The 144179-nt window shown below is 41.5% G+C and overlaps 3 protein-coding genes across 5 annotated transcripts in view; 2 read left to right on the top strand and 1 right to left on the bottom strand.

Annotated features, from left to right (window-relative positions):
- The first annotated feature begins 8251 nt into the window (after positions 1–8251).
- LOC131709359 (butyrophilin subfamily 1 member A1-like) lies at positions 8252–99030 on the top strand. 3 transcript variants are annotated; one of them, XM_059011830.1, is made up of 11 exons: positions 8252–8442; positions 24855–24928; positions 25132–25479; positions 29033–29314; positions 31349–31456; positions 31560–31586; positions 33219–33245; positions 36351–36377; positions 36520–36546; positions 37355–37942; positions 97667–99030. In XM_059011830.1, exons 2-11 carry the CDS (start codon positions 24859–24861, stop codon positions 98185–98187), a joined length of 2025 nt encoding a protein of 674 aa, XP_058867813.1. In that variant the 5' UTR covers positions 8252–8442; positions 24855–24858; the 3' UTR covers positions 98188–99030. The 3 variants fall into 3 exon arrangements, with proteins under 3 accessions (XP_058867813.1, XP_058867811.1, XP_058867812.1); XM_059011828.1 differs by lacking the exon at positions 97667–99030 and adding an exon at positions 52483–54196 and having other exon boundaries at positions 8274–8442; XM_059011829.1 differs by lacking the exons at positions 36351–36377; positions 97667–99030 and adding an exon at positions 52483–54196 and having other exon boundaries at positions 8276–8442.
- Positions 99031–120824: 21794 nt separating this feature from the next.
- Positions 120825–123833, top strand: LOC117409960 (uncharacterized). Its single transcript, XM_059011939.1, has 6 exons — positions 120825–120990; positions 121136–121272; positions 121452–121545; positions 121921–122238; positions 122329–122496; positions 123023–123833. Exons 2-6 carry the CDS (start codon positions 121136–121138, stop codon positions 123182–123184), a joined length of 879 nt encoding a protein of 292 aa, XP_058867922.1. The 5' UTR covers positions 120825–120990; the 3' UTR covers positions 123185–123833.
- Positions 123834–126034: 2201 nt separating this feature from the next.
- Positions 126035–144179, bottom strand: part of LOC131709360 (butyrophilin subfamily 2 member A2-like) — a 184781-nt gene continuing 166636 nt past the window's right edge. Inside the window, exon 11 of the mRNA XM_059011836.1 lies at positions 126035–126919. Within this exon, the coding sequence (XP_058867819.1) occupies positions 126399–126919 (521 nt within the window). The 3' untranslated portion in view covers positions 126035–126398. The remainder of the gene's footprint in view (positions 126920–144179) is intronic.

The raw sequence follows: 144179 nt of genomic DNA on the forward strand, positions 1-144179 counted from the left end.
AGTGAGCAGAGCGGAAGCCAGATTGGAGAGGGTCAAGCAGAGAGTGGTTGGACAGGAAAGCAGAGAGCTGGCGGTGTACAGTCCGCTCGAGGGTTTTGGAGAGGAAGGGTAGGAGGGAGACAGGACGGTAGCTCTGGAGGGAGGTGGGGTCGAGGGTAGGTTTTTTGAGGAGGGGAGTGATAGAGGCTTTTTTGAAGGCAGAGGGGAAGATGCCAGAAAGTAGAGAGGTGTTGAGGAGGGAGGAGATGAAGGGGAGTAGAGCAGGAGCAGCAGCTTGAAAGAGGTGAGTGGGGAGGGGGTCCAAGGCACACGTGGTGGGTTTGTGACCCTGGAGCAGGGAGGAGAGGTCAGAGTCTGAGAGGGGCAAGAAGGTGGAGAGGGAGGGCGAGTTAGTAGGGGATGTAGTGGGTGTAGGGGTTGGAGCAGGAGGGGGTGCGGGGGAGGGAGAGGTGTTAAAGAGTTTGCGGATATCTGAGATTTTAGAAGAGAAGAAGGAGGCAAAGTCGTCAGGGGAGATAGAGGAGGGAGGAGGAGGGGGGGGAGGGTTTAGGAGGGAGGAGAAGGTAGAGAATAGTTTACGTGGGTTGTTAGTGGAGGCTTGGATTACAGATTGGAAATAAGCACATTTAGCAGAGGAGAGAGTAGAGGAGAAGGAGGAGAGAAGAGTGCGGTAAAGGTCTAGGGCAGCAGGGAGTTTGGTTCTCTTCCATTTCTTTTCAGCAGATCGCAGTGTGATTCTTGCCGAGCGGAGCACAGAGGAGAGCCAGGGATGGGGAGGGGAGGGGCGAGCGGGTCGGGAGGTGAGGGGACAGAGGGAGTCGAGGGAGGAGGTGAGTGAGGAGAAGAGGGTGGAGGTAGCAGAGTCTACGGAGAGTTGTGAAAAGGAGTCGATAGGAGGGAGGTGAGAGAGAGCAGTGGAGGCAAGGACAGAGGGGGAGAGAGAGCGGAGGTTACGGCGAGAGGTGACAGTGGGGGTAGGAGGAGCAGGGAGAGGGGGGAGAGACAGAGAAAAAGAGATGAAATAGTGATCAGAGAGGTCCAGGGGGGTGACAGAGAGGTTGGAGGGGCAGCAGGCCCTGGAGAAGGTTATAACACCGAGTCATTTTTTGTAATACAGTAGTAACGTTTATTTTTCACAAAATATCATAAAGAAGATTATCAGCTTAGCTGCTAGTGTAGCCCTCCTCCTCTCCACCACTCCAATATAGAGCGGACCAAACTATTCAATATGAATAGTAGTAGTTTACCATTAACTTCTAGCGCTTCAGCCAATTCACAGCGCCTCAGTATTACACTTGAAAAGTTACAATCCTTACCAAACAGTAGTTCCCCGACCCGTGCTCTCAGCTCACAAATCTCTCAAACCCAGTCGCTCCCTGGCTGATTAACCCCATCTGTTTTTATACAGCTGGCCCCATTACGAATTATCACTGCAATTACTATGGAGACCAATAGTTTCCCTGGGGTTTAAAGGGACAGTACAACAGTAAAAATGATAAAAATCACACAATAAAACTCAGTCTTATTACATTCAAAAAAATAAACACTACATCCATTACACATCCGTTACACTGAGCTGGGATTGGACTGGGAACCTCCTGGTAACAAGCCCCTTTCTCTAACCACTGGACCACCATAAAAAAAGACAAAAGATCATTTTGCCGCTGCCTCAACGCAGTTTCCTGTTGGCACCTATGAGCTGCCCCCGCAGTGACCGCACCGATACGGCTTCTCTCCTGTGTGAAGTCTGCGGTGCTTGTTCAGGGTCCCGGCTCGTTTGGAACTCTTCCCGCACTGCCTGGCCCACCGAGAGGGCGGGGAGATTTCCCTGGGGCCCAACGCCTCGAAGGGGGGCCCTGATGAAGGGGGAACTTTTTAAAAAATATATATATAAAGTATTTTAAAACAACTAGCCCTGCACAAGACCTTTTGTGTTCCCACCACCACATTAAAAAGAAAAACTCCCGTACTGCACACCGAGCCGATGTGCTTCTGTTGTGTAATGATTGTGTATCCAGGCGCTGTCAAACACTTCCTTTCACACAATGATTTGAACTTTCGCATTTCATATTTTACTACACCAAAAAGCTGAAAAAAAGGCACAGCAGTTTTATATATTTTTTCAAAGACTTTTAAAAACTTTAAAATAACCCTAAAGTTACACAATATATACCACAGTATGAATTATTCTATTATTAAGTTCTATAATTTGCTCAAAACATCGTGGTGCAGCAGTTTGTTAGAAAAATGGTATCGTGTAAAATAAATAAAGTACTTTCTTCAGCTGGTGGTAAACACAATTAGAGAATGATCGGTTATATTGCTTAAAATACAAATATATTGACCAATACTGGCTATTAGTTAAGAGCAGAGATGAGTGGTTTATTTTTGGCACGGGATAAATAAAATAGTGTATAGCAGCACCATTAAAATGTAGTTTATGCTAAAAACGTATGTTATTTGATGTTAAGGCTGTGTGGTCCAGTGGTTAAAGAAAAGGGCTTGTAACCAGGAGGTCCCTGGTTCAAATCCCACCTCAGCCACTGACTCATTGTGTGACCCCTGAGCAAGTCACTTCACCTCCTTGTGCTCCGTCTTTCGGGTGAGACGTAGTTGTAAGTGACTCTGCAGCTGATGCATAGTTCACACACCCTAGTCTCTGTAAGTCGCCTTGGATAAAGGGGTCTGCTAAATAAACACATAATAATAATAATTAAGTAAGCTTCCGATTAGTGACTATTACACGTGGAGTTTGTACAAAAAAAAATGTATTCACTTACCTAAAAAAAAGTTTGAATACTGTAAATAACTTAAACATAACTACTTTGAGAAAAAGTAAACTATCCTGCTGCAGACTTTAATTGAGATGTTGAAACTTCTACGCGTCGTTGACAGTTTCCTTCAAACCCATTATCAGAATACTGTATCGGTTGAAATGATCTTCCTTAGACACTGCTAGATCATTGCTTGGTTTAGAAGCTTGGTTTAGACTACAGTATACTACATAGTTAGATGAATATAGTACCGGGGGGGGGGGCGGGGCGGCAGCGGGACATACCAATCCTTCCCCGGGGCCCATGACGACTCTCGGCGGCCCTGTATAGTCTATGTTTTGTATATTGAAATTCCCCGTCCTCTTCTTCAGAGCGAGATGTTCAAACACTAACGCGATACCCCTGATAATGTTTTTTAGAAGTATATCAGGTTAATTCAAGTTCAGCGCCATTGTCGCAAACAGATCCACAATGGCGCAGGCATGGGCGCAGTTTCATAGCTTTCTCTTCGCTAGTCTTGGAGGTTCAGTGCGTGTGAACTTGTTTTGGGTAAATACAGCACAGGGTCGCAGAAAGGTCATTCTTTACGAGTAAACTTCCAGGCAGTAACCTCTGCTATTTCTACCCCATGCTTTTATTTAGTTTCTCTTAAACTGTATTATTGTCTCCTATTCTTTATCCAGGACAGTATTCCTCCCTGCTGTCCAGCGGCACAGATTTAGAATCTTCCTCAGACTGCGCTGCGAACTAAACCAGGCAACAGAGCCGCGTCCACAGCAGCAGAAGAGTCACCAGCAATGAGACACGCCAAGGAGTGCGCTGCTCTGTGAGGCTCGAGGGGACGCGTTATCAAAGCGCTTCCTCCAGGCTTTAATTAACTGCTATTGATTTAAAAAAGGACAAAACATCATGTTAATGTTACAACATGAAAAAATAAACACACTGAGAGTGCTGAAGAGGGCTTGAAATACAATGTATTACTCAGCTGTGTGGTTCTAGTTTTGTAAAATGAACAGGTGGTTTACCTCTTTAAAATAAATAGGAGTTAATTAAAGACTGGTGTAAAAGCTTTGAAAAGATGTCCTGAGTTGTCTTATTGTGATTAAAAAGCGTCCCATTCCACAAGAAAAACCTGAGAGGCGTTAGAAAACTAAAGCTCTTTGAATGAAATGCTTTTTATTATATGAATAACTACCCAGTGGAGTGACAGAGCAGGTTAATAAACTAAATGTATTGAATGAATAATGAAATCAGATAATATATGTCAGAGAGTGAGAGGTTTGTATTAAACAGTCCAGTTACAGTATCGTTTAACCTAAGAAATCACTTCAATTAACTGAAAAGGATGAAAGAAAGCTAAAGTAGGTCTGATTTCTAAAGTTGCATGTTTTTTTGTTGTATAAAGTCACTCTCTTTTTATTGTTTGTTCATACACACTGAATGAAAGCAGTGAAGCAGCACAGCAGATCTGCACGCTGGGTAGAAGGGCATCACTGGTATGCAGAGCAGAGAAAGACCAGCAAAAGCAACAGGACCAGCTTGCATTGTAGATATCATATCCCAGAGCAGCCATTTTAAATGCAGTTATCTGTTTAAAAGCACAGCATCAGCCTATGGTTCCAGCAGTGTGGAGTAGTGGTTAAGGCTCTGGACTTGACCAGAGGGTCGTGGGTTGAATCCCAAGTGAGGACACTGCTGCTGTACCCTTGAGCAAGGTACTTTACCTAGATTGTTCCAGTAAAAACCCAACTGTATAAATGGGTAATTGTATGTAAAAATAATGTGATATCTTGTAACATTTGTAAGTTGTCCTGGATAAGGGCGTCTGCTAAGAAATAAATAATAATAAAATAATGATTCATAATATGTTTTTTATTCTTTAACTTTGTTTATTTACAGATTACCGGATACTAAAACATTCCTACTGCAGTTACTGAACATGTTCCCAATCACAAGGACTTTGATTTCCAGTGTTGGGTCCATGTGGCCAGTCTTCAGGGAGAATGTGTCATGTGCTTAGTGATGTCATTGATGATGTCATATGTGATGTCAGGTGTGACGGGAAACACACACATAAGGGTGAAGAGTTAAGGTTGTGTGGCTTCCTGAACTTGCAATTTCCAAACCTTTGAACTTTTGCAACCAAACCTTAACATTACTTTAACAAGGTGTTTTTGCCATTGAATTTATTTATAATACAATTAGTGTTTGTCTTTTTATATTTATTTTATTCAATTGTATATGTATTAATCACTTTTTCTTTCTAATCTCATACACATGGATTGTCTTTATTCTGTATTAGATATGTACTGCCTGTTTGCTCATATTATTGTATATGTGTGTGTGGGATTTGTACTTCACATCTGATCCCTCCTCATTTCATTGTCCAGTGAATTCTCATCCTCAGCAGTTTCATTTCTATACACTTTATAAACTCATCTTCCAGATTATTTTTTCTTTCTCATCAAGCAGCTTCTTGAAGGATCCCAGGGTGTCACCTTCAACAACATTAATGGGGAGTTGGTTCCAGACCCTCACAATTCTCTGTGTAAAAAAGTGCCTCCTATTTTCTGTTCTGAATGCCCCTTTATCTAATCTCCATTTGTGACCCCTGGTCCTTGTTTCTTTTTTCAGGTCAAAAAAGTCCTGTGGGTCGACATTGTCTATACCTTTTAGGATTTTGAATGCTTGAATCAGATCGCTGCGTAGTCTTCTTCGTTCAAGACTGAATAGATTCAATTCTTTTAGACTGTCTGCATACGACATGCCTTTTAAACCCTTGATAATTCTGGTTGCTCTTCTTTGCACTCTTTCTAGAGCAGCAATATCCTTTTTGTAACTAGGTGACCAGAACTGAACACAATATTCTAGGTGAGGTCTTACTAATTCATTGTAAAGTTTTAACATTACTTCCCTTGATTTAAATTCAACACTTTTCACAATATATCCGAGCATCTTGTTGGCCTTTTTTATAGCTTCCCCACATTGTCTAGATGAAGACATTACATGAGTCAACATAAACTCCTAGGTCTTTTTCATAGTTCCCTTCTTCAATTTCACTATCTCCCATATGATATTTATAATGCACATTTTTAATGCCTGCATGCAATACTTTACACTTTTCTCTATTAAATTTCATTTGCCATGTGTCTGCCCAGTTCTGAATGCTGTCTAGATCATTTTGAATGACCTTTGCTGCTTCAACAGTGTTTGCCACTCCTCCTATTTTTGTGTGGTCTGCAAATTTAACGAGTTTGCTTACTATACCAGAATCTAATTCATTAATGTAGATTAGGAACAGCAGAGGACCTAATACTGATGCCTGTGGTACTCCACTGGTTACCTCGCTCCATTTTGAGGTTTCTCTTCTAATCAGTACTTTCTGTTTTCTACATGTTAACCACTCCCTAATCCATGTGCATGCATTTCCTTGAATCCCTACTGCGTTCAGTTTGAGAATTAAACTTTTATGCGGGACTTTGTCAAAAGCTTTCCGGAAATCTAAATAAACCATGTCGTATGCTTTGCAATTATCCACTGTCGATGTTGCATCCTCAAAAAGCTGAAGCAGGTTAGTTAGACACGATCTCCCTTTCCTAAAACCATGCTGACTGTCTCCCAGGATATTGTTACCATATAGGTAATTTTCCAATTTGGATCTTATTATAGATCCATAAGTTTACATATAATAGAAGTCAGGCTTACTGGTATGTAGTTACCTGGTTCGGTTTTGTCTCCCTTTTTGTGGATCGGTATTACGTTTGCAATTCTCCAGTCTGTCGGTACAACCCCTGTGTCAAGAGACTGTTGCATGATCTTGGTTAGTGGTTTGTAAATAACTTCTTTCATTTCTTTGAGTACTATTGGGAGGATCTCATCCGGCCCAGGGGATTTGTTTATTTTAAGAGCTTCTAGTCCCTTTAACACTTCTGCCTCTGTTATGCTAAAGTTATTTAAAACTGGATAGGAACAGGTCGACATGTGGGCATGTTGTCCGTGTCCTCCTTTGTGAAAAGTAATCATTTAATGTACTTGCTATTTTTTTCTTCGTCTTCTGCTAGAAATAAATGAATAAATAATAATAATAGCTGAATTATTAATTGTAGATAATACTTAGAATACCAGATACATATTTAGCATTAAAAAGCAATCCATGTGATTTATTTAACAGTCGTTCATTATTTTGTGTATCAGCCTCCACACAAAGCCGAGCGCAGTGCGGTATACTGTAATGATGGTGCAGTGAGTCTGCCCGGACTGCACCTGAACCATCTTAAAAACACGAAGCCTCCAATAAGCTCATTTGTAAAAGTTAGTAAAGAATGGCGCTATATAATATAAGGAAGCTGAATGTGAACTCCTAGCTGGAGCAACGAGAGAGGGAGAGAGGGGGCGGGGCAGAGAAGGAGGCGGAGACGCTGCTAGGCAACCGGCTCCTGAACATTCCACTCCGCTGAGCAGAGACCGTTAGGATTTAAAAATGCGAAAGTTCCGAGCGGCGTCAGGTGCTTCGTTTAATTAACACACCGTTACTGACATTTTAATTTTGAAGTAACCATATTTTAAATATTCAAATAGCACTGTATTAAAAAAATAAATACTTCAGTTCCAGGCCGTTTTCCAACAAATAAAATAAGGTACATGTTTATAATAAGTATATTTGTTGTGATAGTATGACTAAACGAATGTGGTACAGTTTGGTGTATAATTTATTTATGTATTGAATGTTGTAGCATTGTTTTTATATTGTATTGTTTTCACAAAATAACATCCATCCATTATCAGTTCACGTGCTGGTGTAATCAAATCATAAATATTAGTCAGTAATTCATACATAGACATGCTGTGGTAACTTCAATTAAAATGTGAGGCTGGATTACAGTTTAACCAAATAAATAAATAAATACATTAATAACGATATGAAACAAAAATCGTTTTTGGTAGCAGCAGCTGAGTTGATAATCTTATTACAAAAAAATGACTCGGAGTGTTGTAGCTTCTGCGGGTGATGTCATAGGTTGTCATGGCAGCGCCGCTCGTCGCGGGAGGGGTTATCCGGGACAAACGCTTCCTTCACTGGGTCGGAGAAACGCTGGAGTTCCGCTGGCTTCTCAATAAGGATCCCGAGGTATCCAACCTGAATATCTAAAACAATACACTGACAGCAAAGGAATGTGACATCTAACCCTAATGACTACATCTATATATATATATATATGTTTAAAATTTATAACAATGGTTGGTTTAATAGAAAATAGTCATGGTCCTGGAAGTGAAACCGAATATTAATTATTAAACACATAATCAGAATGATTAAACAAGTAATCTAGAAATGTCTCTCTCTATATTTTTTCTATAATAAATGACTGTGCTGTCACTTGCTGAGCACACCGCTACAGTTTAGTACTTATAAAAATGTGAATACAAAACAGCAAAACCGGGACGATTTTACATATTTTACTGCTCTTGACCGGAACAAAAAATAAAGTCTGAGAACAATCCCCGTTTTCCCGGGACGTGGAGCAACTAGGAAAAACACTTTCAGTTTCGATATGAATCACAAGTCGTTCAGCGAGCCAGTCATACAGGAGCACAGGAAGCGCTTTCCAAACCCGCCCGTGTTGTGTCCCGATGTGAGGAGCGCTGAGACAGGCTCGCTTTTCTAAAGGTAAGCAGGACATTAGAGCACGCTGTTGTGTTCAAGGAATGGAGTAGAAAGTGAACATGTGGTTCAGAGCAGACACGCACTCTGACAGGCTGGGTGGGGTTTAACATGGCTACTGCGACAGGATCACTGTTACTGCAGCTGCGGGCACCTACTCTGCATTTTATAATGGAGCGAAATTAACCACACACCATTTCTGAGGATCTGTACTAGCTGTGTAACAGTGGAAATGACATCGACCTGTCACACAAAACACGGTGTAATTGCACTTGAGAGAGAAAACGTTGAGAACTGAGATGTATGAATTCTGTTCATGTAACTTGTACTGTGATCGTGTCGCTTGTGAATATAGAACACAAAGCTACCTAATGATTCGCTGGCTGCAGAGTCATTTGCTGCTAGGGAAGAGTGATCTGACTCGCTTCGTGCTGGCAGGAAAGAGAAGTCAAACACAGACACACATGCTGTGTGTTCTTGAATCTTGAATAGAAAGTTCTTAGCTCTCGTATTTGAATAAACGAGATATTTAGTAAGCAAAGGTGCTGGGTGGGGTTCGGCCCTGGCAGGGTGCAAATCGTTTTGAAAACAAGTTCAATAAGCCGAGCGCTTTTGTGCGGCGCTGCGAGGCGGAAGTCTTATTGATCGGTATGTTAAAGTTGCAATGGGGTTAGTTTTGCAGGAGTTTCTGGAAGACAGACAGCATCATGCCTGCATGACAGTATACTGAGCAGCGAAATTTGCAGCGTTAGCGTCTGTGACAGCAGTGAACTCAAACAGTCCAGTGAGGGTGGAAGATGACAGTTGATAATGTTGTGATAGAGCCGGCTACACCGGTGCTGCATTTAAAACTCACTTTCGGATGGAGCGAGCAGCATTCGAGGTAGCCTATGTCATGTTTTATTTTAATAATACTAATAGTAACTGTAATATTTACAATAATAGTAAAGTTAATGTCACTTCCCTCCCCCCCTTTTGTTAAAGGAACGTTATAACTGTGCAGGGGTAGCAAAACTATGAGAATAACAGTGTTTAACATTCCTAACGTAATAAAAATACTACAGTATGTGACCATAAGTTTATTTTTATTGACAATAACATTTATAAATGTGTGCCGCCATTACAAAACATAAGACTGTTTACTTCTTGTACGTGTGGAAACGTACGAAAAACGTCGCTTTTTAAAGCAATCAAGATTTACACATTAACAATGATACAAGCCTAGACAATCATGTCCTTAACACTGATATTTTGTTCAGATGTGAGCGCGCTTTGCACCCTGCTCGTTCACCTCCGTCATTTTGACACGCCCACAGAGCCAGCGGCTGCGTGTTAGCTGACGTCACAGAGCGCTTTTTTGTAACGGGGCGTTCAATAGAAAACGTTACGGGACGTTCTGTACCGCTCTGGCTATTGAACGCATCCCTGGAGCTAAACCGAGAGGACGGGGACATTTCCACGGGGCTCAACGACTAGAGGGGGGCCCTGGATAAGGGGAAAACAAATTATATATATATATATATAGAGAGAGATAGATAGATATTAGGGGTGAGTCAAAATATTCGAATATTCTACATACAATTAACATTCGAATTCATTGATATTGGTTCGAATACTTGAAAAGATGTTTATACAATAATTGTGTTTAAATGAATACATTATTATTGTTTTAACAAATGTAAAAATGCGCCAACGACAGTCGTAAAACTCTCACCTCACTGGCCACTGCAGATACTGACAGGTAGGCGGGCGCACTTCATCATGCAGCTCTGCTATTGGCTAAGGGAGTAGAGGCCAGTGACGTATTGTTTCCTGTAGTCTTGCGTCTGCAATACTAACAACAACAGCTTCGAAAAAGAGTAACGCCTGAAACTATCTTGAGAAATTAAATGAGACCACTGAACAAGAACCTGTCTGTGCACACCGCAAGATAGTTTTTTCAACAGCGTTTTCCTCTTTCCCCGGAACATGTGTGGACGTGCGGATCTCTTTAAACAACAGCGTGGTGTACATTACAGAGACAATAACAAGTTAACTTTTAGGTTATGGTACACTTAACTCACACTTAAATAGAAAAGTCTGCCAATCTTTTTGTCGTTAAGCTTAGTATGTCATTTTAAGAAAAATGAAGTGAGAAATACAGACATTATGATTTTATTGATGAAATACACTGCATGTCAAAATATTACAGTTCATGAGGTGAACGTCGGGTGTAGGTATGAAATAACCCACGACAGGGTGTGCCTTCAACCACAAGCTGACCAATCATTTCTGAGGCTGTTTTCACACCGATGGCATCATTTCCCTCGATTGTAAACCAGCATTAGATGACATGTGGACTAATCGAGTTCCGTGTCAGTCTGCGCAGTGCCGCAGCCCTTCCCGTCCGCGGCGAGCTCAATAGAATTCAATACGGAACCCGACCGTGTTTAAAAACCCAACGGGTCTGTGTCAGCAGAGAGCAGGAGAGGTTTTAATTGTGTTTTAAATGTGTTTCTGAAATCGGAGGGTGAGATGTATCTGTTGTGTCTAATTTAAACATTGCATCCTCACTAGTCAGTTTTATAAGGTGATATTTAGTTTAATAAGTAGATGCCGCTGTTTATATTTTACATGCTGAGTGAGACTTGCGTGGTGATTTCAGATGGCTTTTGAATAAAGTGTTACTGCTTACCTCAGAGGTTTCTTTGTTCTGTTCTCTGATTAAATACCACTGTATATTAGCCATTTTTTCTGTAATTCTTAGTGACACAGATTAAAAAAACAGATTGTTAAGTGATTTAAATGCTGTTTCAGTTGTATGTTGACATTTTTACCCACAGAAACACTGTTTAGATAATTGTTACTATTAAGGTGTAGTAATATTAATAGATCAGGTAAGTAAGTTGGTCTATGATGTTATAGCCGTGCGGTAAGACAATTCTTACCGTACGGTCATGTGATCTTGTTAAGCCAATCACAGCACTTAATTTATCCAAGCCATGTTCTAATAGCCATTAGACTAGACGCTGCGAAACAAACGGTGTTGAAATAATACAGAGATGTTTCAGTTAGTCTAATGGATCTGGCATGGCAAATCAATCTGTTTCATTGTGCACTGCAGATACACAACGCTTCCTCCAAAAACAAAGCGAACGAGGCAAGGCACGGTAATGTGAAACTCAATCATTAAACAGTTTTAGACTCTGTGAAACTGTGCATTTCTTTAAATCTAGGATCTTTCGTTGCTTTTGTGCATTTTCATTTGCAAGTGAACTGTGACATTAGGGCCTTATCGAGCAATTTTGAAGACTAACTTTGGATGCTGTTATTTTTAAATATTTTTCTAAATTGCATTGCCTTTTACGTTTTAAGCAGTTCTGTGCACGGGTAGCATTTAGATTTCATTTTGCTGTTGTGTCATTAATGGGGAATTGTACATACTGCTACAGTACGTACCGGATTTAAAAGTATGTTCTTGTTACAGGCTGGCTTGAGCGGTGACGTCAGACCCGGAAGGACACACAGTACTGAGGGTGAAATGTGAATGAAATGCACTGTTTATTGTAAAACAGAAAATAAAAAGGTTGAACAAACAAAAACACTTTTACAAAAACAAAACGGCCCAGTAGCCAAACCAAATAGACAAACAAACAGTGGACAAAACAAACAAGCATCGTGCTGGTCCTCCAGCATGCCTAGCAATTGTTTATCTTATTATCTATACCTCTATCTCCACACCCGTTCTCCATTCACAAACACACATCTATATATACAGCTGTGCTGGGATTCAATTACTAATTAATCATTCACTTGAATCCCAGCACGTGAACTCATTTGTGCAATCCCTGTGCTCACATACTAATCCACATTTTATCTGCACGTCAAGTGATTGTGCAATCCCTGTGCTTAAATACATATTACAACACTCGTGCTACAAGCCCAATTTATATCCTGTGCACCAATATATATACCCCAACAATAACACACCACATACAACATATAACACAAGCTACACACAGGGGCCACACTACTGTATTACAGTTCACTTGTCCAGTCCTCTCTTTTGGCAAGTGATATTATCAGAATCATATTGTTCTGAATTAAAATACTACTTCTGTTGTTAAATATAGTACTGCACCAACAAAACCAATCGAGTACCATCTAAATGGAAGCCTACTTATTTTACAACACAGTCCTTTCAGCTATGTATTTTTGACATTGTGTCTTTTTTTGTGTTCCCTGACAAAACGGACAGGTTTTTGACTTTTACTGCTGTGTTATTCCCCCAACTCGTGCGCTAACAAATTTCAGTGAAAGAACCAACGTCTCCCTGTACAGTTCCTCAAACGCAAGTCATATTTGTGTGTGTGTTTGTGTGTGTGTATGTCTGTGCATGTGTGTGTCAGTGTGTGTGTGTCAGTGTGTGTGCATGCGTGTGTTTGTGTGTGTGTGTCAGTGTGTCAGTGTTTGCGTGTGTGTGTGTGTCAGTGTGTGTGTGTGCATGCGTGTGTTTGTGTGTGTGTGTGTGTCAGTGTGCGTGTGTCTGTGAGTGTGTCAGTGTTTGCGTGTGTGTGTGTGTGTCAGTGTGTGTGCATGCGTGTGTTATTATTATTTATTTCTTAGCAGACGCCCTTATCCAGGGCGACTTACAATCGAAAGCAAATACATTTCAAGTGTTACAATACAAGTAATAATACAATAAGAGCAAGACAAATACAATGTTTGTGCGTGTGTGCAGGGCAGGGGGTTGTTTGGGTGGGAGGGGGCAGGTTACAACGTGCTCACCTACATACACCTCAAATCAGATGAAATAATCAGATATGCATCACACGCGTTTAACCGTCACTGAAGTCAAAATTTTATAGGGTCGGATATGTGAGTGCTGACTGTAACATAGTTCCCTTCAGGTAGTTTGCCACAGTATATGGAGTTATTTCTTAGAAAAATATTAATTCATGCGGTTCATCATTTGCAAACTGTAAAATTCTCAGACAAAAAGGTATCGGATCTCTGATCCGGGTGGACAAATGAACCCCTGAAGAAAGAGAATCAAGGTGCTTACTGAGGAGGTAATAGTGCTCCCGTTACCATTAAAGATTGTACAGTATTTATCAAGATTACTCAGGACTTCAAGGGAATGTTGCGTTTTACCCCCTGAAAATACACTTTACTCTCTGTGTTAAAATTAGAGGGTAAGTTACCCCCAGACCCAAACTGATTTCACAACAGCACACAAACTGACACTTCATGAAAATGACGACTCGGTTTCAAAATGTTACGATGAAAAGAGAGACGTGTTCGTTGAAAATCAGGAAAACGCTGCCACAAGAAAAAAGACGTTGAGTGATAAACACGCACTAAACATTTTAGAAAAAGCGTAACTGGAAGAAGATGAAGAAAACAGGAGCATTAATCAAATACCAGAACAGCAACTCCACAACATTACGCTATACTGGGAAGCAAAGACGGGTATTTAACGCGACACAAATATGAACATTCAATTTACTACGGTAACCAAACGGACCAAAAGAAAGTTTAGTGGCAAAAAAAAAGCATTATAAAAAACAAGGGAAGGGAAACGGTCACATGTGCTGCTTTTTCAAGCTATTGTAAACGACTTCAACTAATCGTTTACAATAGCTTGAAAAAACTGTGATTGTATCTCGGGCTTCTGGTGACATGGATACTGCAGGTCTCGTCATTTATCATGCCACGAGAGTTTATTCCTTTTATTATTATTGATTTTTTAACTGCCTGTTTTGTCACGTGTAATGAATGTGTTATTATTATTATTTGTTTATTTAGCAGACGCCTTTATCCAAGGCGACTTACAGAGACTAGGGTGTGTGAACTATGCATCAGCTGCAGAGTCACTTACAACTACGTCTCACCCGGAGCACAAGGAGGTGAAGTGACTTGCTCAGGGTCACACAATGAGTCAGTGGCTGAGGTGGGATTTGAACCAGGGACCTCCTGGTTACAAGCCTGTTTCTTTAACCACTGGACCACACAGCCTGTGTTATCAGCTCTGCTGGGATGAGTCCTGATCAGTTGTAGTGTAGATCCAGCTAGTTTCTCCCCTACTTGAAGCCTGTATTTCAGAAAGGTTTATTTGTAGCTTGTATTGTCATTCTGGAGTATTTGGCTGTCGCTGTAGTCGCTTTTCTGTCTCGATGGCAGCGCGCTGTGTTTATTCATTTTTAGAAAGGGAAGCTCAGGAACGAACAGAAATTCAGCACTCTTGACTGAAACACTTTACAGCAGGTCGATGCAGAGTCGGTATCCGCATGGGATGGGATGTCGTGTGGTTCAGTTGTGCGGACCATGTGAAAGATTTCTGGGGGCGCGCCTGTCACAGTTCATATGTGATGATACTACAATGGAAACTGCAATCTAATTTAAAAAAACAAGCATACAGTCATAAATCCAGTTAAGTGATTGTTTTGTACTCAGACAGAGGAATTTTGAAATTCAAAAGTCGTACAGCTTTCATTTATACAGTGGCTTTCATGCTATGGGGCTAAATACATGTTGTGGAAGATATGAAATTTACACTGGCTTACCTACAGATGAATTGAAGGGTTATTATTATTATTATTATTATTATTATTATTATTATTATTATTATTATTATTATTATCGTTATTGTTTTAATAATATGCAGCAGAGAGTTTGAGTGTGGGGTACATTTTCTCTTTTAATTGTCTTGCTGTTCTTGTGGGATCCACAGCATAGTAAAGGTTAGTGAAATTCTGGTTCGGATTCGGATTATTATTCAGCAGTGGGTCGACTGGACTTGCCTCTGATTCACTTACATCCGACAGGCCTTAGGCCAGCCTCCACAGGCTCTCTGCTTAAAATTGCAATGATTCAATACTGTGTCTTGCCATTGCCCATACACTGCAACACACACTGAGAGCCATTTCAACCAGCTTCTCTCTATAACCCTAACCCTAACCCATGCACTGCAACACACACTGAGAGCCATTTCAACCAGCTTCTCTTTATAACCCTAACCCTAACCCATGCACTGCAACACACACTGAGAGCCATTTCAACCAGCTTCTCTCTATAACCCTAACCCTAACCCATGCACTGCAACACACACTGGGAGCCATTTCAACCAGCTTCTCTCTATAACCCTAACCCTAACCCATGCACTGCAACACACACTGAGAGCCATTTCAACCAGCTTCTCTCTATAACCCTAACCCTAACCCATGCACTGCTCCACACACTGAGAGCCATTTCAACAGGCAGGCTGCTGATAATCAGATCACTAGTTCTAACTGTGATACACAGGCAGGCTGCTGATAATCAGATCACTAGTTCTAACTGTGATACACAGGCAGGCTGCTGATAATCAGATCACTAGTTCTAACTGTGATACACAGACAGGCTGCTGATAATCAGATCACTAGTTCTAACTGTGATACACAGGCAGGCTGCTGATAATCAGATCACTAGTTCTAACTGTGATACACAGACAGGCTGCTGATAATCAGATCACTAGTTCTAACTGTGATACACAGAGAGGCTGCTGATAATCAGATCACTAGTTCTAACTGTGATACACAGGCAGGCTGCTGATAATCAGATCACTAGTTCTAACTGTGATACACAGGCAGGCTGCTGATAATCAGATCACTAGTTCTAACTGTGATACACAGGCAGGCTGCTGATAATCAGATCACTAGTTCTAACTGTGATACACAGGCAGGCTGCTGATAATCAGATCACTAGTTCTAACTGTGATACACAGGCAGGCTGCTGATAATCAGATCACTAGTTCTAACTGTGATACACAGACAGGCTGCTGATAATCAGATCACTAGTTCTAACTGTGATACACAGGCAGGCTGCTGATAATCAGATCACTAGTTCTAACTGTGATACACAGACAGGCTGCTGCTACACTGGTGACACTGAAGTGATTGTGATGAAATGTAAATGAGATCCTTTTTATTCTCATGATGTTTTTCACCTGCAAAGCTGCTATGATTTCTATATAAACCCATATGAGGCAGTCTGTGTTTAAGATGCAGTTCAGAAGTGTGACTTTGTGCTTGATATTGTTACAGTTTAACATGGAAAGTGACTAAGCAATCAGAGTGCATCTTTTATGACTGCCTGTATATTTGTTTCAGTCTTTATAGCTCTATTACACTATAAAGTGGGGTATGTTTAGCAGTGCTGGTTCAATGTACAGTACAAAGTGCAGCATTGCTGAAAGTGTTCAGGATTATTCCCTTCTTAGAGCAGCTCAATCGTTCAACAGACAGGTAAATATGTATTCATATTTTCTGGTATTATTTATGTTGTGTCAGTCAGTTTCATGTGTAATATTTTTCAGAAAGGAGACAGCCACCAATGGAATGAAATTAGTGATTTATTGAATTGACAGACAGACATGCCTCTAAATGATTATTATTTAGACTGATGTCTTTAATTGTAAATATCTTTATTTATTTAGTTCTACCAAAATATGAGAAATCTAATATCTATACAAGTCCTTTAGAGTTTTGCATATCTAGAGAACATCTTTCCTGTTGTGTTGAAACTCACTGAAGACCTTCTTTAGCACAGCAAGTTATTGATTGTATCATAATCTCTTGGCAGATGGAGGCTGTTTTTCTGTCTGTCTGTCTGTCACGCTGGTCCCTGAAAAGGTCCTTCTTTATCACAAATCAAGAGGATCAGAATCTGGGGCTTGTGGAGGCTCCCTGTTTATCTGTCTCCATCAAAGTGTTTGCATGCACTGTCTCTGAGGAGCACTGATTCACTGTGATGAAACTGGACATGATGGAGCACATGCTAAAGAGTATCACACTGTGTCAGTATATGAAGCCATCTGTCCCTCTGTTTGCTTGTGCACACAGTGGATAAGGGTGTGGTGATTGAAGAGTATCACACTGTGTCAGTATATATGGAGGCATCTGTCCCTCTGTTTGCTTGTGCACACAGTGGATAAGGGTGTGGTGATTGAAGAGTATCACACTGTGTCAGTATATGAAGGCATCTGTCCCTCTGTTTGCTTGTGCACACAGTGGATAAGGGTGTGGTGATTGAAGAGTATCACACTGTGTCAGTATATATGGAGGCATCTGTCCCTCTGTTTGCTTGTGCACACAGTGGATAAGGGTGTGGTGCTTCAAGAGTATCACACTGTGTCAGTATATGAAGCCATCTGTCCCTCTGTTTGCTTGTGCACACAGTGGGTAAGGGTGTGGTGATTGAAGAGTATCACACTGTGTCAGTATATATGGAGGCATCTGTCCCTCTGTTTGCTTGTGCACACAGTGGATAAGGGTGTGGTGATTCAAGAGTATCAGACTGTGTCAGTATATGAAGGTATCTGTCCCTCTGTTTGCTTGTGCACACAGTGGATAAGGGTGTGGTGATTCAAGAGTATCACACTGTGTCAGTATATGAAGGCATCTGTCCCTCTGTTTGCTTGTCCACAGAGTGGATAAGGGTGTGGTGATTCAAGAGTATCACACTGTGTCAGTATATGAAGGCATCTGTCCCTTGATTGGCTAGCAGCACATACGTGTGTAAATATTTCAGTACAAACCTACATTCTGGTCTGGTCAATGCTTGTATACAGTGTGGATGTTTTATAAGTGTAAGTGAAGTTGAGTGTTTCAAGCACCCAGGAAGGGTTTTGTGTTGAGAAATACAGTAAGGTAGTGTTGTGTGTTATTACCTTCTTATTTTCTCAACAGTATGAATCACAGTGGACCGGAATCAGCAGATATCTCAACAGTAAAAAGCCATGGCTGTTGCACACTGTGGAGGTTAACATTGAATGAAACTGTGTGAATAATACACCCAGGGCCCTATTTAGCAAATATGTGCACATCCACTATTGCTAGGACAAAAATGACAACACTAGCGAACCACCATGAAAGCACATGAAATGTGATTCAGCAGTCGGGTCTCATGCGTGGGCTAACGTACATCAGATAGCGAATCATGCGCCCAGCCAATCAAAGCACAGTGGGGGGAGTAAGGTTACAACCAATAAGGATTCAACATTCCCTTTAAGAGCATCTGTGCACCTGCGATAGCGAACGGAGGGCATTTTGAAACCAAAAAAGAGAAGGAAGAAGACAAAGGGCAAAAAAATGTAAAATGTCCAGCAGCCCAAGTGAGAAGGATGACCAAGCCCCTTAAGCAAGGCTACAGCCTGGACTGGGAGAGTGAATACTGAAGAAATAAAAAAGGAATCTATAAGCACAATTAAGTTACATAAATATTTTTCTGTTTCACTTGCTGAGCGAGCGAGTGAGCGACGGAAGGGGGGGGGTGAAGAATTTAGAAACATCCGGAGTTTTGCTTAATTTAGGCATGTATAGCTCACCTTCGAACCGTGAGCAACGTCGCTTTATTATCAATGCTTTCCTGTTAAACAATATACTGACACAACAATAACTCATTTTATTTTTTTGGTCTGCATGCGTAGTTATGTAAACCCTGTCTAAAGGCTTTGTCTGACCTGCCTGGCACTTGCAGCATCTGCAGCCTCCACCACTGGGGCTTCAAGTTCAGCATCTGCAGCCTCCATCACTGGGGCTTCAAGTTCAGCATCTGCAGCCTCCACCACTGGGGCTTCAGATTCAGCATCTGCAGCCTCCACCGCTGAGGCTTCAAGTTCAGCATCTGCAGCCTCCACCACTGAGGCTTCAAGTTCAGCATCTGCAGCCTCCACCACTGAGGCTTCAAGTTCAGCATCTGCAGCCTCCACCACTGGGGCTTCAAGTTCAGCATCTGCAGCCTCCACCACTGGGGCTTCAGATTCAGCATCTGCTGCCTCCACCACTGGGGCTTCAAGTTCAGCATCTGCAGCCTCCACCACTGGGGCTTCAAGTTCAGCATCTGCAGCCTCCACCACTGGGGCTTCAAGTTCAGCATCTGCAGCCTCCACCACTGGGGCTTCAGATTCAGCATCTGCAGCCTCCACCGCTGAGGCTTCAAGTTCAGCATCTGCAGCCTCCACCACTGGGGCTTCAAGTTCAGCATCTGCAGCCTCCACCACTGGGGCTTCAGATTCAGCATCTGCAGCCTCCACCACTGGGGCTTCAAGTTCAGCATCTGCAGCCTCCACCACTGAGGCTTCAAGTTCAGCATCTGCAGCCTCCACCACTGGGGCTTCAAGTTCAGCATCTGCAGCCTCCACCACTGGGGCTTCAAGTTCAGCATCTGCAGCCTCCACCACTGAGGCTTCAAGTTCAGCATCTGCAGCCTCCACCACTGGGGCTTCAAGTTCAGCATCTGCAGCCTCCACCGCTGAGGCTTCAAGTTCAGCATCTGCAGCCTCCACCACTGGGGCTTCAAGTTCAGCATCTGCAGCCTCCACCACTGGGGCTTCAAGTTCAGCATCTGCAGCCTCCACCACTGGAGCTTCAAGTTCAGCATCTGCAGCCTCCACCACTGGAGCTTCAAGTTCAGCATCTGCAGCCTCCACCACTGGAGCTTCAAGTTCAGCATCTGCTTCCCTCAAGTCCTTTCTGAGGAGTGTGCTGTAGTGTTCCCCCAGAGACATCCAAACATCGGAATCACATTTTGAGGATTCCGTATGTTCTGTCAATTACAATACAAGCACATTTAAAGCACGGTTATACCTCTGTTCGACAGGGGTCGTGGGATTGAGCAGCAGTGTCAGTAGCCACCGCCTCAGTGGATACCCGCAGTCCCTTATCAACCAGCCTGTCAGACTGTCATCCCGCTGAAACGCAGCTGCCACCTGTGAATTAGCGAGGATAAACGAGTCATGAGTGGAGCCAGGATGGTTTGCATACACATTTGTGTTGTAGTTGTTGGCATCACACACTACTCAGGTCAGAATAGGTCCCCTTATGATTTATGTAGATCGGGTCTATTCTGTGTTGGTGCGCGCAGCTGCACATGAGTGCAATCGATGGCTCCCAGGACACCAGGAAACCCGTACCCCCCAAGAAAACCCTGCTTTGTATTTTGATGCAGCTTGTGAGAGACAGGGAAATGGATCAATTCTCCTGCCCGCTTTACTGACACTGCAGTTACATCTATAGCCTAATATGACTTCTAAATATTTGGGGATGTCTCCTTCTCCTCCTCCTCTTCTTCTGACCACGTAGGAATCCAGTGTTTCTTTTATTCTCATTTTTCTCTCTTTTCTTTACCTGCTTCCCTGGTAGTTTCAGCTCTATTTATACTCGACCCATGTATTGTGCACACAGTTTAGACCTGGTTTTCACATGTCAATTGAGACACTCCCCTAAAGTTCAGCCCATGTCCAGCGCTAACGCTGACTTGCCGGGTGGGCACTAAATCAGGGTTGCTAAATTGCATAGGTGGGCAAAGTCTGTTGCATAGGTGCGCCTGATTCTGGTGCGTAAACTGTCCGCAAAAGTGTTTTGTGATTGCCTTAGAGGTTTGAGAACGTTGCTAAATAGGGCCCCCAATGTTTAATTTGTAAACTGTTATGTTTTTATTATATACTGTTATTTTAGTGGCTTCAGAGTCACTGCGGCGTCAGTGAACTGAAGAGAAAAGAAACTGCGAATCTGGTGACCATAAATTACATGGACAGTGCAAGAAACTAAAGCTCTGATAAACATTTGGTCAGACACCAAAATCTAAGCTGGACAAAACACAAAAATAGTAAAATATATTCAGTCTTTTCTCAAATTACTTTGTTCAGTGCCTAAAGTAGGAGAACAGAGCAGAATTATGTACCTGAATACTGCACTCTCTCCTACTGCAGACATTCAACACATGTATTCATTAAATTAGCAAAGAGCTCCCCACGTCTCCCTGCTTCCCTCCACAGCAATATGTAAGAATCTAAAACATGCTGCTAAAAACTGGAGCAATACTTCAACAGCTGCCATCTTTCAAGATACCCTGCAGGATATTGTAAACATCCGGTTCACAGACCATATAAACTAACCGAGTGCACTTGCAAACTGCATTGTGAACACTGTGTGTTCCACCCTGTACAGTTCACTGAAGATGCCTACAGTCCCTCAGGACTCTCAGTCTCTACTCAGTGAATTATGAACACCCTGTACAGTTCACAGAAGATGCCTGCAGTCCCTCAGGACTCACAGTCTCTACTCAGTGAATTATGAACACCCTGTACAGTTCACTGAAGATGCCTGCAGTCCCTCAGGACTCACAGTCTCTACTCAGTGAATTATGAACACCCTGTACAGTTCACTGAAGATGCCTACAGTCCCTCAGGACTCACAGTCTCTACTCAGTGAATTATGAACACCCTGTACAGTTCACTGAAGATGCCTACAGTCCCTCAGGACTCACAGTCTCTACTCAGTGAATTATGAACACCCTGTACAGTTCACTGAAGATGCCTACAGTCCCTCAGGACTCACAGTCTCTACTCAGTGAATTATGAACACCCTGTACAGTTCACTGAAGATGCCTACAGTCCCTCAGGACTCACAGTCTCTACTCAGTGAATTATGAACACCCTGTACAGTTCACTGAAGATGCCTACAGTCCCTCAGGACTCACAGTCTCTACTCAGTGAATTATGAACACCCTGTACAGTTCACTGAAGATGCCTATAGTCCCTCAGGACTCGCAGTCTCTACTCAGTGAATTATGAACACCCTGTACAGTTCACTGAAGATGCCTACAGTCCCTCTGGACTCACAGTCTCTACTCAGTGAATTATGAACACCCTGTACAGTTCACTGAAGATGCCTACAGTCCCTCAGGACTCACAGTCTCTACTCAGTGAATTATGAACACCCTGTACAGTTCACTGAAGATGCCTACAGTCCCTCAGGACTCACAGTCTCTACTCAGTGAATTATGAACACCCTGTACAGTTCACTGATGATGGCACTCACTGTAACTGGGATGTGAGTTGAAAAGCCTGAACTGTCCCGAATTTGTCTCAGACGTGTTTTACAGTATTTTGACATTCAAAAGCCAATGGTTTTATTTTATATAAAACATAACATATATTATTACTGTTATTGTTGTTATCAGCAGTAGTAGTCGTGTGCAGTAGCCTACAATTCACCTGTTATATAATGATTTGAATCGTGATGGATACAGCTCCTATATTTAAAATACTATCTAAGCAAACCACAATCGAAATATGAGGACGCACATTTTGATATTCAAACGTGCATGGATTTATTTTATACAAAACTAATATTTATTATTATAATTATTATTATTATTATTATTTCAGCAGTTTTGAATGATGCAGTGCAGCACAGGACAGATGCAGTTGTTGTGTCTCTTTTAATTTGCTTGCTGTCTTTGTAAAGTAAAGGTTAGTGAAATGATGATCCTGATTATTATTCATCAGTGGTCTGACCGGACTAACCTCTGATTTCACTGTAATCCCAGTTGACTTGCCTCTGATTTCACTGTAATCCCAGTTGATTTGCCTCTGATTGATTTCACTGTAATCCCAGTTGATTTATCTCTGATTTCACTGTAATCCCAGTTGATTTGCCTCTGATTGATTTCACTGTAATCCCAGTTGACTTGCCTCTGATTTCACTGTAATCCCAGTTGACTTGCCTCTGATTTCTCTGTAATCCCAGTTGACTTGCTTCTGATTTCACTGTAATCCCAGTTGACTTGCCTCTGATTTCACTTGCGTCCGACAGGACAAAGGCTGACCTCGTTTTGGGGTGAGTAGACTGTGAACCCCCTGAACCCCCCACAGGTCATTCATTATCTGTCAGTTAAGAACCTCCACCTCTGTCATTAACACTTCATTAGATGCATGGCTGTGGGGCCGGTACCACATCACACTATCAGTTCAATCAACACAGAGTGATATTCCAGCCTAATTCTCCATGCAAACAAATAAATAAGATATTTTCCCACCATTTGTTTTGTGTTGTATTCCCCAATGCAAACCCGATGTCCCAGTACTGGAGCTCAATAGCAAGACATTTTGAGACCTCCAATAGCAGCGATGTCACCAGGTTTCATAGACACATACAGCAGTGTATCCTCAGCATAACAGTGAAGATGTGAAGATTCATACTGTGTTTACCAGTGATCTCACCAGTGAAAGCATATATAAATACAATACTGGCTGGTTCAGGGTGTAAGAGAATACTGGCTGGTTCAGTGTGTAATAGAATACTGGCTGGTTCAGTGTGTAATACAATACTGGCTGGTTCAGTGTGTAATAGAATACTGGCTGGTTCAGTGTGTAATAGAATACTGGCTGGTTCAGGGTGTAATAGAATACTGGCTGGTTCAGTGTGTAATACAATACTGGCTGGTTCAGTGTATAATAGAATACTGGCTGGTTCAGGGTGTAAGAGAATACTGGCTGGTTCCGTGTGTAATAGAATACTGGCTGGTTCCGTGTGTAATAGAATACTGGCTGGTTCAGTGTGTAATAGAATACTGGCTGGTTCAGTGTGTAATACAATACTGGCTGGTTCAGTGTGTAATAGAATATTGGCTGGTTCAGTGTGTAATAGAATACTGGCTGGTCCTGTGTGTAATAGAATACTGGCTGGTTCAGTGTGTAATACAATACTGGCTGGTTCAGTGTGTATTACTAGGGAGTAATACCATCGAGAGGTTCTGGGGACAATGGAGCTTGAGATGGTATTACCTCTGCTAATACACACTGAACCAGCCAGTATTCTTTTTACTCTGGTAACACACATTGAACCAGACATTATTTTTTGTAATAAAGGGATTTGAGGCTGAAAAATATGTGTCTTATGTTTCGTGGGAGAGTTGCATTTATCGGTCAGGAGCAGGGAGATGCAGACAACAGGAGGCAGTTCTGGGAGATAATCCTGATACAGACTCCCCTAAAGAAACACAGTACTGTCTGTTAGATACGACTTAAACCAGTTTAGAACAGTTCCAGTCAGGCCAGCCCAGCTTTTAAGATGCTCAATTAAAATGTCCTGATCCACAGTATCACTGATGTGTAACAGAACCACAATGGATATAGAGTTAGAGTCTGCTCTCATCAGTAAGTCATTCACCACTCTGACAAGGGCAGCCTCTGTACTGTGAGCAGATCAAAACCCTGACTGAACTTCTCAAGAACATTGCTACAATCCAGAAATCTGTTGAGTGGATCAGCTACTACCTTCAAGAACATTGCTAAAATCCAGAAATCTGTTCAGTGGATCTACTACTACCTTCTCAAGAACATTGCTACTATCCAGAAATCGTAGTTGATTGACTACTACCTTCTCAAGAACCTTAGCTAAGAACGGCAAGTTAGAAGCTGGTCTAAAATTACAATCCAAGTTGGATTTTTTGAATAAAGGCTTAACCAAAGCAGTTTTGAAAGCAGCTGAACATTCAAATAAGAACCATCCCGATGAATGTGATTCCTGATATTAATCATCTGATTCCAGATTGTGTTTGGTTTGTTTGTGACACACAGCTTTAACTAAGAGGTCTTTATCGTTGTTTTCCAGGGAAATGAAGATGGGATTCCTGGGGAGGACCTGTCTCATTGTCTTGAGTTTGCTACCAGCTGTTTCTACACAAGGTGAGAGGGACTGTAGAAATGAAACTGATCCACTGAGATGCTCCCTCTTATTTCCAGGGTCCTGTATATAGCTGCCTGCATTAATGTATGGGCTTACAGAACAGCTAATAGCGCTCAACTATTTCTAATATTCTAATATTTCTACTGTTTTGAGAAATGGCCTATTTGTTTGCAATTGCTTTACCTCGTCTTGTCTTTCTCAGGACGATGGACTGTCGTTGGCTCTGATCAGCCTGTCATTGCTGAGCCTGGTGATGAAGTCATCCTGCCCTGTCACATTTCACCCCGACTCAGTGCTGTGGACATGGAAGTGAGGTGGTTCAGGGATGCATTTGAAAAACCAGTCCATTTATATCGTTTCCAAGAGAATCTTCTAGAAACACAGGACAGTGATTACCGGGGCCGCACTGCTCTCTCTCCCTTAGCACTACAGAGAGGTGATATCTCTCTGAAACTGAAAAACCTCCAGCCCTCTGATAGAGGCGTCTATACCTGCTATGCTGATGGTGGAAGTTGGTATGAAGAAGGACAGACTGAAGTGATAGTCGCAGGTCAGTAATGTTTGATACACAAGTTGAACCCACTACTAATGTATCACCAGCTCTTGTCTCTTCATTATAAAACTACCCACGGCTGTAAAATTAAATTATCTAGACTTGCAGTATGCAGAACAAGTTGAGGACCATGACATATACAACAGTATGTACAGAACAGTATAGAATATGAATTACCAAGTTACAAACATGTCAGTGTGACAGAAGGCTGAACAGAAACACAGACTCTCCATATACCCTCACAATCTGATATTCTCAATAACCTTCACTTAATAATGTAAATACAGTTGTCCCACGTTATACCGCCCCCCTTTATAACATCATCCTCGCATACCACCAGCTATTCTCTCTGAACAAATGTCACTAATATAAAAACAGTGCTATTTGTACCCGTTATATCACACCCCGCTGTCTGCCACCCGCCAGCTTCCCAAGCCAAGCAAACATAAATATAAGCATTGCAGTTTCCCTCATTGTAGCGCCAGCGAAATAATCATGGCCAATTAAAACAACTAAGTTATGCAGTTACCTTTGACTCACTTTCCTAATTCATTGTTAACTGAACGTTCAGTCCAACATGGCGAGTCGACCCTACATTTAACACCAGAGCAAAAGAAACAAATCTGCATGTCTGCATCTGAAAATAAGAAAGCAAGTCAGCAAGACATCGCAAATGTTTTCTCACCTAAGTGAGGCACACACTGTGAATCGAAGGACAATTAGAGACATTCTAATGGATAAAAACAAATGGCTTACCTTGATGGAACGGGTCGATTTGTTTAACCTGAAAAAGGCTTGACGCAGTCTAAAATAAGTGACTTTTATAAACCACAGTAAATATTAAAACAAAAGTCCTGGAAGGGGTTTGTTTGTTTACATGCAGGTTTTGCACAAATGAAGGCTGACTTGAACTAAAGCATCGGTTTAGGAAACAGCAGAACATATTCAACTTTTGAACATGTATATGTGGACTGGATATGTCAGCACTGACACAGTAGTTCAGTCTATAATAAAGATGTATAACTAGGGCCCTACCAAATTCACGGTACATTTTCATAAATTTTACAGTCATAACATTTTAAAGATCTTAAATTTCACGGTTTCAGCTATTTAAATCTTAAATTTCACGTTTTGTTAAAACCTGCAAAATATAAACATGTAAAGCCCTGAACAAAAGCCTGTGACTAACAAAGCAGAAACGCTAAAAGAACATGAAACTGAAATCCAGAGGATTGCTCTGTGATTGCTGCGTTTCTGTTATTGTTATGAAAAAAAACTGTTCTGTTTTTAAACATCATTGTGTGCAACACTAACTCAAAAGCTATTCTGAAACGCTGTTTCTCTTCACTCCCTGTGACCCTGAGCAAGTCACTTAATCTCCTTGTGCTCCGTCTTTCGGGTGAGACGTAGTTGTAAGTGACTCTGCAGCTGATGCATAGTTCACACACCCTAGTCTCTGTAAGTTGCCGTGGATAAAGGCGTCTGCTAAATAAACAAATAATAATAATAATAATAATAATAATAATAATAATAATAATAATAATAATAATAATTCCCTGTCTCTGTGGTGTAAACACCTGTCTGTATTTAGACACAGCTCTCTCTGCATCCACACAGTTTGTTGGAATAGACAGACAGCATCAAGCTAGGGATGGGTCTGTAGCTGGACAATATATCCAGAGGCTAAAAAATATAAACCAGACGTCTCTGAAATTACTGACATTATTTTTTTTTTGTCCTGTTGTGTTTTTTATGTATTTTCCTGCTGCTTGGTATATATTTGGCTTCCAAATGATTGTCCGTGATCCGCTGCAGTAATGACTGGAGCACTTTTTGATTTGCTTTGGACACTCATTTAAAAATGTGGGTCTAATTTGACTCTAGTGACGATAGATCCATTGAGGTCATACTAAACCCGCCCCGGATGCCCGTGTCTACCAATCAGTGAGTAGAGCCCAGTTATTGACTGTTGTCAATAAATCAATAAATCCTGTCCAGTTCATGATGAGCTTTCTTTTTTAAATTGAAAACGAGCGCATCAGGAACCTGTAACAGTACATATCACTTAATTGGATTTTAGTGCAGGGTGAAAGTTAAGGTGACCAGATTTTTAAGCCCTTAAACTGGGACAGTATGGAAACACTGTGAATAACTTCCAACCTCCAAGCTGTGGGGAAGCTCCAGGGTTTTTATTTTAACTTTGGCAATGTTTGATCTAATATCATATTGAAAGTGAATGCAGAGACTCACAGTTAATAAGATGAAATCATACTCCTTTTCTGATCAATTGAAATGTTGTCACTTCTTTTCTTATGAAACAAATACTCTTTAATCGTCCTTAATATAAGCATAAGCATTAGCCTGTGTAAAATGTGCAGGGGAGTTTTCAGATTGTCAGGAGACGCTTTCTCATTATCATTGATTGGTACTGAAAAACTGCATAGACAAGGCAGGAAATGACATCATACAATGAACATGTTTTCAGTGATACCTGTCGGCTTAAAACATGTTAAAAATAACATTTGGAAATAAAGCTACTAGCAGAACCGTAAAGGGATCGACCCCACCTCCAGCCCCCCAGTCATTCGAGCCCTGACATTTGCCGTTATTTTTTTGACTACTGTAGTGTAACCTGGTCACGCAGTGAGAGTGATGATTCAGACGAGGATAGCCACCACTTCATTTCAGCAACATGAATAAACCCGCCCGCAATTCTGTGATTGGTTGCAAATATGAACGGTGACTGTTCAGTAATTCTCCAGATTTGCACGGCGCTGTGCAGACGCTTTTTAATGCTGCTGGTCGTTCAGCCTTCCCTTTAGTCACATCAAGTGTCATTGTACTGTAATAAGTTAGATATGGTAGTAACACAGCAGCCTGCATGCAAATACAATATTCTGTTACCGGCGCGACGATGGTCTGGGAAAAAAAAAAAAAAAACGGGACGAAATGAGCGTCGCAAGAAAGGTTCTGGGGACACTGGGACCAGTGTTCCAAAAGTGGGACCTCCCGTCCAAAACGGGACGTCTGGTCACCTTCATAAAAGTCCACAAAACAGACCAGACCGGTGCAGAATGAATTTCACGGGCACTGTCACGTTTTTCACAGCTGTGAAATGGGTAGGGCCCTACATATAACACAAGGAGACCTGGCTGGTGTGTCTATCTGTGTGTGTCTCACTGTCTCTGTTCCCTGACAGTCTATCTGTGTGTGTCTCACTGTCTCTATTCCCTGACAGTCTATCTGTGTGTGTCTCACTGTCTCTATTCCCTGACAGTCTATCTGTGTGTGTCTCACTGTCTCTATTCCCTGACAGTCTATCTGTGTGTGTCTCACTGTCTCTATTCCCTGACAGTCTATCTGTGTGTGTCTCACTGTCTCTATTCCCTGACAGTCTATCTGTGTGTGTCTCACTGTCTCTATTCCCTGACAGTCTATCTGTGTGTGTCTCACTGTCTCTATTCCCTGACAGTCTATCTGTGTGTGTCTCAATGTCTCTATTCCCTGACAGTCTATCTGTGTGTGTCTCACTGTCTCTATTCCCTGACAGCTCTGGGGACCCAGCCCTCAATCTCTATAGACTCTACACAAGGAGAGCAGACCCGGCTGGTGTGCAGATCAGAGGGGTGGAGCTCTGAACCTGAAGTGATCTGGAGAGACAAGGATGGAAACAATGTGACATCACTGTCCAGCCCAACAGTGCAGAGTGACAGTCAGGGGTTCCTCAGTGTCAGCAGCTACATCAAAATCAAACAGCAGTCCAATGTGTTCTCTTGTCTGGTTAGAAGTAAAACACCCAAACCAGACTGGGAATCCAAACTCCACATATCCAGTGAGTATCACATGTTTGTGGATTGAGCCTGACTCACACTGACCATAGATTACAGTCACCATGATGGGGCATCAACATCTGAATCAAACACATGAACTAGTGGACCATTCAATATCTGAATCAAACACATGAACTAGTGGACCAGTCAATATCTGAATCAAACACATGAACTAGTGGACCAGTCAATATCTGAATCAAACACATGAACTAGTGGACCAGTCAATATCTGAATCAAACACATGAACTAGTGGACCAGTCAATATCTGAATCAAACACATGAACTAGTGGACCAGTCAATATCTGAATCAAACACATGAACTAGTGGGCCAGTCAATATCTGAATCAAACACATGAACTAGTGGACCAGTCAATATCTGAATCAAACACATGAACTAGTGGACCAGTCAATATCTGAATCAAACACATGAACTAGTGGGCCAGTCAATATCTGAATCAAACACATGAACTATTCGGCCAGTCAACATCTGAATCAAACACATGAAATAGTGGACCAGTCAATATCTGAATCAAACACATGAACTAGTGGGCCAGTCAATATCTGAATCAAACACATGAACTATTGGGCCAGTCAACATCTGAATCAAACACATGAAATAGTGGACCAGTCAATATCTGAATCAAACACATGAACTAGTGGGCCAGTCAATATCTGAATCAAACACATGAACTAGTGGACCAGTCAATATCTGAATCAAACATATGAACTATTGGACCAGTCAATATCTGAATGAATGAAGGGGTGTGTCTCAGTGTTGGGAGGGGTGTGTGGAATGCTCACTATGAGGGGGTGTGGCTCAGTGTTGGGAGGGGTGTGTGGAATGCTCACTATGAGGGGGTGTGTCTCAGTGTTGGGAGGGGTGTGTGGAATGCTCACTATGAGGGGGTGTGGCTCAGTGTTGGGAGGGGTGTGTGGAATGCTCACTATGAGGGGGTGTGGCTCAGTGTTGGGAGGGGTGTGTGGAATGCTCACTATGAGGGGTGTGGTCAGTTTTGGGAGGGGTGTGTGGAATGCTCACTATGAGGGGTGTGGTCAGTGTTGGGAGGGGTGTGTGGAATGCTCACTATGAGGGGTGTGGTCAGTGTTGGGAGGGGTGTGTGGAATGCTCACTATGAGGGGTGTGGCTCAGTTTTGGGAGGGGTGTGTGGAATGCTCACTATGAGGGGTATGGTCAGTGTTGGGAGGGGTGTGTGGAATGCCCACTATGAGGGGTGTGGTCAGTGTTGGGAGGGGTGTGTGGAATGCTCACTGAGGAGGTGTGGCTCAGTGTTCGGAGGGGTGAGTGGAATGCTCACTATGAGGGGTGTGGTCAGTGTTGGGAGGGGTGTGTGGAATGCTCACTATGAGGGGTGTGGTCAGTGTTGGGAGGGGTGTGTGGAATGCTCACTATGAGGGGTGTGGTCAGTGTTGGCAGGGGTGTGTGGAATGCTCACTATGAAGGGTGTGGCTCAGTGTTGGGAGGGGTGTGTGGAATGCTCACTATGAGGGGTGTGGTCAGTGTTGGGAGGGGTGTGTGGAATGCTCACTATGAGGGGTGTGGTCAGTGTTGGGAGGGGTGTGTGGAATGCCCACTATGAGGGGTGTGGTCAGTGTTGGGAGGGGTGTGTGGAATGCTCACTGAGGAGGTGTGGCTCAGTGTTGGGAGGGGTGAGTGGAATGCTCACTATGAGGGGTGTGGTCAGTGTTGGGAGGGGTGTGTGGAATGCTCACTATGAGGGGTGTGGTCAGTGTTGGGAGGGGTGTGTGGAATGCTCACTATGAGGGGTGTGGTCAGTGTTGGGAGGGGTGTGTGGAATGCTCACTATGAGGGGTGTGGTCAGTGTTGGCAGGGGTGTGTGGAATGCTCACTATGAGGGGTGTGGCTCAGTGTTGGGAGGGGTGTGTGGAATGCTCACTATGAGGGGTGTGGTCAGCGTTTGCAGGGGTGTGTGGAATGCTCACTATGAGGGGGTGTGGTTCAGTGTTGGGAGGGGTGTGTGTGTTCCAGTGTGTTGAGCTGCTGTGTTGTTTTCCAGGTGATTTTTTCCCAGGAGTCTGTGGATGGATGGTGGCTTTCTTCTTGACTTTAGCTCTCAGTATTGGAGCCATTCCTCTGCTGGTGATCCAATGGAGAAGAATGGATGGTATGAACTTTATCATTATCATGAGGCATTTCATACAGCTCTGTGCATTTTAAACATGTCAAACAGGTTTACAATAATATGGACTGTTCTGTTTTTCTTCTAGCCATGGAGAGAAAGCTTGAGCCTATGGGTAAGTAAAGCACTTAATGAAGCGATGCTGAAAACCCATTCCAGGTTTCTGCAGCAGTATCTTAAACTACCACACCCATAAATAAAGACATCCCTGGACCGGAAATCCAGCTCATTAGAAATGATTATAAATAATAATAAATATAATTGTTTTTATACATTGCAATTGTTATTTTATTGTTTCCAGGACCCTCTTGTAAATGAGACCTGATTAAATAAATTAATAAATTAAATCTCATGGTTAAATAAATTAATCTATTAAAATTTAAATTTAAAAAAAGTTGGGGTGGGGGTTTGCACAGAAAGGTTTAGGAATATAAATATTTCCTTTAGAGGGATGTTGAAAATTGTAACAATTTTAGTTTGTATGTTTCATATACTTCACAGATAGCAGATTCATTTTCACATGGACATCCTGTTCATTTAACTGGTTGTGTTTTTCATACTGCAATTTAATCTGTACTGGAGCTGAAATAACCACACACTGTTCTGTCTGATTCATTTTAATCTGTACTGGAGCTGAAATAACCACACACTGTTCTGTCTGATTCATTTTAATCTGTACTGGAGCTGAAATAACCACACACTGTTCTGTCTGATTCATTTTAATCTGTACTGGAGCTGAAATAACCACACACTGTTCTGTCTGATTCATTTTAATCTGTACTGGAGCTGAAATAACCACACACTGTTCTGTCTGATTCATTTTAATCTGTACTGGAGCTGAAATAACCACACACTGTTCTGTCTGATTCATTTTAATCTGTACTGGAGCTGAAATAACCACACACTGTTCTGTCTGATTCATTTTAATCTGTACTGGAGCTGAAATAACCACACACTGTTCTGTCTGATTCATTTTAATCTGTTCTGGAGCTGAAATAACCACACACTGTTCTGTCTGATTCATTTTAATCTGTACTGGAGCTGAAATAACCACACACTGTTCTGTCTGATTCATTTTAATCTGTACTGGAGCTGAAATAACCACACACTGTTCTGTCTGATTCATTTTAATCTGTACTGGAGCTGAAATAACCACACACTGTTCTGTCTGATTCATTTTAATCTGTACTGGAGCTGAAATAACCACACACTGTTCTGTCTGATTCATTTTAATCTGTACTGGAGCTGAAATAACCACACACTGTTCTGTCTGATTCATTTTAATCTGCACTGGAGCTGAAATAACCACACACTGTTCTGTCTGATTCATTTTAATCTGTACTGGAGCTGAAATAACCACACACTGTTCTGTCTGATTCATTTTAATCTGTACTGGAGCTGAAATAACCACACACTGTTCTGTCTGATTCATTTTAATCTGTACTGGAGCTGAAATAACCACACACTGTTCTGTCTGATTCATTTTAATCTGTACTGGAGCTGAAATAACCACACACTGTTCTGTCTGATTCATTTTAATCTATACTGGAGCTGAAATAACCACACACTGTTCTGTCTGATTCATTTTAATCTGCACTGGAGCTGAAATAACCACACACTGTTCTGTCTGATTCATTTGAATCTGCACTGGAGCTGAAATAACCACACACTGTTCTGTCTGATTCATTTGAATCTGTACTGGAGCTGAAATAACCACACACTGTTCTGTCTGATTCATTTCTTTTAGCTGCTCAGCGCCTTCGTGAGGAACTTGGTAAGAACTGTTTTCATAACTTTATTTGTAGAATTACTCTAAATGTTTATATCTATCTATCTATCTATCTATCTACTCATGCTGTCTGTCTGTCGCTGTGTCTGTCGGGAGTGCTTGCAGTGCGTGTGCAGAGTGCGGAGTTCAGAGTGAGTGAGGGGTTCTCCTCTGCGTGTGCAGAGTGTGGTGCTCAGAGTGAGTGAGGGGTTCTCCTCTGCGTGTGCAGAGTGCGGAGCTCAGAGTGAGTGAGGGGTTCTCCTCTTTGTGTGCAGAGTGCGGAGCTCAGTGTGAGTGAGGGATTCTCCTCTGCGTGTGCAGAGTGCGGAGCTCAGAGTAAGTGAGGGGTTCTCCTCTGCGTGTGCAGAGTGCGGAGCTCAGAGTGAGTGAGGGGTTCTCCTCTGCGTGTGCAGAGTGCGGAGCTCAGAGTGAGTGAGGGGTTCTCCTCTGCGTGTGCAGAGTGTGGAGCTCAGAGTGAGTGAGGGGTTCTCCTCTGCGTGTGCAGAGTGCGGAGCTCAGAGTGAGTGAGGGGTTCTCTGCGTGTGCAGAGTGCGGAGCTCAGAGTGAGTGAGGGGTTCTCCTCTGCGTGTGTAGAGTGCGGAGCTCAGAGTGAGTGAGGGGTTCTCCTCTGCGTGTGTAGAGTGCGGAGCTCAGAGTGAGTGAGGGGTTCTCCTCTGCAGAGTGCGGAGCTCAGAGTGAGTGAGGGGTTCTCCTCTGCGTGTGCAGAGTGCGGAGCTCAGAGTGAGTGAGGGGTTCTCCTCTGTGTGTGCAGAGTCGGAGCTCAGAGTGAGTGAGGGGTTCTCCTCTGCGTGTGCAGAGTGCGGAGCTCAGAGTGAGTGAGGGGTTCTCCTCTGCGTGTCCAGAGTGTGGAGCTCAGAGTGAGTGAGGGGTTCTCCTCTGCAGAGTGCGGAGCTCAGAGTGAGTGAGGGGTTCTCCTCTGCGTGTGCAGAGTGCGGAGCTCAGAGTGAGTGAGGGGTTCTCCTCTGTGTGTGCAGAGTCGGAGCTCAGAGTGAGTGAGGGGTTCTCCTCTGCGTGTGCAGAGTGCGGAGCTCAGAGTGAGTGAGGGGTTCTCCTCTGCGTGTCCAGAGTGTGGAGCTCAGAGTGAGTGAGGGGTTCTCCTCTGCGTGTGTAGAGTGCGGAGCTCAGAGTGAGTGAGGGGTTCTCCTCTGCGTGTGTAGAGTGCGGAGCTCAGAGTGAGTGAGGGGTTCTCCTCTGCTTTTTTTTTCTTTTTCACTTTTCATCCTTTTGTTTCTTATGTCATAGTTTTGTAAAAAGAAACACATTAATAGTTGGGTCTTTTATAAATTAACGGCCGTGATGGACAAAGTCGGGGGGGGGGGAGGGGGTCGGGGGGGGGGGGTCCCAGTCCATAGGGGATCAAGGATTTTGAAGCTCCGTTAAAGGGAAAAGAGGGATTCAAGTTTTTGAGCACTGCCCTGATTTAAAATTGTTCTTAAATTCTGCACAGCAAATTAGACGCAATGCAGCTGTATTGGGCATGGAGCAAAGAGAAAGAGATCAATTAAAACATGTAATAAGCAAAGTTCGTGCCTCTCTAAACAGGAATGATGTATAAGTCTACACAAGCATCTTTTCTTTTGTACGTTTTTACTATTGTTTGTACTTTCCAGTGCAGCTCTTTTTTCAACCCAACAATGCAGATTCTTAATATAGGAACTTTAAATATAAGTGGAGGTAGAGATTGTGCAAAGAGAGCAGCTCAGTGTGAATATATAAACCATAAGAAAGTTAATGTTGCCATGCTCCAAGAGACCCATACAGATGATAATAATAAATCTGAGAGGATTGGGAAGGGGAGGTTATCTGTAGAGGGTACAAATTTAGTATTTGTTAATATTTATGCACCAAACGATGGGAGAGAGAGGGTGCTGTTTTTTCAGACTCTCAATGGAGTTATCGCCCAGAGTCAGACTGAAGAAGTGGTTTTATTAACTGGTGATTTTAATTGTACAGTTGACGACAAGCTAGACAGAATAGCCCAGAGCCTCACCCCAGGTCAGTTAAGGAGCTGGTTAGTGTTTTAACAGCGCATGATAAGGAGGATGTGTGGAGGGTAATGAATCCTGATGTTAAGCACTGTGGAGTAGTGGTTAGGGCTCTGGACTCTTGACCAGAGGGTCATGGGTTCAATCCCCAGTGGGGGACACTGCTGTTGTACCCTTGAGCAAGGTACTTTACCTAGATTGCTCCAGTAAAAACCCAACTGTATAAATGGGTAATTGTATGTAAAAATAATGTGATATCTGTATAATGTGAAATAATGTATAACGTGATATCTTGTAACAATTGTAAGTCGCCCTGGATAAGGGCGTCTGCTAAGAAATAAATAATAATAACTATACCTGGGCTAAGGGGAACCATGGGAATATATGTTTAGCTCGACAAGATACATTTGATGTGTTTAAGCATCATTTAAATTATTTTTCTAAATGTACTATTCATCCCACAGGTCTATCTGATCATAGTTTGGTCAGTTTGAATATGATTATCCCTACTGAATGTGTTTATTCTTCCTATTGGCATGTTATACTAAACTTTTAAAAGACTTCTTTTATGAACGATGAAAGGCAGAAAGGGGCTTTTTTTATCAATAAGGCAATGGTGGGATGTGAGTAAAGTTCAGACCCGACTGTTTTGTCAACAGTACACTATGAATGCTACAAAGAGCACTAGCGAGGTGATGAGAGAGCTGGAGGAGGATATCACTGAACTCCATAGGGCTCTGACAGAGGAGTTCATTTCTCTGGAGAGATGTGTGCTGGCTATCGGGGAGGTGGGGGGCTGTCAGAACAAGCCAAGCTGACAGAGGAGTTCATTTCTCTGGAGAGATGTGTGCTGGCTATCGGGGAGGTGGGGGGCTGTCAGAACAAGCCAAGCTGACAGAGGAGTTCATTTCTCTGGAGAGATGTGTGCTGGCTATCGGGGAGGTGGGGGGCTGTCAGAACAAGCCAAGCTGACAGAGGAGTTCATTTCTGTGTTTTCTGTCACCCCTGGCAACCCTACTGTATTTACATGCAGCTCTTCACAATAGTGCGCAATAGATTTTACACCTCAGTGTGCAGAAAGTAATCCAGCTCTCTTCTTTCACAGAGTCTGTGAGCCGCACCCTTAAATCAGGTATGTAGAGTGTGTGGAAATCCACAGCCTGACTCACCCCAGCACAGCCCTGCTGGTTAGTGTGTGCTGCACATCTTCTGAACTGTAGAAAGTACAGGAGGAGTGATTGTAAAATAATGCTCTCTTTATTTCTGTGTTCTAGAATGGAAGTGGATCCTCAGCTCAGCAGGTATGTGTCTCTTCAATGGATTCCTTTCACAGTGGAGGGTAAAAGAGCAGCGAGGAGCCCCGTCTCACTCACTGTGTTTACATCTATAATAAAAAGTGACTTCATGTTAGCAGATTCATGTAAACCCTGCATGCTAAAGGTGCTGGTGACCATGGCATTGACCTCATATGAATGCCACACTGAGTCATGTGATTTCTACTGCATAGAGACCCAACACTTTGAGTAAACTGTCTTCATTTCTGGTAAACAGCTGTATTCTTTGAGTTTCTTTGCTGGAGTCCAGTAAAAATAACCCTTTCACTGCCACTTTGCTTTAACCTCTGGACATATAATTGATACAGAAAACACACTATAAATACTCAATTTATTATTATTATTATTATTTTATTATTATTATTGGCACGGTGGTTAGCGTTGCTGCCTCACAGCTCCAGGGTCCTGGGTTCGAGTCCGGCCTCAGGGGTCTGTCTGTGTAGAGTTTGCATGTTCTCCCTGTGTTTGCGTGGGTTTTCTCTGGGTACTCTAGTTTCCTCCCATAGTCCAAAGACATGCTGGCTAAGTGGATTGGCCTCTCTAAATTGCCCCTTAGTTGCTCTGCGATGGACTGGCGTCCCGTCCAGGGTGTAGAGTGTCACCTTGCGCCCCTGTGTCTGTCGGGTTAGGCTCTGGCTCACCGCAGCCCTCTATAGGATTAAGTGGTTATAGATAATGGATGGATTATTATTATTATTATTATTATTATTATTATTATTATTATTATTATTATTATTATTATTATTATTATTATTGTCTCCTCTCTTCTTCACAGTTGACAGTTTGACTCTGGACCTTGATACAGCACACCCCCGGCTCACACTGCCTGTGGATGGGAAACAAGTGAGAGGGAAAAGGCAGGATTATAACAGTTCTCAGAGATTTGATTACAGGCGCTGTGTGCTGGGCAAGGAGGGCTTCACCTCAGGGAGACACTACTGGGAGCTGGGGGTGGGAAAGAATACATTCTGGAGATTAGGAGTCAGCAGAGAGTCTCCCCCGAGGAAGGAGGAGTTCAGCATGACCCCCCAGCAGGGTTACTGGACTGTGGGGTGGGATGGAGATGAAGATAAAGATGAGTTCATTGCTCTCACTGACCCCCAGACCCCCCTCCCCCTGAGCCTGAAGCCCCAGAAGCTGGGGGTGTATCTGGATTATGAGGAAGGACGGCTCTCCTTTTACAATGTGGAGACCAGATCTCACATCTACACTTTCACTGACATGGAGTTCAATCCCAATGAGAAACTCTATCCATTCTTCTGGACTTGGGACGAGAAAACAGACCTTGCACTGGTGTCCCCGGGGAAGATGAATGACAGCTCTTTCTTTCTTCTAGTCTGGAAATGGATTCTTGCTGCATCAGGTACTGGTTCACTTTACTACTTGTTTGCTAGAGGCTGATATGCTTGTTGATTTATTATTTATTTCTATAACTCCTATCTGGTTTGAAGTGTTACAGAACACCCTTTAGTGTTTTCAACAAACACACAGCTAACCATTGCTTTTCATAATAATAACAACATGGGACATGCAGGTTTTATTATTTTATAGTATTGATAAGTTCATGTTATAATAAAAAGTCTGCAGTTGTTACAATAACAGCAGTGTATAAGTTTAAATTATTACAGAACACGCTTTAGTGTTTATAACAAACACACTCTTTCCATTGCTGTCTCCTGTGCTAAACGCATTGCTGAGATATCTTTACAACATTATATCAATTGTTTTGATATTTTTATTCACATAAATTAACTGAGAAATGAAGGCGATGTCAAAACAGTGTGAGGATTGTGTCACACCTCCATGTGTACCTGCCTGACTCTTCACACAGTGTGAGGATTGTGTCACACCTCCATGTGTACCTGCCTGACTCTTCACAGTGTGAGGATTGTGTCACACCTCCATGTGTACCTGCCTGACTCTTCACACAGTGTGTGGATTGTGTCACACCTCCAGCTGTGTACCTGCCTGACTCTTCACACAGTGTAAGGATTGTGTCACACCTCCAGCTGTGTACCTGCCTGACTCTTCACGCAGTGTGAGGATTGTGTCACACCTCCATGTGTACCTGCCTGACTCTTCACACAGTGTGAGGATTGTGTCACACCTCCATGTGTACCTGCCTGACTCTTCACACAGTGTGAGGATTGTGTCACACCTCCATGTGTACCTGCCTGACTCTTCACAGTGTGAGGATTGTGTCACACCTCCATGTGTACCTGCCTGACTCTTCACACAGTGTGAGGATTGTGTCACACCTCCATGTGTACCTGCCTGACTCTTCACACAGTGTGAGGATTGTGTCACACCTCCATGTGTACCTGCCTGACTCTTCACACAGTGTGAGGATTGTGTCACACCTCCATGTGTACCTGCCTGACTCTTCACACAGTGTGAGGATTGTGTCACACCTCCATGTGTACCTGCCTGACTCTTCACACAGTGTGAGGATTGTGTCACACCTCCATGTGTACCTGCCTGACTCTTCACACAGTGTGAGGATTGTGTGACACCTCCATGTGTACCTGCCTGACTCTTCACAGTGTGAGGATTGTGTCACACCTCCATGTGTACCTGCCTGACTCTTCACGCAGTGTGAGGATTGTGTCACACCTCCATGTGTACCTGCCTGACTCTTCACACAGTGTGAGGATTGTGTGACACCTCCATGTGTACCTGCCTGACTCTTCACACAGCGTGAGGATTGTGTCACACCTCCATGTGTACCTGCCTGACTCTTCACACAGTGTGAGGATTGTGTCACACCTCCATGTGTACCTGCCTGACTCTTCACACAGTGTGAGGATTGTGTCACACCTCCATGTGTACCTGCCTGACTCTTCACACAGCGTGAGGATTGTGTCACACCTCCATGTGTACCTGCCTGGCTCTTCACACAGCGTGAGGATTGTGTCACACCTCCATGTGTACCTGCCTGACTCTTCACACAGTGTGAGGATTGTGTCACACCTCCATGTGTACCTGCCTGACTCTTCACACATGTTCTGTTTTAAATAGGGATGTGCATGATGCTGATACAGTGTAGTGATATTCATTAGGATCGCAAATCATTCTACACACTATGAAGAGTCTCATAAATAACAACGATGAGATTTTAGTTGTGCAGCTATTTAGTTTTAAATGGAACATTCTGAAATGGTTCATAAAAATGTCATGGATGCTGATAGGCAGGGGTTCACATAACTGGAACGCAGCTACGCACACGCACCCAGAAAAACAAATACGGACTTCCATACCGTCAGTGCATTTCTAACAGGAAAGCATTTTTCATCCAGGCAGCGAGGGTGCGTATTATCTGGCTGTGACTCATACCTGCCTTTCTGTTGGTTTTCTATTGAGTCTTATGGTCTCTGAGATCTTTCAATGATCTCCGGGTAACTGAGCTTATTATCACTGATCATAACTAAATCCCAGTCCCCATATTTCACTTTAGGCTGGAGGGTTCCAATTCACTGAAAAGTCCCTCCCTGCTAGTGCTATCATTGGCTGCTTCAAGATTTAATATAACAAAATGGAGAGTGATAGGTGGAATCACTCCAGTTCATAACATCAATCGTTTCTTTAATGGACACTTGAAGCATCCAATGATAGCAGGGGTCTCGGTTTAGCTGTCCACTCAGAGAAGAGGGATGTAGTTCCGGGGAGTGGCATTGTGAAAGCTCACTGACGCTTCACTTCCCAGACTGAGCGCGGATGAGAGGAGGAGTCGATGCTTGAGAGCCGTTACATTTAAACATGAGTTTAAAAAATACATTTACTTCAGCATTTTACTTAAAATAACATTTTGTTCCCTCAGTTATATCCTTCTATAGATACTGTTGTGCTGTCAAGCTAACGTGTTTAACAGCACTAATACAGTGAAGAAGTGTTTTATTTTTTGCTTTTGAATCCCCAGGGCTGGAATGTGGTGGTAGGATATTGAAATAAACAGAGAATGTGAGAGGATTTGTTAAATTGTAATAACCAGCAATCCGGACTCCTAGTAGTTAAACATTCAGAAACTCTAGTTGTTGTCTCTGACACTGCCATTAACCCTTTAAGGACGTGATGGTGTAACACGATCATACTGAAGTGTAATTCTGGGCCCGTGAAGGGTTAACCACATTATAAATGCTTGGTCCTTAAAGGGTTAACCACATTATAAATGCTTGGTCCTTAAAGGGTTAACCACATTATAAATGCTTGGTCCTTAAAGGGTTAACCACATTATAAATGATTGGTCCTTAAAGGGTTAACCACATTATAAATGCTTGGTTCTTAAAGAGTTAAGCAGTGCTGCTTGTGAGCGTGGGCTTCCACATTTTAAAAACCAAATATCGATCCCGCCTGTCAGCCTCAGTCTGCCCTGATCCACATTCATGTGTGTAAGATGACACTGAAACCTTTGATCCTGAACCCAGCATCCTTGACAGGGGTGCAAATCACTTTGAAAATGATCAAACCCGCCCCAATCGACCCCCTCACAACTTCACACACGACACGACCCTTCTCTCCTCTGTGTGTGGAGGACTGACTAGTCCAGAGCCACCTATCATCATCTACGGTTGCTATCGAATAATAATAATAATAATAATAATAATAATGAAACATGTCTACTGGCTCCAGAATGTAATGTCGCTCTCGCTGTATGAGGTGCCCTGTGTTAGAATCAGCCCTGATCCTCGACATCCCAATTGTTTGACCTGTCGGAGGAGGAGGGGGAGCTCGACAGTGACTGTGATGAGGATCCCTAATGCTCGCGAGTACCAAACCATTCCTGCTGGTGCTGTGAGACCCTAATGATAAAAGTGATGTGAACCCTGCTTATAAACAACTCCATGATTCAGGACCCCAGTCACGTGAGTGGCTATCTGTACAGTCGCTGACCACTGAACTAAACTGATACAGACCTCATTGTATTAATTATATAGAAATATGAACTAAACTGATACAGACCTCATTGTATTAATTATATAGAAATATGAACTAAACTGATACAGACCTCATTGTATTAATTATATAGAAATATGAACTAAACTGATACAGACCTCATTGTAGTAATTATATAGAAATATGAACTAAACTGATACAGACCTCACTGTATTAATTATATAGTGTGGTAGGGTGTGGGAAGACACAAGACAGACAAAGTTCAAATATGAAAAGCCGGCACAGGTGCCCAGATTTATTAGGGTAAGCTTGGTTGGCAGGTGTTTTGTTATAGTTCGGGGCACTCTACCTACAATGGTATTGTGCCCCGTCTTCATACAACACACACAGGTGTGTAATCCAAAGGAACAATAAGTAAAAAAGGCAAAAAGAAAACAAAATACTTTAAGGAAAAAATACAAAATAAAGTGCGTGGATTTTTCCTGCGGATCATTGCTCCCTCTAGTGGTGGGAGCCCCGAGGAACAAGCACTGTTCTGTACCCTCTCATACACTGTGGGGCGGCTCAGTCCCACTAAACTCACTCACTAAAAACAGTATCTCAGTAAATAAACCTGTGTGGCTTGCTTGCACCCCGGGTCTGTAAGCCTCGCGCTGAAGTGCCACTCCGTCTCTTCGAGTCGCTGCTCCAGAGCCTCTGACTGTTCAGGATTCGGCCGTGAAGTCACGCTCCACTATGTTTCCTGTATGAGCCAGAGAGGATACAAAACAGCGCCTTTTTATTAATTCATTCACCCCGTGTAGTCCCACCCCCCAGCCAATGACAGAACGTCAGCCGATTTCCTCACAGCTGAGTCCTGTCAACAAAACATTGCCTGACAGCGTGGGAATATACGGAGAATACGAACCCCCTACAGGCTCCCGCATGCACCTGACGGCCAGTCCAAATCCCTCCCCTCTCACAGATAGAAATATGAACTAAACTGATACAGACCTCATTGTATTAATTATATAGAAATATGAACTAAACTGATACAGACCTCATTGTATTAATTATATAGAAATATGAACTAAACTGATACAGACCTCATTGTATTAATTATATAGAAATATGAACTAAACTGATACAGACCTCATTGTATTAATTATATAGAAATATGAACTAAACTGATACAGACCTCATGTATTAATTATATAGAAATATGAACTAAACTGATACAGACCTCATTGTATTAATTATATAGAAATATGAACTAAACTGATACAGACCTCATTGTATTAATTATATAGAAATATGAACTAAACTGATACAGACCTCATTGTATTAATTATATAGAAATATGAACTAAACTGATACAGACCTCATGTATTAATTATATAGAAATATGAACTAAACTGATACAGACCTCATGTATTAATTATATAGACATATGAACTAAACTGATACAGACCTCATTCTATTAATTATATAGAAATATGAACTAAACTGATACAGACCTCATTGTATTAATTATATAGAAATATGAACTAAACTGATACAGACCTCATTGTATTAATTATATAGAAATATGAACTAAACTGATACAGACCTCATTGTATTAATTATATAGAAATATGAACTAAACTGATACAGACCTCATTGTATTAATTATATAGAAATATGAACTAAACTGATACAGACCTCATTGTATTAATTATATAGAAATATGAACTAAACTGATACAGACCTCCTGTATTAATTATATAGAAATATGAACTAAACTGATACAGACCTCCTGTATTAATTATATAGAAATATGAACTAAACTGATACAGACGTCATTGTATTAATTATATAGAAATATGAACTAAACTGATACAGACCTCATTGTATTAATGATATAGAAATATGAACTAAACTGATACAGACCTCATTGTATTAATTATATAGAAATATGAACTAAACTGATACAGACCTCATTGTATTAATTATATAGAAATATGATCTAAACTGATACAGACCTCATTGTATTAATTATATAGAAATATGAACTAAACTGATACAGACCTCATGTATTAATTATATAGAAATATGAACTAAACTGATACAGACCTCATTGTATTAATTATATAGAAATATGAACTAAACTGATACAGACCTCATTGTATTAATTATATAGAAATATGAACTAAACTGATACACACCTCATTGTATTAATGATATAGAAATATGAACTAAACTGATACAGACCTCATTGTATTAATTATATAGAAATATGAACTAAACTGATACAGACCTCATTGTATTAATGATATAGAAATATGAACTAAACTGATACAGACCTCACTGTATTAATTATATAGAAATATGAACTAAACTGATACAGACCTCATTGTATTAATTATATAGAAATATGAACTAAACTGATACATACCTCATTGTATTAATTATATAGAAATATGAACTAAACTGATACAGACCTCATTGTATTAATTATATAGAAATATGAACTAAACTGATACAGACCTCATGTATTAATTATATAGAAATATGAACTAAACTGATACAGACCTCATTGTATTAATTATATAGAAATATGAACTAAACTGATACAGACCTCATTGTATTAATTATATAGAAATATGAACTAAACTGATACAGACCTCATGTATTAATTATATAGAAATATGAACTAAACTGATACAGACCTCATGTATTAATTATATAGACATATGAACTAAACTGATACAGACCTCATTGTATTAATTATATAGAAATATGAACTAAACTGATACAGACCTCATTGTATTAATTATATAGAAATATGAACTAAACTGATACAGACCTCATTGTATTAATTATATAGAAATATGAACTAAACTGATACAGACCTCATTGTATTAATTATATAGAAATATGAACTAAACTGATACAGACCTCATTGTATTAATTATATAGAAATATGAACTAAACTGATACAGACCTCATTGTATTAATTATATAGAAATATGAACTAAACTGATACAGACCTCCTGTATTAATTATATAGAAATATGAACTAAACTGATACAGACCTCCTGTATTAATTATATAGAAATATGAACTAAACTGATACAGACGTCATTGTATTAATTATATAGAAATATGAACTAAACTGATACAGACCTCATTGTATTAATGATATAGAAATATGAACTAAACTGATACAGACCTCATTGTATTAATTATATAGAAATATGAACTAAACTGATACAGACCTCATTGTATTAATTATATAGAAATATGATCTAAACTGATACAGACCTCATTGTATTAATTATATAGAAATATGAACTAAACTGATACAGACCTCATGTATTAATTATATAGAAATATGAACTAAACTGATACAGACCTCATTGTATTAATTATATAGAAATATGAACTAAACTGATACAGACCTCATTGTATTAATTATATAGAAATATGAACTAAACTGATACACACCTCATTGTATTAATGATATAGGAATATGAACTAAACTGATACAGACCTCACTGTATTAATTATATAGAAATATGAACTAAACTGATACAGACCTCATTGTATTAATTATATAGAAATATGAACTAAACTGATACAGACCTCATTGTATTAATGATATAGAAATATGAACTAAACTGATACAGACCTCACTGTATTAATTATATAGAAATATGAACTAAACTGATACAGACCTCATTGTATTAATTATATAGAAATATGAACTAAACTGATACATACCTCATTGTATTAATTATATAGAAATATGAACTAAACTGATACAGACCTCATTGTATTAATTATATAGAAATATGAACTAAACTGATACAGACCTCCTGTATTAATTATATAGAAATATGAACTAAACTGATACAGACCTCATTGTATTAATTATATAGAAATATGAACTAAACTGATACAGACCTCATTGTATTAATTATATAGAAATATGAACTAAACTGATACAGACCTCATTGTATTAATTATATAGAAATATGAACTAAACTGATACAGACCTCCTGTATTAATTATATAGAAATATGAATTAAACTGATACAGACCTCATTCTATTAATTATATAGAAATATGAACTAAACTGATACAGACCTCCTGTATTAATTATATAGAAATATGAACTAAACTGATACAGACCTCATTGTATTAATTATATAGAAATATGAACTAAACTGATACAGACCTCATTGTATTAATTATATAGAAATATGAACTAAACTGATACAGACCTCATTGTATTAATTATATAGAAATATGAACTAAACTGATACAGACCTCATTGTATTAATTATATAGAAATATGAACTAAACTGATACAGACCTCATTGTATTAATTATATAGAAATATGAACTAAACTGATACAGACCTCCTGTATTAATTATATAGAAATATGAACTAAACTGATACAGACCTCATTCTATTAATTATATAGAAATATGAACTAAACTGATACAGACCTCATTCTATTAATTATATAGAAATATGAACTAAACTGATACAGACCTCATTGTATTAAAGACCCTGTGTGGAGGCTGTGTGGTCCAGTGGTTAAAGAAAAGGGCTTGTAACCAGGAGGGCCCCGGTTCAAATCCCACCTCAGCCACTGACTCATTGTGTGACCCTGAGCAAGTCACTTAACCTCCTTGTGTCTTTTGGGTGAGACGTAATTGTAAGTGACTCTGCAGCTGATGCATAGTTCACACACCCTAGTCTCTGTAAGTCGCCTTGGATAAAGGCGTCTGCCAAATAAACAAATAATACTAGTAATTATATAGAAATATGTTTTCTTTAGTGGTCGATTGATATAGGATATGCTGATATTAACATTTAAGAACTTTAAACCAAAAGAACTCAAGTCACAAGAAACAAGGACCAGGGGTCACAAATGGAGATTAGATAAAGGGGCATTCAGAACAGAAAATAGGAGGCACTTTTTTACACAGAGAATTGTGAGAGTCTGGAACCAACTCCCCAGTAATGCTGTTGAAGCTGACACCCTGGGATCCTTCAAGAAGCTGCTTGATGAGATTCTGGGATCAATAAGCTACTAACAATCAAACGAGCAAGATGGGCTGAATGGCCTCCTCTCGTTTGTAAACTTTCTTATGTTCTTAACAGCGAGGAGCCCCGTCTCACTCACTGTGTTTACACCTATATTTACATTGTGCCCCATTTAAACCTCTGTGCACTCCCAGCTCAGCTAACGCCAGCCTTGTGTGCCTCCCAAAGGTAACACTGAAAAGGAGAGGAGAAAGTGTGTTTAGTTATAATGCCCCAGATTGTGAACTCACTGTGAAGTGAAGATCACATGTAGACACTGCAGGGCTCCATATGTTACACTTTGACATGCATCTAGAGAACTGCTGATCTGATTGTGATGAAACTTGGTACAGACATTCTTTATACACATTATTAAGAGTGTCCCAATCTGGAGCCTGTCTGCACCTCTCCTCTCATGAGTGTACCCCTCCCTCTATCCTTCTCTCCTCTCCTCTCCTCTCCTCCTCAGTGGGGATGCATATCCCAGTGTATACTCAAGGCTGGGCTTCTGATTGTCAGTGTTTTACCTGACTTTTCTACTCTGCTTTAAGAATTCATCTGATCCCTGTGAAGCAGTTTGTGTCTCTCAATCACAACTGAGAAACGTGTTCATAGTAAACTTGATTCATTCTGTGAAACAACTAAATGGGCTTTTCAATCAGCCAAGCCTTCATTTTCATTACAAGCAGGACGTGCAAACGAGATCGCGACATGTTAATAAGAGACTCCTCTTTATTAAAGCTAGAATGAACAATACAGTATTTTATGCTGGACTCACTTTATTACAATCGCTGTGCGTGACTGTATTGACATTAATAAAGATGAGTCGCTTCTGCTTTGCAATGAAAAAGTAAGACTTACGATTTAAAAGCCCATTTAGTAGCTCAGGATGAAAAAACAGAAATCCGAAGCCCTAATTATGTTTATGTGCAAATACCCCTCCCCCCTCTCCCCTCCCTTTCCTCTACCCCTCTCTCCTCTCCCTACCTCTCCCCCCTCTCTCTCCTCTCTATCCTCTCCCCCTCTCTGTCCTCTCCCTACTCTCCTCTCCCCTCTACCTCCCTCTCTCCTGTCCTCTCCCCTCTCTATCCTCTCCATCCCTCTGTCCCCTCTCTCCTCTCTAGCCTCTACCTCCCTCTTGCCTCTCTTCCACACATCTCTCCTCTCCTCCCTTCTTTCTCCTCCCTCTGCCACTGTCTCCTCTCCCTCCCTCCCTCTCCTCTCATCTCCACTCTCTCTCTGCTCCCATCTCTCTCCTCCCTCCCTCTCCACTCCCCTCTCTCTCCTCCCCCTCTCTCCTCCCCTCTCCTCTCCCCTCTCTCTCCTCTACCTCCCTCTCTTCTCTCTCTCCTCCCCCTCTCTCTCCTCTCCCCTCGCTCCCTCTCCCCTTTCTCTCCTCTCTCTCCTCCCTCTCTCTCCCCTCTTCTTCCCCTCTCTATCCTCTCCCATCCTCTCCTCTCCCTTCTCTATCCTCTACCTCCCTCTTGCCTCTCTTCCACATCTCTCTCTCCTCCCTTTTCTCTCCTCCCTCTGCCACCCTCTCCCTTCTCTCCCCCTCCCTCCCCTCTCTCCCCCTCCCTCCCCTCTCTCCTTTCTCTCTCCCCTCTCCCTCCCTCCCTCCCTCTCTTCTCAATTCAATTGAATTCAATTCAAAGGTGCTTTATTGGCATGACAGACATCAGCAGTATTGCCAAAGCAATTACATTACATATCACATGAACAATATATTTACAATAACAATAACAACACAAATAACAATGAGAATAATTATGATATTAATAATAATTCTAACAAATATAATAATAATAATAATAATAATAATAATAATAATAATAATAATAATAATAATAATAGAGACTCTTTTCTGGGCTGAGCTCTTGGGTTAGAAGGGCCTTGTACTGGAGGGAGTCTGGCTCACTTCTGTTTAGATGCATCCAGAATTGTAGTGCTCTTTTTTGCATGCTGGTGAGCAGTGGGTAGCAGCCTAATTCAGCCCTGCATGCATGGTTTGGTGTTTTCTGCTCTACCTGTAATATGCTTTTGCAGAATTCAGCATGCAGGGTTTCTACTGGATGTTTATCCCATTTTATATAATCTTGTTGACTGACTGGACTCCATACCTCACTTCCATGTAGCACAATGGGATGGATAACTCTTGCCAGATTCTGACAGGTAGATTTATTTTATAAAGCCTCCTTTTGATAGCATAAAAAGCTCTGCAGGCTTTTTCTTTTAGTGCATTCACTGCCAGGTTAAAGCTCCCTGACGCACTGATGGTCAGGCCTAGGTATGTATATTGTGTGGTGTGTTCTAGGGTGGTGTTGTGTAGAGTGAAGTGGGACCTACTTCTTTGAGATCTGCCCTTTTTAAGATAATAATTCTGGTCTTTTTCATGTTTCCTGTCAGGGCCCAGGTGTGACAGTACTGCTCTAGCAGTGACAGGCTCTGCTGTAGCCCCTGCTCTGTGGCGACAGCAGGACCAGGTCATCTGTGTAGAGCAGGAATTGAATTTGTTTGTCGTGTAGAGTGAGGCCAGGGGCTGCAGACTGATCCAACACCGCTGCTAATTCACTGATGTAAATATTGAACAGTGTTGGACTCAAACTGCAGCCCTGTCTCACTCCACGACCCTGTGTGAAGAATTCTGTTCTTTTCTTGCCAATTTTTATTCCGCACTTGTTTTCTGAGTACATTGACTTTATTCTGTCGTACATTTTACCCCCTACACCACGTTGTAGAATTTTATAATTTAAACCTTCATGCGAAATGGAATCAAATGCTTTTTTTTAAGACTATAAAACGAGAGAAAATGTTTCCTTTATTTTTTTGTTGTACATGTTTGTTGATTAGGGTGTGGAGGGTGTAAATATGGTCATTGGTAATTTGGTAGAAATCCAATCTGACTCTTACTGAGGACACTGTGTTCGGTAAGGAAGGCCAGTATTCGGGTATTGATGATACTGCAGAATACCTTCCCCAGGTTGCTGCTCACACAGATGCCTCGGTAGTTGTTGGGGTTGAATTTGTCTTCACTTTTGTAAATTGGTGATATAAGCCCTTGGTTCCAGATGTCAGGGAAGCAGCCTTCCTGTTGTACCAGGTTGAATACTTTAAGCAGGGCCTCCTGCAGCTCAGGGCTGCTGTGTTTGAGCATCTCAGTACTGATGCTGTCGGGTCACAGGCTTTCCTGGGTTTGAGTCCCTGGAGCTTCTCTGCTAGCTCCTGCGGGGAGACTGGGAAGTCCAGTGGATTTTGGTTGTCTTTAATAGATAGTTCTAATGATTTAAGTTTTTCCTGAATTAAATTTTGCTCTGTTGTAAAACCCTCTTGTAGGGTTTCTTTGTAAAGATTTTCAAAATAGTTTTTCCAAATACACACCCACTCGATATATCGCGGGTGTCGGGGTCCAATACAAATCCGCTATATATCGAGGGCTGTGATATAGCGAGAGACCCACAGAAAAACAAACAGGCTGATAACAAATACTGTACAACCATTCCCTCGTTTTATCAGGGGCTCAGTGTGGGTGGGTGTGCCAGGTGGACGCTGGGCATCAGAGCACAGCCCCGGACGATCTCAGCGTTGATATTACTGGTGATGTGTGCGGGGGTGTCTGCTCTGTGGAAATGACAACTCTGGAGTGTGAACTCCTGCGTGGCTCTCTCTGACACCTTCCTCACTGCTTTGGCCACGTCTCCGCGCTGGCCCAGGGCATTGGTGCCGGTTTGCATGGTGATGTGTCGGGGGCTCCCCAGGTTGGTTCGGTTCAGTAGCTGCAGGGCTCTCTAACAGCCTTTTCACACGAGCACACCAGAGCCGAGCCGAGCCGAGCCCTCGCGGTACGGCTAGTTCCACACGGGTCATTTTGTCGAGCCGAACCGGAACCGTGAAACTCTGGCCTCGCGAGATATCTGGTACTGGCTCTGTGCTGAGCAAGGCTGGGGCGCGGTTAACTCGTACTGCCTGAAACTATAGAGTCTAGCAAAAGATTTCACAGGAATTGAGAAATATGGGACTAAACCGCAGCGCGAAACAGTGTTGTGAAAAAATAAAAATAATAAAACAGGATTAAAAATAAATAAAAGATCATAACAATAAAAGCGTCAGACCGCAAAAAAAAGTAAATCTGATGTCTTAATGGACGCAGTTCTTCGTCACAGACCTGCAGCGACCGGCGCCGATGTGTTGAATTTGGAGACTTGTCTTCTGGAAAGTGTTTCTCCTTTAAATTGTTTAACGCTGACAGGGATCATTTCAAACAGAGACAAATCAAACCTTACAGTGTGTGAACTGCAAGGTCTGCTGCTGCTTCATTAATTGAGTTCCATGTATTTATCAGCAACGCTTTATATTGCGTGACATAAATTAATATTAAATAGATATGCAATAGATATTAAATGAATGTTAAATTAATATTTAATAAATGTGCACTAGCTGGTTTCTTGCTAAATGTTAATCAAATGTCGATTGAAAATGTAATGGCACGTCACGGCCATTTATATCACGTTTTGTTACCGTTGAAAATATGTAATAATTTCCCCTTATTGAAAATACAATTAATCTGACTGAAATGTCAATGGAAAGTAACAAGGAATAATTGAACGTAAATTCAATATGCAATTTAACATTCATTTAATATCAGTTTAATATTAATTTACGCCACGCAATATGAAGCATTATCATGTTTTCTAATGAATAAAGTGATCAGTAATCGCGCAGTTTATTTTGTGGTTACTTTATAAACCAGTCCTTAACAGAAAATAAAGAAATAAAGAAATAAGCTCTGTATATTGGAAATGTGCAAAGTATCTGAAAATCACATTCAATTCGGTCATTTTAAAAAATCCCATCTATTAACATTGCATGTATAAAAACAAGCTGTACAGAAAAATCTCTTTAATGTTTCGTTTAGATTTTGTTTTTAATAGGCCTGCTTTAAATCTATTTTTCTGACGTGTTTCCTGACATTTTTAAATACTATCTGTAACTTTTTAAAGTTATTATTAGTCGTAGTTAATCTAACTTTAATAATATGAAATGAAATTATTCGGTTTGTATTTGCAGTCAGCAGCATGTGAAACACAAACCCATATTTGTGTATTCGTGTGAAATCTTTTGGTACTTTATCGTTTGGGACAGTCCGACCTCGGGATCCATTCTCAAAACAAATCCACAGCACTCCTCTGTGCGCGCGTGTCCGTGGAATCTGACGTCACGTTCCACAGGCAGCTTCTTCTTTGAGCAGCAGTGTGAACACACCCGCGCTGGGGGGGCTCGGCTCGGCTCGGCTCGGCTCAGGTGTGCTAGTCTGAAAAGGCTAAGATGTTTGGGCTCCAGATCTTGTTCACTCGCCGGTCACGGAAGAGCCTCCGTCAGGGTTTTCTCTCACACTTTCAGTTTGTGTTGTTCTTCTCCCCTCTTCAGGATCGCGTATCTCGCGGCTCATTGCGTTCACTGCGGTTTCCATGACAACAGAACACCGCTACAGTTCGAAATTCGAAAAACTGCTACAATTCCAACTGCGATTCCAAACTGCAGCTTGAGTTCAGCCTGTCGATTTAAGAGACTTTACTGTACGAGGCGATCTCGGGGTTTAGTTAATATTTATATCTAGAAAATATTATTATTTCAAGATTCATTTTAATTGAGGTAAGAGGCTCACCTTCTGCCTTTGTCACCTTTCTTTCTTTCTTTCTTTCTTTCTTTCTTTCTTTCTTTCTTTCTTTCTTTCTTTCTTTCTTTCTCTCTTTCTTTCCTTCTTTCTTTCGTTCCTCTTTTCTCTTATATTATTTTACAATAATAATACTGCTCTAATCTAATCTGTTTGAGACGTCATTTTAAGGTTAGGCCAGTTTTTTTTTTTTTAACCCTTTTTGTGTAAATAATAATAATAATAATAATAATAATAATAATAATAATAATAATAATAATAATAATGTCTCCTCTCTGCTCCACAGTTGATGTGACTCTGGACCCTGATACAGCACAGCCCGAGCTCATCCTGTCTGCGGAGGGGAAACGAGTGAGATGGGGAGAGACACGGCAGGATCTCCCTGACAATCCAGAGAGATTTGATGACTGGCTCTGTGTGCTGGGCAGGGAGAGCTTCACCTCGGGGAGACGCTACTGGCAGGTGCAGGTGGGGGGGAATACATGGTGGAGATTAGGAGTCAGCAGAGAGTCTGCCCAGAGGAAGGGGGGGTTCAGCATGACCCCCCAGCAGGGTTACTGGACTGTGGAGTGGAGTGGAGGTGGGTTCATTGCTCTCACTGACCCCCAGACCCCCCTCCCCCGGAGCCTGAAGCCCCAGAAGCTGGGGGTGTATCTGGATTATGAGGAAGGGCAGCTCTCCTTTTACAATGTGGAGACCAGATCTCACATCTACACTTTCACTGACATGGAGTTCAATCCCAATGAGAAACTCTATCCATTCTTCTGTAATGGGGACTGGAATACAGCCCTTGTGCTGGAGTCCCCTGACCCTGACCCTGTCAGTGCTGCAGATTAAACACACATTGCTGTCTGAACCAGGAAACTATTCAAACAGCTCAGACAATCTCCTCTTCACTTTCACTGACACTCTCTCTGCACTCTTCTGGGCTGATGAGAAGAAATCCTCTCTCTTCCACCCTCTTACCCTGAGCCCCTCCTCTTTATTTCTCTACACCCCCTTTCCTACTCTCCCTTCCTGTCTCCGTCTCTCTTTCCCCTCCACCTCTCTCCATCTCCTTCTCTCTTTCTCTCCTCTCCCCTTCTCCTCTCTGCCTCCCCTATGGCTCTCCCCTCCTCTTTCTCTCTCCCTTCCCTCTGATATGCTAATCCCCTCCCTTTCCCACTCTCCCTCTCTCCTCCATCCTCTCTACTCTCCCTCTCTCCACCCTGCCTTCTCTCCTCTCCCTCTCTCCTCCATCCTCTCTACTCTCCCTCTCTCCTCCATCCTCTCTACTCTCCCTCTCTCCACCCTGCCTTCTCTACTCTCCCTCTCTCCTCCATCATTTCTACTCTCCCTCTCTCCACCCTGCCTTCTCTACTCTCCCTCTCTCCTCCCTGCCTTCTCTACTCTCCCTCTCTCCTCCATCCTCTCTCCTCTCCCTCTCTCCACCCTGCCTTCTCTACTCTCCCTCTCTCTTCCATCCTCTCCTCTCTCCCTCTCTCCTCCATCCTCTCTACTCTCCCTCTCTCCTCCATCCTCTCTACTCTCTCTCCTCCATCCTCTCTACTCTCCCTCTCCCTCTCTTCTTCCTCTCCCCTCTCTACTCTCCCTCTCTCCTCCCTCCCCCCTCTAATTTTGTTCTGTGATATTTTGTAACAGCTGTAAGTCGCCCTGGATAAGGGTTTCTGCTAAGAAATAAATAATGATAAAAGACTTTCTAGACAATAGATGAATGCATTATTTTCCATGTAATCAATATTTACACTGAAGCTGAGATGTTCCCTGAATATTATTCATTGCTAAACTTAGTGAACTGATTTCTGCTCTTTTGATATGAATCTTCTGTTCTGTTTTTGTAGCGCATCTATTTTCTATCTTTCTTGATAAAATGTATAAAAGATATAACGGTGTTGTGTGATTTACTGCTCAATTGTTTACCTCGGCAATCTTGAACTCGTAAAAAGAAAGACATTCATGACAGCAGAGTGCTGATTAAATGAGACCATTACACATATGAATGAATTGTATCCTTAAACTGGACATTTTAATTGTGATTCTTCCCACATAACTCTCAACAATAACAAGCCTGTTGGGACAATTCTTCACAGAGACAGCTGGGGCTGTACTACAGATTCACACCGCTGAGGAGAGAGGGGAGGGGGAGAGGGAGGGAGGGGGAGACAGCTGGGGCTGTACTACAGATCCACACCGCTGGGGAGAGAGGGGAGGGGGAAGGGGAGGGAGGGGGAGACAGCTGGGGCTGTACTACAGATCCACACCGCTGAGGAGAGAGGGAGGGAGGGGGAGACAGCTGGGGCTGTACTACAGATCCACACCGCTGAGGAGAGAGGGGAGGGGGAGACAGCTGGGGCTGTACTACAGATCCACACCGCTGGTGAGAGAGGGGAGGGGGAGAGGGAGGGAGTGGGAGACAGCTGGGGCTGTACTACAGATCCACACCGCTGAGGAGAGAGGGGAGGGAGAGGGGGAGGGAGGGGGAGACAGCTGGGGCTGTACTACAGATCCACACCGCTGGGGACAGAGGGGAGGGGGAGAGAGAGGGAGGGGGAGACAGCTGGGGCTGTACTACAGATCCACACCGCTGAGGAGAGAGGGGAGAGGGAGGGAGGGGGAGACAGCTGGGGCTGTACTACACATCCACACCGCTGAGGAGAGAGGGGAGGGGGAGACAGCTGGGGCTGCACTACAGATCCACACCACTGGGGAGAGAGGGGAGGGGGAGACAGCTGAGGCTGCACTACAGATCCACACCGCTGGTGAGAGAGGGGAGGGGGAGAGGGAGGGAGGGGGAGACAGCTGGAGCTGTACTACAGATCCACACAGCTGGGGAGAGAGGGGGAGACAGCTGGGGCTGTACTACAGATCCACACGGCTGGGGAGAGAGGGGAGGGGGAGACAGCTGGGGCTGTACTACAGATCCACACCGCTGGGGAGAGAGGGGGAGACAGCTGGGGCTGTACTACAGATCCACACGGCTGGGGAGAGAGGGGAGGGGGAGACAGCTGGGGCTGTACTACAGATCCACACCGCTGGGGAGAGAGGGGAGGGGGAGAGGGAGGGAGGGGGAGACAGCTGGGGCTGTACTACAGATCCACACCGCTGGGGAGAGAGGGGAGGGGAGGGGGAGGGAGGGGGAGACAGCTGGGGCTGTACTACAGATCCACACCGCTGGTGAGAGAGGGGAGGGGGAGGGGGAGGGGGAGAGGGAGGGAGGGGGAGACAGCTGGGGCTGCACTACAGATCCACACCGCTGGTGAGAGAGGGGAGGGGGAGGGGGAGACAGCTGGGGCTGTACTACAGATCCACACCGCTGGAGAGAGAGGGGAGGGGGAGAGGGAGGGAGGGGGAGACAGCTGGGGCTGTACTACAGATCCACACCGCTGGAGAGAGAGGGGAGGGGGAGAGGGAGGGAGGGGGAGACAGCTGGGGCTGTACTACAGATCCACACCGCTGGGGAGAGAGGGGAGGGGGAGAGGGAGGGAGGGGGAGACAGCTGGGGCTGTACTACAGATCCACACCGCTGGGGAGAGAGGGGAGGGGAGGGGGAGGGATGGGGAGACAGCTGGGGCTGTACTACAGATCCACACCGCTGGGGAGAGAGGGGAGGGGGAGGGGGAGGGGGAGGGAGGGGGAGACAGCTGGGGCTGTACTACAGATCCACACCGCTGGAGAGAGAGGGGAGGGGGAGAGGGAGGGAGGGGGAGACAGCTGGGGCTGTACTACAGATCCACACCGCTGAGGAGAGAGGGGAGGGGAGGGGGAGGGAGGGGGAGACAGCTGGGGCTGTACTACAGATCCACACCGCTGAGGAGAGAGGGGAGAGGGAGGGAGGGGGAGACAGCTGGGGCTGTACTACAGATCCACACCGCTGAGGAGAGAGGGGAGGGGGAGACAGCTGGGGCTGTACTACAGATCCACACTGCTGAGGAGAGAGGGGAGGGGGAGGGGGAGGGAGGGGGAGACAGCTGGGGCTGTACTACAGATCCACACGGCTGGGGAGAGAGGGGAGGGGGAGACAGCTGGGGCTGTACTACAGATCCACACCGCTGGGGAGAGAGGGGAGGGGGAGACAGCTGGGGCTGTACTACAGATCCACACCACTGGAGAGAGAGGGGAGGGGGAGAGGGAGGGAGGTGGAGACAGCTGGGGCTGTACTTCAGAGTCACACTGCTGGTGAGAGAGGGGAGGGGGAGAGGGAGGGAGGGGGAGAGAGCTGGGGCTCCACTACAGATCCACACCGCTGGGGAGAGAGGGGAGGGGGAGACAGCTGGGGCTGTACTACAGATCCACACCGCTGGGGAGAGAGGGGAGGGGGAGAGGGAGGGAGGGGGAGACAGCTGGGGCTGCACTACAGATCCACACCACTGAGGAGAGAGGATTTTTTTAGTATGTCTAAGCTTGCCTGTTTAATAGTAATGGATGATATCTCTACTTTGTTTGAAACTCAGAGTGGGGATCTGTGGAGGATTGCAGGCCCTGTACACACTCCAGTTAGTTTACATATCACCACCTCCTCCTCAAAGCACAGAGTTACTTCCAGTCTGATTTAGAAATACTGAAAGAAACAGAACAGATTCAGTTCAGATGTGTTTAAATTGTCATTTTTATTCAGCATACATGGTAAATATGTTCACCTTGTATTTAAAACATCTGGGAGATTTTACAAAAAAAAAAAAAAGTAAGATCCAGTCGACGCCAATCCGTTAATCTGAAGAAAAAAATAATAAACCAATCAGTAACACACACAGAGATACATAGAGATATTTTGCCTTTCAAATATTTGTTCCCCCCTTATGTTTTTCTAACAGCCATCCTTCTTTGCATAGAAGTCTATATCGCTGCCCTTTCAACTGAACCCTAACCCTAAACTTGTACCCCCAGTCCCCTCGGTCAGGTCCAGTCTCCCCTGCAATAATACATGAGAACAGCCTGCAAGCATTCCTCACATTCACAAGCATTATACATGCAGAATTCACAGAGAAATAGGACACACACACACACACACACACACACACACACACACGCACACACGCATGTGGGGGGGTGGGGGGGCACACACACAAATATTTCAAGGGAACCAATATTTCATTGACACCGGTACTCGTTTCCCTTCACTCACATTCTGCAGTATAAATGCGCACAATTACTGCACCAACTCCATCAACAGCAGCATTCTCTTTACTTTCCTATTTAACTGTGAGCCGTGATTGGAGCTCCACTGGATTATTCCATTTTAAATGAGGTGGGGGTGTATGCAAGGCTGTAACGAGCCTGTATCTTCAGTGGGTTAAATAAAAGTGCTTAGCAGCATCACTATTGCAACGTCTGCCTTTGCCTGATCGCTTGAGCCTCACCTTGACACAGACAGACAGACAGACAGACAGAGAGAGAGAGAGAGAGAGAGAGAGAGAGAGAGAGAGAGAGAGAGAGAGAGAGACACACACACACACACACAGGCAGAGATAGACACACACCAGTTAAATTCAACAGCAATGTACAAAACTGACTGAAGACACCTCCAGTGGCATTGCATGGACGTGGTACACGAGTTCTGCAAAGCCAATCATTCAGATGTATGTATTTAACCAGGACAGAGCCCTTGAGAGAGACATTTCATTCACAAGGGGGTCCCTGACAAGAAACAACATTATAAAACTCACCGGCCAGAGAGAGAGAGAGAGAGAGAGAGAGAGAGGAGAGAGAGAGAGAGAGAGAGAGAGAAACAGGACAAGAACACTTCAAACAAAATAACCAACAAGTCACACCGCTCCAGTGTTCACGGTGCTGGTCACAGTCGCTATTTACAGGGTCTGCAGCCCTGCTCAGATCTAGAACACATCTTTCTGAGTGATTTAACAAGGGATTGTGAAGAGGCTGTTTGTATGTTTGAAGGTGAGGAGTTCCTAGGACAGGGGTGCACAACTCTGGCCCTCGAGATCCATTTCAGTCCTGGTCTTTACTCCAGTCAGGTCCTAAATTGGTTAATTGCCTCTTAACAGCTTCAATTAACTATTTTAGAACCTGCCTGGAATGAAAACATTGACTGGAATGGATCTCGAGGGCCAGAGCTGTGCACCCCTGTCCTAGGAGGAGAAGCCCAATATACAAACAGCATCTCGGCTCATACTGGAGCTCAATTTAAGGATTTTGTCTCCTTTACAGACCGTCTCTTTTTGAACACCCCTCCGTACCCTGGCTCTTTCAGTGAAGGCTGCTTGTACAGCCTGGAGGTTTCCTGGCTTGCCTGCCCAGGCGGAGAGCGTGGAGGCCTGCAGAGCTCTCCCGTAGGAGAAGGTGAGCTGCCAGGGCTTGGGCAGGGGGCACTGGTAAATGGCGTTGGCGTTAAATGCTTTACCAGACCTCTCTGTGCTTTACAATGCTCCCCTATGCTTTACCAGACCTCTCTGTGCTTTACAATGCTCCCCTATGCTTTACCAGACCTCTCTGTGCTTTACAATGCTTCCCTATGCTTTACCAGACCTCTCTGTGCTTTACAATGCTTCCCTATGCTTTACCGGACCTCTCTGTGCTTTACAATGCTTCCCTATGCTTTACCGGACCTCTCTGTGCTTTACAATGCTTCCCTATGCTTTACCGGACCTCTCTGTGCTTTACAATGCTTCCCTATGCTTTCCCAGACCTCTCTGTGCTTTACAATTCTTCCCTATGCTTTACCAGACCTCTCTGTGCTTTACAATGCTTCCCTGTGCTTTACCAGACCTCTCTGTGCTTTACAATGCTTCCCTATGCTTTACCAGACCTCTCTGTGCTTTACAATGCTTCCCTGTGCTTTACCAGACCTCTCTGTGCTTTACAATTGTAGCAGGTAGGACTACTGCTAACTTAATTGTGTGTTAATTGTAACTCATTGACTTCCCCTTATAAAAGCTGTGTTCGTTGTTGCTCTTGACTGCAGCGCTGTTTCTGATCAGGACTGCCAGCATACGTCACGCGTGTTAATTCCTCCACAGAAGGGAAGCCCCACGTCGTTTGCATTTCTTCCCAGTGTGATCTTTATCGTTGTGTTTTTAATGTGTTGTTTTGCTGGTTGCGTGGTCAGGTTCGTTGTTTTAACCTCCTCAGGGTGACCTGGTGTAACTCCTCCTTTGAGTGACCACAGCAAGAGCTCACCAGGGTAACGCAACCGGAAGTCTTGTTTCTCACGGAATCATGTTTTCGTGGAGTGCCTGATATGATTTCTTCTGTATCTCAGGAGTGCGCACAGCCACTGTTTCTTGTATGGTTTTTTGTTCCGGTTTCTCAGACGTTTTCTTTATTTTGCTCTGTGCTGTTTTAATTCCAGTTTTCCAGCACGTTCATCATGCAGTTTGCTGTGTGTTTGTAGTGTTATCTAGCGCTTTGTTTATAGCTTCCCTTTGTGCTCATACTACTGGTGTGGTAAACTGTAGATAATGCCGTGTTGTAGTATTAATACCAACGGAGTCATGACTTGTTTTGTGTGTGTAATTTAATCAAGTCTCCCTGTGCCTCTCCCAGCGCTGTAGGATATTTCGGATGGGTGAGTTTTGTTTGGTTTCCGGTTGATAACTCCCTGCAGTGGTCAGCTATCACATGGTAGAGCCCTCATCGCCGGGCTGTATCTCTTAAATATCTTTTTATATAATATGCACATTCTTAGACAAGACGGACAATTAAACAAAATAAACACCACTGGTGTATACATACAGAAGCAGCTACGAGAAAGCAAGACATGAACGTGTTCTTTACATTCAGGTTAATTGTGGGCTCTTTTCTATTTTTTTTTAACATCACTGAGTCCCTTGTCCCTGCTGTTTCGCTTAAAGCGTGTTTATTTATTTCTAATACTGGACCCTGTCTTAATACTGAATACCATTCTGAATATGAATACAGCTGATTTATAAATTGTACATAATGTCTTAGAATACTATATACATATTTAGAATTACAAATCAATGTTATATAAAGTAATTATGTTCATTATTTTGTGTATCAGCCTCCACACAAAGCCGAGCGCAGTGCGGTATACTGTAATGATGCTGCAGTCAGTCTGCCCGGACTGCACCTGAACCATCTTAAAAACACGAAGCCTCCAATAAGCTCATTTGTAAAAGTTAGTAAAGAATGGCGCTATATAATATAAGGAAGCTGAATGTGAACTCCTAGCTGGAGCAACGAGAGAGGGAGAGAGGGGGCGGGGCAGAGAAGGAGGCGGAGACGCTGCTAGGCAACCGGCTCCTGAACATTCCACTCCGCTGAGCAGAGACCGTTAGGATTTAAAAATGCGAAAGTTCCGAGCGGCGTCAGGCGCTTCGTTTAATTAACACACCGTTGCTGATATTTTAATTTTGAAGATAACCATATTTTAAATACTCAAATAGCACTGTATTAAAAAAATACTTCAGTTCCAGACCGTTTCCAACAAATAAAACAAGGTACGTATTTCTAATAAGATTATATGTTATGATATTAAGACTAAGCCTACGAATGTAATTCAAGTTGCTGCTGCAGTTTGCTGAATACGTTTTTCTGTAGAAAATGTTGTTGTATTTCTTTTTTTTTAATATTAATATTTGATTGTTTTCACAAAATAACATCCATACATTATCAGTTCATCTGCTAGTGTAATCAAATAATAAATATTAGTCAGTAATTCATACATAATTAAAATGAAAGACTAAATGAATGTGGTACAGTTTGGTGTATAATTTATTTTAAAAATGTTGTAGTGTTTCTTGTTTTAAAATATTTAATTGTTTTCACAAAATAACAAACATACATTATCAGTTCATCTGCTAGTGTAATGAAATCTCAATATTAGTCAGTAAAGCCCCTTTCACGCTGGCATGCTCTACCCGGGTCAGGACCCGGTGCCCCGCGGGTCGGCTACGTGATTTCACACTGTGTTTGATAAAGCAGGGTTGCCCTGAGTGACAGACGCCTGTGCACAATGCGCATACCATTACGGACGCATCCATGCAAGCTTCTCTGGATTGAACCGTCAGCTCAAATGATGATTAGAGCAAATGTTTGTACATCCCTGCTGCAATCTGGCTCATGCTATGTCTCCATCAACAGGTCAAACCCAGGTCAAAGCGTGTCAACCCACATCCTGAGGTGGGTCGCTGGGACCAGGGTTAATCTGGGTATGGCCCAGGTACGTGGTTTCACACTATGCAGGATTGTGACCCGGGTAGCCAGGACCCGGGTAGGAGTGCCAGTGTGAAAGGGGCTTAATTCATACATAGACACACTGTGGTAACTTTAAGAAGTTAAAATGAAAGGCTTGATTAAAGTTTAACCAAACAAATAAATAACTACATTAATAACACTATGAAACAAAAATATGTTTTGGTAGCTCATACTTATTTAAATTACAAAATATTATGCGTTTTGTGACAGAGACAAAGTGATTCTTGGTGATACATCTCCCTCCTGGACTGGATGACCAGACAATTCATTCCCAGGGTTAGGCGGAAGTTGGTCATCTAGAAAGGGGGCGGAGCTCCTGTACACTAAATCATCGACCCGGAAGGGAAACGATGTGGCAGCCGCGGATTGGAGGAGCTGTTGCACTCGTTAACCAAGGGGTCATGATAGATGGTACAAAAGGGGATGGAGTGATGTGATCTGTTCCTTTGTAATGGTTAAAGCTAACTGGAAGGAGAGCTGTATTGTGAACCGTGAGTGTTTTGTTTGTCGTGTCTAAATTGTACTTGTTTGTTATTTAGACGGCTAACACGATCCGGAGCTGTCGCCAAAGGCCAACACTAGGAGGGTGTGGACAAGAACAGAGATTTTCTTTCAAGCAAAAAGAAGGTAAATCACATGAATACTGTATTTCTGTATCTTCTGGCGGATTGATTAGGAGCAGTGATTAAACAGTTTGAAAGATAACATCCAAAGCTCTTTTTGTATTGTTTTGTATTGTTTGTTAAAAGAAGCCGTGTTCCGATTGGAAAAGAGACATGTGGAACAAATAAACATACAGGTACCGTCCTGTTTAAACCCCTCCTTTTATCCACCAAAGATGTGTTAGGAACCCAGAACTGTGTTCAGTTGTACTTAATGCTCCACATTTTCCATTTTTATCTTAACACATTTTTCACAGGAATTTTTTGGAGTTTATTTTACATATATTAAAATAGGGATAAAATCAGTAAAGATTTGTTTTTAATTGAAACATCAGGAAAAAAATCTCAGTATACACACTGCATCAGCTGAGGATCCAGTAACGTGGTGCGTAGGTCAGACAAGTCCAGTGCATAGTAGGAGGGGATCAAGAGATCTGCAAGTGCAGTCTAAGCAGGGGGGTGTTGTCTCCCAAGCACTGAAAATCATGTGCCACAATCTTCACCTCTGTACTGTGTACCGTTTTCTCAGCTAAGACACTGCATAGTGGCACAAGCACTGACTTTTAGTGATCAAAGCCATTTGAATTACAGGCAATGTATCTGTCAGTCTATCTGTTACCTGTTTAGTGAGAGGATTGAGAGGCGTGTGACTGAGCCTGCTGTCAGTGCCACCTTGCCCCTAGCTTTGGAGTTGAAACAGAGAAAGTTAACATTCAGGTCTTTCAGGATTACTTGCCGTTAGTTCACCTGTATGGATTGTGCTTTCAGTTTCTACAGTCACAGCAGAGAGACACCCAGCATTGAAAACAAGACCCTGACACTCAGAAGCTGTGTGGGACTCACACCTTTTAAAAGGTAAGTTACAATGTTGTTTTATTAAGTAAATGTGTAGAAAGGACCTTAAAATGTAACAACTTCTTAGAGCTGATTGATTTGAAACCTGTTCCCTGTAGAGGAACAACAGGGCATATTGTGAAGCCAGAGCAAAAGCAAAGGCCCATTTTCAGATAGGATTAAAATCGTATGAACATCATAAAACTAACAGGAAACTAGATTTTGTGAATAAAAACAAAGCACAACAATGATCATGTTGAAACCACAGAATCTAAACCCTGTATCGAGAAAGGCTGCATTCTGTCATTTTAATGTTATTTTATGTTCCTGTAACATGACCCGTATGTTGATTTCTGGCACTTCTGGTGAGGAGGAGTCAGAAAACAGTGTTTGAGACGTGATGGTGATAATCGTAATGAAACAGTAGGGTTCATGTATAAGTTAATACAGTGTGTGTAGGGTGTCTCTTATTGTATAAGAGATGTCATTTCATGCAGTTAGTGAGACAGGACCACAAAGCACAGCTAAGGAAGAATCTCCACAAAAACACAATAACTAAACATACAACAAAGGTTTTATTTTGAATTGTGTGAATGTTCTGTACACAGGATGGCATCTGTATAAGGGATAGCCTGTCACAGGGATGTGTTGTATAAGGGATAGCCTGTCACAGGGATGTGTTGTACAAGAGATAGCCTGTCACAGGGATGTGTTGTATAAGGGAGAGCCTGTCACAGGGATGTGTTGTACAAGAGATAGCCTTTCACAGGGATGTGTTGTACAAGGGATAGCCTGTCACAGGGATGTGTTGTATAAGGGAGAGCCTGTCACAGTGATGTGTTGTATAAGGGATAGCCTGTCACAGGGATGTGTTGTACAATGGTAGCCTGTCACAGGGATGTGTTGATTTCGTGATTACAATTGAAGTAGAGAAACATACAATACAGTTGTATACCATATGTGTTATGCTTTCATCATCTTAAAACCAAAAAGCTGCATTCAGTCACTGGTCAAAGTGAAGGGTACTGTTAGATTTAATTACAGACCACACCCTGACCCTTGAATTACTCTAAAATAAAATACAGACAAAAAAGAATGAAAACCCTTTAGAATTAGAAGAGATGTATATTTTTTATCAGCTGAGGTTTTATTTAATAAGAATTTTACTGTCATCCCTGATTTTACTGTGATCTGTGTGTAATGGGTGTTAAAGTCAGGTCTGGGGTTATACAAATGATCCAATGAGCTTTTCCAACATTATACACATTTATTTAACTTCTTCCTTGTTGCTGCTTATATTGTTTGTTTGAGTGTAAAGAGCATGAACCGGTTTGAGCTTCATTGCTGAAGCATTCAGGCATGTCTGCCCAACCCACTGCCTGAGCTGGGCAGGACGCCAGCAACATGTTACAGCTTCATTCTGATATTACAAGAATATATAAAAAAACAACTGTACTGAGATGGTATCTCTGGGTTTATTTAGTTATTAAAAATGTTCAGTCTTAATACCTGCAGGTTCCCAACCACACTAAGTGAAAGACAGAATTAAATACCCATCAGAATATAATCCCTGCTTCCCAATCACAGAGAGACAAAGGTGTTTGAGAGGAAACAAATCAGAGTGGAAGCTGGGACTACTTCTAGTCACAAGTTCCCTGTGGGTAGAAGCCTTTATCATTTATATATATATATATATATATATATATATATATATATATATATATATATATATATATATATATATATATAGATATATCTATATATATATATATAGATATGATAATAAGTCAGTGTATGTACATATTAAATGTCACTTCTCTTTATCTTCCATGTGGTTCTATACAGCTGAGTGGACATTGTTCCTGATCTTGTTTTCTTGTTGTGTGTCTGATCAGTTGCTGGTGTGGGATGCAGTGCTTCTCAACTCCGGTCCTGGGGACACACTGTCCTGCTGATTGAACTAATAATTTGCTTAATTTTACTTTTTAAATTGATTAGTTAACAAAATGTTGGAGAATTCAAATTCCTTATAAAAATGTATATTTAACTTGAAATCTCCAACTTTTTAAATAAGTAAAAAGCTCTGATTAGTTCCATTAAGGTTTTCAATTAAGTAACTGAGAGCTCGGTTGGAACAAAAACCAGCAGGACACTGAGTCCCCAGGACCGGAGTTGAGAACCACTGATCTAGTGTAAAGATAAACATCATTGTGGATATAGAACTAGAACAGGCTCTACAAGAGAAAGACCTCAGTGTTGTAATAGACTCATCACTGTCAGCAACCACACAGTGTGGGGAAGGAATCAAAAAGACAAACACAATGCTGGGGTATTTAAAACCTCAAAAGGAGTTGACATAGTTTAGTCTAACTCAGGGGTGGGCAATTCCATTCCTGGAGGGTCGGTGTCCCTGCTGGCTTTTGTTCCAACTGTGCTCTAAATTACTTAATTAGACCAATAATTGGTAATTGGTCCAATTAAGTAATTTAGGGCAAAGTTGGAACAAAAGCCAGGAGGGACACCGGCCCTCCAGGAACGGAGTTGCCCACCCCTGGTCTAACCAATTCTTTAAGCGCAGCGCACAAACCAGGACCAGAGGACGCAAATGGAAATTAAGTGGAGGTAGACTCAGGACATTTTCTTATGTTCTTAGTGCTAATATCCTAACAAATATTTAAACAAATGTCCATACCTCTCATTGGCAAAACAACTTCCCTTTTCTTGTACGTTGTTTGGTTTGTTTTTGACTGTGATAGGAGCTCATTACTCCTGCCTCCACACTGTAGATTCACTCTCCCTGTGCAGCAGGTATCAGGACATCACCACCATATTAACCACTGGCTCTCACTTCACTACAGTAAAACCTCCACACTGTAGATTCACTCTCCCTGTGCAGCAGGTATCAGGACATCACCACCATATTAACCACTGGCTCTCACTTCACTACAGTAAAACCTCCACACTGTAGATTCACTCTCCCTGTGCAGCAGGTATCAGGACATCACCACCATATTAACCACTGGCTCTCACTTCACTACAGTAAAACCTCCACACTGTAGATTCACTCTCCCTGTGCAGCAGGTATCAGGACATCACCAGCCATCACCACCATATTAACCACTGGCTCTCACTTCACTACAGTAAAACCTCCACACTGTAGATTCACTCTCCCTGTGCAGCAGGTATCAGGACATCACCACCATATTAACCACTGGCTCTCACTTCACTACAGTAAAACCTCCACACTGTAGATTCACTCTCCCTGTGCAGCAGGTATCAGGACATCACCACCATATTAACCACTGGCTCTCACTTCACTACAGTAAAACCTCCACACTGTAGATTCACTCTCCCTGTGCAGCAGGTATCAGGACATCACCACCATATTAACCACTGGCTCTCACTTCACTACAGTAAAACCTCCACACTGTAGATTCACTCTCCCTGTGCAGCATGTATCAGGACATCACCAGCCATCACCACCATATTAACCACTGGCTCTCACTTCACTACAGTAAAACCTCCACACTGTAGATTCACTCTCCCTGTGCAGCAGGTATCAGGACATCACCACCATATTAACCACTGGCTCTCACTTCACTACAGTAAAACCTCCACACTGTAGATTCACTCTCCCTGTGCAGCAGGTATCAGGACATCACCACCATATTAACCACTGGCTCTCACTTCACTACAGTAAAACCTCCACACTGTAGATTCACTCTCCCTGTGCAGCAGGTATCAGGACATCACCACCATATTAACCACTGGCTCTCACTTCACTACAGTAAAACCTCCACACTGTAGATTCACTCTCCCTGTGCAGCAGGTATCAGGACATCACCACCATATTAACCACTGGCTCTCACTTCACTACAGTAAAACCTCCACACTGTAGATTCACTCTCCCTGTGCAGCATGTATCAGGACATCACCAGCCATCACCACCATATTAACCACTGGCTCTCACTTCACTACAGTAAAACCTCCACACTGTAGATTCACTCTCCCTGTGCAGCAGGTATCAGGACATCACCACCATATTAACCACTGGCTCTCACTTCACTACAGTAAAACCTCCACACTGTAGATTCACTCTCCCTGTGCAGCAGGTATCAGGACATCACCACCATATTAACCACTGGCTCTCACTTCACTACAGTAAAACCTTCACACTGTAGATTCACTCTCCCTGTGCAGCAGGTATCAGGACATCACCACCATATTAACCACTGGCTCTCACTTCACTACAGTAAAACCTCCACACTGTAGATTCACTCTCCCTGTGCAGCAGGTATCAGGACATCACCACCATATTAACCACTGGCTCTCACTTCACTACAGTAAAACCTCCACACTGTAGATTCACTCTCCCTGTGCAGCAGGTATCAGGACATCACCACCATATTAACCACTGGCTCTCACTTCACTACAGTAAAACCTCCACACTGTAGATTCACTCTCCCTGTGCAGCAGGTATCAGGACATCACCACCATATTAACCACTGACTCTCACTTCACTACAGTAAAACCTCCACACTGTAGATTCACTCTCCCTGTGCAGCAGGTATCAGGACATCACCACCATATTAACCACTGGCTCTCACTTCACTACAGTAAAACCTCCACACTGTAGATTCACTCTGCCTGTGCAGCAGGTATCAGGACAGCCATCACCATATTAACCAGTGGCTCATTTTCACAGTTCAGTATTCATTCACAGATACACGATGCAGTTCGGTCTCTGAGTTAAAGGTGATAGGAATGTTGATACAGTAATTCCACCCCCTAAACTATTCTGACAGGGCATGTGTGCTGAAACTAGACAGATACATCGGCTTGGAGTGATTGTTCCACAGCGACTGATCTGGGGTCAGTTTACCTGAAACGCACGACAGTAACACTGATATTTACAATTCTGAACTCCACAAACCTGCAATCTGAAACACACGACAGTAACACTGATATTTACAATTCTGAACTCCACAAACCTGCAATCTGAAAGGATTCAAATATAAATCAAATCCATTTCTATGCATTATCTATACTTGTTTCTATTGGAATGTATTACTGTGCTTGTGATGCCATGTTCTAGATAGTTAATGATGCAACACTCTACTATTCCTTTCTATTTAAACCTATATTTGAAAGCGCGTATCAGACAGGGGAGATGAACCTGCAGCTTCAGAGGAGCGGGCACACCGCTGGCTACGAACGCAGTCCTCCGTGAACAATCAACCCGAGGGACCGCTGCCCTGTCAAATAGCAACATTGAATAGCAAGATTCACTATAATCCCCACTGCGTCCCCAGCCTGTGTCATATACAATGTGTGATTGATAGAAAATCGTGCATATTAATATACTAAGTGGAATATTTAAATGTTTTGTTTGTTGTTGAATTTAAGTCATTCTTAGACTTAAGTTTATGCTATTAAGTTTTAAAAGTTATTGATATAATATTACATTTGAAGTGCTTATTTAAACTATAATAAAGTTGTCACTAAGTATTTGTTTTCACTCATAAAGAGCTGAAGATGAAGACTCAGACAAGCCCTGCCCTTGTTTAACACATTCTATCTTGGTTAGCTGCATCTAAAATGAAGAGCAGATCTGGATGCATGTAGAGATCAACATGCTTCATGAGTATGTGACGGAAAATAACCACTTGTTTTAAGCACAGCTCAATATTTTACCTGAGAGATGAACATGCCTGATGAATACAGCCCTGTTTCTAATATGAATGTTACCTCTCCTACACTGTCTCTACCTACATCACTGCCTCTGTCTCCACAGTTACTGTTTCTAATATGAATGTTACCTCTCCTACACTGTCTCTACCTACATCACTGCCTCTGTCTCCACAGTTACTGTTTCTAATATGAATGTTACCTCTCCTACACTGTCTCTACCTACATCACTGCCTCTGTCTCCACAGTTACTGTTTCTAATATGAATGTTACCTCTCCTACACTGTCTTTACCTACAATTCTGCCTCTGTCTCCACAGTTACTGTTTCTAATATGAATGTTACCTCTCCTGCACTGTCTCTACCTACATCACTGCCTCTGTCTCCACAGTTACTGTTTCTAATATGAATGTTACCTCTCCTACACTGTCTCTACCTACATCACTGCCTCTGTCTCCACAGTTACTGTTTCTAATATGAATGTTACCTCTCCTACACTGTCTTTACCTACATCACTGCCTCTGTCTCCACAGTTACTGTTTCTAATATGAATGTTACCTCTCCTGCACTGTCTCTACCTACATCACTGCCTCTGTCTCCACAGTTACTGTTTCTAATATGAATGTTACCTCTCCTACACTGTCTCTACCTACATCACTGCCTCTGTCTCCACAGTTACTGTTTCTAATATGAATGTTACCTCTCCTGCACTGTCTCTACCTACATCACTGCCTCTGTCTCCACAGTTACTGTTTCTAATATGAATGTTACCTTTCCTGAACTGTCTCTACCTACATCACTGCCTCTGTCTCCACAGTTACTGTTTCTAATATGAATGTCACTGCATCTCTCTTCTCTCTCAGACAGTCCCTCACTCCCTCTCTGTCTCCACAGTTACAGGTGCATCAAGAATCCGCAATGTTTCAAAGTCTGCCGTTTATGTCCGTGACTACAAGGGTATAACCACTGCACGTGATGCCAAGTCCAACAGTAGCATGTTCGATAGACCTAATTTCAGCAACCCTAAGGTATGGTTACAATGATCATTAGAACAGAATCTAGTTTTCCATAGTAAAAAAAACACCTCCTTCTGTAGGGTGATCAAAGGGGAAAGAAGGACTGGGAGGAGGCTTGTCCAGCTTCATCAGCCAACCAGAGCACCACAATCATACTGGAGGAGAGGCTCCTTACACAGCCCAGTGTCATTGCAATTAAAACGCAAACCCAGTGAAATCAAACAGACATGATTATACAGAAACAAGCAAATAATACAACAACAGTGAAAACATACAAACCAAATCTATATTAACTAAGTGGACCAATCAATTTCATTTTAACTCTCAAGGACACATCGGAAAACTGACTTTCCTGGTAAGTTGGGGTCCAACCGGACCCCAGCAATAAAACAACATATAACTAACAGCTGGAGTAAATTTTGCTTTTCCTTTACTTCTTTACGTTTGATATAATGTGTTTTTTATGCTATCAAAATGGATAAGACGCCCAATGGGCACAGCTGTCTCCTAACAAGTGAAGGCACCACTGTATTCTGGACGCTGTGGTTTATTCTAGGAACATGTCATCCAGGCACGTGAGATATCATTGGAAAGCCCAAAGCCTCCACTTTCATGTTGACTGTGTTCCTATCTGTTTCCGTTTCTGAGTTACAGGCACTTGAACACACCTACCGATTTGCTGCGTGTCACAGCACTGGAGCTCTGAATGAGGCATTGGTGGAGAAATAGCCAGTGCAGTTGCACAGGGACCCACACACTCAGGGGGGCCCAGCAGGCAAACTCAAATGCTGAAATCATTATATAATCAATGTATTCATTTTCAGGGCCATCCACCTGGGTGATTATTCATTTAATAATCTGTTTATTCACTCATTCATTCATTCATTCATTCTACAGAGCGGGGCGTGTTCTCCTTTCTGCAGTTCTGACAGGGTCTCAGGACTCGATGAGAAATTAAAATACAGGTGCAGCATGGTTAACTGTACACCATAGGAGAGAGTGAGTGAAGACAGCTTGAATCCCATTTGCGATTTTACACCACATACAATCTGATTTATTTTATGATTTCCAATAGTGTATTTTAAATTGTAAATATATGCCTCCAAAATACAAAGGTGGAGTACAAAAGTGTAAATTGAAGGGCCCTCAAAAAACCTGCACCTGGGCCCATCTTTCTGTTCCTCCGCCACTGGAATGAGGGGGTGGTAGAAAGTATGCATACGGGCATGCCTGACATCAATAGGAAGCGCAAAGCCTGCACTTTTAAATGACATTGAAACCGGAATGCTATCTGTTGAAGTGACCAAGTAATAGGCAACAAACAAAACATAGGAGCTGACTTATGTCACGTGACAAGCCTTAGTTTCGGTTTGCTGTAGTTTCGCTTAGGAACGTGTTCAGGTCATATGATACATCATTGGAAAGCTCTAAATATATACTTTCAAACAAGCATTGAACCAGGAAGCTATTACGGTGCCTGAGATATTCATGCGAGAAGGTCAGGCCCACCGATACACTATGCCTAAAACAATTTGGGAAATTCAACCAGGCTATCTGGACTAGAGTTATCTATTGCATAGTTTAACAGGATGGGTGTCTGACAACTACCTTAAAGGAAACAAAATCAAGTCACTAGATCCACATAATAACTGATGCAAAAGCACTGTGGGGTCCGAATGGACCCCAGGTTACCTTATGAGGGTTAAGTAAAATATGTGATTATACAGAAACAAGCCAATAATAAAGCAAAAGTGGAAACATACAAACTAAATCTATATTAACTAAGTGGGCAAATCAGTTTCATTTAAGTGGAAAGTGTACACCTCTTACACTTAAACGTGCTTCAGAGGTAAACATACTTTATGAATACGGCCCTTCATCTTTAATCAACCAGCAGTTTCTTTCACCCTCCTCTTTGCAGTGCAGTGTTTCTCTATCTTCCCCATGTTTGCTGTGTAAAGCTGACACTGCAGGCTGACTCAGGCTGTGGCAGGACACTGGCTTCAGTTCCACTGAGTGCACTCTCTATACCAGCACTTCAATGTGTGTTTGAAGACTCTGTGCAGCACACAGAATGGGAGTGAACTGTCATTTAGCTGTGTGAGGTCAGGAGCAGCTGTGTGAGGTCAGGAGCAGCTGTATGAGGTCAGGAGCAGCTGTGTGAGATGAGGAGGAGCTGTGTGAGACAAGGAGCAGCTGTGTGAGACGAGGAGCAGCTGTGTGAGACGAGGAGCAGCTGTGTGAGACGAGGAGCAGCTGTGTGAGGTGAGGAGCAGCTGTGTGAGGTGAGGGGCAGCTGTGTGATGTCAGGAGCAGCTGTGTGAGGTCAGGTGCAGCTGTGTGAGATGAGGAGCAGCTGTGTGAGGTGAGGAGCAGCTGTGTGAGATGAGGAGCAGCTGTGTGAGATGAGGAGCAGCTGTGAGAGGTGAGGAGCAGCTGTGTGAGATGAGGAGCAGCTGTGTGAGATGAGGAGCAGCTGTGTGAGATGAGGAGCAGCTGTGAGATGAGGAGCAGCTGTGTGAGATGAGGAGCAGCTGTGAGATGAGGAGCAGCTGTGTGAGATGAGGAGCAGCTTTGAGATGAGGAGGAGCTGTGTGAGATGAGGAGCAGCTGTGAGATGAGGAGGAGCTGTGTGAAGTCAGGAGCAGCTGGGGGGAGGGGGTGGGGGTATTGTTAATTGGCAGATGAATGAGACGGGGAAAGAAAAGGGGAGATTGTGAGTGAAAGAGAATTGGGAAAGAGAGATGAGAAGGGTGGGTGTAGTTAAGTGTCATGCTGTATATTATCAATTAAGAGTTTCTTCTTCAAAGGATATTAATTATTAACCCACAATAGTTTTGTAAATGAATCTATTTTAGTAATATGCATGTGACCATCTACTGTAGAATAGTGAAGATCTGAACCCATCCTGAAGGTTTGTAATTATTCACTCATTCCACAGGGGGGGTCTGATAGAAAGTCCAGACATCAAGAGGTTGGTGAATGGAGCCTGGAAGAGTGTCGACACTCCATCACGGAGCTGGCAAAGGAGCTGAACAGAGTCGTGAAGGTACAGAGAGGGAGAGGAGAGAGGGAAGGAGGGATGGGGATAGAGAGGGGAGTTGGTTCCTTGGTTATTGCAGACAGTTACACAGAGGGAAGGGACAGGTGCAGAGAAGAGGGTGAAAGCACTTGATCATGGAGCAGTGGCAAAGGAGAGTCTTCAAGGTATGGAGAGTAGAGGAGGAGGGGAGGTGCAGATGTGGGGTGTCATTGAAACAGCTGAGGAGACTGTTTCATTCCTGTTCAAATTCAACTAAATACATTGGTTTCTGCAGTGCTTGTGGTTAAATTCTCTTTTTTAATTATTTCATACTGATTGATTTCAGAACTCTGCCATAGCTACCCCTGTGTCCAGTGAGGATATGTGCAGCCTGGAAGAGTGTCGCGGCTTCATCATGAAATGGGCTGACGAGTTGGACAAGCTGGTCCAGGTAAAGAGAGACGCAGAGAATGAAGCTCGAAGTGGAGACAAGGTGCAGTGAGAGCTGAGAATCAGGTTCACTGGCAGTGAGAGCTGAGAATCAGGTTCACAGGCAGGGTGCAGTGAGACCTGAGAATCAGGTTCACAGGCAGGGTGCAGTGAGAGCTGAGAATCAGGTTCACAGGCAGTGAGAGCTGAGAATCGGGTTCACAGGCAGGGTGCAGTGAGAGCTGAGAATCAGGTTCACAGGCAGGGTGCAGTGAGACCTGTGAATCAGGTTCACAGGCAGGGTGCAGTGAGAGCTGAGAATCAGGTTCACAGGCAGGGTGCAGTGAGAGCTGAGAATCAGGTTCACAGGCAGGGTGCAGTGAGAGCTGAGAATCAGGTTCATAGGCAGGGTGCAGTGAGAGCTGAGAATCAGGTTCACAGGCAGGGTGCAGTGAGAGCTGAGAATCAGATTCACAGACAGGGTGCAGTGAGAGCTGAGAATCAGGTTCACAGGCAGGGTGCAGTGAGAGCTGAGAATCAGGTTCACAGGCAGGGTCCAGTGAGAGCTGAGAATCAGGTTCACAGGCAGGGTGCAGTGAGAGCTGAGAATCCGGTTCACAGACAGGGTGCAGTGACAGTTGGGTGTCAGGGAGCTGTCATTTTATTTTATATATTACAATATGCCCCTCATGTAAGTGTATCATAGTAAATTTGCACAGTAATATTGCAGTTTCCCATGCTAATACTACTCTTATAACATGTATAGTGTTTGCCTGGGCCTTGACCACCTCATACAACAGTAAACAACGATGCAGTTTGCAGACCAAATGAATCAGCCAGTGAGCTACATATTGCAAGTGCAGTCTATTGTTAACCTGTAACTTCACTGTGTGTTTCTGTGAGAGAATGAATTGTGATCTCTCTGGGAGTCAAAGCCAGAGAGCTGGACTGGCTGAGAGAAGGGGAGCTGCTGCCCTGAGAACATAAGAAAGTTTACAAACGAGAGAAGGCCATTCAGCCCATCTTGCTTGTTTGGTTTTTAGTAGCTTATTGATCCCAGAATCTCATCAAGCAGCTTCTTGAAGGATCCCAGGGTGTCAGCTTCAACAACATTACTGGGGAGTTGGTTCCAGACCCTCACAATTCTCTGTGTAAAAAAAGTGCCTCCTATTTACTGTAATTCAGAGTAATTCTGGTTACTCTGTTCATGGACACGAAAGCAAAGCCAGAGTGCTGGGCAGGTTGAGAGAAGAAAAGGGACAGAGCTGATAAACAAAGAGGATCTTCCAGGACCAGAGGGGGAGGAGCTGAGTGAGGGGGCGGGGCAGAACCAGGGGGAGGAGCTGGACCAAGAGGAGGAGCAAAGACTGAAGGACGGTCATGACATCATCATGGAGTGGGCAAGAGAGCTGAAGACAGTGCCAGAGGTAATATTAACACATTTCAACAGCTACAGTGGCTCTCAAAAGTATTCACCCCCCTTGGACTTTTCCACATTTTATTGTGTTACAACATGGAATCAAAATGGATTTAATTAGGAGTTTTTGCCACTGATCAACACAAAAAAAGTCCATAATGTCAAAGTGAAAAATAAAATCTACAAATTGTTCTAAATTAATTACAAATACAACACAGAAAATAATTGATTGCATAAGTAATCACACCCTTGAGTCAATATTTGGTAGAGACACCTTTGGCAGCAATTACAGCCATGAGTCTATTTGGATAAGTCTCTACCAGCTTTGCACATCTGGACAGTGCAATTTTTGCCCATTCTTCTTTGCAAAATTGCTCAATCTCCGTCAAGTTGGATGGGGACCTTTGGTGAACAGCAATTTTCAACTCTTTCCACATATTCTCAATTGGATTGAGGTCTGGGCTTTGACTGGGCCACCCAGGACATTGACCTTTTTGTTTTTAAGCCACTCCAGTGTGACTTTGGCTGTATGTTTGGGGTCATTGTCCTGCTGGAAGATGAATCTTCTCCCAAGTCCCAGGTCTCTTGCAGACTTCAGCAGGTTTTCCTCCAGGATTTCTCTGTACTTTGCTGCATCCATTTTGCCCTCTATCTTCACAAGCTTTCCAGGCCCTGATGCAGAGAAGCATCCCCATAGCATGATGCTGCCACCACCATGCTTCACGGTAGGGATGGTGTTCTCAGGATGATGTGCGGTGTTAGGCTTGCGCCAAACAGCGCTTAGCGTTGAGGCCAAAAAGCTCTATTTTGGTCTCATCAGACCATAGAATCTTCTTCCACTTGGTCTCAGAGTCTCCCACATGCCTTCTGGCAAACTCTAGCCGAGATTTGATGTGAGTTTTTTTCAACAATGGCTTTCTTTTTGCCACTCTCCCATAAAAGCTTCCCTGACTAGTGACCTTCTTGCCCGGATACTCAGTTTTTGAGGACGGCCTGTTCTAGACAGATTCACAGTTGTGCCATATTCTCTCCATTTCTTAATAATGGACTTTACTGTGCTCCGGGGGATATTAAATGCCTTGGAAATGTTCTTATATCCTACCCCTGATTGGTGCTTTTGAAGAACCTTATTCCGGATTTCCTTTGAATGTTCCTTCGTCTTCATGATGTAGTTTTTGTTAGGAAATGTACTAACCAACTGTGGGACCTCCCAGAGACAGGTATATTTACCCTGAAATCATGTGAAACACCTTAATTGCACACAGGTGGACTCCATTCAACTAATTATGTGACTTCTAAAGACAATTGGTTGCACCAGAGCTTATTTAGGTGTGTCATAGCAAAGGGGGTGAATACTTATCCAAACAATTATTTTCTGTTTTATATTTGTAATTTATTTAGAACAATTTGTAGATTTTATTTTTCACTTTGACATTGTGGACTTTTTTGTGTTGATCAGTGGAAAAACTCCTAATTAAATCCATTTTGATTTCATCTTGAAACACAATAAAATGTCCAAGCAGGGTGAATACTTTTGAGAGCCACTGCAGATCTGAACATTCCTCCATCTCCCTCATTCCTACACACCCACACTGCTAGTGATCTGTTCTGAACATACTGTCCATGAGAGCATCTCAAAAGAGGTTCCTGTATCTCATTCCTATACACCCACACTGCTAGTGATCTGTTCTGAACATACTGTAAATGAATGCATCTCAAAAGAGGTTCCTGTATCTCATTCCTACACACCCACACTGCTAGTGATCTGTTCTGAACATACTGTCCATGAGTGCATCTCAAAAGAGGTTCCTGTATCTCATTCCTCCACACCCACACTGCTAGTGATCTGTTCTGAACATACTGTCCATGAGTGCATCTCAAAAGAGGTTCCTGTATCTCATTCCTACACACCCACACTGCTAGTGATCTGTTCTGAACATACTGTCCATGAGTGCATCTCAAAAGAGGTTCCTGTATCTCATTCCTACACACCCACACTGCTAGTGATCTGTTCTGAACATACTGTCCATGAGTGCATCTCAAAAGAGGTTCCTGTATCTCATTCCTCCACACCCACACTGCTAGTGATCTGTTCTAAGTAGGATATCTTTTTATTTTTCATTCATGAGTTAATCACTGCTATAATGTAAGTACATGCAGTCATTTGCTAATACAATGTAGATAGATTAATTTAGTAAATCTCACCTCTGATATCAGGTAGTTTTTCACAGTGAGGCTCCATTTAGATTGGTATGCAATGTTGACAGATGATTTCCATTACACGAGAGTAGATGTTAAAACTTCATGCTGATTTGAACTCGGCTCTCGCCAAGATAAGCACCAACTAAGACGTAGCTTTACAGTAAACTAATGTGATCCATATGTGTCTCCATCCATTTACGTTTCCTTCCATATGATGATGTAGATATCCTTCTGTCTGGTGTTAATGGCTGAAGTGTAATGCTGGCTCCAGGGATCAGCTTATTTTGCCTCCCTGGCGCATCAGCACACACAACGGCTGCGATGCTGGCTCCGGGGATCATCCAAAGTGCGGCCTCCCCAGCGCATCAGCATGACAACCGTCTGGATTGAGCTAAGTAGGGTACATCTCTGGGGTTTTCAAGTGGGCACCTTCCATCCTCAGTGTTTCGTCGACTAGCCCACGACACCTCAAGAGGGCTCGACGGTGATTCTGGCGTCCCAGCATCACCCCCCTCCGTCCCCCACTCAACTCAGCCCAGCTTACTTACCTGTACATCAGCGTTTCTTTCTTTCTATTGTGCTTGAGATCCCCAGCCAGAATCTTTCCGTCTCAACCACAGCCAGTTGCTGCTCCTCTCTGCTGCTTCAGATAAGTTCTTCACTGTGCGACGCAACTCTTGGCCACTGAATCCGACGTCTCTGAGAAACCGGGTTGTAGAGTGTGCCACAAATCCTCGACAACCCACTTCCACTGGGTAAACCCGAACTCTCCATCCTCGCTGTTCCGCTTCAGTGGCTAGTTGAGCATACCGCAGTTTCTTCCTCTCATACACCTCATCTACAGCATCCTCCCATGTCACTGTTAACTCTACCAGGTGAACAAGGCGTGCTGATCCAGACCACAAGACAATATCTGGTCGAAGGTTAGTGGTGGCAATCTCAGGTGGAAAAATAAGCCGTTGACCAACATCTGCCAGCATTTTCCAGTCTCTAGCAGCTTCCAGTTGTCCTGGGCGAGGATTGGTTTTAACACCTTTTCTTGGTGGTTGCTCTCCTGGGCGGAGGAATGTTGTCTTTTGTGTGTAATGTTTTGATGGAACAGGTGACAACTTATTGGTCACGTTACGCTTGTCTTCCAATGCTAAGGCCAAACATCGCAGCACCTGGTCATGGCGCCAAGTAAACCGTCCTTGGCTAAGAGCCACCTTACATCCTGTCAAAATGTGCCTTAATGTTGCAGGTGATGAACACAAAGGACATGAGGGATCCTCTCCTACCCAGAGGTTTAGGTTCTGTGGTGATGGGAGAACATCATATGTTGACCTGATGAGGAAACTGATCCTGCTCTGTTCCATTGACCATAGGTCTTGCCAGCCAATCTTGCGTTGTTCCACACTCTCCCATCTCATCCATTCTCCCTGCTTGGCCTGGGAAATGGCCTTTATACACCTCATCCTCTCCTCCTGCTTTTGCACCTCGTTGACTACCAGCTTCCTCCTTTGAGCTGGGGCTGCCTTGTGCCATGTAGGAGGAGCTGAACTGAAACCAAGACCCCTTCTTCCATGCTGAACTTGCCCCATGATATCACCAATTCGAAGGGCAGCTTTTGCATCTTCCACAGCTTTCTTTGCCGCCCACTTTCTTCCAGTTTTCAACACAGGTGCTGCCTCCCTTACGCATTTATCGCGTGACTCTACTAATGTCATTTCCAGTCTGACCTTGGCACACTTAAACACCTCGGTTAGAGCAGAGACTGGTGCTGCAGTATTCCTTTACCATAAAGTCCCACTCTGCTGAGGCAGCGTGGAACTCCCAACCATTTCCTGATGTATGAACTGATTAAAGCTTCCAGCTTCTCTACTGTTGTCAAAGAAACCTCGTACACAGTCAGTGGCCACAGCAACCTCGGCAGTAGACCAAACTGAAAGCACCAGAGTTTTAGTTTACCTGGTAGAGCGCAGCTGTAGCAGAGTGCTCTACTGTTTTGAATTCACAGCCATGGCATTGATGTATGATACTGACATGCTTGTGTGATTCATTTCAAAACATTGCCCAACTGAAACCCTTCTCTAGAGTTCCTGACACACTGTGGTCTGGAGTGAACTCTCCTTATCCTCTAATCTATATTGTCTTTAACCAGAACTCTGTCTCAGCGGGGGAGGCTGTGGAACAGGGTCTTGCAGAGCTGGTGAAGGAGTGGAAACGAGGCAAGCTGAGGAACATCTTACCCATCATGGAGTTCATCATGTGGGCCCTGATCAAGGAGGAGGCAGACAAGGTGAGAGCAGCAAGATAAACCCACAGCAGAACTCGGCTATATACTTGTACATGTGCTTTGTGTCACAGTGGAGCACACAGGGATTGATGATTTGCACCTGATGTCACAAGTCACGTGCCAGCAGCTTGTCGGCCATTTTGGATGTCAAAAACCTTCAGACGGCATATTGACAATCTGTTTACCAGTGTTTTAAAAAACTAAAATAGAAAAAAGACGTTGTAGTATGTGGTACAGAGGAGAGCCCAAACAAGTTTTATAAATGTAAAACATGTGTTACAGAGATACATTAATTAAATAGTTTAATAATTTCCTCGTCGATGTGGAAAATGACCTTGTTAAAACGTGATCTGGAGGCCCTTGCGTTGTGCAGCCACATCAACAACAAAAAGGTTAATTCAAGGTAAGGAGCAAATAAATAAATACATAAATAATGAATTGCCTGAGCTAAATTACACTTATTAGCTTTCACTTGAGTCTGGTGGCCCTGAATCTTTAAGCACTTCAAGGGAAAGAGGCAGACTTGCTATCAGTAAGTAGGGTTGTCACCTGGCCCCACAATCCCAGGACACTGAGACAGAACGGGATTTTGCTGCTAAATTGAAATAAATTAACATGTTAATTAGCCCTACACCTTTGCTAAAATGAATCCTTTTGCTGAATTACTTACTGTGTGCAACAAACAAGTCATTAAAATCAGTTCAACATACTGCCTCCGAACAGCTGAGCAATGTTACTGATTGGGAGAGTAATTGTACGTTTAGCGATTTATTATTAACAAACAGAAAGTAAGCCACTTTTACATATCAGTGTCTGCAAATAAATTAAATATTATTATTATAATTAATAATAATGAAATACATGAAAAGTAATATATTGTATTAATTATTATTATAATTATACAGTTGTTTGCCATGCATGGTAATTAAGCACCATCATTAATTTGATCGAAGGTATCGGAGCTAATTAACACATTCTTTTCTCTCAGTTAAGTGGTCTTTTTAAAATCCTGTTCTGTCTCAATATGTCCCGGGATTGTGGGGCCAGGTGGCAACCCTATCAGTAAGCAATATTATTTTCATTTGTATTTTAAATAAAGCGCACACCCTCAGAAAGACAGGATTCTCACACAACGTCACCCTATAAATCATATAACTTAAAACATAACAAAACTACAACAACAAACACCTCTGAATTCTTCTTTGTAATTCTGGTCTTATATTTCCTTTGGCTATATTAGTGCTGTCACTGTCATTGCTAGTTTATCAAGTGAAATTGAGACATGATGACCTTAGTCATGATAAGATGAAGGACGCGTCCCCCTGGTATAGCCACTGATGCAAACATGTCACCCATCCTGATACGAAATACAGGGATGCATCAAGGCTTTTGTATGCCTTGAGATCTTGGACGGTGTACGGGGAGATGTTGTTTATTACACAGTGCTATATATATCGTGAGGTGTGAAGTCAGGCAGGGATTTAGTACTGTCACACTTGACAACCTCAGAGAAGAGACCAGCTGGCAGCAAATACACATCATTTTGAAGCCCGGTGAGCAGAATGTTCTCCATGTATCTATCTCGATGTTCACCTCTGAGATGACTGACTTCATCGGACAATGTCAAGTATGGTTTTTCAGACTGCATGAGTTGAAAAAAAAAGTGTTTTAAAAAAAAGTTCTACGTCTTCGCAGGTTGTCAATAGGACGTCCAAAGCTTTTCGACGTCCAAAATGGCCGACCACACTTAGGTCACATGATTTGGTGACGTATGTGCAAATCATCAATAGGGAGATGATCATTTCTATTCATTAGCAGACAAGCAATCATTTCATTAAACTGCACTTAATAATACTTTGCCCTGTGTTAATATCTGTGCCATGTGCAAATGCTAAAACATCTGTCAAAGGGCACATATATTAACACAGGGCAAAGTATAATGAATTGATAAAGATGACACTCACAGACAGTCACATATATTAACACAGAGCAAAGTATAATGAATTGATAAAGAAGACACTCACAGACAGTCACATATATTAACACAGGGCAAAGTATAATGAATTGATAAAGAAGACACTCACAGACAGTCACATACAGACGTGCTCAAATTTGTTGGTACCCCTCCGCAAAAAACGAAGAATGCACAATTTTCTCAGAAATAACTTGAAACTGACAAAAGTAATTGGCATCCACCATTGTTTATTCCATATTTAATAGAAATCAGACTTTGCTTTTGATTTTTTATTCAACATAATATTGTAAATAAGAAAACAAATGAAAATGGCATGGACAAAAATGATGGGACCGCTAACCTAATATTTTGTTGCACAACCTTTAGAGGCAATCACTGCAATCAAATGTTTTCTGTAGCTCTCAATGAGACTTCTGCACCTGTTAACAGGTAGTTTGGCCCACTCTTCCTGAGCAAACTGCTCCAGCTGTCTCAGGTTTGATGGGTGCCTTCTCCAGACTGCAAGTTTCAGCTCTTTCCATAGATGTTTGATAGGATTCAGATCAGGACTCATAGAAGGCCACTTCAGAATAGTCCAATGTTTTGTTATTATCCATTCTTGGGTGCTTTTAGCTGTGTGTTTTGGGTCATTATCCTGTTGGAGGACCCATGACCTGCGACTGAGACAGAGCTTTCTGACACTGGGCAGTACGTTTCGCTCCAGAATGCCTTGATAGTCTTGAGATTTCATTGTGCCCTGCACAGATTCAAGGCACCCTGTGCCAGGCGCAGCAAAGCAGCCCCAAAACATAACCGAGCCTCCTCCATGTTTCACTGTAGGTATGGTGTTCTTTTCTTTGAAAGCTTCATTTTTTCGTCTGTGAACACAGAGCTGATGTGACTTGCCAAAAAGCTCCATTTTTGACTCATCTGTCCAAAGGACATTCTCCCAGAAGGATTGTGGCTTGTCAATATGAATTTTAGCAAATTCCAGTCTGGCTTTTTTATGTTTTTCTTTCAAAAGTGGAGTCCTCCTGGGTCTTCTTCCATGGAGCCTACTTTCGCTCAAAAAGCGACGGATGGTGCGATCAGTAACTGACGTACCTTCACCTTGGAGTTCAGCTTGTATCTCTTTGGCAGTTATCCTTAGTTCTTTTTCTACCATTCGCACTATCCTTCTGTTCAATCTGGGGTCGATTTTCCTCTTGCGGCCGTGCCCAGGGAGGTTGGCTACAGTTCCATGGACCTTAAACTTCTTAATAATATTTGCAACTGTTGTCACAGGAACATCAAGCTGCTTGGAGATGGTCTTGTAGCCTTTACCTTTACCATGCTTGTCTATTATTTTCTTTCTGATCTCCTCAGACAACTCTCTCCTTTGCTTTCTCTGGTCCATGTTCAGTGTGGTGCACACAATGATACCAAACAGCACAGTGACTACTTTTCTCCATTTAAATAGGCTGAATGACTGATTACAAGATTGGAGACATGTGTGATACTAATTAAAGAAACTAATTAGTTTGAAATATCACTATAATCCAATTATTTATTATCTTTTCTAAGGGGTACCAACAAATGTGTCCAGGCCATTTTAGAATATCTTTGTAGAATAAGCAATAATTCATCTCTTTTCACAGCTTCTTTGCTTTATTCTATGACATACCAAAGGCATGCAAGTATACATGATAAAATAGCTTTTAATTTCATCACTTTTCAGGAGGAATGAAGCATTATTTCAATGAGCTGTAAGGGTACCAATAAATTTGAGCATGTCTGTATATTAACACAGGGCAAAGTATAATGAATTGATAAAGAAGACACTCACAGACAGTCACATATATTAACACAGGGCAAAGTATAATGAATTGATAAAGAAGACACTCACAGACAGTCACATATATTAACACAGGGCAAAGTATAATGAATTGATAAAGAAGACACTCACAGACAGCTGGAATGCATTCATTCATTCATTCATTTATTCACTCTCTTGACTATTGTTGTTGTTTTTAGGGAATTGGCACTCGGATGTGGTTCTTTAGGATGCTAAAATCTCAGAATATTGGTGAGTACGGCAAACCTGCAACATGTAAAACTTCATCCCTGACCGTCCAAACACAAGATTGTCTTGACGACAGAACTCAGAATCATCACATTCCTGTTTATAGAACAAGATAGACAATAACTGTTTAATTTGTTCATTAAAAAATAATGAAGTAAAAAGAGCCAGTATCACGTTCATAAGTTATAACAATACCTGCAAGATGTACTGGACCTGTTTCCTATCGAACCGGATCACTTGAAATAACTTTCAGTACTTTTTTGGCATTATTACTATCAGTGTATCTATCAGTATTGCTATCAGTGTATTCATCAGTATTACTATCAGTGTATCTATCAGTATTGCTATCAGTGTATCTATCAGTATTACTATCAGTGTATCTATCAGTATTGCTATCAGTGTATTCATCAGTATTACTATCAGTGTATCTATCAGTATTGCTATCAGTGTATCTATCAGTATTGCTATCAGTGTATCTATCAGTATTACTGACCTGAAGCTTGGTGTTACTGTTTCATTTTTCTGTTTTAGGCAACAGCAATTGTATACAGAAAATTAAATAAAAAAGACTTAAAAAGACACTTGAATTATTAAAATAACAACCAACTCTGAATAGCGTCCCTAAAAGAAATAAAACAGCTGCATTTCACTTTTCTTTTTAAATAAATGTGTATTATTATTATTATTATTATTATTATTATTATTATTATTATTATTATTATTATTATTGTTATTATTAGTAGTAGTAGTAGTAGTAGTAGTTGTAGTAGTACTACAACTTTTTAATAACTGTGGTTTTTGACTGTGTGTAGACTAGACATTATTTTTATATTTAATTTTGTCTGTATTTATCCTTTTATTCTAGACTGTGGTCAGGACCACGTGTCTTGAGAAGGCATCTCTTGATAAATAATTAGCAATGTTTATAATAAACATGATTCTCAGTATTGATATCTTCACTAGTCATTTTAGAACAGCGCTAGCCTGAGTGTCGTTCTCCTCCAATGACAAGGAGGTAGTATTTTATCGATGTTATTTCAAGTTGCACTTTGACGGGTGGAATTATACTTCCGGGATGGAGATTGAAAATCCATGAAGGATTCACTCAGGTAACCCAACAAGGAGGCGGGTCTCTCTGAAATGGGAAACGAGAGAATCACAAAACACAGCATGGGAACTTTCACAAGCAAAACACAGCATGGGAACTTTTACAGGGAGGCAACATTGTTAATAATTGAAAACGAATGCTTGAACAACACTATGAAGTTTAGACTGTGATACTGGATCTTTAAAGAGATTCATCTGTACTTCCAGCTGGAATATTGATTCAATTCTTTGCCGACTCTGTCTTTATCTCTTCACACAAGTGCTGGGAGATGCCTCCCTGATTCAGGTATTTCTCACTGTTGCAGTTTTGTTGATTTTCAGGTGTTGCATTCTACTGTTAAGAATATTTCATCTATTTTTCTTTCATTTTTTCTAGCCTGGCAGTGGATTCACAAGGCATCAGGTACTCTTTAAGTTTACTATGTGTTGCTGAAGTCTGATATTTCTGATTGATTTTTGGTATATCAGTTTTTCTAGTACAGAGGGACAGTCCACTGTCAACAACTGATTTAATTTGGTCGTTGCCAGTGGGCATCTCCTCTCTGCTCTACAGTTTATTTAAAGCCATGTTCTCCCCTCTCTCTTTTCTTCCCATCTTACTGTCTTCCCTCTCCCTCTCTTACACACTTCCCCTTTTCACTACCGCCTCCTCTTCCTCTTCATCTCTCCTTTTCTCCCTCATCTCTTCCCCTGTCTCTCCTCTCCCCCTTACTCTTCACCTCTCCCCTCTCTTAAAGATGCTCATGTTGTTCATTGGAAGTGGTTTGAGGTTCAAGCCCCAAGTCTTTTGTTTGTGCTCCGGCTGTTTCTCTAAACACATCAGCATTCTCATTTAAGAATAGGGGTTAGTCTGTGGCTTGGCTGAATAATGGTTCAGAATCAATTAAAATCTATTCTGGAAATCCCTCTTTCTCTCCTCCCTCTCTCTCTCTTTCCCCTCTATCCTCTCCCCTTTCCTCACATGGGTGCTTGTCCCAGGTGGCAGGTATATATTAGATATAGAACCGCTATCCAATTGTGATGAAACTTGGTACGGGCATTCTGTAGAACAAATTACTAAGAGTATCATAACCTGGAGCCTGTGTCCTCCCCTCCCTCTGTCCCCAATCTCTCCCTCATCCTAACCCCATCTCTCTTTAACCTCCCCTCTCCCAGCCCCTCCCCCTCTCTTTCTCCCTTCCCTTCCCCTACTAACCCCCTCTTCCTCTCTCCCTCTCTCCCAGGTGTCAGGTATATACTATGTGTTACACTTTTACATACATCTAGGTAACCACTTATCTGATTGGTGTTTCAGAATTTGGATCTGGTATCCCCTCTTTTTCTCCCTATCCCTTTTTGCCTAACTTTCTTACAGTATTCCCCCTTTACCTCTCCCTCTCTGCCTCCCCCTCCATTTCTCTCTCCCCTCTCTCTCTCTCTCTCTCTCTCTCTCTCTCTACACTCTGGGATCTGTCAGTGATCTCCGGGTAACTCAGATTATTATCACTCTTCATAACTAAATCCCAGTCCCCATATTTCACTTTAGGCTGGAGGGTTCCAATTCACTAAAGTCCCGTCCTGCCAGCGCTATCATTGGCTGCTTCAAGATTTTATAAAACAAAATGGAGAGTGATAGGTGGAATCACTCCAGTTCATAACATCAGTCATTTCTTTAATGGACACTTGAAGCATCCAATGATAGCAGGGGTCTCGGTTTAGCTGTCCACTCAGAGAAGAGGGATGTAGTTCCGGGGAGTGGCATTGTGAAAGCTCACTGACGCTTCACTTCCCAGACTGAGCGCGGATGAGAGGAGGAGTCGATGCTTGAGAGCCGTTACATTTAAACATGAGTTTAAAAAATACATTTACTTCAGCATTTTACTTAAAATAACATTTTGTTCCCTCAGTTATATCCTTCTATAGATACTGTTGTGCTGTCAAGCTAACGTGTTTAACAGCACTAATACAGTGAAGAAGTGTTTTGTTTCTTGCTTTTGAATCCCCAGGGCTGGAATGTGGTGGTAGGATATTGAAATAAACAGAGAATGTGAGAGGATTTGTTAAATTGTAATAACCAGCAATCCAGACTCCTAGTTAAACATTCAGAAACTCTAGTTGTTGTCTCTGACGCTGCCATTAACCCTTTAAGGACGTGATGGTGTAACACGATCATACTGAAGTGTCATTCTGGGCCCGTGATCGGGTAAACACGATGAAAACACACTTCGTTTCTTTCACTTGCTGGGACACCATACTGTGCAGTACAGCTTGTTAACGCATGTCGTTGGATAGGGGAGGGGTTGAACTTCACTGCCTGATTGGTTGTTTATTCGTGTGACGTCACTGAGACGGGCATTTAATTTTTAAAGGGCGGAGACATTTCACAGCAGCACACAGAGACGAAACATGACACAGGAACTTGTTTACAGGAAAGAAAATAAATTCTACACTATAAATTCAATATATTCAACTTATAGTTATATTAGAACATTTATTCAGTCTCGTGTTTTAATATAATGTGCCTATAGAAAGTCTACACCCCCTTGAACTTTTTTCACATTTTGTTGTGTCAGTGCCTCAGAGTTTCATGCATTTAAATGAGGATTTTTTCCCACTTATCTACACACCATACACACTGTTAAGGGGAAAAAAGTTTTTACTGAGAAAAAAATTACATTAAAAATACAAAACTGAAAGATCATAATTGGATAAGTCTCCACCCCCCTGAGTTAATACTTGGTGGAAGCACCTTTGGCAGCAATTACAGCTGTGAGTGTTGGGATAGGTCTCTACCAACTTGGCAATATTTGACCATTCTTCTTTACAAAACTGTTCAAGCTCTGTCAAGTTCCTTGGGGAGCGTTGATGGACAGCAATCTTCAAGTCATGCCACAAATTTTCGATTGGATTTAGGTTGGGGCTCTGACTGGGCCACTCAAGGACATTTACGTTTTTGTTCCTTAGCCACTCCAGTGTAGCTTTGGCTGTGTGCTTTGGGTCATTGTCATGCTGAAAGGTGAACTTCCGTCCCAGTTTCAGCTTTCTTGCAGAGAGCAGCAGGTTTTCCTCAAGGACTTCTCTGTACTTTGCTCCATTCATTTTCCCTTCTATCCTGACAAGTGCCCCAGTCCCTGCCGATGAGAAACATCCTCATAACATGATGCTGCCACCACCATGCTTCACAGTAGGGATGGTGTTCTTTGGGTGATGCGCTGTGTTGGGTTTGCGCCAAACATAACGCTTTCCATTCAGGCCAAAAGGTTCCATTTTAGTTTCGTCAGACCACAAAACTTTTTGCCACATGGCTACAGAATCTCCTGAATGTTTTTTTGCATATTTCAAACAGGATTCAAGGTGGGCTTTCTTGAGTAATGGCTTCCTTCTTGCCACTCTACCATACAGGCCAGATTTGTGGAGTGCTTGGGATATTGTTGTCACATGCACACTTTGACCAGTCTTGGCCATAAAAGGCTGTAGCTCTTGCAAAGTTGCCATTGGCCTCTTGGTAGCCTCTCTGATCAGTCTCCTTGCTCGGTCATCCAGTTTGGAGGGACGGCCTGATCTAGGCAGGGGCTTGGTGGGGCCATACACCTTCCACTTCTTAATAATCGTCTTGACCGTGCTCCAAGGGATATTCAAGGCCTTTGATATTTTTTTATACCCATCCCGTGATCTGTGCCTTTCAACAACTTTGTCCCGGAGTTCTTTTGAAAGCTCCTTGGTGCTCATGGTTGAGTCTTTGCTTTAAAATGCACTACCCAGCACAGGGAACCTACAGGAACTGCTGAATTTATCCTGAAATCATGTGAATCACTGCAATTTAACACAGGTGGAGGCCACTTAACTTGGTGTGTGATTTTGAAGGTGATTGGATACACCTGAGCTAATTTAGGATTGCTACTACTAAGGGAGTGGACACTTACCCAACGAAGCTATTTCAGTTTTTTATTTTTAATTAATTTTCTAGAAATTTCTAGAACATTTTTTTCACTTGGAAGTTGTGGGGTAGGATGTGTAGATAAATAAAAAAAAAATGTATGCATTTTAATTCCAGGCTATAAGGAAACAAAAGGTGAACATTTTGAAAGGGGATGTAGACTTTCTATAGGCACTGTATATGTTTTTACAACATTTCTAAATATCAAACGAGTGGATATAAGGATTCATGTTTCAGGAATTATATTTATTTATTATTTTTTCCTTATTGCTGATAATAATGGAGTGAAGAACTATTATTTTATTTATACATATTTATTTTGAGTAAATAATCGAGAGTAGTGTCCATTATTGCTTCTAAAGACCCTGAGGATAAACGTGTATTCTGTCATTGCAATCACTTCAGGTGAAACAATGTCTTTTGTAATTTGCCCAAAAAAACATCAATATTTTTCAACAAAACTTTCAGGAAGTATTGGAAGGTCCATCGGGTCATAGAATAAGACATTTTTATACATGTATCTCTAAGCAGAATACAAAATGATAGAAAAATACTTAACGTTAAAAAAAGAAAAGAAATGAAATATCGTTTTGAAAAAAAGTGAAAAGCTTGTCTGGTTTCTGAAGTGCTTTATAATGCTCTCCAGAGTGTTCCTTAAAGGGTTAACCACATTATAAATGCTTGGTTCTTAAAGGGTTAACCACATTATAAATGCTTGGTCCTTAAAGGGTTAACCACATTATAAATGATTGGTCCTTAAAGGGTTAACCACATTATAAATGCTTGGTCCTTAAAGAGTTAAGCAGTGCTGCTTGTGAGCGTGGGCTTCCACATTTTAAAAACCAAATATCGATCCCGCCTGTCAGCCTCAGTCTGCCCTGATCCACATTCATGTGTGTAAGATGACACTGAAACCTATGCTCCTGACCCAGAATTTAAACCTCACTGTGCACTCCCAGCTCAGCAACGCCAGCCTTGTGTGCCTCCCAAAGGAAACACTGAAAAGGAGAGGAGAAAGTTTGTTTAGTTATAATGCCCCAGATTGTGAACTCACTGTGAAGATCACATGTAGACACTACAGGGCTCCATATGTTACACTTTGACATGCATCTAGAGAACTGCTGATCTGATTGTGATGAAACTTGGTACAGACATTCTTTCTACACATTAAGAGTTTCACAATCTGGAGCCTGTCTGCACCTCTCCTCTCATGAGTGTACCCCTCCCTCTATCCTTCTCTCCTCTCCTCTTCTCCTCAGTGGGGATGCATATCCCAGTGTATACTCGAGGCTGGGCTTCTGATTGTCAGTGTTTTACCCGACTTTTCTACTCTGCTTTAAGAATTCATCTGATCCCTGTGAAGCAGTTTGTGTCTCTCAATCACAACTGAGAAACGTGTTCATAGTAAACTTGATTCATTCTGTGAAACAACTAAATGGGCTTTTCAATCAGCCAAGCCTTCATTTTCATTACAAGCAGGATGTGCAAACGAGATTGCGACATGTTAATAAGAGACTCCTCTTTATTAAAGCTAGAATGAACAATAAAGTATTTTATGCTGGACTCACTTTATTACAATCGCTATGCGTGACTGTATTGACATTAATAAAGAGGAGTCGCTTCTGCTTTGCAATGAAAAAGTAAGACTTACGATTTAAAAGCCCATTTAGTAGAAAAGAAACGTTAATTCAATCAGTTGTACAGTTGTGATTGAGAAGCACGAATTGCTTAAATTCTTAAGGAGATGAGAAAGCTCAGGATGAAAAAACAGAAATCCGAAGCCCTAATTATGTTTATGTGCAAATACCCCTCCCCCCTCTCCCCTCCCTTTCCTCTACCCCTCTCTCCTCTCCCTACCTCTCCCCCCTCTCTCTCCTCTCTATCCTCTCCCCCTCTCTGTCCTCTCCCTACTCTCCTCTCCCCTCTACCTCCCTCTCTCCTGTCCTCTCCCCTCTATCCTCTCCATCCCTCTGTCCCCTCTCTCCTCTCTAGCCTCTACCTCCCTCTTGCCTCTCTTCCACACATCTCTCCTCTCCTCCCTTCTTTCTCCTCCCTCTGCCACTGTCTCCTCTCCCTCCCTCCCTCTCCTCTCATCTCCACTCTCTCTCTCTGCTCCCATCTCTCTCCTCCCTCCCTCCCTCCCTCTCCACTCCCCTCTCTCTCCTCCCCTCTCTCCCTCCGTCTTCTCAATTGAATTCAATTCAAAGGTGCTTTATTTGAATGACAGACATCAGCAGTATTGCTAAAGCAATTACATTACATATCATATGAACAATATAATTACAATAACAAAAATAACAATGATCATAATTATTATATTAATAATAATTCTAACAAATATAATAATTTGGAAGGTGTCAGTAAGGTTAGTGATTTCAGGAGAGCCAGTTGCTTTATCGAATTCCTCTGTGCTGTTTGGAGCCCATTTATAAGTATGGTTCAGATGGTACAGCTTGCATGGCTGTATTAGTGTGTTACTGGGCTGACCTGTTCTTTGTAGAAACATAGTAATTTGACTGTGGTCTGACAGAGGTGTTTGTGGCCTGACAGTGAATACATTAATAAAGGAGGGATCCAGGTCAGTGATGGCATAATCAACTACGCTAGTCCCAAGAGCTGCTGTGAATCTACCTAAAGAGTCCCCTCTGATCCTGCCATTAATGATGTACAGACCCCAGGCTTGAAAGAGATGCACTAACTGCCTCCCATTTGTGTTCACAATACAATCAGGGTTGTTTCTGTGGATTGAGGTAGGTGTGAGGTACAGAGGGGTTTGTCCAAATACATGGCTGTTACCTTGTGTGCTTCTACAGTCAGGCTCTGTTCCTGTTCTGGTGTTGAAATCCCCACAGAGCAGCACATTTCCCTGGGTCTGGAAATGGCTGATCTCTGTGTGGAGGGTATGAAAATATTCCTCATTGTAGTTTGTAGGGCTGTAAATCTATGTTTAATTGACTACACGTTTAAACCCATTGTTAATCGTTTAACCGTTTAAACGGCCATAAATTTAATGTTTCTCTCATTTCATATTTTTATATTTTTCTTCCACTATTTTAAGTCCTATTTTAACCTCGGTTTGTTATTCAAAGTGCGTACCAATGGCAAACATAAAAGCACAAAGGAGGCCTGTACGTTAGCACTAAAATGTAATCTATTTTAATAGCATGAAATAAACATTCATAGTCGATTTTACAACGTACCATTTCTGCAGAAGCGCCATATAAAGTGTGTGTATCCAACATCGAAAAAACATTAAAAAACAACTCTATTTAAATTAAACTTAAAACACGGTGACAAGACTACATTTTTTTGTTTAATTCACTTGTATATTGTTGGCAGGAAACAAAACATGTTCAGAACCAAAAAAACATATATTTGTTTTTCATTAAAAATCGAAGCCGTTGTCTGATACAATACTCGTTCCCAGCGTCCCTCCCCTTCACAATGGCACATGAGCATTCACGTGAAAAAATAAAGACTTCATTTCCCAGCGTCCCTCCCCTTCACAACAGTGCATGAGCATGCACGTGAAAAAATAAAGACCTCATTTCCCAGCATCCCTCCCCTTCACAACGGCACATGCGCATTCACATGAAAAAATAAAGACTTCATTTCCCAGCGTCCCTCCCCTTCACAGCGGCGCATGCGCATTCACGTGAAAAAATAAAGACTTCATTTCCCAGCGTCCCTCCCCTTCACAGCGGCGCATGCGCATTCACGTGAAAAAATAAAGACTTCATTTCCCAGCGTCCCTCCCCTTCACAACGGCGCATGCGCATTCACGTGAAAAAATAGACTTCATTTCCCAGCGTCCCTCTCTTTCACAACGGCGCATGAGCATTCACATGAAAAAATAAAGACTTCATTTCCCAGCGTCCCTCCCCTTCACAACGGCGCATGAGCATTCACATGAAAAAATAAAGACTTCATTTCCCAGCGTCCCTCCCCTTCACAACGGCGCATGAGCATTCACGTGAAAAAATAGACTTCATTTCCCAGCGTCCCTCCCCTTCACAACGGCGCATGCGCATTCACGTGAAAAAATAGACTTCATTTCCCAGCGTCCCTCTCTTTCACAACGGCGCATGAGCATTCACATGAAAAAATAAAGACTTCATTTCCCAGCGTCCCTCCCCTTCACAGCGGCGCATGGGCATTCACGTGAAAAAATAAAGACTTCATTTCCCAGCGTCCCTCCCCTTCACAACGGCGCATGAGCATTCACATGAAAAAATAAAGACTTCATTTCCCAGCGTCCCTCTCTTTCACGGCTTCTCGGTTCAGCTCGCTTGAATAATTAAAAGCTGTTCTGTATCTGCAGATGTCCTGTTGAACACACAATAAAATATGGACAGATAAAAAGGTGTACGCACTTTGTAACAGACATCTTATTTGCCGTTCTTTTTATAAATAAATAAACAGTAGCTACATGTTTTTCTTTTCCAATGTGTTACAGTGTTTTACTGTGGCGTGAATGGAGCCGTGAGGTGCCTTAATCACACAGGCTATTCACTTTACTGAAATAATGTACAGTACTAACACTAGGGCCCTATGGAATCACACAGGCTATTCACTTTACTGAAATAATGTACAGTACTAACACTAGGGCCCTATGGAATCACACAGGCTATTCACTTTACTGAAATAATGTACAGTACTAACACTAGGGCCCTATGGAATCACACAGGCTATTCACTTTACTGAAATAATGTACAGTACTAACACTAGGGCCCTATGGAATCACACAGGCTATTCACTTTACTGAAATAATGCACAGCACTAACACTAGGGCCCTATGGAATCACACAGGCTATTCACTTTACTGAAATAATGTACAGTACTAACACTAGGGCCCTATGGAATCACACAGGCTATTCACTTTACTGAAATAATGTACAGCACTAACACTAGGGCCCTATGGAATCACACAGGCTATTCACTTTACTGAAATAATGTACAGAACTAAGACTAGGGCCCTATGGAATCACACAGGCTATTCACTTTACTGAAATAATGTACAGTACTAACACTAGGGCCCTATGGAATCACACAGGCTATTCACTTTACTGAAATAATGTACAGTACTAACACTAGGGCCCTATGGAATCACACAGGCTATTCACTTTACTGAAATAATGTACAGTACTAACACTAGGGCCCTATGGAATCACACAGGCTATTCACTTTACTGAAATAATGTACAGTACTAACACTAGGGCCCTATGGAATTCCTGTTATTTTTTTCTGATTCCCATTTTTACTGTTTAAAAAAAATGTAATTCAGTTAATTTAAATGAACTTATGCACACCGCGGGCAATATGAACAACACAAAACCGTAAACCTACAGGCTTCTGCTCTTTCCATTTGGTTTGCGTTTGTCTACATTGGATTAATGTCCAATGAAGTATCTAATTGTATTGAAAAATAGTTTTGTTAACTTTACGAAACGGGTTGTATTTATTTATTTTTTTTAGTGCAGTGTGGGGCGCTCCAAAGCAAACAGATGGGCGTGTTTCATAACTTTCAGTTTTGAACTTGATCAATTCTATATCACTGCTATACCCGTGGTTTCACTACCATAAATCTTCTCTGTGTGAACACTGGGATCGTATTGTTCAAAGTGACTGCTGTAATAGCAGTCTGTGTGAGGAGTGCTTTTTGTGTTGTAATACAGACGTTAAAAACAGTGTTGTCTAATTAAGTCCTTAAAAATGTTTATATTTATTTTCCATGACTGCATTTATTTAACGCACTCGAACGGTGAATTAATTATTTTCACTGACTCATCCCTTCTCGTTGTTTATCTCTTACAGAATACCCCGTCTCATTTATAACCCAGCTACAGAAACCGCCCCCTCGCCACCCATTCACCCACATTTGAAACCAAAGTTACACCACTGCCTGTACTGACCATTAGTTTCACATTTTCCCTTTAAATATGTAAATCTCAAGCTTAATGCTCTTCTGCCAAATGCATTTTTTTCGTACAGCGCTTAATTCCGCGTTAATATTCTTTTGATTCCGTCCGTGCTCCCGTTAACACGGACTCCATAGAGCCCTATAAGACCTGAAAGAAGGCAATGCGATGGAGATACACAACAACGCAGGAAGAGGGTCTGTCCTTAATTTATGCAAGACGTGTTTAGAGTGATCACGTGGAAGAACAGGTCAGGTTTCCTTAAAGGGGAAAACCAGAGAAAGGGAAACATATCTGCGGAAAATATAAAAAAATAATTTGATAATATATTTTACTGTTAAGTTGCGTTTAAACATATAATACAAATTGTAAACAAAAAAATATTTTTAATCCATGTTTACCGTTTAAACGTTTAAACCCTTACAGCCCTAGTAGTTTGGGGATTCAGAGGGAGGGGTGCAGGCTGCACACAGGGAAACATCAGTTTCACCTTGGACTGCGTTTTTGTTTATTTTGAGCCGTGTGTGTGTCTGTCCTTGTTTAATTGAGCCGATGGGTTGGGCGAGCTCCCCTCTGTGCCACACTAGTATTCCCCCAGAGTCCCTGCCGTGTGTGACTGTGCTGTGTTTCAGGGAGGGCACTATGATCTCCCTGTAGCCTGAGGGACAGTGAGTGGCACATCTGCACGGCACCACGTCTCTAATAGGATCATAATATCAATATTATTTACATTGAGAACAAACTCAGTGTTCTTCAGCCTGAAGGCCGAGGAGTACAGACCCTGGATGTTCAGCAGCTGATTGAAGGAGATATCTTTTCTCTTTTTTCTTTTAAATTTCTATTATTTATAATAAAACAAAATGCAAATTACAACATTAAGTAAATATGTAGATGTGTCTGTGCAGTGATACTGTGTCTGATACACACACACACACACACACACACACACACACACACACACACACACATTGTTTTTCTTCATATTCATATCCCATTCGTTTCTGGTATTTTCCCAGGTAAACTAGGGTTTCCTGTGTCCTACCCGAGTGCTGCGGGTCCCTCAGTCCAGCAGTCTTGAGCAGAGGGTGTTGAGGAGCTGTTTTATCTCACCCAGCTCAGTGGTGGCAGGGGGGGCTGGCTGAGCGAGGGCTCCAGCGTAGCTGAGCTGGTGCTGCGGCTGGTTGGTGCTCGGAGGGGCTCTGGGTCTGGCTGGTCCTGGTTGGGCTGTGCTGCTCCGGGTTGCAATGGCTCAGGCAGTGTTGGGCTGTGCTGTGCTGTGCGGGTGAGGGATGGGTTGGCCCCTCGCAGGTGTGTGTTCTGTGGCTCCAGGGGGTCCCCTCACAGGTGTGTGTCCTGTGGCTCCAGGGGGTCTCCTCACTGGCGTGTGTCCTGTGGCTCCAGGGGGTCTCCTCACTGGTGTGTGTCCTGTGGCTCCAGGGGGTCTCCTCACTGGTTGTATGCTGCGCTGGGGGGGGGGGCTGGCTGGGCTGCGGCCCATGGCTGTATCCTTGAGGGATTTATCAAAGACCCGGACGCCTTCCTGGTTGAGGTGCACTCTGTCGCACAGCTGACAGGGGCTCAGTGTGGGGGGGTGTGCCAGGTGGACGCTGGGCATCAGAGCACAGCCCCGGACAATCTCAACGTTGATATTACTGGTGATGTGTGTGGGGGGGGGGGGTGTCTGCTCTGTGGAAATGACAACTCTGGAGTGTGAACTCCTGCGTGGAAAAAAATAAAAATAATAAAACAGGATTAAAAATAAATATAAGATCATAACGATAAAAGCGTCAGACTGCAAAAAAAGTAAATCTGATGTCTTAATGGACGCAGTTCTTGGTCACAGACCTGCAGCGACCGGCGCCGATGTGTTGAATTCAGAGACTTGTCTTCTGGAAAGTATTTCTCCTTTAAATTGTTTAACGCTGACAGGGATCATTTCAAACAGAGACAAATCAAACCTTACAGTGTGTGAACTGCAAGGTCTGCTGCTGCTTCATGAATTGAGTTCCATGTATTTATCAGCAACGCTTTATATTGCGTGACATAAATTAATATTAAATAGATATGCAATAGATATTAAATGAATGTTAAATTAATATTTAATAAATGTGCAATAGCTGGTTTCTTGCTAAATGTTAACCAAATATCGATTGAAAATGTAATGGCACGTCACGTCCATTTATATTACGTTTTGTTACCGTTGAAAATATGTAATAATTTCCCCTTATTGAAAATACAATTAATCTGACTGAAATGTCAATGGAAAGTAACAAGGAATAATTGAATGTAAATTTAATATGCAATTTAACATTCATTTAATATCAGTTTAATATTAATTTACGCCACGCAATATGAAGCATTATCATGTTTTCTAATGAATAAAGTGATCAGTAATCGCGCAGTTTATTTTGTGGTTACTTTATAAACCAGTCCTTAACAGAAAATAAAGAAATAAAGAAATAAGCTCTGTATATTGGAAATGTGCAAAGTATCTGAAAATCACATTCAATTCGGTCATTTTAAAAAATCCCATCTATTAACATTGCATGTATAAAAACAAGCTGTACAGAAAAATCTCTTTAATGTTTCGTTTAGATTTTGTTTGTAATAGGCCTGCTTTAAATCTATTTTTCTGACGTGTTTACTGACATTTTTAAATACTATCTGTAACTTTTTAAAGTTATTATTAGTCGTAGTTAATCTAACTTTAATAATATGAAATGAAATTATTCGGTTTGTATTTGCAGTCAGCAGCATGTGAAACACAAACCCATATTTGTGTATTCGTGTGAAATCTTTTGGTACTTTATCGTTTGGGACAGTCCGACCTCGGGATCCATTCTCAAAACAAATCCACAGCACTCCTCTGTGCGCGCGTGTCCGTGGAATCTGACGTCACGTTCCACAGGCAGCTTCTTCTTTGAGCAGCAGTGTGAACACACCCGCGCTGGGGGGGGGGCTCGGCTCGGCTCGGCTCGGCTCAGGTGTGCTAGTGTGAAAAGGCTAAGATGTTTGGGCTCCAGATCTTGTTCACTCGCCAGTCACGGAAGAGCCTCCGTCAGGGTTTTCTCTCACACTTTCAGTTTGTGTTGTTCTTCTCCCCTCTTCAGGATCGCGTATCTCGCGGCTCATTGCGTTCACTGCGGTTTCCATGACAACAGAACACTGCTACAGTTCGAAATTCGAAAAACTGCTACAATTCCAACTGCGATTCCAAACTGCAGCTTGAGTTCATCCTGTCGATTTAAGAGACTTTACTGTACGAGGCGATCTCGGGGTTTAGTTAATATTTATATCTAGTAAATATTATTATTTCAAGATTCATTTTAATTGAGGTAAGAGGCTCAGCTTCTGCCTTTGTCACCTTTCTTTCTTTCTTTCTTTCTTTCTTTCTTTCTTTCTTTCTTTCATTCGTTCCTCTTTTATATTTTATAATAATAATACTGCTCATAATAATAATAATAATAATAATAATCTGTCTTAGACGTCATTTTAAGGTTATTTTAGGTTGTGGTTTGGCTGGTTAAGAAAATGTACTTTTTTTAAACCCTTTTTGTATAAATAATAATAATAATAATAATAATAATAATTATTATTATTATTATTATTATTATTATTATCTGTCTTAGACGTCATTTTAAGGTTATTTTAGGTTGTGGTTTGGCTGGTTAAGAAAATGTCCTGTTAGGCCAGTTTTTTTTTTTTTTTAAACCCTTTTTGTGTAAATAATAATAATAATAATAATAATAATAATGATAATAATAATGATGATGATGTCTCCTCTCTACTCCACAGTTGATGTGACTCTGGACCCTGATACAGCACACCCACAGCTCATCCTGTCTGCGGAGGGGAAACGAGTGAGACTGGGAGAGACACGGCAGGATCTCCCTGACAATCCAGAGAGATTTGATGACTGGTGCTGTGTGCTGAGCAGGGAGAGCTTCACCTCGGAGAGACGCTACTGGCAGGTGCAGGTGGGGGGGAATACATACTGGAGATTAGGAGTCAGCAGAGAGTCTGCCAAGAGGAAGGGGAGGTTCAGCATGACCCCCCAGCAGGGTTACTGGACTGTGTGGTGGAGTGGAGGTGTGTTCAGTGCTCTCACTGACCCCCAGACCCCCCTCCCCCTGAGCCTGAAGCCCCAGAAGCTGGGGGTGTATCTGGATTATGAGGAAGGGCAGCTCTCCTTTTACAATGTGGAGACCAGATCTCACATCTACACTTTCACTGACATGGAGTTCAATCCCAATGAGAAACTCTATCCATTCTTCTATACTTACAGTGATACAGACCTTGTGCTGGAGTCCCCCTGACCCTGACCCTGTCAGCGCTGCAGATTAAACACACATTGCTGTCTGAACCAGGAAACTATTCAAACAGCTCAGACAATCTCCTCTTCACTTTCACTGACACTCTCTCTGCACTCTTCTGGGCTGATGAGAAGAAATCCTCTCTCTTCCACCCTCTTACCCTGAGCCCCTCCTCTTTATTTCTCTACACCCCCTTTCCTACTCTCCCTTCCTGTCTCCCTCTCTCTTTCCCCTCCACCTCTCCATCTCCTTCTCTCTCTCCTCTCCCCTTCTCCTCTCTGCCTCCCCTATGGCTCTCCCCTCCTCTTTCTCTCTCAGTTCCCTCTGATATGCTAATCCCCTCCCTTTCCCACTCTCCCTCTCTCCTCCATCCTCTCTACTCTCCCTCTCTCCACCCTGCCTTCTCTACTCTCCCTCTCTCCTCCATCCTCTCTACTCTCCCTCTCTCCTCCATCCTCTCTACTCTCCCTCTCTCCACCCTGCCCTCTCTACTCTCCCTCTCTCCTCCATCCTCTCTACTCTCCTCTCCCTCCCTCTCTCCTCCCTCTCCCTCTCTCCTCCCTGCCCCCTCTAATTTTGTACTGTGATATTTTGTAACAGCTGTAAGTCTCCCTGGATAAGGGTGTCTGCTAAGAAATAAATGATGATAAAAGACTTTCTAGGCAATAGATGAATGCACTATTTTCCATGTAATCAATATTTACACTGAAGCTGAGATGCTCCATGAATATTATTCATTGCTAAACTTAGTGAACTGATTTCTGCTATTTTGATATGAATCTTCTGTTCTGTTTTTGTAGCACATCTATTTTCTCTCTTTCTTGATAAAATGTATAAAAGATATAACGGTGTTGTGTGATTTACTGCTCAATTGTTTACCTCGGCAATCTTGAACTCGTAAAAAGAAAGACATTCATGACAGCAGAGAGCTGATTAAATGAGACCATTACACATATGAATGAATTGTATCCTTAAACTGGACATTTTAATTGTGATTCTTCACACATAACTCTCAACAATAACAAGCCTGTTGGGACCATGAGCAGATTCTTCACAGAGACAGCTGGGACTGTACTACAGATCCACACCGCTGAGGAGAGAGGGGAGGGGGAGAGGGAGGGAGGGGGAGACAGCTGGGGCTGCACTACAGATCCACACCGCTGAGGAGAGAGGGGAGGGGGAGACAGCTGGGGCTGTACTACAGATCCACACCGCTGGTGCGAGAGGGGAGGGAGGGAGGGGGAGACAGCTGGGGCTGCACTACAGATCTACACCGCTGGGGAGAGAGGGGAGGGGGAGAGAGCTGGGGCTGTACTACAGATCCACAAAGCTGGTGTGAGAGGGGAGAGGGAGGGGGAGAGGGAGGGAGGAAGGGGGAGACAACTGGGACTTACCTACAGATCCATACTGCTGAGGAAAGAGGGGAGAGGGAGGGAAGGGGAGACAGCTGGGGCTGTACTACAGATCCACACCGCTGGTGAGAGAGGGGAGGGGGAAGGGGAGGGGAGGGGGAAAGGAAGGGAGGGAGGGGGAGACAACTGGGGCTGTACTACAGATCCATACTGCTGAGAAGAGAGGGGAGGGGGAGAGGGAGGGAAGGGGAGACAGCTGGGGCTGTACTACAGATCCACACCGCTGGTGAGAGAGGGGAGGGGGAGACAGCTGGGGCTGTACTACAGATCCACACCGCTGGGGAGAGAGGGGAGGGGGAGACAGCTGGGGCTGTACTACAGATCCACACCGCTGGTGAGAGGGAGGGGGAGACAGCTGGGGCTGCACTACAGATCCACACTGCTGGGGAGAGAGGGGAGGGGGAGAGAGCTGGGGCTATACTACAGATCCACACCGCTGAGGAGAGGGGAGGGGGAGGGAGGGGGAGACAGCTGGGGTTGTACTACAGATCCACACCGCTGGTGTGAGAGGGGAGGGGGAGGGGGAGAGGGAGGGAGGAAGGGGGAGACAACTGGGGCTTTACTACAGATCCATACTGCTGAGGAAAGAGGGGAGAGGGAGGGAAGGGGAGACAGCTGGGGCTGTACTACAGATCCACACCGCTGGTGAGAGAGGGGAGGGGGAAGGGGGGGGAGGGAGTGGGAAACAACTGGTTCTGTACTACAGATCCATACTGCTGAGGAGAGAGGGGAGTGGGAGAGGCAGGGAAGGGGAGACAGCTGGGGCTGTACTACAGATCCACACCGCTGATGAGAGAGGGGAGGGGGAGACAGCTGGGGCTGTACTACAGATCCACACCGCTGGGGAGAGAGGGAGGGAGGGGGAGACAGCTGGGGCTGTACTACAGATCCACACCGCTGAGGAGAGAGGGGAGGGGGAGAGGGAGGGAGGGGGAGACAGCTGGGGCTGTACTACAGATCCACACCGCTTGTAATAGGGGATTTTTTTAGTATGTCTAAGCTTTCCTGTTTAATAGTAATGGATGATATCTCTACTTTGTTTGAAACTCAGAGTGGGGATCTGCGGAGGATTGCAGGCCCTGTACACACTCCAGTTAGTTTACATATCCCCACCTCCTCCTGAAAGCACAGAGTTACTTCCAGTCTGATTTAGAAATACTGAAAGAAACAGAGCAGATTCAGTTCAGATGTGTTTAAATTGTCATTTTTATTCAGCATACATGGTAAATTTGTTCACCTTGTATTTAAAACATCTGGGAGATTTTACAAAAAAAAACTCAAAATATAATCCATTTGTGCCCGTTGTTTTTGATTTTATTTTAGTCTCTATGATGAGGGTTACACAGACCACTGAAACCAATTTCAGTTCTTATTAAAATAATTCTACTGCAGCTCATAAAAGAATTTCCTCAGTGTTACCGGTCCATCACTTGCATTCGCTCCACAGCTCTCACATGTGCAGCTTTTGAAAGATGTTGCAGCAAAACATGGATTCTCATTTGAACACCTCTGGTACTACCCTGGGGTAATCTCTGTTTGCACAGCCAGGCTTTCAAAAGCTTACTAGAACGGAAACTCTTCATTTTACAACGCGATATGTGCTACAGTGCTACACCCGGTTAAAGAAATCTCCGTTTGCAAGCCATGGTTTCAGTTAGGGTTGCACTTCCTTGTTCACCTGGAGGGTGAAATTGTCCCCGCCCCTTCGCCGGCTTCTTTCCTGTCATTAACCAATCAGCTGCTGCTCCCCCTGCTAACTGGCATGCCGTCAGCCAGTAACATGACCCAGAAGACACTGCAGAGGTGAAGTGAGGCGGGGAGTCCAGCAGCCTTCCTGAGTGCGAGGCACAGAAACAGAACTTCCTTTAATCCAGTGATCATGTCAAATCCAGGTCTGCGAGAACATCTTTCAAAAACTGGACATTATTATTATTATTATTATTAATTTCTTAGCAGACGCCCTTATCCATGGCGACTTACAGTTGTTACAAGATATCACATTACACAGATATCACATTATTTTTTACATACAATTACCCATTTATATAGTTGGGTTTTTACTGGAGCAATCTAGGTAAAGTACCTTGCTCAAGGGTACAGCAGCAGTGTCCCCCACCTGGGATTGAACCCACGACCCTCCGGTCAAGAGTCCAGAGCCCTAACCACTACTCCACACTGCTGCCATCTGAGAGCTAATGCAACTCCCAAGCAGGTCGTCTTTATGAAATTATTTCGTTAAGCTATAAATCACTTAAAGAAAAAAGAAAAATCATGAATTTCCACACACTTTAATTTTCCAACAGTGTAGATTTTTATTTAAAGCTATTTAAAGACATCTTCACATTTTTTTTTTTTTTAAATTTGTAAAAATCATCTTTTGGAATGTAAAATTCAGATTGCAAAAGCAGTGGCTCAGTGTGTGAGGTTTGCTGGTCCCAGTTTAATGAGCGCACTGGTCTAGTAGACGTAACTGGCAGTGAAGAGAGACTGGGAGGCAGCTTTGTCTTTCTGTCCGCTCTGAACGTAAGATCCAGTCGACGCCAATCCGTTAATCTGAAGAAAAAAATAATAAACCAATCAGTAACACACACAGAAAGACAGACAGACACTGACAGGGTGAAGAACCCTCCTCTGTAAAGAAGGGTTTATTTTTGTGATGGATTTTGTGTCCAGGACTTGTTTTGTACCGGTGTCACAGAATATCTGTTCCCCCAGCAAACAAATATTAACTCCCCCCCTAGGACCCAATATTTCACCTTGTGAATATTTGTTTCCCTCCTTATTTTTTTGTAACAGGTCTTTGCTAAATCTATGTTAATAATGTGATTACGCCACCTTGTGTTTATGGAGGACAAGGACGTCGAGTGGTTGGTTCCCGCGCAAACTCTTTTATCCGGGAGAAACCAAGCAATCATGCACCAAAAATAACCTTTACAAGTTTTTATTAGTAATAATTGATTTTAAAAAATCTCAAACACATTAACAATAATGTAAACCATATGACAATGCCACCTTCAGTTCACAGTCTATAACAATTGTCTAGTATATATAGGGATGATACAATAAAACAAACTCTAAATCTATCAGTTTCTTATAGTGAAGTTAATTAAACTAGTTACCACAGATTATATTATTGCAGTTTATATAAAATACTTGGATCTATCAGTTTCATAAAGTCTCTCCGCGTTCCAGCTCCAGTCTGCAGCGCGGAATCTCCTTCACAAGTCCGGCTCTCCCTCTCACAATATTCCTCCGCATTTATAAAGGCAGTAGATGATTGGCAGGGCGGGGAGATCAAGCAGCGAGCCGCTGGCAAGCAGAGCCGTGGAACGGGACACGCGGTTGCTAAGCAACGGGGGGGGGGGGGGGGGGGGCGTGCATTGGGCAGACAGTCCTTCAGCCAATCGGAGTTTCGCTCGTATAGTTCCATAGAGGAAAGAGAGAAAGTAGTTTAGGGGGGTCCAGTGAAGCAAATCCATCAAACCACACTCGAGATGAGAAATAATAATAAAGAGCTGAACAACAAAACACACATTTATATAAATAAATCAACACACACACACACACACACACACACACACACAATACACATTTATCAAATAATAATATGAGAAACACAATCCACACGTGAATAATAATAATAATAATAATAATAAGACCCTACTACAATCGCACAGTTTCGTTTTTCAAAGCTGGTAAAGGATTTACTCGTGAGTCAGAGCAGTACATGTGCTTATTAGAGTGACTGTATCAGATTGGGGAGCTCCGATTGGCTGGCCTGGTGACAAGAGGGGAGCTCCGATTGGCTGGTTTGGTGACAAGAGGGGAGCTCTGATTGGCTGGCTGGCTGGCTGGCTGGCTGACAAGAGGGGAACTCCGATTGACTGGCTGGGTGACAAGAGGGGAGCTCCGATTGGCTGGCTGGGTGACAAGAGGGGAGCTCCGATTGGCTGGCTGGGTGACAAGAGGGGAGCTCCGATTGGCTGGCTGGGTGCAGCGGGAAGGAGAGAGCTAGAGCGACAATCCTCTCGGCTAAATATTCTTTTCTCTAAGGAATGTAAAATGTTCCAAACATGCGTCTAGAGCTATCGGGAGTGCAGCCTGAACCTTATAGTAATGATCTACCGGTATACTCGGAAGAATAGATATTTGTAGATATTTCGTTCTTGTGTCTGATTCAAACGTCGATAGATCTACTCGTTATAGTTTTTATGGGTCCGGTTTCTGCACATGAGAGACGAACACAATGCTTGTGTGAACGCACATTTTAATTTAGACGCACGGATGCGACTAGAAATCCCTAAAGGTTGAATATAAACAATAAACGAGATTTATTTATAAAGCTGAAAAGTATAAAACAAAAGAGAAAAAAAAGAACCTCTCAGTCGGATCTAAACTCAAAGCTCAATCGCAATGCACTCTGGGAATGTAGTTTATTGGTGTCCACTGCCCACTGTGAATCACACATTAAAAACTACAAATCCCATACCCGCCAGTTTCACTGAATTATCAACCGACAGTTCAACCAACAGGGGATAAAAGATTTCCCCTGGCTTCAGTTTGACAGCGTTAAAAAAAAAAAAAAAAAAAAAAAAAAAAAAAAAAACCTCCATGTTGTGCCCGTTTTATCAGGATGCAGGGGAACTGATGGCAGGACAGACTGCATTTTTAACAGGGAGCCAGGAGTTCAAACATGAAAATATCTTAAACACAGCGCTTCAAAACGACACGCAGTGTGCGGAGAGGCAGCTCAGCGCGCTGCCATAAACAGCAAGCAGCGCCTTCTGAGGAACATGCGAGCAGGCAGCTAAAAACAAACAACCCTCCATTTTGTGTTGATGCAAAAGTATTGAACCGCACAAGTGTTGTGTAAGAAAGGAAGGAAACAAAGATCTGTAGATATTCAACTTTTGAAGTGCGCGTCTATCTTTTTTTTAATTAGGCGCACATGTGCCTAAAAGATACCGCGTAGAGCGTCTGTTTCGTGTTTGTTGTGGTTGTTTTGTTTCATTATTGCTGTTACGCATTGGACGCTATTATATTAAATCCCGCTAATAACACTATGTAACACAATTTTTGTTCCTGGGTAGTAAGTGTTATTTCGTAATTGCTTATGCCTCAAAAGTATAGAAAATTGCTATTATTCCCCACAAACTTTGCTTTTGTGACCAGGACAGTGATATTTTGAAATTTACCTATTTCCAATGAGAAAACGGGCGAATTTGTGTCTTTTCGTTCACATAAAGTCAGAAAAAAACAACATATGAATCCAAATTAACATGTATTTATACTAAAGTAATACAAAAATGACTACAAAAGATTTAGAATTGAGTAGTTTTTCGAGATTTACAATTATACTGTAAATCACTTTCACGAATCAGCCCCCAAATGTAGTCTCCCATCATGTTCTCGTTATACTGTCCTTGGTAGCGGCATTCAAAGTCCAGTATATCCTGGTGGAAGCGCTCGCCTTGCTCCTCCGAGTACGCTCCCATGTTCTCCTTGAATTTATCAAGATGAGCATCAAGGATATGGACTTTGAGGGACATCCTACAGCCCATTGTGCCGTAGTTCTTCACCAGAGTCTCAACCAGCTCCACATAGTTTTCGGCCTTGTGATTGCCCAGGAAGCCCCGAACCACTGCGACAAAGCTGTTCCAAGCCGCTTTCTCCTTACTAGTGAGCTTCTTGGGGAATTCATTGCATTCCAGGATCTTCTTTATCTGTGGTCCGACGAAGACACCGGCTTTGACCTTTGCCTCAGACAGCTTAGGGAAGAAGTGTTGAAGGTACTTGAAGGCTGCCGACTCCTTATCTAGAGCTCTGACAAATTGTTTCATAAGGCCCAATTTGATGTGCAGTGGTGGCATCAGCACCTTCCGGGGGTCCACCAGTGGCTCCCACTTGACGACGTTCCTCCCCACAGAGAACTCGGTCCGCTGTGACCAGTCCCGCCTGTGGTAGTGCGCCTTGGTGTCCCTGCTGTCCCAAAGGCAAAGATAGCAGGGAAACTTGGTAAAACCGCCTTGGAGACCCATCAGGAATGCCACCATTTTGAAGTCTCCTATGACCTCCTAGCCGTACTCATCATACTTCAAGGCGTCCAGCAAGGTCTTGATGCTGTTGTAATCCTCTTTGAGGTGCACTGAGTGAGCCAGGGGAAGAGACGGGTACTTGTTACCATTATGGAGCAGCACGGCTTTGAGGCTCTTGGATGAGCTGTCAATGAAGAGGCGCCACTCATTCTGGTTACAGGCGATTTCGATTGCCTCGAACAGGCTGGTCACATTGTGGCAGAAGCAGAGCCCATCTTGACGGGTGAAGAAGCTGGAAAAAGGTTGGTGACGCTTCCTCTGATCTGCGACTTGCACACTTTCATCCAACAAGTTCCACTGCTTGAGCCTAGACGTCAAAAGCTCGGCATTGGACTTGGTGAGACCAAGATCTCTAATCAAGTTGTTGAGGTCTTTTTGGTTGGGGTAGTATGGGTTTCTCTCCTCAGCTCCACCTCTGAAATTGTCATCTGGATTTACAACATCTTCCTCGCTCTCTGACTTGCTGCTCTCTTCTAAAGATGGCTGCTCTCTCTCCGGAGGGGTGGGTACGGGGAGCTCATGGCAGTGTGGCACCGGGGCGATGGATGAAGGAAGGTCTGGATATGTGATAGCAGGTGCATTCTTGCCAGTCCGACATTTGGAAGGGTCCACCATGCAGAAGTAGCAGTTGCTTGAGTGGTCAGTGGGTTCCCGCCAAATTCTTGGGATAGCAAACTTCATGGCTCTCTTTTCCCCTCTGTACCATCCTACAAAAATACATATATATATATTTTCAATAACATTGAAAATTGTAAAACATTTTAAAATTAAAAACTTTTACAATTTTAAAAATTTTAACAAATTTTATAACATAAAATTCCGAGCAACAATTGTCCATCTTACCTTCCAGAATTTTTTTGCAGTGCTCGCAGGTGAAATGAGGTGCCCAGGGTTTGTCTTGATCCCCGACAGGCATGCCGAAATATGCCTTGTAGGCCTCACACATCTTAGCAGATGCTTCCACGGAGTACTTTTTCGCTCTTGTCTTGATAAATTGGCCGCAGACATCTCAGAAAAATGTAGATATGTATCCACTTAGGCAGCTGGAACTAAACTGAACTGGTGGGCTTAAGGCCCCTGTATTTATACTACTATTTATATTACTGGAAAGTTCTAGAAAGTTCTAGAAGTTACTTCAAGTTTACTCAGCACTGAATCTATCTGGAATGTTCTGGAAAATAGGTAAATTTCAAAATATCACTGTCCTGGTCACAAAAGCAAAGTTTGTGGGGAATAATAGCCATTTTCTATGCTTTTGAGGCATAAGCAATTAGGAAATAACACTTACTACCCAGGAACCAAAAAAAAAAAAAAAAATTGTTACACAGTGTAATTGTTGCTCACAGCTGACGGGTGGATCGCGGATCACGTTGAGATCCCCCACAATGCATCGCAGTGTTTGTAAAATACACTTGAGCTTGTTCACCACACTGTAGCTAATCAAGCTCTTCTTAAAACCTGGAATGGGTGTCATTGCTGTGTAATAGGAGTCGTATCTCCATCTCTGCAGTCATGGAAATCAATTCTGGGTTTGGAAACCAAGCAGTTCACATGTGCTGGGAAGTGTTAAAAACAGTCACCTCTGATGGGAATACAAGCACGTCCAGCCTCCGCTCCAGAGCCATCATCAGGTACAGATTCACTAACTGCAGGAAGTACAATTCAATCACATCAGGGACTGCAAGAATCTTTGGTATGGATTCCACCAAATTCACTGTCTAAAACAAGTTTAATGTGAATTTCTGTAACCCCCTTTAATAAAAAGCGGTTTGTCAGGCTGAAACAACCTCAAAGTCTGAAATCAAGATTTCTGTTTGAATACTGAAGTGCCACTCTGGTTGCTGCAAGTGAGGCACCCAGATGCTTGGGTGTTGTGGTTTTGAAATGGTTCCTTCTGCCACCAGTGACTAGGTGAAAAAACACAAAAGTGATCACTGGCGGCGTTCACGCGCACAAGTCAGGGCAGTTTTCCTCGCGAGGAGTTTGCCGTATTTTTCAGGACTTGCGTTGCTATGCAGTTCTGATTTAGGGGGAAAAAAGCGTCCGTACCAATGCAGATGAGTCAATTCATAGTTATTTAGGGTACGTGTCTGCTTAATAAGTAGAAAAAGAACGACTCTGAATATCGTGAGGAGAGCTTCATGCGTTGCCATGCAGATAAAAACATTTAACAAGAGAAATGACGTGTTGTCACGTACATTCTGAATTACACCGCGCATTATTTGTATGGTTACCTTTCCAACACACGCGCACACACACAATTATATAACATATTTACTACTAAATACAAGTTTTACTACTTAGAATTTATATGTGTGTCAGTGTGTGTTTCTGTATCAGTGTGTGTGTATCAGTGGTGTGTGTGTCAGTGTGTGTGTATCAGTGAGTGTCAGTGTGTGTCTATGAGTGTGTGTGTGTGTGTGTGTGTAAGCTCTGTACTCTACAGTCAGCGCTGCCAGATTTTCTTTGCAACGCGCCGCCAAATTTAGGTGACGAGATCAAATGCGCTGATCCACGATTTTTAAAAAAACGTTTATTCAGAAGGTCGTGTAAAATTAAATTGTCCTGAACTGTCAGACAACAAATACGTCTGGAGAGCCGGCCCAGATCCGTGAACCAGATCCGGGCCGGTGTCAATTTGCACAACGGGCCAATACCGGCCCGGGTCAACTGGCCCAAATCCGGTATCCAGTGCTGGCCCAGTTCTGGCAAGCTTTTACATATTAGTACCCCAAATGTAGTCCAGGTCCATTCCAATGTTATTCCCTACACCAGGCCTCTTCAACTGGTGGCCCGCGGGCCACATCCGGCCCGCAACGACATCAAAGTGGCCGCCAACAGTCATCACTTCACACCCCGACTCCACAGACACTGCCCCGGACCTTCCCACAGGAAAAAAAAAATAGTTTGTTCGTATTTTTTTTTATTTCCGATCTCCACTCAGTCCGCACGTCTCACGCAAGACCGATGCGTTGTTCCGTTATGCGTAATGCAAGGTACTGTACTTTGTGGGGGAAAGTGATCTAAACATGTCTCTCTCTACTCTAGCTGGTAATTCACTGGGCGTGAGCTGGGGGGGGGAAGGATAAGGCAGAAGACGCAGCAAGGAGCAGTTAGTAGGACAGAATGTGGTTACTGACTGAGGCCGATGCTGTCGCACATCCCAGGGGCAGAGGACCCAGCAACCGAAACGGGATAGAAAGATGGTCACTGACTGAGGGCAGCGCTGCCAACACAACTCAGGGGCGAAGGACCCAGCGACCGAAGACAGGATAGAAAAGAGGTCACCGACTGGGGCCGACGCTGTCGACATCCCAGGGGCGGAGGACCCGGCAACCGAAAACACATATGTTATGACTTGGAAAGCCGCCCCTCGGGAGGAGATGAGAGAGGTACCCAGCATCTGAGGCTTCTGTAAGGGGCGCGCGTAAAACCCCTGATTGGCCGAGACGTCACGCTGCCTGGGACCTGAAAATAAGGACAAAGCATTGAGGTTAGTATAGGACTCGGCACGAGTGACCACTTCCTGAAGAGAGGCAGAATAGAAGAGAGCCTCGAGTGAGATGAGCGCAGGAGCTGCGACAGGACAGAGTTTGGCCGGGGGTCCGCTCTGACTCACGCGGTGAGAACCCCTGAAGGTAAGGGAGGCGGCTGCCTAGCCCTGAGGTCGGGGAAGTGAGCCTCACTTGCCCCCCAAAGGATGGACCCCCGGCACCTCACGAAAACTCCCACACTTTGAGACAAACAAGACAGCACATGCCAACGCATAACATAGACAAAAGACCAGAAGGACGAACAGAGGGAGATTAATAAATTTGTTAGTAGGATGTGACTGTGTGTATACCTACCGCTCAGTGGAGAGGAAAAAACCCCTTGAGGCAGATTAGGGGAAAACCTCTGGTGGCCCCGGCGAACAGGTAGCCCCCACTCCGGGCATGCTAGCGATTTTAAAATGGGCTGCAACTATATCGGAGGGAGATTATTACGTTCATTCATCTACTGCGGAAGAGGACCAGCGGCCCATGGTCTTGATCAGACTGTGGTTGATGCTGGCTCTTGCAGCGGAGGTAGCTGCACCTATACAAAATGAATGGGGAAAATACAGCTGAGGGGGGAGGCCTGCTCTAGAAAGGAGGGTGGAGAGGTGGGCTGAGAACCAGCGATGAGTGATGATAGGAGCAAGGGGAATCAATGAACTGAGGGTCCTGGGGGGGGTGTAGAGTAGAGGGGGGGGGGGTTCTTGCTGGGGAGATACCTTGATGTTGAAAGGGGCAGATAGGGGACTCTACTTGACGGCTGAATGAACTAACCACGTTGAAATTGATCCCTCTTGGAGGTACGACCGAATGGTGAAGAAAATTAGAAGCAGAAGAAACTGCGAGTTCTGAGGAAACCGAAGAAGGCCGAGAAGCAGATGAGATACCTTGACGTTGAAAATAAGGGGCAGATAGGGGAATCTGCTTGACAGCTGAATTAACTGACCGCGCTGAAATGGATCCGTCTGGTACACAACTGAATGATGGAGTAAATTAGAACTGTGGATTCTGAGCTCCTAAGGAGACCGAAGAGGGCTCAGATGCAAATGATCTCCATAGGTAGATCCTTGTATGGGGAGAAGTGGCGTTTCCGAAGAGTAGAATGAGCAAACTGAAAATGTTCATTGATGCGGACAGCGGGAAGGTGAGGCAGAAGGGAAGGCTCTTAAGAATCAGCTGTTAGGCAGATGGTCTCCATGAGGAGATCTTCGTAAGGGGACAAGCAAACTTTCCGAAGAGTAGAGATGAGTGAATGGAGAATGTCTGTTGATATGGGCAGGCGGGAAGGTGCAGCAAGGGGGGGAACTTTTGAAGATTCCGCGAAGAGTCAGACGAACTACTGGTATGGAGAGAATGGTGGGAAGAGAGAAAATCCCTAGCTGGACGATGAACGCCATGATTTGGTTTGATTGAAGGAATAAGATGAATCCGATTCTGGCACAGAACGTTTAAAACACTGACCAAGCTGTACAATATGAAGCTTTCGAAGGAGGGAGAGGGCTGCAGATATGAAATGCTGAGCAGATTAAAGGAGGTTACTGAGAGTATGATTCAGTCAAATAACAGCTGGTGAAGCTGGGGAGTCTGGGGGGGGGGCACGCAGCAGACGGGACCAGTCGACGGAACTTGGATACTAAAAGTAGAGGCAGAAGGGGAGCGGAACTGACAGTTGAGGTAGCAGCTGGAACTGAACGAACGTGTAAATCGACTGCTGGGGAAGCTCAGCACGCTTCGTGCTCCATTTTCTGGAATGGAGGGCAGAGATGAGATGTTGACTATCTTATGTGTCAGTTAATACGGGATCGATCAGCGGTCTGCTACTATCATGTCTGCTTGAAATGGAAAAGGTGAACTCACATTGAGAGACTGGGTTTCACAACTCCAGTTATTCTCCTAGTAGTGGAACTCCTTAACTCATAAACAAGACAGATTTCCAGTCTCACACCGCGTCTCTCACCATGTATTAATGCTGTAATATTTGAGAGGATGTGTGGACATATGAATAGATTGCTGAGAAAGTCAAGCACCTCGTATTTTTGATTAGATGGGGATTAGCATTAGCCTTGACTGCGGAATGCTTCCACGATCTACGTATTGGAGGAAAGCGAAAGCGTTGGAAGATCTGGAGTAGTGCAGGTACAGATTTAGACTGTGAACTAAAGCAACTTGCATGCTATAATAGTGAGTAGATCTGAAGAGGGAGCAGAGATCTGCTGCAGTGAGGAGCAATTAACAGTAGAGGACGGGATCTGCTGAACGGTGCAGAGATCTGAGGAAGTAAACAAAGAAGTGCTGTCAATAATGAGCGGTGGTCTGCTGTAGAGAGAGAGAGAGGGAGAGGGAGAGAGATCTGCTGAAGCAGTGATCTGTTATTGTGAATGGTGGACTGCCATTGGTAGAGCGTGGTGGTCTGCTGCAGAACGCAGAGATCTGCTGAAGCAGTGATCTGTAATAATGAACGGTGGATTGCCATCGGTAGTGTGATGATCTGCTGTAGAGCGCAGAGATCTCCTGAATGCCGGGGATATTGGACTTTGAGTTAAAGTGATTTAGATGAAGCCAGAGATGAAGAATGCATAGAGCTGAGGCCGCTGTAGAACCTAAGAGGATGAAGAATCCGTTGCTCTGAGGCTGTTGAAAAATCTAATGATTTGGTCGGGAGCAGTCCGCCTCAAAGGGGGGGGGGGTAAGAGTTGAAATTGAAGAATGTCATTTGATACAGATAGACAGAGGATGAGGCAGGAGGGGGAACTCCCGAGAATCCATCCGAGTGAGAACTGCGGGAATAGATAGAAAAGCTGTAGTGTCCGAGCTTCGCAGCGATACCAAAATGGTTTAATGTATAGAGAGAGAACTTGTGGTATTATACTGCCATCCAGAGGTTATGATTGGAATTACATCATTGACTTGAGTGAAGCAGGGTAGAATCTATGAAGTTATTACGATTAAATCCTTATCTATGTAGAACAACATTTGCTTATTCCTTTAGATTTGAATAAATATTCTAGACATGTTTAGGACAGCTAGTCATGAATATAAATAAGTTAACACAGTATTTAGATGTCATGATTTGGCGGGTTGAATTCGTCTCCACCAGTTGTGAAAGCGCAGCAACAGGAAGCCGGAAGATTGCAGTGCTGAGGCGCAGAGCACGCAGAGCCTGATGAAGCTGCCTGGTCACCATGACAACTTACCACTCCCCGCAGTCACTCAATAAGGGCGTTGCCGTGGTAACCATAGTCTGTGAGGCGCCGGTGGAAAAGTTGCAGTACAATAGTGTCGTTGGAGAATGTTGTGACCAGTCGAGTCACGAGCCGCCACTGGTTGAAAATGGAGTTTAGAATGGGCTGGATACGTCTTTAAAAGGTTGAACGTAGCTGATGGAGGTCCAGGGCAGGATCTTCTGATGGAACGGTAATTGTCATGTCGAAGGAGCTTGAAAGTTTAACGGAGGACCAGACTTTCTGATAAGGTTGCAGACGAGTTGAGTAATGAAGCTGCGCTTTGGACGGCTATGATGCCGAGGTGGAGACTGGATGGAACAGGAAAGAGTAACGTTGGAGCTCTTGGAGTCGAAAAGAGAAGCTGAATGAAAAGAAATATCACCTGAGCAGGTAAGAAAACGATTGATAATATCTTGGCAGCGATGTGCAGAGAAACGACCTGCGTGAGCGAAGCAACAAAGTTTAGATATTAGCAGTGAAGCACGAAACGACGGCGTCTGAGCGTTTGCAAAACGAAACACTACACAGAAAAGGTGCAGGTGATCATGTCTTAAATAGTAAATAGATACTCATTAACAGGAGATTAGAAAATTGAAAGATTAGAAGATTAGCGGCCCCCCCAGCTCCACGCCCCCTGAACCTCGCAAGCTAACATGAAAAGAAAAATTGACGATGAAAATCATCAATTCAACAATGAATGGACCAAGAAGTACTTATTTATTTTACCAGCTGCACCTGATGCAAAGCCAATGTGTTTACTGTGCAATGAATGTGTGTCAGCAGTTAAAGAATACAATGTGAAAAGACATTTTGAAACCAGACACACAGCTTTTGGAAAAACGTATCCAGAGGGCTCTGCAGTTAGAAATTCAAAAGTAGAGGGGCTGATCTCTTCATACCAACATGCCCGTGCAACTCTAGTGCGATCTTTCACTCAACAAGAGAAAGCTGCAGCGGCTTCCTTACGTGTGGCGTGGATACTTGAGAAGAAAAAGAAGCCGTTCACAGATTCTGAAACTATGAAGGAGTGCATGCTGGCAGCTGTGAATGAAATAATCAGAGATGAAAAAATTAAATCAAGTGTAGTTTCATCGATTCAGAAAATTCCACTTTCAGACACTGCTACCATGCGCAGGGTTGAGGTTTTGGGAACCGAAGTTTTCGACACGCTCCTGGACCGTCTGAAAAAAGCAGAGTTCATGTGACTTGCAGTAGATGAGTCCACTGACAATACAGACAACGCTCAACTATGTGTGTCTGTGCGTTTTATTGATGGGAATTGTTTCCGTAAAGAAATGCTAGCTTTACTCCCGTTGGAAAGTTACGCAACTGGTGAGGTAATATCTCAAAAGATTACTTCTTTTTTTGAGTAGCATGGACTTGACCTGAATAAAGTTTGTCTTCTAGTTACAGACGGTGCTCCTTCGATGATAGGAAGGAAAAATGGTATGATAGCGAGGCTTTCTGCTTTAGCACCACAGATGCAGTCCTTGCATTGCATTAGCCATTACTTTTGTGTGGCAAACTTTGCAATGAGCAGAAAGATACCATGAATACAGTGACAGCAATAATAAACTTCATCCGATCAACATCAAGCCTTCAACATCGGCTGTTCCGGCTGTTGCTAGCTGACATGTCCGCAGACCATCATGATCTGCTAGTGCACAACGACGTACGCTGGCTCACTAAAGGTAAAGCACTGAATCGCTTCTGTGACCTCAAGGATGAAATCATTGAATTTCTCAATAATTCTTCTCATAAGAATGCAGAGAGGTATTCAAATATGGTTCGGGATGATGAGTTCATGGCAAAAGTGTGTTTTTTGAGTGATATATTTGGACACTTAAACACACTCAATTTGGAACTACAGTTAAGGGATTAAACAATAATCGATCTTGTGGAGAAGCTGAATGCATTTCAAAGTAAGTTGTCTCTCTTCTCATCGGATTTGCATTTGCAAAAACTTCTCCACTTCCCACAGCTGTGCAATTTCACCGCCTCATCATCAGTGAAAGTCACCAATGTGATGTCTGATTTCTCGATCAAGCTGAAGGATGACTTTAATGACAGATTTCAAGATTTCCATGTACCGAAAGAAGTCATGATGTTTGCTCGGAATCCATTCACCGTTTCACCGGAAAGTGATTTTGCATCGACCGCAAAGCAGTTACTCTCGTCAGTTGAAGAAGAGCCACTGCATTTGGAACTTGTGGACATTCAGGCATCTTCTTCATTGAAACAGGATTTATAAAATGATGACGCTGTCAGGTTTTGGACTGAACACATTCAGCAGGTTGAGTTTCCAAATGCTAGGAAATTAGCTGTACTTCTGCTCACTATGTTTGGCTCTACCTATACATGTGAGTCCAGCTTTTCTCACATGAATGTGATAAAGAGCAACACACGCAGTTCACTGACGAATGAAAGACTGCAACACTGCCTTCGAATCGCTGTAACGTCGTATGAGCCTAACTTCATGCATGTGGCCCAGGGAAATAAATGCAATTGTTCCCATTAAACCGAGTTGGAATAAGAAAGAAGGGCATTCACAACTCAACAGCTGTGAGTATATGATGTTTAGGCTATGCAGTACTATTAGCTTTTAAATCTATGAAGGTCATTATGCCGTCAGAGCAATACAAGTGCTTAACTCTATTAAAATAGTCATTAATAATACTCGTGTGCGTTGTCTTTTGATGATGCAGCGGTAATGTTAAAGTGTTCTGTTAAAGCACTATTCACATGGTGAAATTATGTAAATATACGAACATGAGTTCATATAATACGTATTATGTTGCTTAAAAATGTGCCGAATAAAATGTTTCTGGCCCGCCTACTCTTAACTTTTTTACAATCTGGCCCCCTAAATAAACTAGATGAAGAGCCCTGCGTTAAGCCATTCGTGTATCTCAATCACATCCTGAGAAACGCGTCAATAGTAACATTGATTTAATTATTTTTTTTTCTGTGAAACAACTAAATGGGCTTTTAAATCGTAAGTCTGACTTTTTCATTTCAAAGCAGAAGCGACTCTTCTTATGTAAATACAGTCACGCACAACGATTGTGACTCCAGCATCAAATACTTTATTTTTCATTGTAGCTTTGATAAAGATGTGTCGATATTAACACGTTGCGATCTCGTTTCTGCTCGTTAATCAAAAATTAAAGCTTAATTTGGTTGTTTCACAGAAAAAAAACACTAAATCAAATCAATTTTGCTATTAACTGGTTTCTCAGTTGTGATTGAGATACACGAATGGCTCAACAGGTATCGATTTAATTATTAAAGGAGAGTAGAAAAGTCGGTTAAAGTCGAGATATTTGAACGGGGTCTGTGTTGTGTAGCTGCGCGAGACTGACAGCTGAGCGCTCTCAGAACTGCGGCGCGAGCAGGGGGCGTGGCCACTGGACTGCGTGTTGTGTGCGCGTGTGCATGTGCGTGTGCATGTGCGTGTGGGTGGGTGGGTGTTTCTTCTCAATGGAATATCACTGTGCTCTGTGCGTGCGTGTGTGTGTGTGTGTGTGTGTGTGTGTGTGTGTGTGTGTGTGTGTGAGGGAGTGTTCTGTTATTGTTGTTTATGTTCTGTTAATGTTCTGTTATTCGGCACACTGGACCTGTAGGGCGGTGCTCGTATTCTTCATCCTAGCCTGTAGTTACACAAAAACGATACACTAGTCAGAATTGTTATTATTATAAAAGCCCACCAATACATGGTATTTTAAATGCATTGAAGAAGTCAATTTTCATAAACCAGATTATTATTTTTTAAACTGGTATTAATTTCAATATTACCGCATCAGCTGAAACGGCTGTGATGACAGCTGAAAATGACGTCAGTGGCTGCGCTGAGGCACCGTGTCGAAATATTTTTAATCTTCACTGCGCTAGTCCTGTTTTTGATTTGATTTATATTTACGTGTTCAATGAAAAGTAGACTGAATAAACTTTCTTCATGTAATTTGTCTTTTGTGGGACATTTAGAAATGCGAAAAATCCAATTCCAAAATTCACTCGTATTTTTTTTACCTAAACCAATCAGGCACTTTGTAAGATTTACATGATTTGTTGTTGAAGGTGTCTGTAACATCGTCATGAAATATTTAGCCAGTCGGTGTGGTGCTTTTTTTTAGATGAGGGCGTTAATGTTGTAAATGCTTCGGAAATTAACATTCCTGCATTGAATCCTATGAAGGAGGACAGGGCGATGATGTCACAAAATGGGCGGGGCTAACGGTTACGCGCTTTACTGTCATTGTGGCTTTCTAACACCGAAAATATATTTTAAAATTAAGCACAGTTATATCTTATTTTCTTGACAGTACAATGCATTCTCATTCATATGAACTATTAGTTTGGTTTTGATATTTAGTTAAGAGATCACGAGTCCTTAAAAAATCCCAAATTTCCATTTTTCGTATAGCCCTATTTTAACACCAGCTAGAGTTAAATCAAAAGACATTGGAGCAGGCGATTAATATCAAAGATATCGTATGAAGATTTATATTGGAATCCTGATATCACACATTAAAGAAATGTATTTTTCAAAATGTTTATTGGTGATCTGTCCTTATTTCATATAAAGTTGGATAGCTAGCTGGTTTTCTTTTTGACATGTCACATGTGCTTAAGGAGATGCTGGTTCCAGTGGAATGTAAGGGAGTGAGGTGATATGTGAGGGTTCCTAAGACAGACCCCAAGTATGATTACACTGAATTCATCCAAGCAGCTCAGTTAAGACAGAATCTCAGGACTATTTCATTTCTTTTGTTGTGGATAGTTCATTTGTAATCAGATGGGCTACATTTAGGTAGGCTTAATGTCTTGCAGTGGAATTCAATCTTGCGCTCTTGTGAGTGTCTCAGGTCAGTCCAATGGTAGCTAAAGTCCCCTTTTTTTCTCAGTTTCAGAAAAATTCAATCTGCCACCAGAGATCCATGTGGACTTAAAGGACTCTTCAGGAATTGAAGTTGATGCAGACTTCTTTGATGAGCTTATGACGTCAAGTGAAGTATCCTTCAAAGTCTTCACTGGAGAACAATCTGGGAAGACTTTGAGTTATAGGCTAAGCAAAGTTTATCCTGTTGCACATTCTGCTTAAAACCCTTTAAATTCTCAAAATGATATCATACGGAGCAGAAGCGGACATGACGTACTGGCTAAGTACTCAAGCTAGCTGTGCTTTAAAGCCCATTGACCGTGTTTTGCATTGGCTAATGTAAGGAATTTATTGAAAGGAGACTTGTGATTTTGGCATTGTCATGACAATTTTCTGTCAAATTAGATGTCATTAGTCATCCTATTATCTGCTTTTTAGTTTTTTATGACAAGGGACGATAGGATGACTCATCTAATTTGACAGAATTGTCATGGCAATGGCAAAATCACAACTCTCCTTTCAACTGATTGCTTACTTTAGCCAGTGCTAAGATAGCTCGAGTAATGAGCCTGCCACAAAATCCGCGTGTGCAGACTTCTTTACGTACTCTTTTTATTTGCTCAGCATACACTCTTATCTCAGTGGAGACGTTAGGAGGACAGAGATGTTATTACTCCTAGTGGGATATAGTTCGTGCTCTGGACCCGCAGTATATTCGGATGACCAATATAGTACCCAAGAAATTGACAGACTCATGTATCTAAAGTGCTTTTACGAATCAGAGTATAATCAGTACTCCTTCGGTTTATTAACAGTTAAATATTGGATTGAGTAGCTACAGGCTACTTCATATCCCCAGCTGACAGACGTTCTGGGCAGTCCAGTGTCTTAACAGATATTAACGTTAACACTTTAATACATCTTTATGTATTCGTGCAGCCGGCAGGCCTGGCCACGACCACGACACTAAATACACCCAGTAGCCTCTTTTCAGCACATTCAACAAATGTTCTCCTATCTTCTAAACATAGCGTGAGTCCCTTATAGCAATACATGCAATACATGTGAGATAAAATAATAATTGATTAATGCTTACCCTTTAATATAGATCGTAAAAGGATATGTCTGTCTTCACCAGGCAAATTAAACTGAGTTAAATCAGTTCAATTGTGTTTTTGGTTTGCAGAAGATGGACCACCTTGCCCTGTCTGGGATGAGTGTGGTACTCCATTGAAATTACTCTGGAGTTTTATAGGTTTTTCGTCTCATTGGAATACATGGGATGCCTCAATTAAATCCAATCATTAATCAGGTGGGACAGTTCTTATCCATTTTACAAATAATAGTTTTCAAAAGATCCGGACTAACTTTTCAGAATTAATAGGTGTCATGTACTCAATAAATTCAATATCTCATTTCTTGTCTAACTCCAAACCTATGATCTCATTTCTTTGCTTTCCTCCGAGCCCCTCCTTTATCTGAAAAGTTAAGTGAACCCAGGTTCCCAGGATCTTGGTTTATAATATAATATAAAAACACTACTGCATGCAAAACACTAATTTTATATGTGTTATATATGAGAGATGTTCTTAATATGTGACATCATCTTCTAAGTGATTATATTATGCTAAATTAAAGGTATGTGTTTCTTTTAACTTCATATTGTTTCATCATTTTGTTAATGAGTCAGTTTTGATTCCATATACCATTGTCTAACAGAGTATTTGACAAAAGTTTGTCTCATACAATATTCAAGTCATTTAGTTTCACTAAGTTTAAGTGGTAATAGTTTTCATTACAATTATTTATCCATTAAGAGATGCACTGACCAGGCTCTGACCTGTACCTCTTTGGGAATATGTTACTGCTAGCAGTTTCCACAGTCTCTTGTTTTTTTCCAAGGTCAGAGTCTGTGCAAAGCACTTTATTAGATATATGACCTGTCCATTAAGCCATGAGTTGTGCATATTATTTCAAGACATTTACTTATCAGTACTAAACCACTAACTCCATAAACCTTACCACCCCATCTCTATGAGGCTTGCAGCTCTGCTGAAGTGGAACCCAAGGACATTCCCTCTTTCTAGATAAGAAGAGAGGCCCTGGTTTCACTGTAGCAGTTTCAAATCACCACATTATAAGGAATCCATCTACCATCATTAGACAATAGTATAGTGGATTAATAACAAGGTACATTATAGTATATTATTACAAACTTAACACAAAAACATAACACAACACCTTTTAACTTCTATACTTCAATGGATATCATAATGTCTAGAAGTCTAATTGTTCAATAGAAAGAAGAATAAACTTGTACCATTTTCCCATTTAAGTAAATTGAATACTGCTCCAGGTTTTAATCTTCTTATCACTACAGCAAAGTCGTGAACAAGCAGTAATACTTGTCAGTTTTAAATAATATGTTTTCTCATTATAGCAAATACTTAAAACATATTATTAATCTTATGAAATAACTGTTATGAATTATAAACAGTTTCAATTAGCACTGAACCTGTTTCATTATAAGATAATCTTTCAATTAATTTACCTCTGTTTATCAGTTGCTATAATATTATTTTGGTGAATCCCTTTTAGGATTTAAATCCAAATATAGGCCAGTATAACTGCATTCAACTAGGCCTGACCCTTTGTTCATACAAAATCCAGCTGAGACAGGATTTTTTTCTCAAGACCTCTGGCTTGTTAGTTAATCTTTTGGTCATAAAAAGTCTCTTCTTATCTTGTGTTTTTCTTGACATAAATTTGTAGATTAACGTTCACTTTTAGCCGGAATGGTGCTTTTTATCAAGCGTCATGCTTTCTGAAGATAAGATATACTTGTGGTAAATCGTTCATTATATATATATATTTTAAAAATTCTCAGATTGCTAAATGTTTAATTAGAACCATATGTAGACTGACCTATTTCATGGAGCAAGAGAGCCATCCACTGGTGGTACAAGGATACTCTTTCTTTATCCTTCCTAATATCTTTGACACTTCATTTTATAATACATTACATATTTAAAATCGCCTCGTACATATTCAGCATATCCACATGTTCTCAGCAGGATTCAGCTTCTGTACCAGGTTTCGCTCTTAGTTGTTTCCACAAGAAGTCCCTTGATCCAATGTTTCTCCATCACAGGTGTGGATTTCCATGGCCTGACTTCATTCCTATAAGATACTTGGACACGTTTAGCTGTAAATATTATTTCTTTATATTTCCTTTTGTTCGCACAGAGTCACTTTGCGAGGTACGCCTTCCATCCAGAACACTGAAGGAGGCCCAAACTCACTGTTATTCATATTTTCTGGTATCCAATTACTGTTCTGCCTCACATCATCAGTTGGCAGACACAATACAACTGAATCTGATTCAATTGATGAACCAACAGCTGTAGCTACCGAGATCCTCCATGCAAAAGGAGTCAATATTTTACTGTATGGAATAACTAGTTCAGCGTCACCTGCGACAAGCCAGTTTGTCATGTCTGCTTCTGCTCCCATTGTGTGTGTCTTCAGATCTATCTGAGGCCTCGTTCTGCTCAGTGGGGTCTGATTCATCATCAGGGTTCAACTGTGATTCTTGAAGAAACCATAGCAAGGAGAAGAAATCGGACTGATAGTCCCGTAGACAGTAATGCAGCAGGAGATGTGAGTTTAAAAATATATATTTTTTATTGTATGCACTGCTTGTGCATTAGTGAATGTTTTAGAACACATTGTGTGGTTTCTGCCATTTCCAGCACCCTTGAAGATGCACTGCTGTGGCTATTAGGTTTTTATCTTGTTCTTCCAGATGATCAGTGCCATCCTTGACTTGAAGGCAGGTGGTGAAAAGATATTCCTTGAGTTTGCCAAAACCAAGAGTCTCTCTGATAGCACCCGTAGGCTATTAGTGAACATGCTTGTGGCAGATATGATTGAGAAGCATGGGTAAGTGAATGATTCAATGTGCTGGGTCTGTATGATAACAATGCTAGAATTACCTTTCATTACTGATAACATAATCACAAACCAACATTTTGTCTGGCACGATTTTAGTCAGACTTAGTCTTAGTCATTAATTTTCATATATTCATGTTGTGGTGTTCTGTTGCAATTTATCTTAAAAGGAGGGTCCCCCCATCAAGTGTGTGCACCAAGCATGCCCTGGGAATCGTGACTTTATTACCCTATTTGAAGGATCCAGATTCAAGTAATGGATATGTAAGTTTGGATTATTGTAGGTAACAATGCATGCACATTTTTAACCTTTCTTAATTAAATTGATGGGGCCAAATTGCTTAAATTATCAGCTCAGGACTCATCTTGTACTGGGGACACCTGGCCAAGAGTTCTATGGTCCTAAATAGTGACTTATGTATTTGTTAGTGTTTCCCCTAGATTATAGTCCAGACAGGGTGGAAAGGCTCCATCTCTCATCCAGACCCTCTTTATCCGAAACTGTCAATAGAAACCAGTAGAAGCCTAAGTCTTTCTGGTGGGGGAGCACGAGACCTAGGCAGGCAGGGCTGCCCTGCATATACAATGGTAAGGGGAACTCTGTTTTGTCAAGTTCTTACTGTGTTTTCCTTTTGAAAGGAACACTACTGCGATGCCGAAAGTGGATCGGGTTACCTGGCCTGGAGGATTAAGACTGTCCAACGCAACACATCACATGGGACCAAGAAGAGATCCATGTCCACATACCAAGATGGTCCAAAGGCTAAGCGGGCTTCACATTCAACTGTTGACGAATGCAGAGAGGCGATATCTGTGCTTCAGCATTCAACTGACGAGTCACTGGTCAAGGAGAAGATGAGGGCAACATTCAAACACAGACAGAACATTGTGCAGGATCCAGAGAAGTCCTCAACCATCTTGGGCGTCTTCCCCCGATTCCTTGACATACCAGGCTTGGTAGTTATGATTAGAAGCAAGCTTTTTGCCATACTTTGTAGATTTAAAGATAAGAGTTTTGTGAAACAATGTTGGTTCAATGTTTTTTAGATCGACCAAGACTTCACAATGCTGTTTGGAGAGGATGCATCTGGCAAGTTCCTGGCGAAATGGCCAACTTTGTTGAGACCAGGGTCATCGCAGACTGCAAGAACCTACCCCCCAGTGCCCATTTGGAAGCCCTCCTCTCTTCTGTGCAGCACGACTCTGATGATTTGGGTACATGAGTACATCATTTCTGCTTGACCACCAAATAGTTTTAAGTCTTACTAACATGTCATGTGAGCTTCAGGTTTTTACTGTAGCGTTTGCTCTACTGTGTTTATACTTCACTAAAACTAGGATGGGACAGTGACTTGGCAGCCATTCTGTTGCTGCTGCATCTGCTACCCCCGACCTCAAAAGGCAAGAGGGCTGCAAAGATCGGTGTCTCTCAAGCTGCTGACCATCTGGTGAAATATATGAATTTGGTTGTGCTTTTCTGTGCCACTCTCCTTTTATCTAGCACAGTGCCTACTTGCCATACACACAGCCCCTGCAAGCCCCTCTCCCGCCCCTTGCTTTCTGACAGTTTCACCAAGGTGATTGGAGGTGCATTGCAGACAGCAGCTGTATCGTAACCAATCAGCATGTTTGCACAATCCGAGTGCAATAATGGAGGCTACTTTGTACCTCAGGCTACTTTGTCTTTGTGTTGTGTGACAGAAATGAATGGCTGTGGTTTCCCCTATGTTCTTTCTTTCAGGTGGGGACGAGCATGGTGACCTTCCTTGCGCAAGTTGGACGTGAACAGCCCTTCCTCCTCTGTGTTGGCGAACAAAAGAACATCATCCAGATATTCTACATCGTCGTTGACCAGAAGGCCATTCCAGTTTATACTCTGATGTTTCCACAACTAGTTGGGTGAAGAACTATGGAAGCGAGTATCACATTGGTATGTTTGTTTGCTCAGGTACAGAAAGTGAAATGCCTGTATTCAAGAAGATCATTAATGTGATTGGAAAAGATGACCAAGCTTTTCTTTTGACCTCGAATGTTGCTACATTGTGTTTTGATGATTACTTAAATGCATTCAGCATTGAAGAAATAAGTGATGCATTTACTGTGATATGTGTAGAAGACCTGGTTTACCATAGACCTTATGACAGACAGTTTTCGTATGACACGGATGATGAGAGAACATACATTGTCCCATACTGTCACATTGTATGACTCGCATTTTGTTTTTGATGTGTGTAGAAGAGCTGCTTTACCATCGGCCGTACATCAGACTGTTTTTGTATCATACTGATAGAGAACACATTGTCACAAGTTGTGTCATGTTTACCTGTTCAATGTGAGTCAGGGTAATGTCACGTGTTGAATGTGGTGTACATGTTGAGATTAAAAGAAATAACAGCAGATTCTGTGCTGTGTTTATTTTAGTTGTAAGTACACTAAGGTTAAAGGCACAAACGCATTGGGGGGTACAGGGGGTATTATATGGCTGGAATGGTTATAATTCAAGTTTACATCCTATAGTGTGAACTCTATTAGAGTAAATGTTACAGTGTGAGAGTTGATTTTATATTTACACCCTACAGGGTTGAAAGGTAGAGAACTGGTACAGTAAAAATGTACTCTGATGGAGTTGATTGTTAACATGTTACACTAGTGTAGAGTTAATGCAACAATAACCAGTGTTGGCCACTGTTCATTTTTAACTATTTACAGAGTTACAGTAACTCTGCTAAAGTGTTAAAAAGCTAACACTTTCAAAAGTGTAAGATTAACACTGTGTAGAGTGGGGCAATATAGACACTTTCTGAGTGTTCAATTTAACACGATTGGAGCTGATTTAACACTTGAGATTTTTCTGTGGAGCTGAAGCAACGAGAGAGGAAGAGAGGGGGCGGGGCAGAGAAGGAGGGGGAGACGCTGCTAGGCAACCGGCTCCTGAACATTCCACTCCGCTGAGCAGAGACCGTTAGGATTTAAAAATGCGAAAGTTCCGAGCGGCGTCAGGCACTTCGTTTAATTAACACACTGTTGCTGATATTTTAATTTTTTAGATAACCATATTTTAAATACTCAAATAGCACTGATAATTCATATGTTAAACTATAACACCACACTACTTAGCACTCCGAGAAATGTAGAAACGATTCATTTGTAAATAATTAGCTGTGAGATTATTTAGATAAATAATCAGAATTATGGATGCATGGATTTTGTATTAAAACATAGCCACATGTATGTTTGTTTCATGTTGTAGGACAGGGTGTGTGTGTGTGTTATCATGAGGTAATATCGCCACGCCTTGGGTGCGTTGTGAGGCTCTAGATGAAGTGGAGTCCTTCAGCCGCCCAGGAAGTGGTGATATATTCATGAACACAGCTTTAGACCTACAGGACTATATTTATATATCCCTACACCCCCTGCTCACAGCTGCGCCTGCGCACTGAAGGGAATAAAGAAAGACTGCATTTCCCTGCGTCGCTCTCTCTTTTTAAAGCTGCGCTTGCGCATTGAAGTGGATAAAGAAAGACTCAGGGTGTGTTCACGGAGATCATTCTGTGCAGAATCTGACCAGTTTATCCAATGATCTTCTATGAACTGGTCAGATTCTGCACAGAATCCGCGCATAATGATCTCCGTGAACGCACCCTTAATGTCTCCCTTTCATAGCTGCCCGGTTCAGCGCAGTTAATTCAGAAGCGGTTCTGTAATTACAAATATTACTGAAGCGCATTGCTACCTTACAAAAATAAATAAATAAATAAATAAATAAATCACGTATATAGAGAACCATCACGTAACTACGTGTTAAAAATGATCACGTAAATGCGTGACAAAGTAACACGTAATTACGAGAAATGAAATGATCACGTGACTACGTGTTAAAATGTATGTGTTTTTTTCACCCCCGTGTTGTTTGAGTGGACGCGCTGTAAGCAGGATACAGTCACTCTAATAAGCACGTGTACTGCCCTGACTCACGAGTAAATCCTTTACCAGCTTTGAAAAACGAAACTGTGCGATTGTAGTAGGGTCTTATTATTATTATTATTATTATTATTATTATTATTCACGTGTGGATTGTGTTTCTCATATTATTATTTGATAAATGTGTATTGTGTGTGTGTGTGTGTGTGTGTTGATTTATTTATATAAATGTGTGTTTTGTTGTTCAGCTCTTTATTATTATTTCTCATCTCGAGTGTGGTTTGATGGATTTGCTTCACTGGACCCCCCTAAACTACTTTCTCTCTTTCCTCTATGGAACTATACGAGCGAAACTCCGATTGGCTGAAGGACTGTCTGCCCAATCCACGCCCCCCGCCTGTTGCTTAGCAACCGCGTCTCCCGTTCCACGGCTCTGCTTGCCAGTGGCTCGCTGCTTGATCTCCCCGCCCTGCCAATCATCTACTGCCTTTATAAATGCGGAGGAATATTGTGAGAGGGAGACCCGGACTTGTGAAGGAGATTCCGCGCTGCAGACTGGAGCTGGAACGCGGAGAGACTTTATGAAACTGATAGATCCAAGTATTTTATATAAACTGCAATAATATAATCTGTGTAACTAGTTTAATTAACTTCACTATAAGAAACTGATAGATTTAGAGTTTGTTTAAATGTATCATCCCTATATATACTAGACAATTGTTATAGACTGTGAAGTGAAGGTGGCATTGTCATATGGTTTACATTATTGTTAATGAGTTTGAGATTTTTAAAATAATTATTACTAATAAAAACTTGTAAAGATTATTATCAGAGGGGAGGCAGAGAGGAGAGCAGAAGAAGAGAGAAAGAGGGATCTGGAGATGGAGAGGTGGAGGGGAAAGAGAGAGGAGAGTCATAGGGGAGGCAGAGAGGAGAGAAAGAGGGATCTGGAGATGGAGAGGTGGAGGGGAAAGAGAGAGGAAGACAGGAAGGGAGAGTAGGAAAGGGGGTGTAGAGAAATAAAGAGGAGTGGCTCAGGGTAAGAGGGTGGAAGAGAGAGGATTTCTTCTCTTCAGCCCAGAAGAGTGCAGAGAGAGTGTCAGTGAAAGTGAAGAGGAGATTGTCTGAGCTGTTTGAATAGTTTCCTGGTTCAGACAGCAATGTGTGTTTAATCTGCAGCGCTGACAGGGTCAGGGTCAGGGGGACTCCAGCACAAGGTCTGTATCACTGTAAGTATAGAAGAATGGATAGAGTTTCTCATTGGGATTGAACTCCATGTCAGTGAAAGTGTAGATGTGAGATCTGGTCTCCACATTGTAAAAGGAGAGCTGCCCTTCCTCATAATCCAGATACACCCCCAGCTTCTGGGGCTTCAGGCTCAGGGGGAGGGGGATCTCGGGGTCAGTGAGAGCAGTGAACTCACCTCCACTCCACTCCACAGTCCAGTAACCCTGCTGGGGGGTCATACTGAACCACCCCTTCCTCTCGGCAGACTCTCTGCTGACTCCTAATCTCCACGATGTACTCCCCCCCACCTGCACCTGCCAGTAGCGTCTCTCCGAGGTGAAGCTCTCCCTGCCCAGCACACAGGGCCTGTAATCAAATCTCTCTGGATTGCGAGGGAGACTCTGCCGTGTCTCTCCCCGTCTCACTTGTTTCCCCTCCGCAGACAGGATGAGCAGGGGGTGTGCTGTATCAGGGTCCAGAGTCACATCAACTGTGGAGCAGAGAGGAGACATTATTATTATTATTATTATTATTATTATTATTATTATTATTATTTACACAAAAAGGGTTAAAAAAAAAAACTGGCCTAACCTTAAAATGACGTCTCAAACAGATTAGATTAGAGCAGTATTATTATTGTAAAATAATATAAGAGAAAAGAGGAACGAAAGAAAGAAGGAAAGAAAGAGAGAATGAAAGAAAGAAAGAAAGAAAGAAAGAAAGAAAGAAAGAAAGAAAGAAAGGTGACAAAGGCAGAAGGTGAGCCTCTTACCTCAATTAAAATGAATCTTGAAATAATAATATTTTCTAGATATAAATATTAACTAAACCCCGAGATCGCCTCGTACAGTAAAGTCTCTTAAATCGACAGGCTGAACTCAAGCTGCAGTTTGGAATCGCAGTTGGAATTGTAGCAGTTTTTCGAATTTCGAACTGTAGCGGTGTTCTGTTGTCATGGAAACCGCAGTGAACGCAATGAGCCGCGAGATACGCGATCCTGAAGAGGGGAGAAGAACAACACAAACTGAAAGTGTGAGAGAAAACCCTGACGGAGGCTCTTCCGTGACTGGCGAGTGAACACGATCTGGAGCCCAAACATCTTAGCCTTTTCAGACTAGCACACCTGAGCCGAGCCGAGCCGAGCCGAGCCCCCCCCCCAGCGCGGGTGTGTTCACACTGCTGCTCAAAGAAGAAGCTGCCTGTGGAACGTGACGTCAGATTACACGGACACGCGCGCACAGAGGAGTGCTGTGGATTTGTTTTGAGAATGGATCCCGAGGTCGGACTGTCCCAAACGATAAAGTACCAAAAGATTTCACACGAATACACAAATATGGGTTTGTGTTTCACATGCTGCTGACTGCAAATACAAACCGAATAATTTCATTTCATATTATTAAAGTTAGATTAACTACTACTAATAATAACTTTAAAAAGTTACAGATAGTATTTAAAAATGTCAGTAAACACGTCAGGAAAATAGATTTAAAGCAGGCCTATTAAAAACAAAATCGAAACGAAACATTAAAGAGATTTTTCTGTACAGCTTGTTTTTATACATGCAATGTTAATAGATGGGATTTTTTAAAATGACCGAATTGAATGTGATTTTCAGATACTTTGCACATTTCCAATATACAGAGCTTATTTCTTTATTTCTTTATTTTCTGTTAAGGACTGGTTTATAAAGTAACCACAAAATAATATGCGCGATTACTGATCACTTTATTCATTAGAAAAAATGATAATGCTTTATATTGCGTGGCGTAAATTAATATTAAATTGATATTAAATGAATGATAAATTGCATATTAAATTTACATTCAATTATTCCTTGTTACTTTCCATTGACTTTTAAATCAGGACACACACCAGTGAGGAGACCCCCTGGAGCCACAGGACACACACCAGTGAGGAGACCCCCTGGAGCCACAGGACACACACCTGCGAGGGGCCAACCCACCCCTCACCCACAGCGCACAGAACGACCCAACACTGCCTGAGCCATTGCAACCCAGAGCAGCACAGCCCAGCCAGGACCAGCCAGACCCAGAGCCCCTCCGAGCACCAACCAGCCGCAGCACCAGCTCAGCTACGCTGGAGCCCTCGCTCAGCCAGACCCCCCTGCCACCACTGAGCTGGGTGAGATAAAACAGCTCCTCAACACCCTCTGCTCAAGACTGCTGGACTGAGGGACCCGCAGCACTCGGGTAGGACACAGGAAACCCTAGTTTACCTGGGAAAATACCAGAAACGAATGGGATATGAATATGAAGAAAAACAATGTGTGTGTGTGTGTGTGTGTGTGTGTGTGTGTGTGTGTATCAGACACAGTATCACTGCATAGACACATCTACATATTTACTTAATGTTGTAATTTGCATTTTGTTTTATTATAAATAATAGAAATTTAAAAGAAAAAAAAAGAGAAAAGATGAGATCAATGTAAATAATATTGATATTATGATCCTATTAGAGACGTGGTGCCGTGCAGATGTGCCACTCACTGTCCCTCAGGCTACAGGGAGATCATAGTGACCTCCCTGAAACACAGCACAGTCACACACGGCAGGGACTCGGGGGGGGGGAATACTAGTGTGGCACAGAGGGGAGCTCGCCCAATCCATCGGCTCAATTAAACAAGGTCAGACAAACACACGGCTCAAAATAAACAAAAACGCAGTCCAGGTGAAACTGACGTTTACCTGTGTGCAGCCTACACCCCTCCCTCTGAATCCGCAAACTACAATGAGGAATATTTTCATACCCTCCACACAGAGATCAGCCATTTCCAGACCCAGGGAAATGTGCTGCTCTGTGGGGATTTCAACACCAGAACAGGAACAGAGCCTGACTGTAGAAGCACACAAGGTAACAGCCATGTATTTGGACAAACCCCTCTGTACCTCACGCCTACCTCAATCCACAGAAACAACCCTGATTGTATTGTGAATACAAATGGAGGCAGTTAGTGCATCTCTTTCAAGCCTGGGGTCTGTACATCATTAATGGCAGGATCAGAGGGGACTCTTTAGGTAGATTCACATACTGCTCAGCTCTTGGGACTAGCGTAGTTGATTATGCCATCACTGACCTGGACCCCTCCTTTATGAATGCATTCACTGTCAGGCCACAAACACCTCAGTCAAATTACTATGTTTCTACAAAGAACAGGTCAGCCCAGTAACACACTAATACAGCCATGCAAGCTGTACCATCTGAACCATACTTATAAATGGGCTCCAAACAGCACAGAGGAATTCGATAAAGCAACTGGCTCTCCTGAAATCACTAACCTTACTGACACCTTCCAAATCACATAGTGCCAGCCTAATGTGAGAGGAGTAAATCTGGCAGTTAAACACATGAATGAAATATTAGAACAAACAGCAAGCAAGGCAAATCTCAAAAAAATGAACAAGTAAAAAACAGCACAAACCCAAAGAAAAATGGTTTGATGATGAATGTGAAACAATAAGGAAAAAACTAAGACAAGAATCAAATCAAAAACATCATCAGCCACACAACCCAGAATTACACCTCAGGTACTGCGAGACCCTAAAGCAACACAAACACACCCTGAAACAGAACAAAGAGAAACACACGAACACAACCCTCACAGACACTGAGGAATCTATTAACCAAAATCAGTTCTGGGAATGTGGAACAATATGAACTCCACACAGAAACAAGAGCTGACAATACAAAATGAAAATCTTTACAAAGAAACCCTACAAGAGGGTTTTACAACAGAGCAAAATTTAATTCAGGAAAAACTTAAATCATTAGAACTATCTATTAAAGACAACCAAAATCCACTGGACTTCCCAGTCTCCCCGCAGGAGCTAGCAGAGAAGCTCCAGGGACTCAAACCCAGGAAAGCCTGTGACCCGACAGCATCAGTACTGAGATGCTCAAACACAGCAGCCCTGAGCTGCAGGAGGCCCTGCTTAAATTATTCAACCTGGTACTACAGGAAGGCTGCTTCCCTGACATCTGGAACCAAGGGCTTATATCACCAATTTACAAAAGTGAAGACAAATTCAACCCCAACAACTACCGAGGCATCTGTGTGAGCAGCAACCTGGGGAAGGTATTCTGCAGTATCATCAATACCCGAATACTGGCCTTCCTTACCGAACACAGTGTCCTCAGTAAGAGTCAGATTGGATTTCTACCAAATTACCAATGACCATATTTACACCCTCCACACCCTAATCAACAAACATGTACAACAAAAAAATAAAGGAAACATTTTCTCTTGTTTTATAGACTTAAAAAAAGCATTTGATTCCATTTGGCATGAAGGTTTAAATGATAAAATTCTACAACGTGGTGTAGGGGGTAAAATGTACAACATAATAAAGTCAATGTACTCAGAAAACAAGTGCGGAATAAAAATTGGCAAGAAAAGAACAGAATTCTTCACACAGGGTCGTGGAGTGAGACAGGGCTGCAGTTTGAGTCCAACACTGTTCAATATTTACATCAGTGAATTAGCAGCGGTGTTGGATCAGTCTGCAGCCCCTGGCCTCACTCTACACGACAAACAAATTCAATTCCTGCTCTACACAGATGACCTGGTCCTGCTGTCGCCACAGAGCAGGGGCTACAGCAGAGCCTGTCACTGCTAGAGCAGTACTGTCACACCTGGGCCCTGACAGGAAACATGAAAAAGACCAGAATTATTATCTTAAAAAGGGCAGATCTCAAAGAAGTAGGTCCCACTTCACTCTACACAACACCACCCTAGAACACACCACACAATATACATACCTAGGCCTGACCATCAGTGCGTCAGGGAGCTTTAACCTGGCAGTGAATGCACTAAAAGAAAAAGCCTGCAGAGCTTTTTATGCTATCAAAAGGAGGCTTTATAAAATAAATCTACCTGTCAGAATCTGGCAAGAGTTATCCATCCCATTGTGCTACATGGAAGTGAGGTATGGAGTCCAGTCAGTCAACAAGATTATATAAAATGGGATAAACATCCAGTAGAAACCCTGCATGCTGAATTCTGCAAAAGCATATTACAGGTAGAGCAGAAAACACCAAACCATGCATGCAGGGCTGAATTAGGCTGCTACCCACTGCTCACCAGCATGCAAAAAAGAGCACTACAATTCTGGATGCATCTAAACAGAAGTGAGCCAGACTCCCTCCAGTACAAGGCCCTTCTAACCCAAGAGCTCAGCCCAGAAAAGAGTCTCTATTATTATTATTATTATTATTATTATTATTATTATTATTATTATTATTATTATTATTATTATTATTATTATTATTATTATTATATTTGTTAGAATTATTATTAATATCATAATTATTCTCATTGTTATTTGTGTTGTTATTGTTATTGTAAATATATTGTTCATGTGATATGTAATGTAATTGCTTTGGCAATACTGCTGATGTCTGTCATGCCAATAAAGCACCTTTGAATTGAATTCAATTGAATTGAGAAGAGAGGGAGGGAGGGAGGGAGAGGGGAGAGAGAAAGGAGAGAGGGGAGGGAGGGGGAGAGAGGGGAGGGAGGGGGAGAGAAGGGAGAGGGTGGCAGAGGGAGGAGAGAAAAGGGAGGAGAGAGAGATGTGGAAGAGAGGCAAGAGGGAGGTAGAGGATAGAGAAGGGAGAGGAGAGGATGGGAGAGGATAGAGAGGGGAAGAAGAGGGGAGAGAGAGGGAGGAGAGAGAGGAGAGAAAGGGGAGAGGGAGCGAGGGGAGAGGAGAGAGAGGGGGAGGAGAGAGAGAAGAGAGGGAGGTAGAGGAGAGAGAGGGGAGAGGAGAGGGGAGGAGAGAGGGGGAGGAGAGAGAGGGGAGTGGAGAGGGAGGGAGGAGAGAGATGGGAGCAGAGAGAGAGTGGAGATGAGAGGAGAGGGAGGGAGGGAGAGGAGACAGTGGCAGAGGGAGGAGAAAGAAGGGAGGAGAGGAGAGATGTGTGGAAGAGAGGCAAGAGGGAGGTAGAGGCTAGAGAGGAGAGAGGGGACAGAGGGATGGAGAGGATAGAGAGGGGAGAGGACAGGAGAGAGGGAGGTAGAGGGGAGAGGAGAGTAGGGAGAGGACAGAGAGGGGGAGAGGATAGAGAGGAGAGAGAGGGGGGAGAGGTAGGGAGAGGAGAGAGGGGTAGAGGAAAGGGAGGGGAGAGGGGGGAGGGGTATTTGCACATAAACATAATTAGGGCTTCGGATTTCTGTTTTTTCATCCTGAGCTACTAAATGGGCTTTTAAATCGTAAGTCTTACTTTTTCATTGCAAAGCAGAAGCGACTCATCTTTATTAATGTCAATACAGTCACGCACAGCGATTGTAATAAAGTGAGTCCAGCATAAAATACTGTATTGTTCATTCTAGCTTTAATAAAGAGGAGTCTCTTATTAACATGTCGCGATCTCGTTTGCACGTCCTGCTTGTAATGAAAATGAAGGCTTGGCTGATTGAAAAGCCCATTTAGTTGTTTCACAGAATGAATCAAGTTTACTATGAACACGTTTCTCAGTTGTGATTGAGAGACACAAACTGCTTCACAGGGATCAGATGAATTCTTAAAGCAGAGTAGAAAAGTCAGGTAAAACACTGACAATCAGAAGCCCAGCCTTGAGTATACACTGGGATATGCATCCCCACTGAGGAGGAGAGGAGAGGAGAGGAGAGAAGGATAGAGGGAGGGGTACACTCATGAGAGGAGAGGTGCAGACAGGCTCCAGATTGGGACACTCTTAATAATGTGTATAAAGAATGTCTGTACCAAGTTTCATCACAATCAGATCAGCAGTTCTCTAGATGCATGTCAAAGTGTAACATATGGAGCCCTGCAGTGTCTACATGTGATCTTCACTTCACAGTGAGTTCACAATCTGGGGCATTATAACTAAACACACTTTCTCCTCTCCTTTTCAGTGTTACCTTTGGGAGGCACACAAGGCTGGCGTTAGCTGAGCTGGGAGTGCACAGAGGTTTAAATGGGGCACAATGTAAATATAGGTGTAAACACAGTGAGTGAGACGGGGCTCCTCGCTGTTAAGAACATAAGAAAGTTTACAAACGAGAGGAGGCCATTCAGCCCATCTTGCTCGTTTGATTGTTAGTAGCTTATTGATCCCAGAATCTCATCAAGCAGCTTCTTGAAGGATCCCAGGGTGTCAGCTTCAACAGCATTACTGGGGAGTTGGTTCCAGACTCTCACAATTCTCTGTGTAAAAAAGTGCCTCCTATTTTCTGTTCTGAATGCCCCTTTATCTAATCTCCATTTGTGACCCCTGGTCCTTGTTTCTTGTGACTTGAGTTCTTTTGGTTTAAAGTTCTTAAATGTTAATATCAGCATATCCTATATCAATCGACCACTAAAGAAAACATATTTCTATATAATTACTAGTATTATTTGTTTATTTGGCAGACGCCTTTATCCAAGGCGACTTACAGAGACTAGGGTGTGTGAACTATGCATCAGCTGCAGAGTCACTTACAATTACGTCTCACCCAAAAGACACAAGGAGGTTAAGTGACTTGCTCAGGGTCACACAATGAGTCAGTGGCTGAGGTGGGATTTGAACCGGGGCCCTCCTGGTTACAAGCCCTTTTCTTTAACCACTGGACCACACAGCCTCCACACAGGGTCTTTAATACAATGAGGTCTGTATCAGTTTAGTTCATATTTCTATATAATTAATAGAATGAGGTCTGTATCAGTTTAGTTCATATTTCTATATAATTAATACAATGAGGTCTGTATCAGTTTAGTTCATATTTCTATATAATTAATACAGGAGGTCTGTATCAGTTTAGTTCATATTTCTATATAATTAATACAATGAGGTCTGTATCAGTTTAGTTCATATTTCTATATAATTAATACAATGAGGTCTGTATCAGTTTAGTTCATATTTCTATATAATTAATACAATGAGGTCTGTATCAGTTTAGTTCATATTTCTATATAATTAATACATGAGGTCTGTATCAGTTTAGTTCATATTTCTATATAATTAATACAATGAGGTCTGTATCAGTTTAGTTCATATTTCTATATAATTAATACAATGAGGTATGTATCAGTTTAGTTCATATTTCTATATAATTAATACAATGAGGTCTGTATCAGTTTAGTTCATATTTCTATATAATTAATACAATGAGGTCTGTATCAGTTTAGTTCATATTTCTATATAATTAATACAGGAGGTCTGTATCAGTTTAGTTCATATTTCTATATAATTAATACAATGAGGTCTGTATCAGTTTAGTTCATATTTCTATATAATTAATACAATGAGGTCTGTATCAGTTTAGTTCATATTTCTATATCATTAATACAATGAGGTCTGTATCAGTTTAGTTCATATTTCTATATAATTAATACAATGAGGTCTGTATCAGTTTAGTTCATATTTCTATATAATTAATACACGAGGTCTGTATCAGTTTAGTTCATATTTCTATATAATTAATACATGAGGTCTGTATCAGTTTAGTTCATATTTCTATATAATTAACACAATGAGGTCTGTATCAGTTTAGTTCATATTTCTATATAATTAATACAGTGAGGTCTGTATCAGTTTAGTTCATATTTCTATATAATTAATACAATGAGGTCTGTATCAGTTTAGTTCATATTTCTATATAATTAATACAATGAGGTCTGTATCAGTTTAGTTCATATTTCTATATAATTAATACAATGAGGTCTGTATCAGTTTAGTTCATATTTCTATATAATTAATACAATGAGGTCTGTATCAGTTTAGTTCATATTTCTATATAATTAATACAATGAGGTCTGTATCAGTTTAGTTCATATTTCTATATAATTAATACAGGAGGTCTGTATCAGTTTAGTTCATATTTCTATATAATTAATAGAATGAGGTCTGTATCAGTTTAATTCATATTTCTATATAATTAATACAGGAGGTCTGTATCAGTTTAGTTCATATTTCTATATAATTAATACAATGAGGTCTGTATCAGTTTAGTTCATATTTCTATATAATTAATACAATGAGGTCTGTATCAGTTTAGTTCATATTTCTATATAATTAATACAATGAGGTCTGTATCAGTTTAGTTCATATTTCTATATAATTAATACAGGAGGTCTGTATCAGTTTAGTTCATATTTCTATATAATTAATACAATGAGGTCTGTATCAGTTTAGTTCATATTTCTATATAATTAATACAATGAGGTATGTATCAGTTTAGTTCATATTTCTATATAATTAATACAATGAGGTCTGTATCAGTTTAGTTCATATTTCTATATAATTAATACAGTGAGGTCTGTATCAGTTTAGTTCATATTTCTATATCATTAATACAATGAGGTCTGTATCAGTTTAGTTCATATTTCTATATAATTAATACAATGAGGTCTGTATCAGTTTAGTTCATATTTCTATATAATTAATACAGTGAGGTCTGTATCAGTTTAGTTCATATTTCTATATCATTAATACAATGAGGTGTGTATCAGTTTAGTTCATATTTCTATATAATTAATACAATGAGGTCTGTATCAGTTTAGTTCATATTTCTATATAATTAATACAATGAGGTCTGTATCAGTTTAGTTCATATTTCTATATAATTAATACATGAGGTCTGTATCAGTTTAGTTCATATTTCTATATAATTAATACAATGAGGTCTGTATCAGTTTAGATCATATTTCTATATAATTAATACAATGAGGTCTGTATCAGTTTAGTTCATATTTCTATATAATTAATACAATGAGGTCTGTATCAGTTTAGTTCATATTTCTATATCATTAATACAATGAGGTCTGTATCAGTTTAGTTCATATTTCTATATAATTAATACAATGACGTCTGTATCAGTTTAGTTCATATTTCTATATAATTAATACAGGAGGTCTGTATCAGTTTAGTTCATATTTCTATATAATTAATACAGGAGGTCTGTATCAGTTTAGTTCATATTTCTATATAATTAATACAATGAGGTCTGTATCAGTTTAGTTCATATTTCTATATAATTAATACAATGAGGTCTGTATCAGTTTAGTTCATATTTCTATATAATTAATACAATGAGGTCTGTATCAGTTTAGTTCATATTTCTATATAATTAATACAATGAGGTCTGTATCAGTTTAGTTCATATTTCTATATAATTAATACAATGAGGTCTGTATCAGTTTAGTTCATATTTCTATATAATTAATAGAATGAGGTCTGTATCAGTTTAGTTCATATGTCTATATAATTAATAGAATGAGGTCTGTATCAGTTTAGTTCATATTTCTATATAATTAATACATGAGGTCTGTATCAGTTTAGTTCATATTTCTATATAATTAATACAATGAGGTCTGTATCAGTTTAGTTCATATTTCTATATAATTAATACAATGAGGTCTGTATCAGTTTAGTTCATATTTCTATATAATTAATACAATGAGGTCTGTATCAGTTTAGTTCATATTTCTATATAATTAATAGAATGAGGTCTGTATCAGTTTAGTTCATATGTCTATATAATTAATACATGAGGTCTGTATCAGTTTAGTTCATATTTCTATATAATTAATACAGGAGGTCTGTATCAGTTTAGTTCATATTTCTATATAATTAATAGAATGAGGTCTGTATCAGTTTAATTCATATTTCTATATAATTAATACAATGAGGTCTGTATCAGTTTAGTTCATATTTCTATATAATTAATACAATGAGGTCTGTATCAGTTTAGTTCATATTTCTATATAATTAATACAGGAGGTCTGTATCAGTTTAGTTCATATTTCTATATAATTAATACAATGAGGTCTGTATCAGTTTAGTTCATATTTCTATATAATTAATACAATGAGGTCTGTATCAGTTTAGTTCATATTTCTATATAATTAATACAATGAGGTCTGTATCAGTTTAGTTCATATTTCTATATAATTAATACAGTGAGGTCTGTATCAGTTTAGTTCATATTTCTATATCATTAATACAATGAGGTCTGTATCAGTTTAGTTCATATTTCTATATAATTAATACAATGAGGTCTGTATCAGTTTAGTTCATATTTCTATATAATTAATACAGTGAGGTCTGTATCAGTTTAGTTCATATTTCTATATCATTAATACAATGAGGTGTGTATCAGTTTAGTTCATATTTCTATATAATTAATACAATGAGGTCTGTATCAGTTTAGTTCATATTTCTATATAATTAATACAATGAGGTCTGTATCAGTTTAGTTCATATTTCTATATAATTAATACATGAGGTCTGTATCAGTTTAGTTCATATTTCTATATAATTAATACAATGAGGTCTGTATCAGTTTAGATCATATTTCTATATAATTAATACAATGAGGTCTGTATCAGTTTAGTTCATATTTCTATATAATTAATACAATGAGGTCTGTATCAGTTTAGTTCATATTTCTATATCATTAATACAATGAGGTCTGTATCAGTTTAGTTCATATTTCTATATAATTAATACAATGACGTCTGTATCAGTTTAGTTCATATTTCTATATAATTAATACAGGAGGTCTGTATCAGTTTAGTTCATATTTCTATATAATTAATACAGGAGGTCTGTATCAGTTTAGTTCATATTTCTATATAATTAATACAATGAGGTCTGTATCAGTTTAGTTCATATTTCTATATAATTAATACAATGAGGTCTGTATCAGTTTAGTTCATATTTCTATATAATTAATACAATGAGGTCTGTATCAGTTTAGTTCATATTTCTATATAATTAATACAATGAGGTCTGTATCAGTTTAGTTCATATTTCTATATAATTAATACAATGAGGTCTGTATCAGTTTAGTTCATATTTCTATATAATTAATACAATGAGGTCTGTATCAGTTTAGTTCATATGTCTATAATTAATACATGAGGTCTGTATCAGTTTAGTTCATATTTCTATATAATTAATACATGAGGTCTGTATCAGTTTAGTTCATATTTCTATATAATTAATACAATGAGGTCTGTATCAGTTTAGTTCATATTTCTATATAATTAATACAATGAGGTCTGTATCAGTTTAGTTCATATTTCTATATAATTAATACATGAGGTCTGTATCAGTTTAGTTCATATTTCTATATAATTAATACAATGAGGTCTGTATCAGTTTAGTTCATATTTCTATATAATTAATACAATGAGGTATGTATCAGTTTAGTTCATATTTCTATATAATTAATACAATGAGGTCTGTATCAGTTTAGTTCATATTTCTATATAATTAATACAGTGAGGTCTGTATCAGTTTAGTTCATATTTCTATATCATTAATACAATGAGGTCTGTATCAGTTTAGTTCATATTTCTATATAATTAATACAATGAGGTCTGTATCAGTTTAGTTCATATTTCTATATAATTAATACAATGAGGTCTGTATCAGTTTAGTTCATATTTCTATATAATTAATACAATGAGGTCTGTATCAGTTTAGTTCATATTTCTATATAATTAATACAATGAGGTCTGTATCAGTTTAGTTCATATTTCTATATAATTAATACAGGAGGTCTGTATCAGTTTAGTTCATATTTCTATATAATTAATACAATGAGGTCTGTATCAGTTTAGTTCATATTTCTATATAATTAATACAATGAGGTATGTATCAGTTTAGTTCATATTTCTATATAATTAATACAATGAGGTCTGTATCAGTTTAGTTCATATTTCTATATAATTAATACAGTGAGGTCTGTATCAGTTTAGTTCATATTTCTATATCATTAATACAATGAGGTCTGTATCAGTTTAGTTCATATTTCTATATAATTAATACAATGAGGTCTGTATCAGTTTAGTTCATATTTCTATATAATTAATACAGTGAGGTCTGTATCAGTTTAGTTCATATTTCTATATCATTAATACAATGAGGTGTGTATCAGTTTAGTTCATATTTCTATATAATTAATACAATGAGGTCTGTATCAGTTTAGTTCATATTTCTATATAATTAATACAATGAGGTCTGTATCAGTTTAGTTCATATTTCTATATAATTAATACATGAGGTCTGTATCAGTTTAGTTCATATTTCTATATAATTAATACAATGAGGTCTGTATCAGTTTAGATCATATTTCTATATAATTAATACAATGAGGTCTGTATCAGTTTAGTTCATATTTCTATATAATTAATACAATGAGGTCTGTATCAGTTTAGTTCATATTTCTATATCATTAATACAATGAGGTCTGTATCAGTTTAGTTCATATTTCTATATAATTAATACAATGACGTCTGTATCAGTTTAGTTCATATTTCTATATAATTAATACAGGAGGTCTGTATCAGTTTAGTTCATATTTCTATATAATTAATACAGGAGGTCTGTATCAGTTTAGTTCATATTTCTATATAATTAATACAATGAGGTCTGTATCAGTTTAGTTCATATTTCTATATAATTAATACAATGAGGTCTGTATCAGTTTAGTTCATATTTCTATATAATTAATACAATGAGGTCTGTATCAGTTTAGTTCATATTTCTATATAATTAATACAATGAGGTCTGTATCAGTTTAGTTCATATTTCTATATAATTAATACAATGAGGTCTGTATCAGTTTAGTTCATATTTCTATATAATTAATAGAATGAGGTCTGTATCAGTTTAGTTCATATGTCTATATAATTAATACATGAGGTCTGTATCAGTTTAGTTCATATTTCTATATAATTAATACATGAGGTCTGTATCAGTTTAGTTCATATTTCTATATAATTAATACAATGAGGTCTGTATCAGTTTAGTTCATATTTCTATATAATTAATACAATGAGGTCTGTATCAGTTTAGTTCATATTTCTATATAATTAATACAATGAGGTCTGTATCAGTTTAGTTCATATTTCTATATAATTAATAGAATGAGGTCTGTATCAGTTTAGTTCATATGTCTATATAATTAATACATGAGGTCTGTATCAGTTTAGTTCATATTTCTATATAATTAATACAGGAGGTCTGTATCAGTTTAGTTCATATTTCTATATAATTAATAGAATGAGGTCTGTATCAGTTTAATTCATATTTCTATATAATTAATACAATGAGGTCTGTATCAGTTTAGTTCATATTTCTATATAATTAATACAATGAGGTCTGTATCAGTTTAGTTCATATTTCTATATAATTAATACAGGAGGTCTGTATCAGTTTAGTTCATATTTCTATATAATTAATACAATGAGGTCTGTATCAGTTTAGTTCATATTTCTATATAATTAATACAATGAGGTCTGTATCAGTTTAGTTCATATTTCTATATAATTAATACAATGAGGTCTGTATCAGTTTAGTTCATATTTCTATATAATTAATACAGTGAGGTCTGTATCAGTTTAGTTCATATTTCTATATCATTAATACAATGAGGTCTGTATCAGTTTAGTTCATATTTCTATATAATTAATACAATGAGGTCTGTATCAGTTTAGTTCATATTTCTATATAATTAATACAGTGAGGTCTGTATCAGTTTAGTTCATATTTCTATATCATTAATACAATGAGGTGTGTATCAGTTTAGTTCATATTTCTATATAATTAATACAATGAGGTCTGTATCAGTTTAGTTCATATTTCTATATAATTAATACAATGAGGTCTGTATCAGTTTAGTTCATATTTCTATATAATTAATACATGAGGTCTGTATCAGTTTAGTTCATATTTCTATATAATTAATACAATGAGGTCTGTATCAGTTTAGATCATATTTCTATATAATTAATACAATGAGGTCTGTATCAGTTTAGTTCATATTTCTATATAATTAATACAATGAGGTCTGTATCAGTTTAGTTCATATTTCTATATCATTAATACAATGAGGTCTGTATCAGTTTAGTTCATATTTCTATATAATTAATACAATGACGTCTGTATCAGTTTAGTTCATATTTCTATATAATTAATACAGGAGGTCTGTATCAGTTTAGTTCATATTTCTATATAATTAATACAGGAGGTCTGTATCAGTTTAGTTCATATTTCTATATAATTAATACAATGAGGTCTGTATCAGTTTAGTTCATATTTCTATATAATTAATACAATGAGGTCTGTATCAGTTTAGTTCATATTTCTATATAATTAATACAATGAGGTCTGTATCAGTTTAGTTCATATTTCTATATAATTAATACAATGAGGTCTGTATCAGTTTAGTTCATATTTCTATATAATTAATACAATGAGGTCTGTATCAGTTTAGTTCATATTTCTATATAATTAATACAATGAGGTCTGTATCAGTTTAGTTCATATGTCTATATAATTAATACATGAGGTCTGTATCAGTTTAGTTCATATTTCTATATAATTAATACATGAGGTCTGTATCAGTTTAGTTCATATTTCTATATAATTAATACAATGAGGTCTGTATCAGTTTAGTTCATATTTCTATATAATTAATACAATGAGGTCTGTATCAGTTTAGTTCATATTTCTATATAATTAATACATGAGGTCTGTATCAGTTTAGTTCATATTTCTATATAATTAATACAATGAGGTCTGTATCAGTTTAGTTCATATTTCTATATAATTAATACAATGAGGTATGTATCAGTTTAGTTCATATTTCTATATAATTAATACAATGAGGTCTGTATCAGTTTAGTTCATATTTCTATATAATTAATACAGTGAGGTCTGTATCAGTTTAGTTCATATTTCTATATCATTAATACAATGAGGTCTGTATCAGTTTAGTTCATATTTCTATATAATTAATACAATGAGGTCTGTATCAGTTTAGTTCATATTTCTATATCATTAATACAATGAGGTGTGTATCAGTTTAGTTCATATTTCTATATAATTAATACAATGAGGTCTGTATCAGTTTAGTTCATATTTCTATATAATTAATACAATGAGGTCTGTATCAGTTTAGTTCATATTTCTATATAATTAATACATGAGGTCTGTATCAGTTTAGTTCATATTTCTATATAATTAATACAATGAGGTCTGTATCAGTTTAGATCATATTTCTATATAATTAATACAATGAGGTCTGTATCAGTTTAGTTCATATTTCTATATAATTAATACAATGAGGTCTGTATCAGTTTAGTTCATATTTCTATATCATTAATACAATGAGGTCTGTATCAGTTTAGTTCATATTTCTATATAATTAATACAATGACGTCTGTATCAGTTTAGTTCATATTTCTATATAATTAATACAGGAGGTCTGTATCAGTTTAGTTCATATTTCTATATAATTAATACAGGAGGTCTGTATCAGTTTAGTTCATATTTCTATATAATTAATACAATGAGGTCTGTATCAGTTTAGTTCATATTTCTATATAATTAATACAATGAGGTCTGTATCAGTTTAGTTCATATTTCTATATAATTAATACAATGAGGTCTGTATCAGTTTAGTTCATATTTCTATATAATTAATACAATGAGGTCTGTATCAGTTTAGTTCATATTTCTATATAATTAATACAATGAGGTCTGTATCAGTTTAGTTCATATTTCTATATAATTAATAGAATGAGGTCTGTATCAGTTTAGTTCATATGTCTATATAATTAATACATGAGGTCTGTATCAGTTTAGTTCATATTTCTATATAATTAATACATGAGGTCTGTATCAGTTTAGTTCATATTTCTATATAATTAATACAATGAGGTCTGTATCAGTTTAGTTCATATTTCTATATAATTAATACAATGAGGTCTGTATCAGTTTAGTTCATATTTCTATATAATTAATACAATGAGGTCTGTATCAGTTTAGTTCATATTTCTATATAATTAATACATGAGGTCTGTATCAGTTTAGTTCATATTTCTATATAATTAATACAATGAGGTCTGTATCAGTTTAGTTCATATTTCTATATAATTAATACAATGAGGTCTGTATCAGTTTAGTTCATATTTCTATATAATTAATACAATGAGGTCTGTATCAGTTTAGTTCATATTTCTATATAATTAATACAATGAGGTCTGTATCAGTTTAGTTCATATTTCTATCTGTGAGAGGGGAGGGATTTGGACTGGCCGTCAGGTGCATGCGGGAGCCTGTAGGGGGTTCGTATTCTCCGTATATTCCCACGCTGTCAGGCAATGTTTTGTTGACAGGACTCAGCTGTGAGGAAATCGGCTGACGTTCTGTCATTGGCTGGGGGGTGGGACTACACGGGGTGAATGAATTAATAAAAAGGCGCTGTTTTGTATCCTCTCTGGCTCATACAGGAAACATAGTGGAGCGTGACTTCACGGCCGAATCCTGAACAGTCAGAGGCTCTGGAGCAGCGACTCGAAGAGACGGAGTGGCACTTCAGCGCGAGGCTTACAGACCCGGGGTGCAAGCAAGCCACACAGGTTTATTTACTGAGATACTGTTTTTAGTGAGTGAGTTTAGTGGGACTGAGCCGCCCCACAGTGTATGAGAGGGTACAGAACAGTGCTTGTTCCTCGGGGCTCCCACCACTAGAGGGAGCAATGATCCGCAGGAAAAATCCACGCACTTTATTTTGTATTTTTTCCTTAAAGTATTTTGTTTTCTTTTTGCCTTTTTTACTTATTGTTCCTTTGGATTACACACCTGTGTGTGTTGTATGAAGACGGGGCACAATACCATTGTAGGTAGAGTGCCCCGAACTATAACAAAACACCTGCCAACCAAGCTTACCCTAATAAATCTGGGCACCTGTGCCGGCTTTTCATATTTGAACTTTG

Source organism: Acipenser ruthenus, chromosome 43 (assembly GCF_902713425.1).
Source record: "Acipenser ruthenus chromosome 43, fAciRut3.2 maternal haplotype, whole genome shotgun sequence".
NCBI classification, from domain to species: Eukaryota; Metazoa; Chordata; class Actinopteri; order Acipenseriformes; family Acipenseridae; genus Acipenser; species Acipenser ruthenus.

What these genes read in the sequence shown, in the direction of transcription:
- LOC131709359 (XM_059011828.1), top strand. Translation starts at nt 24,859, where the DNA reads ATGAAGATGGGATTCCTGGGGAGGACCTGTCTCATTGTCTTGAGTTTG. An exon ending in GACTGAAGTGATAGTCGCAG is followed by an intron (nt 25,480 to 29,032) that starts GTCAGTAATGTT and finishes ATTCCCTGACAG; the next exon opens with CTCTGGGGACCCAGCCCTCA. An exon ending in ATCCAAACTCCACATATCCA is followed by an intron (nt 29,315 to 31,348) that starts GTGAGTATCACA and finishes GTTGTTTTCCAG; the next exon opens with GTGATTTTTTCCCAGGAGTC.
- LOC117409960 (XM_059011939.1), top strand. Translation starts at nt 121,136, where the DNA reads ATGATCAGTGCCATCCTTGACTTGAAGGCAGGTGGTGAAAAGATATTC. An exon ending in CAGATTCAAGTAATGGATAT is followed by an intron (nt 121,546 to 121,920) that starts GTAAGTTTGGAT and finishes TCCTTTTGAAAG; the next exon opens with GAACACTACTGCGATGCCGA. An exon ending in TCCTTGACATACCAGGCTTG is followed by an intron (nt 122,239 to 122,328) that starts GTAGTTATGATT and finishes AATGTTTTTTAG; the next exon opens with ATCGACCAAGACTTCACAAT.